The sequence below is a fragment of the Natrix helvetica genome (genome assembly GCF_964273705.1).
Source record: "Natrix helvetica genome assembly, chromosome: 1".
Classification (NCBI taxonomy): domain Eukaryota; kingdom Metazoa; phylum Chordata; class Lepidosauria; order Squamata; family Natricidae; genus Natrix; species Natrix helvetica.
This window is the reverse complement of record NC_138548.1, coordinates 219,512,671-219,656,849: the sequence shown is the minus strand read 5'-3', so window position 1 is coordinate 219,656,849 and position 144,179 is coordinate 219,512,671. Positions and strand designations below refer to the sequence as shown.

Below are 144,179 nucleotides of genomic sequence, written 5' to 3'. Positions count from 1 at the left end.
ATCTTCAGACTGGTGTTTTCGGCTTAAAGCATGGTTGGCAGCTCCGGCCATGCTTTAAGCCAAAAACACCAGCCTGAGGGTGGCGAGTGAGACCTCGCCGAAACGTTGCCAAGACAATCTCAATCTTACATGGGAAAAGACCCAAATACAACAAGACCAGCATACCTACATCCGTGAAAATCTACAACACACACACACACACACACAAACACAACATACACACACACAGTATATGCTGGTCTTGTTGTATTCGGGTCTTTTCACATGTAAGATTGAGATTGTCTTGGCAACTTTTCGACGAGGTCTCACTTGCCATCTTCAGATTGGGGTTTTCGGCTTAAAGCGTGGTCGGAGCTGCCGCCTTTCTATAAATATTGGTGGGGGTGTGTGGAGTGCTGGTTTTGTTTTAATAAGTGGATTGATTGGCTGTGTGGTTGAATCATGATTGGTAGATTGGTGCTGATTGGTGCTGGCTTTGTGTCCATTGTTGTTTTGTGTTGTAACGGCTTGGGTGGTGGGTGGGGCTCATTTGTTGACTAGGGCTGGTTTCCAGATGTCTGGTAGGTGGGAGGTATCGTCACGTTTATTCATGTTGTGGGGGTGTTTTTCTATTTCTACACACATACACACACAAACACACACACACACAAATTTAAATATAAATAGTGTATAAGAAATACTAATGATCTGATGGTCATTTTGAAAAATTCTTTCTTAGCAAGCACCTAGAAGCCAAGAGGAACATACGTGCCAAATTTCAAGTTTGTAGGCTTTATGGTTCTGGAGATTTCGTGATGATGTATTAGTGGTATTTCGCTTTTATATACTGTATATAGATGCCAATTAACCATCAAAGGGCAAAAAATCCTAAAATGGTATTAAAGTTGGATTATTACATTTCCCAAACTGGGAATTCTAGCTGAGAAGTAGGAAGATTGTACTTGAAGACACCTGGCTGGGAAAGCTGCAGTATACACATCTACAACAATCTCCTTTGGAGAAAGTATCTTTCTAAAAGTGCAACTGTAGCAAATTCAAAAGGAAATAGGGAGGAATTAGATTTTCAACCCTTGTACTCTACGAGAGGCCAAAGTGGCATGCAGTTTCCCTGACTGCTAATAGATTTACAAGAAGCGATTGGTGGGACAATGAGAAAGAAGAAGAGGCAACGTCCCTCCAACTGGCTTGGCTTTGCTAATTCCAATTTTTGGAAGAAAACATTTGGCCTCCCCTCACAGCTTATTCACTGTAAGGCAGCAACAGATCACCACCTGACTTTCTGGATAATTATTTACCTTGCTTTGATACCAAGCTTCAGCCTCTGCTCTGCTTTTCTTTGCAATGTCTTCATACTGGGCTTTGACTTCAGCAATGATGCTGTTGAGGTCTAGGTGGCGATTGTTGTCCATGGACAAAATCACAGAAGTATCAGAGATCGTCCTCTGTAGATCTTCCAATTCCTGTACGTGTGAAAGAAATAGTCCACTCAGAAAATATGCACAAAAAGATTAGGCCTTGGCAAGTACCTAATTCAAAATTCAGAGCAAGTGGTTCTTTCTATTAGGTAAGGAAATTGGAAGGGGTGTTTGTTTTGCATAATTTCTTTTGTTTCCCAAATTACTTTCAACTTTTTACTAATGGTCTTGTTCATTGATTGAAAATACAGTTGTCCAGAAAGGACAGGTTGGATGAAAGCTGTTTAAAAATGTCTATGGAAAATTCCAAAGAACTTCACAGGCTACAGAATCCTCAATACTGTTTTCCTAAAAAGTCATCTTTGTCCTCCAACTTGTTAAAATTTAAGAATCTATTGTCTAGGTACTGTCAATTATTTGAAACTTGTACAAGACAGTTTTGGGGTTACCAAATGCTGTGCCAAATGCTTCCTGTTCAACCGGCCTGGCCTGTTAATTTTAACTTATTTTAAATGTATTGTTTTTTTAAAAAATTCGGTTTGTTTTTTTGGATATGGATTTAATCTTTTTTAACTTTTGGGATGTGTGTTTTTTAATGTTGTACGCCGCCCTGAGTCCTTTTGGAGAAGGGCGGCATATAAATCCAAATAAACCAAACCAAACCAAACCAAACCAAACCAAACCAAACTGGTATTTTGGTTGATCCTAAACAGCTTAAACTTATTTTAACAAAATCATATTTTACATTTCATTCTGCAGGTAAACCTATACAGATAAATGTATGACTGATACATCAGTAATTTCCATGGAATTCATAAAGGATCAAGAAATATTGGACTAAAAGAATGCGGAATGACTCTTCTTAATGAGAGCATTTATCGTTAGATCTGGGGATCCTGGAACTGCAGGATTTCTTATAAAATTCTTAATTAACTCTGAACTAATTTTGAAATTCTTATTGTTCTTTAAACTACTTGAGGAATTTTCAACATCTTTTGATTTTAATTTCTCTTTCCTCCTCCCTCCCTCCCTATGTTATAACAAAATATGCTACAAAGCTGTGTTTTAGTAACCTTGTTTGTACTATCATCTTATCTAAAGGTGAGGGGATATTAATACTTAAACTAGTTCCAAAAAGTAAATAAATACTCTAACTATTTCTTTGGCAGGTCATACAGTATATTTACATAATAGAGTGCAATTAAAAGAAAATGATATTGAGTCTTACTGCTTCGAATAGCCGTGTGAGAAAGTCAATCTCCCCGATTAAAGTTTGAACATTACTTTCTAGTCGTACTTTGTCTATGTAGGCAGCATCCACATCCTAAAAAGGAAACACTGAAATTAATGGTGAAAAGTTAAAGGACTGTTTGTTAATGGATTATTATTTCCTGATTATTATTTGGTATTAAAATACAAACACACATACATATATACTAATTGTACTTGTTTCTGGAATAGTCCCACCTTTTAACATCACAGCAAGGGCTGCCTTTCTGCAAAGTAGCTACACTGCCGACAGACTCTTACCTTCTTGAGGATTACAAAGTCATTCTCTGCTTCTGTACGCTTATTGATCTCATTTTCATACCTATTTGGGGAGGAGAAAAAAAAATAACACCTACTTAGAGAAATCTAGTAAAGCTGCTGTGATTCTTAAATGTTTTTAAAAGGGTCCTGACAATATCCCAGAGGTGATTCTCAGATATGGCTGGTCAATTATCACAAAACGGATTGAGAAATTTTGCTTTGTTACTCAACTGTAGATTTACAAGGCCTGAAGAAGGACAGACAGATAGAAAGATGGACAAAGTTTTGAGCATTTCTACACAATTTCATTCCCTGACAACAGCAGTTCAGGATGGTTTAGGTCCATCATACCTGGACTGGACAAGGTTGAACAATCATGCTTCAACAGCAAAGAGTTAGCAGCCCTGTATTCTCTTTGCAATCTGACGGTTATCTGAATTGGTGAACCTGGGAATATTAACTATGCTGAGACCCCAGGGAGTTGAAATCCACGTACATGCAGAACACCTGATGGCCAAGAACCAATCTGTGGTTCTTTTATTCCCTCACACCAAGCTGGTAAACCACTTTGGCACTTTTGTTTTTAACAGAACCTGTTGTGAGATCCTTACATGCAATATCAGCAAAAGTGTAAACGAGAGAGCAAAAAAATTAAGAGCCACTTTGGGGTAGTAGTTAAAGCACCAGACTTGTAACTGAGAGATTGTGACTTTTAAGTCCCATCTTAGGTACAAACCCAGCTCAGTGATTTTGGGCCAGTTACTCTCAGCTCTAGGAAGCAAGTCATGGCAAACCACTTCTGGAAAACCTTGCCAAGAAAACCACAGGGGCCATCGCAGGCCATCGCCTGGCATTAAAAAAAAAAGCCTGACTTGCTGGAATACACATGCATAAAAGAGGGAGTAAGATGAAACTTCGACCAAGCTGAAGCGAAAGGTTTTAAAGTCTTACTTGCTCTTGTAGTCCTCCACAAGGTTTTGGGTGTTACGTAGGTCTCCATCCAGCCTTACTTTCTCCTTCTCCAGATGATTCAGCTCTGACCTAAGATTATTGATGTAAGCGTCGAAAAGTGGCTCAATGTTACTCTTCACAGTTTTCTGGTCATGTTCCTGCAACAGAGCCCATTTTGTTTCCAGCACTTTATTCTCTTGCTCAAGGAAACGCACCTGGAGGCAGAAAGACACAGATTTGGGGACTGGAGGATTAAAAAAGCAAATCCTTTTGTAATTCTTGGCATAGTTCTCAAATAGTTTTGATGTATTTTTGAGCAGACAAAAGACCTACTTTTTTCTTGCTTTAATTTATTTCCTTCCTTTTTTCCTTCCTTCCCTCCCCTTCCCTTCCTTCCCCAATAGTTAGCCTTCCTGTATCTAGTGCCCTCTAGCTATGAGTTCACTGCATAACCTTGGGTCAGTCTCTGTCTCCCAGTCCAACTCATCTCACAGGGTTTTCTTGAGAAAATAGAAGGAGAAAGATGTGTAGGATATGTTCGCTGTCTTGAGTTATTTGAGTTATAAAAATAATAAAGACAGTATACAAATAAGTAACTATTCCTCTAGACTAGTTTGTGTATGGGAGTGTAGCTACCAGTGCAACTCTGTACCTCACCAATGTTGCAATACTCATCTCAAAAACTACCCCATTATTGCATAAATATTGCATATTTCTAACAAACACTTGGAAATGAGGCAGATTGCAATTGTAGATAAAATGAGCCAATGCAGGGATCAGTGAATGAACTCTAAGCCTACTCAGGCATCATCTTGCACACACTTTGAGTGTGACATCGGCCTCTACTATATCTCACATTACTCACCATGACTTAATTCTTTCTTCAACTCTGCAAAAGCTTTTTTTTTCTGAGCAAGAACTACATCATATCTGCATGTTTTATCTTTCTAGGCTAAAGGTCACAGTCAGGTGTTTCAAAGCAGTTTGATTCATGGTTACTAGTCAAGACAAAAAGATTCTGTGGCTCCAAATTCCACCTCAGAGTTGTGCCTTTTCAATGGCCACCCCAGCCTTTTGGAACAGCCTCCCAACTGAGATCTGAGGGATCCCTACCAGAAGTGGTATTCAGCAGGTTCTGACCAGTTCTAGAGAACCGGTAGTGGAAATTTTGAGTAGTTCGGAGAATCGGTAAATATACCACCTCTGACTGGCTCCCTCCCCCATCTATTCTCTGCCTCCTGAGTCCCAGCTGATCGGGATGGAATGGGGATTTTGCAGTAATCCTCCCCTGCCATGCCCACCAAGCCCCACCACGCCCACCAAGCCAAGCCCACAAAACTGGTAGTAAATGTTTTTGAATCCCACCACTGATCCCTACCCTTTTGACCTTCTGGAAAGTCATGAAGACCTGGCTCTTTCCCCACACATTGGACTGGGACGGGTGTGTGTGGAGCAGTGACGTGCGGTGAGGTTTATGACTGGTGAGGGTGGTGATGTCATCAAACCGCGTGGTTGCTCCGATCGCACGGGCTCAGCCCAAACGGAGAAGTTTCTCTTCTCAGAAATGTCAGAAAGGGACAGACAGGCTGCCACAGCTCCACTGAGAAGACATTTCTGAGAAGAGAAACTTCTCCTTTCTCCTCCTTTCCCCAACCCCCTTCTAGCACTGATGTTACCTAGGCATTTTTTCCATTGGGTGAGCCCGGGATCCTTGTAAGGGGAATGGGACCACATGTGCAGGCGGCTCCTCAGCAGTGCAGAGCCTCAGATTAGCACAGCCGCGATCCCCTTCCCCTGCACACGTGGTCCCATTCCCCTCCTTCCTAAGCCAACATGAAGGGGACCGCGGCTGCGCTGATCTGAGGCTGGCATTGAGAAGCCGCCTGCATACATGGTCCCATTCCCTTTGCAAGGATCCTGGGCTCGCCCGATGCAAAAAATGCCTAGGTAACATCATCAGTGCTAGAAGGGAATGGGCAGGGAGAAGGAGGAGAAAGGAGAAGTTTCTCTTCTCAGAAATGTCAGAAAGGGGCAGGCAGGCTGCCGCAGCTCCACTGAGAAGACATTTCTGAGAAACTTCTCCTTTCTCCTCCCCCCCCTTCTAGCACTGATGATGTTACCTAGGCATTTTTTGCATCGGGCGAGCCCGGGATCCTTGCAAGGGGAATGGGACCACATGTGCAGGTGGCTCCTCAGCGCACAGCCTCAGATTAGCACAGCCGCGATCCCCTTCCCCTGCACACGTGGTCCCATTCCCCTTGCAAGGATCCCGGGCTCGCCCGATGCAAAAAATGACGAGATCAGCACACTTGGGGCTGCTGCTGAGATGTCCAGGGAGGCTAAACCAAGCCGCGCGCCACTCCCAGCCACTTTCACGGCTTCCTGGAGTATTTTTTTTTAATTTTCATGATGAGAGCGGTGAGGCTGCGCCTCCCTGCTTCCCCTGACTGCACATCACTGGTGTGGAGCAGTGAGGATAATTGTCTGGCACCTGGGGGAAGAGTACTTTTTCTTTTCACTGTTAGACATAGGAGGCCAAATGAGCCCAATAAATAAATAAACAAATACATTTTGTTTGATTAGACCTCACTTCCCCATTATTACTGTACAGTGAAAACCTCTATTGACCTACTGAGATTTGTGTCCAAGAAAATATAATCTTAACTTTAGAAATGTTTCCAGTCTCTCTATCTGCAACAGGCAATGAAATCCCCATAGCATAATTCCAGTTAGGTTGCTACTGCAAGTGCAGCAGCAAGACTAGGGAAAAAAAATGTGCAGCTCTGTAATCTCATCTGGCTGGTGCCAGCCAGTGATAAATCAGTGAAAATTGCAAGAGGAGCTGGAGGAAGGCTCTTGAGCTCTTTCCCCAAATCATGGCAATTTGAAATAATAAAAGAAAGCCTTTATTTATTCTCACCTTATCTATGAAGGAGGCAAATTTGTTGTTGAGTGTCTTGATCTGCTCTCTTTCTTCTTTGCGGACCTTCTCTATGGTGGGGTCAATCTCCAGTTTCAGAGGCTCCAACAGGTGGGAATTGATAGTTACTTTTTGAATTCCACCTGGTGGGCAAACTGGGAAGCCAGCGTCCCCTCTCCCTCCACCAAAACCAGCTCCACCTAGCCCATAGCCTCCACCAATACCACCACCAACTGCATAGCCATTACAAACTCCACCACCATACCCATAGCCTCCACCGAAGCCACTGCCATAACTGCCTCCAACCGCGAGTCTCCTTGGTCCACCAAGATTGTAAAGGCTTTGGCTGCCAAAGCCAGCCCCACCGCCCCGGCCCCAGCCAGCACTTCCAGCGCCACAGCTTCCACTTCTGCCCACACTTTGTGAGCTCCAGTTGGTGCGACACAAGTTAGGTAGGATGGCAGATGAGTTACTGAAGCCTCTCCTCTGAATTCTGATGTTGGCTCGGTGAGACATTGTAGTTGGTGATGAACTGAAGAACAAAGATGCAGAAAGAGGTACAGGGAGGAAGAGAGGACACAGTCTGTGAAGCAGAGGCAGGTGCAGTTGTGAGCTCTAGGTTTTAAGATTTCTTCTCTTATATATATATTGTCAAGGAAGTGGGATTGGTTGTGATTGCAGTCGATCATCTTTCTGAATAATGTTGCTGGGCTTGCCCTAAGGCATTTTGAGTTGTGACATCAGTCTGTCCTGACATACACACCTCATGTAAAGGCTAAATGGAAGTGCAACCAGCTAAGACATGCTTGCTTGTCATTTGGGAATAATGAATATTTCCTTCAAGTTAAGCAGTAAAAGATGGAAATGAGCCAGAGAAATGTATCCAAGGAGGAACCACAACAAGAAGAAAAAAACCTAGTGGGAAATCTTGTTCTATATAAGTTGCTCTAGCTTATGAGGAAGATGATCTGAGGGTAACCTTGGATCTGCAGTTCCTGCTTGAAGGCCATGTGGCCCATCTTCATCCTGTGTACTAATTGCACCCATTGTTCGATTGTGAGGCCCTTTAGACAATCACTCGTGCTGTAATCACTACACATTGGATTCTTGCAAAGTACTCTATATACCCTTGAAGACCATTTGGAAGTAAAAGCTGCCCCAAAATTCAGTGGTATAGGCATTGTTGGGCATGCTTTTATAACTCCATTAGAGGTGGGTTCCTACCGGTTCAGGCCTGGCTCTCCGAACTGGTAGGACCAGCAGGATGGCCACGCCCTTGAACTGGTTCCCTGTAGCTGCTCGCATCCATCGGATGGCAAGCTGACCGGAGCTGGGAAGCAGCTGGCTGGCAAAGAAGCCTCCCAGCTGCCTCTTTGAGTGCTGGAGAATCGAAGGCTTCTTTTTCACCGCAGGGTGCCGAAAAGTCCTCCAGCTGGTGAGAAGAAAGCTGTGCATGAGTGAAGATGGCGGCAATGACTGGAGGTCTTTTTGGCACCCTGCGCCAGTGGCTGAGTGGAAAAGAAGTCTCTCAGCTTCCAAGTTCAGCAGCAGACTCGGTCCCTTTTCTCCGTGCCCAAGAAAGATCAAAAGGTGTGGAAGAGCTTTGAATGAATCTAGCCGCCTAGATGTAAGAAAACAAACCACTGAGGGAAGGAGCCCCCATGAAGCTGCCACCACTGCAGGGCCCCTGTCACGATGTTAAAAAGTTTGCTAGGCCTGAACTGCCTGAATTGACACTCAAGAGTTAAACTAAGAAAGCTTTATTGCGCAGGTCATAAAACAAAAAAAGGTTCTTATCTGAAAGTGATTTATTGCGCACGCGTTACACATTCCAAATTCCTCTCTTCTTTGTTCGGCAGCCAACTTTGGCTGAGGAGCTTTCATTATCAAAATGTAACCTTTAGTTATTTCTGTATCATTTATTTTTTTTTATTATTTTATTATTAAAGTTTGTTTATTAATTAGAATATTTTAAAAGACTTATTTTTTTCTCAATATCTCAAAAGATATGCGGAAGGGAATCAGCCACGGTCCATCGATCTCCAACAGGGTGTTTTTTTCCCCTGACAGCCCCCTCCCCACAGCTTGGAGCTTCAAGCGGAAGAGGTCCTCAGCTGTTGCGAAAAAGTGGCAGCTCTGGGTTCGCCATGCCTGCTTCATTCTCTTTGAGTGCTGCTTTGCAAAAAAGGCAGAGGCTCCACACGGATGGTGAGGGAAGAGCACAGTGGAGGAGGAGGATGGTCGTCCCCCAAGCTGGCTCTCAGAGGAAGGAGGTGGGGATACCAGCCTGGGGCTTGCTTACCGCTCGCCGCTGCCTGCCTGCTCGCTCACTCGCCGCTTTCCTGAGAAGGGCCTCAGGAGGTTTCACTGAGCCATCCCAGAGCTGTGAGAAGTCTTCCCTGCCTGGAAACCTGATCTGCTACTCTCACGAGAGGCTCAGCCTGGGTCTACCAGGGCTTTTAGACAGTGGCCCCTTCAAGCGGGGCCCGAACTGGCCATGGGGTGGGCAGGTGGGCCTCTGACCACCTCCCACCCCAGGGAAATGCTGCATCCCATTGCAGGCATTGCAGGCACCCATTGCAGACACTCAATTTCATACACTTTCTGCCTCTCCAGTAAGATCAGGCGGAGTTGGTTTGCTTCAGGTCCCTTCTATCAATCAATGCCACCAATGAAGACATAGGAAGCATGCCTTCTCTTTCACAGTGTCTGAACAATTTCATACCAGAAATTGTTATTGGTTTCCACCCAAGTGAGGTCATGGAGGTCTTTAATAACATGGTTGTTTCCCCAGGTCTGGGTGTTTTGCTGGCGGGATATTATTAAGCAGTCACTCTCATTCCTTTTTATGAGCCATGGTTTTGCAGTGGTTAGATTGCAGTACTGCAGGCTACTTCTGCTGCCTTTCAGCTGCCTCTAATTTGGCAGTTCAAATCTCACCAGTCTCAAGGTTGATTCATCCTTCCATCCTTCCGAAGTGGGTAAAATGAGGATCCAGATTGTTGTGGACAATATGCTGACTCTGTAAACTGCTTAGAGATGGATGTAAAGCACTGTAAAGTGGTATATAAGTCTAAGTGCTATTGCTATTATTGTTTTTTTTAAGCTGCTCAGAGTGAATATAGAGTCCCTTAAATAACCCACTAAATTGATCCATACTCCAGAGACAGAGCTCAATAAAATAATAATAATTTCAATAAAATTCTGGCAACCTTAAATAAGGTTGTCAAACATCCAGCACTTATGAGATCATTTTAAAAAAACCCCACTCCACAGCAGAAATTGTGTTGGAAGTGGCCTGATATCATCCCTCTCTTGAATCATGTGAAGCAATTCAAGAATCCAAAACAAAAACATCCCACTGCAATCATTTCTGTGTGCACTGGGAGTTATTGGGGTGTATGTGTGTGCGCACTGCAAGTCAAACCCAGCATGCGCAAATGGCCAGGTTGGGTCAAATACAGGTAAGGAGGGCGGGCGGGCAGGCGGGCTTTCTGGAACACCATCCTGGAACGGTATCTGGTGCTCCGGTACACCTGTACTGGGGTGTACTGGCCGTAACCCACCACTGTTCTGAGTACATTCCATTGAATTCCGTGGTGTGTATTTGCTTCTGTGTGTTTGTGTGTTAGTGTGTGTGTATGTGTGTACATGAAACCATCTGAAAAATATTTATATTGTTATATTTAGCAGGGGTGGGTTGCTGCCGGTTTTACTACCAGTTCACAACTCGTGCATGTGTACACTGTTCAATGTAAATTGTTCTTCGTGCATGCGCAGAACACTTTACAGTGAACTGTGCACATGCAGCAGGGCTGGGTTCCTGCCAGTTCTAACCTCTTCTATAGAAGAGGTTCCACAAATCTACAGTGCCGTTTAGAACCGGTTCCAGCTCCCTCCCCCCGCCCGTCCGCACATCATCAAGATGAAGAGCGAGAGGAGGAATTCTGGGAGTTGAAGTCCACAAGTCTTAAAGCTGTCAAGTTTGAACACCTTTGGGGGGAGGTTCTAAAGGGTTAGGGGTGCAAGGGTCTTGTAACTTGACAGCTTTAAGACTTGCGTGCTTCAAATGCCAGAATTTCTGAGCCAATATTTTGGTTGCTAAGCAAGAGCGTTGTTAAGTGAATTTCACCACATTTTACAAGTTGGCCACACCCACCTGGTCACATGGCCAGAAAACTACTCCCACCCGGTCACATGGCCCACAAGCCACTCCCACAAAGCAGGCCACACCTACAGAAGAGGTTCTAAAAAAATTTGAAACCCACCACTGGCGTGCAGTCACTAAAAACTAAAATGGCGGTGGCCCAGCTGCAGCAAGGAAACCAGTTCGGGGACATGGCAGGCCTGGTTCACTGCCTGTTCTACAACCCAGGCCTGAATTCCACTACCCGTTTCGTCGAATTGGGTCAAACCAGGAGCAACCCACCTCTGGTATTTGGGGATGACATTAACTTGTCTCCTCCACCCCAATTTTCCTCAATTGGTTTATGTAGCCTAACCTACCCACGTCCAGTTTTGTTTTTCCTGGTTAGCCAGATATTTCTCATCCGCCAACCTGTAATGATTTTGTTTGTCTTTTGTTTGTTACTGCTTTCATTTCTGTTTTTTTTTTTTTTGCTTTATTTGGCTGGTTTTGTTTAGTGTTGCAGGTCGACTTATGAACACAGCTGAACCCAACATTTATGTTGCTAAGTGAGACAGTTGTTAAGTGAGTTTTGCCCCATTTTACGACAGCAGTTAAGTGAACCTGGCTTCCCCATTGACTTTGAACATCAGAAGGTCGCAAGAGGGGATCCCATGACCCCAGGACATTGCAACCGTCATAAATAGCATAAGTCAGTTGTCAAGCATCTGAATTTTGATCATATGACCACGAGGATGTTGCAAAAGTCGTTATGTGAAAAAATGGCATTAAGTCACTTTTTTCAGTGCCGTTGTAACTTTGAGTGGCCACTAAATGGAATGTTGTAAGTGGACTACTTATGCTACTTATACAAACCACCCAATTCAACTATAAATCAAAGTTCAACCTTACATATGACACATGAATCCAGCCAATATCTGATAGTTAGCACTAAGGTTGAACCTACAATACTTGAATTAGTAAATATTCAGGCTGTGGCTTGGTCTTGGATCTAGACATTTTTAAAAAGTTTCTCAAAAGGCAAGGACAAGCTACGTTGTTATTGTTGCCAAGAAAGTTACTTGGACGTGATCGTGGGAACAGAACTAACAGGTAGCAGCAGTCAGAATCTGACACGTAAATCAAATTAGAGAAGTTTTATTTATTCAGCCAAAAAACATGCCTGGTATACGAGCAGAGGAAAGAGGGAAACTTGATTTGTCTGAGTTGCAATATGCAGCTTTCCAAATTACACAAAGGTGATTGATGATTGAACTGGATTATGCAAGCAATCTCTCAGACATATACCACAAGGTGAACCTCATAGTTCACTGCTGGGGTGTCTGAAGGTTGTAAGATTGGGATGGTACAACAATTATTCCTAACCAGCCTGAGTTATCCCTTTATTATTGAATCAGCTTGTAAGCAATTCAAACCACAGATTTTTTTTTAAAAAAAGATCATATGTATGTGTGTGTGTGTGTGTGTGTATGCGTGCATGTTTGTGTCTATCATCTATCTATCTATCTATCTATCTATCTATCTATCTATCTATCTATCTATCTATATCTATCTATCATGTCTAGTACACCCTCTATCTAGGCAGCACAGCCACTATATTAAATGAAAAAAAAATCTACTGAATTGTCCAAAGGCAGGCCCCTGTATGGCTACAGCCATGTGGTTGCCATTTTGAATCCCTCCTTGTGTTGAAGGGCCCTATGATTATCTATTAAGGCCCTAGAATTCATCAAGTGCATTGGGAGGAGCTAAGATGGAGGACAGGCAGCAACGGCTGTAAAGAGCTCTTCCAAAAGTAAATTAGGTTTTTCATATATATATATATGTATGTATGTATGTATGTATGTATGTATGTATGTATGTATGTATGTATGTTACAACCCCTGGTATGCCCAAATATGGGAGGGAGCTCACTACTCCCCCTTTCACCTCCTACCTGCTGAAGAACATCTCTGCAGGCCAAAATTGTTGGCCTTACCTTTTAGTTCCAGCCCGTGGGCCTCACAAAGGTAAGTCCAGTGATCAGCCGAAGGGTGGACGGGGTGATGTAGGCAGGGCGGCCTCGTGGTCCTGTGAGGGCCAGATTAATGGCTTTGGTGGGCCACATGTGGCCCAAAGGCTGTAGTTTGAGGACGCATGTGGTAGAGGAAAACAATATCCTCACAGAAAAACAAGCAGTTTTTAGACAAAGCCGATCTACTATTGATAACTGCTTTGTCTTGAACCATCTAATTGCCAAATATACATATAAGAGGAGACCCCTGTTTGCTGGTTTCATAGGCTTTACAGCCTATGATATGGTAAAAAGAGAAGTACTATGGGGTAAATTGACATCTCTTAAAATAGAACCTAGACTCCTGGCTTTGATTAAAGACCTTTGCACAAGTACCTGTTTAAGGGTGTGGTATGGGGTTAAGGGGGCTCTGACTAACAGGTTTAACACAAATAAAGGGGTACGGTAGGGGTGTATTCTGGCCCCATTATTATTTAGTTTATATATCAATGACTTGCCAGGGTGAATGAAGGATCCCATTGTACACATCCCGATGATCCTAAAGACTTACTGTAACAGCTTGCTTTATGCTGATGATGTGATTTTATTATCATTTTCACACAAAGGATTATGTAGGCTATTAAGAAGATTCAGGTCTTATTGCCAGGATAACTTCAGTAAATCTTAATAAAAAATAATGGTATTTGGAAAACACCATCCCATCAGAGCGGTGACGTGCAGTCAGGTGAGGCATAGCCTCACCACTCTCATCATGAAAAGAAAAAAAATGTAAAAGGAAAAAGGCGAGAGCTGAGGTCAGGCTGAGCTAGTTACTGCCTCACCGTGGATGACTCTGCTTAACTGTTTAAAAAAGCCTCTTAAAAAGCACCCTCTACTATGAGGCAGGAGAACTGCATGTGTACTACAGCATGGCTCTTTGCCTGGCTTCCTGCCTCCTCCTGTGGTCTCCTCAGTGCTAGCTTGTGCTCTCCCTCCCTAAGTGTAGTTTGATTGCGGGCAGAGCCACGTTGCGGGGCAGATGTGTGTGCTATAGCATGGCTCTTTGCCTGGCTTCCTGCCTCTCCTGTGGTCTCCTCACTGGTGCTCTCCCTCCCCAAGTGTAGTGACTTCCTCTCCAGGCCCCCATTCTTTTCTCTCTCTCACACACACACAGCTGGATAAACCTATATAAAAATCTAGCCCAGCTTCACTGATTACAAGTTTGAAAAGGCAACGTGGCTCCGCCTGCAATCAAACTACACTTGGGGAGGGAGAGCACAAGCGAGCACTGAGGAGACCACAGGAGGAGGCAGGAAGCCAGGCAAAGAGCCATGCTGTAGTACACACACTTTCCCCCAGCCTCTTTCTTTTGGAAGGCTCCCCTCCGGCTTCTCTGCCTCTCCTCTCACCCCAGCCTGCCAGCAGGAGGTGAGTGGGTGGGCTTTATTGTGTTCCAGGCATTTCCCACCCAGACAGCAGGCTGCATTTGCAATGGTGGAGGTGTTTGGGAAAGGCAGCAGGGGAATGGGGGGGATGGCAGAGGAACTGCTTTCAAGCCACTGGAAAAGATATCCAATCCAACTTTTGTGTGTGGGGGGGTTTGTTTGGGAGTGAGTGAGAGAGGGAAGGGGGTAGGAGAGATAGTCCAATCCAACTTCTGGGTGTGTGTGTGCGTGTGTTTGAGAGAGGGGGAGGAAGGGAGAGAGGGAGGAAGGAGGGGAAGGGAGAAGAAAAAGAAAAAGAAAGAAGGAGCAAAGGAGAAAAACAAATGCTGTCGCTTTAAATCGGAACTGAGCATGCCTGGCTGTGGAATTCTGGGAGTTGAAGTCCACAAGTCTAAAAATATTTGAAACCCAGCACTGTGTCAGGGCCTCACCAGTCATAAACCTCACCGCACGTCACTGCATCAGAGACATAGGTGGCAATTAGACAGTGAACTAATTGAACAGGTTAACACCTTCGTATATTTAGGTGTTACTTTTTCCAAGACTGGAGCTTGGGCTTGCCATCATCAGCGGAGTACATTTAGAGCAAAAGCCCATTGGAATTTACTGCTTAAACTAAAGAATCATAGTTACCCAGGCTCCCTAGCCCCATTAATTAAGGTTTATAAAGTTAAGGTTACCCCTATGCTCTTGTATGGAGCAGAAGTTTGGGGTCTATACTCAACCACAATCCTAGAACAAACACAGTCCCAGCACTTGAGTTGTATTTTGGGTGTAGATCCAAGAACATCTGCTGCAGCAGTTAGAATTGGGAATTCATACAATTCACGCACTATCCAAAATTAGTGCATATACCTATTGGTGCAAAATCAATGAAATGGAGACTGTTATATTCCCCAAGTTATGTCTACTGGAGCAAATAAAATTACAACTGTACCGGTTGCAATGGGATCCACAACCCACCACTGTTCCATTCTATACCCTACAATGAGCATCTCTGCATTTACAGAGTGGCAGAGGTAGAAGACCTGGCTCACAGCCTATTTGATTGTAGCTTGTATAAGAGAGTGAGAGACAGGTACCTTGGTCCATATACCAAACGAATGACCCATTGGGATCCCCATATCAAAATAAGTTACCTTATGTGCGGCCAGAACCTGAAAATAACATTTAACACAGCATAATACTTAAGCAAAAGGGTTCAGTTGAGATCTGCATATGTGGGAGTGATTGGGGTAGATTGCAGGGGTGTCACCATATATAATTTTGTCATATTTTATCTATATCTTAAATTATTGCATTGTATTCCAAATTCATTTTAGACTGTATTTTATTCCAATTCCATTTTAAATTGCATTTTATTCCAATTTCATTTTAAATTGTTTATCAAATTCCATTTTAAATTGTTTTTATCAAATTTTAATAATAATTTGTTTCTGGAACTTTGCACTTCGATATGGCCCAGGGAAGCAACTGCAGGTTCAAGCTCTGCCCCTTTGAGATTTTACAGGCCTCAATCCATCCACAGGTCAAGATTGTCTTCCCCCTTTTGCTTTCTCTTTGATGTCAACTGCAGAGGTGGGTTTCTGCCAGATCGGGCGAACCGGTAGTGGTGGCGGCTGGAGGCCATATAATGGCTTAGTACAGAGTATCTAAACCCAATCCTTGTTTAAGCAGGAATCATTTTCTAGCGATTCTAATGCTATTCACTCCCAAGTTATTTACTTAGGGTGTGGCAACTTCCAATGCAGAGGAGTGAGAATAGGAATCTTATTTTCAGAAGTTCACAACATTTTTTGGTGGGATGGAAAGAGTAACTTAGGTGAGGTAGGTTGTGTAGAAATGTGATGAATGAATGAATGAATCCAAGACACATCTTTAAGGCCCAGGTTTTCTGTTTGTTGCAATTAGAAAATGGAAGGTGTAATAAGTATGGATAAGTCTCACTAACAGAAAGGAAATGATAGAAGGTGTGAAGCCATAGGAACGCTGGGGGCAAGTGACCATGCAATATTGGAATTCAACATTATCCAAACACAAGTAGTAGAACAAAGTCAAACTAGAGTCTTGGACTTTAAGAAAGCTAATTTCAATAAACTTAGAGCTTGGGAAAAATTCCATGGATGAGAATCCTCAAGGGGAAAACAACTCAAGAAGCTTGGGAAATTTTGAAAAATGAGATTACAAAAGCCCAGTCTAGCACAATATCAATGAAGAAGAAAAATAACAGCTCCCAAAAGAAACCAGCATGGCTGCATAAAGAACTATCTGACAAACTGAAAGACAAAAAAGGTAAGTATAAAAAGTGGAAGGAGGGGGACATAACTAAGGCAGAATATCAGCAAATAGCAGGAGCCTGTAAAGATGAAGTGAGGAAAGCTAAGGCTCACAATGAAGAAAGGCTTGCCACAAAAGTAAAAATTAACAAAAAAAGCTTCTTCCAACATGTTAAAAACAAGAAAAAAGTTAAGGAAACAATTGGTCCATTGCTAGGAGAAAGTGCCAAGAAGGTGACAAGCAACAGGGAGAAAGCAGAACTATTTAACTCATGTTTTGCATCTGTCTTTACACAAAGGGATATAACAGTCCAACCTATCAAAAGCAGCACCACAAAAATCAGATTAGGAACACAAATTGAAATAGGGAAGAAAATGGTAAGTGAGCACCTGTCTACCCTAGATGAGTTCAAATCACCAGGACCGGATGGATTACACCCCAGGGTTCTGAAGGAACTAGCAGATGAGATCTCAGAACCACTGAATTATATCTTTCAGAGATCCTGGAACACCGGGGAACTACCAGAGGACTGGAAAAGAGCTGATGTGGTTCCCATCTTCAAAAAAGGGAATTTGTGAACACCAGGAGCAAACAAAGTAATAGCCAAAAGCCAACATGAGTTTGTCAAAAACAGATCATGCCAGGCTAATCTTATTGCATTCTTTGATAATGTGACAAAATTAGTGGACGAGAGGAATGCCGTCGATATAGTTTACTTGGACTTCAGTAAGGCTTTTGATAAGGTAGACCATAACCTACTACTAGATAAAGTAGAAGAATGTGGGTTAGACAGCATCACCACCAGATGGATTCGTAACTGGCTGACCAACTGCACTCAACATGTAGTCCTCAATGGAACTGCATCTACATGGAGGGAAGTAAGCAGTGGAGTACCCCAAGGCTCTGTTTTAGGCCCAGTACTCTTCAACATCTTCAACAATGATTTGGATGAGCGAATAAATGGGGAACTCATCAAATTTGCAGATGACACCAAGCTGGCAGGAATAGCCAACACTCCAGAAGATAGGCTTAAGATACAGAAGAATCTTGACAAACTTGAACATTGGGCACTATCTAATAAAATGAAATTCAATGGTGAAAAGAGTAAGGTTCTACATTTAGGCAACAAAAACGGAATGCACAGGTACAGTATAGATGATACCTTGCTCAGTAGTAGTAACTGTGAAAGGGATCTTGGAGTCCTAGTGGACAACCATTTAAATATGAGCCAGCAGTGTGCAGCAGCTGCCAAAAAAGCCAACACAGTTCTAGGCTGCATCAACAGAAGGAAAGAATCAAGATCATGTGAAGTGTTAATACCACTTTATAATGCCTTGATAAGGCCACACTTGGAATACTGCATTCAGTTCTGGTTGCCACAATGTAAAAAAGATGTGGAGACTCTAGAAAGAGTGCAGAGAAGAGCAACAAAGATGATTAGGGGACTGGAGACTAAAACATATGAAGAACAGTTGCAGGAACTGGGTATGTCTAGCTTAAGAGAAAGAAGGACTAGGGGAGACTTGATAGCAGTGTTCCAATATCTCAGGGGTTGCCACAAAGAAGAGGGAGTCAAACTATTCTCCAAGGCACCTGAGGGTAGAACAAGAAGCAATGGGTGGAAACTAATCAAGGAGAGAAGCAACTTAGAACTGAGGAGAAACTTCCTGACAGTTAGAACAATTAATCAGTGGAACAGCTTGCCTCCAGAAGTTGTGAATGCCCCAACACTGGAAGTCTTTAAGAAGATGTTGGATAGCCATCTGTCTGAAACGGTATAGGGTTTCCTGCCTAGGCAGGGGGTTGGACTAGAAGACCTCCAAGGTCCCTTCCAACTCTACTATTGTATTGTATTGTATTGTAAGTATGGAATGGAGGAAATTGGCTGGATCACGCTAGGAGGCTGCACTCTTCATGCTGCGATATTTAGTAGAATTGCTATTCAATATCTTTTGGTAGCAATGAAAGTGGCACAAATTAACTAACAGAAAGTACTCATTGATCCACATTTAGGGAATCATTGCAATCTGGAAACTCTTGGAATATATTGATTGGTGAATATATCAGGAAAAAATGGTAGGGTTTTGTTGCCCCTGAACAATAATTTCTGATACGATGCATCTGTCAGGATGTTTTGTTATACAGGTGTGGATGACTGGAAGTGCATTTTTCTGTGAACTATTATGTGCTACGCTGTGACATGGAAATGCAGAATAGCAACAAGAAGAATTTGTTTGATTTATATTTGAAATGTATGTTTGATTTATATTTGAAATGTAAAGTCAACTTTGTCTTTAACAGTTAATGGACAGATGGCCCAGTCTGATTCTTATTAATCCAAAAGGAATAAAGGTAAAGGTTCCCCTCGCACATATGTGCTAGTTGTTCCAGACTCTAGGGGGTGGTGCTCCTCTCCGTTTCAAAGCCGAAGAGCCAGCGCTGTCCAAAGACGTCTCCGTGGTTATATGGCTGGAATGATCAAACACAGAAGGCACATCGAATGCTGTTACCTTCCCACCAAAGGTGGTTCATATTTTTCTACTTGCATTTACATGCTTTGAACTACTAGGTTGGCAGAAGCTGGGACAAGTAATGGGAACTCACTCTGTTACTTGACGCTAGGGATTCGAACCACCGAACTGCCAATTTTTCTGATCGACAAGCTCAGTGTCTTAGCCACTGAATCACCCCTTTATTCCAAAAGGAATAGTAAATAGTAAAAAAAGGCAACCTAGATACTAGTTGCATTTACAAGCTAAGCAGTGACTAATGATAAGAGCAGAGTTACCACCAAGATTGTTTTAGAAGCTATTTGTTTCCTAACACAGAACTGCTGGTTTCTTTCCACATGCTGTGCAGTTGAAGGAGAAGAGAAATCAAAGATCTACTGAGAAACCAAATGCCTCAGGCTTTTGTTGATTGTCACCTGGCGGCAGTCCTTACGCCATGCTGTCTGTACTATTTTCATAAGAACTGATATCATAATGCGATGTCTTCCCCATCCCTTTTTTGTGTGCCAAGTCTTTGAGCTGATAAGCCTGAAATCATGAGCCGCCTCCCCACAGAAATAGTTTCATTCTAGGAAAGGTTTAATGGAGCCAGATTTTTCAGCTGTAAGCAGCAAGGTACCTGTTGTGTTGCTGAAACATGCCTACAGCTCTCCCAAGACTTATTTAAAATAAAATAATTTTAAAATGCAAAAAGGCGGAAATCTCATGAGATGGTGAAATCTCAGAGGACTTCAGCAATTTTGTAGGAAAGTGCTGGAATCCAGCAAGGGCAGTCATAAGATCTTATGGTTCTTGCATGAGATTGTGAGATCTTGCAAAATGTGAATTGTAGGTTTTGAAATGCAAAACTACATGAATAATGGAACAGATCTCCAAAGAGTTCTGACTCCTCATCTAAAATTTGAAACATGGAGAAGTATGGTAGCTAAAGAGATGGCTAAATGGACTAGTACACATGGGACAAATTAACCCTGTAACCCTTCATTTACAGATTGCATTGCATCCAGTGTTCTACTTCTGTAGTAACTTTCCTACTCCTTGTGCACCTTTCTTATTTGTTTGTTTGTTTGAAAATTTGTATGGCCACCCATCTTAAGATGGGTTGTGGGTTGCAAATATTTTTGCTACCAGTTTGGGCGCATGCACAGAAGCATCCGGGCCGGTGGGCAGGGCCTCCCGCCACCGCTTCTACCGGTTCGCCCAAACCAGGCCAAACCGGGAGCAACCCACTACTGAACTCTAGGCATTCTTACAGAAATAATAAACGTGCAAACTATAAAATCATAAACACAAAACTAAAACCAAAATTAAGGTGGGAGGGGGAAGCCTGGCATCTCAGTCATCTCCTCAACATCATCCATAGAACCACTATACCACAGTGCCTGCATGAACAGTCAAGTCTTGATGACTTCCTGAAAAGCTAAAAGCGTGGGAAGGAACCAATTTGGTATAATGATTAACGCCCTCAGGCTAGAAACCAGGAGACTGTGAGTTCTAGTTTCACCTTAGGCACAAAACCAGCTGGGCACCTTGGGCCAGTCTCTGTCTCTCTCTTAGTCCTGGGAAGCCTAGGAAGCAGGCAAGGGCAAACCACTTCCAAAATCTTGCCAAGGAAAGTAGGGGGACTTGTTCAGACAGCCACTAGGAGTCAAACTGACTTAAAGATACCTTAAAAGAGTGCATTTGTGTGATGGAGGTCTTCTGGATCAGGGGTCCCCAACCTTTTGGACCTCAGGAACCACTAAATTCATAATTTTAAATCCCACGGACTACTAATATGATATGCCTAATGACTGGCTGAGTGGGCATGGCTAGGTGGTCATGTGACTGGGTGGGCATGGCCAACTCAATGTCACTCATGTTGAGGGGCGCCTCGCCAGCCTCTACTCACTCCTCCCCTCCCTGCCAATCCTCGCCTACTTGCCTGGGCTCCTTAGGGCCCCAACAGGAAACAGTTGTTGGCGCTAAACAGTCACCACAAGAAAGAGTTGGCAAAACAGCTCATTGGAAGCACCTCACTGAGGACTATGAGCATGGGCTTTCCAAACAGAGGAAAGACCTGCAGGAGTGCAAGGCCAGGTAACGGTGCCTGGAGGCACAGCGGGCTGAGATGGTCAACCAGTTCCAGGCCATGATGCAGTCCCACTGAAACAAGGCCCTCCAGCTCTTCGCCACCAGCATCACTTCCCTCCAGCCTTTGCTCAAAGCCCCGCACCAGGAGGCTGCAGCAGACCCCAAGTTGGAATTTCTGCCTCCCCTCCAACCCACACAAAAAAACCCAGAAAGGGAAGACTCTCTGCAGCAATACAAATGTTCACTGCATGTATCCATCCTAAGGGCTGTAGTTTGAGGACCCCTGATTTAGTACAATATAAAAAATGCAAATAATTTTTCTCGTGGATCACCAGTGGTCCACAGACAAGCAGTTGGTGACCGCTGTTCTGGATTACTGGGGAAGGGTGTTCCCCAAGATAGAGGCAGCTGTGGAAAAGGCACCTTCCTCGGTCCCAATAGGTGGCCAATTTTTAAAGAAGGGAGCTGGAGCATACCCAGCCTATCTAATCTGCCTCAGAGAGAGGCAGTCCCATAAATAACATCTGTTCTTCTCTACCAGCCAGCTTGGTGCAAGGGATGGAGGAAGTCTTCAAAGTAGAGGGTATTTTGATTTTCTGTAGAGGAGAGATAGGCTTGATTTTGATTTGGTTCATTGGGTGGGTTATTCAGACACTGAATGTTTTTGAAGGGTGACAGTTGAGCCACATACACCCTGCCTCTTTTTGACAGTTATATTTGCACTACAGTGCCCCTACAATCCAAAGTGGCTGAACAGGTTGAACGAAAAAGTATCTGCTGCTGCCAGATGTTCTGACATTGAAGAGATGGGGGACTTGATTGTGGGAGGTAACAACTGCATGATTGCCAAGTAAACAGCACTTTCATGATTGCCTCATGGAAATGAGGGCTGAAGCAGGGATAAGGAGATCTTGAAATTACCCCCCTTTCTGCTGCCCCAATTAAGAAGAAGAAGAAGAAGTGAGGAGGTCTTTGAGGTGGGGGAGTTTCAGAAGAATAAGAATGGTGACAGAAGAAGGAGAATACTCTCTAACTGCACAAAAGCAAGAGGAAGGATTGGGTGAAGGATCTAACACTTCTGGTGGCACAGTGCAGTATTGCAGGTTGGTTCTGTCCACAGCCTGGAGTTCGATTCTGATGGGACTCAAGGTTAACTCAGCCTTCCATCTTTCCAAGGTCAATAAAATGAGGGCCCAGATTGTTGGGGATAATATGCAAATAATACTTATATTGTAAATTGGTCAGAGAGTGCTGTAAAGCGCTAAAGGCTGGTCTATAAGCCTAAATGCTGTTGCTATTCTAAAATCAGAGGGGGGACGGAAGAAGTAAAATAAAAAAAGGGGGTAGGAATTGAGATAGACATGGCAGAAACCAAAAGCTCCCAGCCTGAGATGGTCATTATGTAAAAATACAGTAATTGTTCAATTTTGAGGCCACAAGGAACTGTTCCAAGCATCTGTTAATTTTGAAGAGAGGGAGGAACACGTCTCTAAACCCATAAAGGTATAAATGCCCAATCCTACCGCCATTGGCTTTGGGTGGTCAATTATTTTGCGAGGCTTTATACTTGTCTGAAAGAAAGATTTTAGCCTAACCAAGATGTATCAGACAGTTTTCCACCTAGTCAAGCCAAGAAGCTGAGTCACACTCTGAAATGATGGAAGAGGACATGTGTAACTTAGTGCCAAGTCCCAGGTGGGGCAGCCTTATACTCCTAAAATTTTCAGTCAAAGATAAAGTTACTTCATTACCAGACACTCCTGAAAGTGTAATGCCATTGTCAGGCTTGAGGGTTGCTAACAGAGACACTAGCAACAAATTAAATTGTCTAACTATTTTGCATTGAAACAATGCATTGGCTCACCATTTCACTGGATGAATTTAAATGGCTCCATTATAGAAGTGTATCATCAACCATCTACCATTCAGTCTTGCATTTTAGATTCCTTGGTTCTTGCACCACAAGGAATATTTAGATTCTTCAGTCCGCCTCATTTGCTCCCTATTGACTTATCCATGTTGAAACTGTTGTTGACTTTTGGAATGATACAGTTTTGGACTGTTAGTGAATAGTCTCTATGGTCAGTGAGCTTTGCCAGAAAGAAGCTTTGTCTGAAAAATAATCCTTTGTTGTTAGTTGTGAAATCGTGTGTGACCCATCGCGACCCCATGGACAACGTTCCTCCAGGGCTTCCTGTCCTCTACCATCCTCTGGAGTCCACTTAAGCCCACGCCTATTGCTTTGGTGACTACATCCAGCCACCTCATTCTCTGTTGTCCCTTTCTTCTTTTGCCCTCAATCTTTCCCAGCATTAGGCTCTTCTACAGTGAATCCTTCCTTCTTATTAGGTGACCAAAGTATTTGAGTTTCATCTTCAGGATCTGGGCTTCTAAAGAGCAGTCAGGGTTGATCTCCTCTAGGACTGACCAGTTTGATTGCCTTGCAGTCCAAGGGACTTGTAGGGCTCTTCTCCAGGACCATAGTTTAAAGGCCTCAATTCTTTGGTGCTCAGCCTTTCTTATGGTCTAACTTTCACAGCCATATATTGCAACTCGAAAAATCATAGCCTTGACTATACACACTTTTGTTGGCAGGGTGATGGCTCTGCTTTTTAGTATGCTGTCTAGATTTGCCAAATAATCCTACGTAGCATAATTTTGAAAATCTGCTCTGAAATTGGAAAGATATTCCTTAGTGTAGTGGGTTAGACTCCAAAGTCTGGAGCCTTTGTTTATCTCCTAAAGGTACTTTGCTTGATGTTGGACATTTGGACATGCTTGAGAAATATGATATTGGACACTTGAGCATGTGAAGGCAAAAAAAAAAAGAGTCTAAAAGACTGACCATAGAAACAACTGCATCAGAAACTTAGAATAACCATCTGCTGATTTGGATTAGTTTCTGTTAATGGAGAATGTACTCTGGATAACATTGAAATGTCTGCAAACAACCATTCAAGCTCAGAGAGCATCGACAATAGATCATATAAAAATATTCCCTCATCTTTATGTCTACAGCAGGTTTATAGCAACAATCTCTTTAGAAATCTTGAAGCCTTTGTTGTGGAGAGTATCAAGGAAGTATTGTAATTAGAACTGCTCTGCTGGGATACCAAAGATCAGACATGAGGCATGATCTAGGTGTGGTTCATACTCCAATTTTTTTCATAATATTATATTTCAAGGGAAATGGCGGTGGAGGCTAATACTTTCATTTCTTTTCATGACTTGATAATAAGAGGCTTGGATGAATGTTCAAAGGACATTTGTTGTTGTTGTTTAATACAGAGGGTATTACAGAGCCATGAAAAAATTTCCCACTCCCTCAAAACAAAGAAATTCACAGAACTGGGTGCCAAAACAATGTTTTTAAAAATCTTTTAAATGATGTTGTGCCCTACATCCATCCATCTTTCTTTCTTTCTTTCTTTCTTTCTTTCTTTCTTTCTTTCTTTCTTTCTTCCTTCCTTCCTTCCTTTCTTTTATTTTCTTTCCTTCCTTCCTTCCTTCCTTCCTTCCTTCCTTCCTTCCTTCCTTCCTTCTCTTTCATCTTCTTTCCTTTTTGTCATTCAACAGTAATACTTGCCTCAATATTCCTTCTAGCAATTTTTTGAAGCAAACCAAATAATACTTAAACCCACTAAAAACTCCAGAGCAAAGAGGGCCTCCCTGTGGAATTCCTTGGCAAGTTACATTTTCAGCCATGCTTTTACAGTTTAGTAACCCTTGTCGCTGTTCTCTACACTTTTTTTTAGAATTTCTGAGGACAGAATCAGACCTAAGTAAAGGCATAGCATATACTCTATGTATATGCAATGTAGAAGTGTTTTATGCATGCTTTATTATCACTGAATTTGATAATAAAATATATTTTAAAACAGGCTTCCCTGTTAGCCCTTTGAGGTAGGCTTGACGTCAGGTGCAAAGAATCAGACCATACATTAATTGCAGTTAAGAAGATATATTATTCAAATATGTACACAGCAGTGGTGGGTTTCAAATTTTTTTGGAACCTACACTGTGAGTGTGGCCTCCTTTGTGGGAGTGGCTTGCCGACCATGTGACCGGGTGGGAGTGGCTTGGCAGTCATGTGACCAGGTGGGCATGGCTAACTTGGAAAATGTGGTGAAACTCACTTAACGACACTCTTGCTTAGCAACCAAAATTTTGGCTCAATTGTGGTCATAAGTTCTCTTTCTTTTTCTTTCTTTCTTTCATCTCTCTCTCCCACTTTCTTTTTTTCTTTTTCTCTCTTTCTCTCTCTCTCTCTGGCTCTTTGTCTCTCTCTCCCTCCCTCCCTCCCTCCCTCTCTGTCTCCCTCTGTCATTTTCTCTGTGTGTCTATCTGTCTATCTCTCTCTGTGTATCTCTGTCTCTCTCTCCTCCCTGCCCCATCTCTGTCACTCTCTCTCTCTCTCTGTGTGTGTCTGTCTGTCTCTGTCTCTCCCTCTCTCTGTCTCTCTCCCCTCCCTTCCTCTCTCTGTCACTCTGTGTGTGTATGTGGGTGTGTCTGTCTCTCACTCATTCACTTAATCACTCACTCTCTGTGTGTGTCTCTCTCTCTGTCTGTCTATCTTTCTCTCCCTCCCTCCCTCCCTCCCTCCCCCTCTCTGTCTCTCTCTGTCTCTCTCTCTGTGTGTGTGTCTGTCAGTCTCTCTCTGATTCCCTCCCTCACTCCCTCTCTCTGTCTCTCTCTGTTCCTCTCTCTGTCTGTCTGTCTGTCTCACTCACTCACTCACTCACACACACACACACACACACACACACACACTGTGGTCACCTTGTTGAGTGTTCCAATCACATTTGAAACACTCAACAACTGGCCTGCATTTATGGTATTTTGCAGCATTCTGCAGTCATAGGACCAAAATATATGGTTAAAAGTACCTGACAGCGGTGTTTTTCCTTGGGGGGCTCCTCAGAACATCCCAAGACTTCGGAGGGAAGCTTACAGCCCGGAGCAGGAGCAAAGCCCCTTTCCCAACTGGTCCTTCCTCCCTCAGAAGGCTTCAGAGGGAAGCTTCTGCAGAAGCCCGGGCGAGTGACAACAAGTTCCCGCCGTTACAAAGTCTCGGAGGCTGTAATTTTCTGAGCTGTGCGTGCGCGCCTGTTTTTCACGGCGTGGAGCAGCGGCGAGGTTCTGCGTGGCTGGCAATGACACCGGAGGCCATCCGGGAAGCCGAGGAACGCCAGGGGGGACCCTGCCCCCCCACTGATGGCCTCCGGGATCATCGCTGGCCACGCAGAGCCTCGCCGCTGCTCCACGCCTTGGAAAACATAGGCGCAATTACAACCTGGAGCAGGAGCAAAGCCCCTTTCCCAACTGGCCCTTCCTCCCTTGGAAGGCTTTGGAAGGAAGCTTCTGCAGAAGCCCGGGCGAGTGACAACAATTTCCCGCCGTTACGAAGTCTCAGAGGCTGTAATTTTCTGAGCTGTGCGCGCACACCTGTTTTCCAAGGCGTGGAGCAGCGGCGAGGTTCTGCGTGGCCGGCAATGACACCGGAGGCCATCAGTGGGGGGGCAGGGTCCCCCCTGGCGTTCCTCGGCTTCCCAGATGGCCTCTGGTGTCATTGCCGGCCACGCAGAACCTCGCCGCTGCTCCACACCGTGGAAAACAGGCGCCCGTGCACAGCTCAAAAAATTACAACCTCCGAGACTTCGTAATGGCGGGAACATGTTGTCACTCGCCCGGGCTTCTGCAGAAGCTTCCCTCTGAAGCCTTCTGAGGGAGGAAGGAACAGTTGGGAAAGGGGCTTTGCTCCTGCTCTTTCCACGGAGTGGGGCTGCGGCCAGAAGACAAGGAACATGAGGTAGCGCAGCGATGGCGGCGGGGAGTCAGCCCCGATGCAAAAAACGCCAAGGGGGCGGGACAGGAAATTACTTCCAGGTTCATTGACCAACCAGATCGCGCGATCCGGTGCGATCCGGCAGAAACCCACCACTGCTCTTGTCAACTAACATTAAATACTAAATTGGCACCAGATGATGGTTAACAGAATTTAAGAAGAGTTGGACTTAGACCATTTGTGGGACTGTAACAACTCTAGGCTGATAACTCGCTTAACTCTGTCCGCCAGCTCTGCCTGCACCAGGTCAGGAAATAGATGCCACCAAAAATACTAGAATTCTATTTTATTAATATAAATTAGTGATGGCAAACCTTTTAGATTTGGTGTGTCAAAAATTAGGAAAATGGCTAATGACTGCTGGCATTCACAGGCACACATCCCCCCCAACAAAAGACTAACAGTTCTCTATATCTGCTTCCCCCCTCCCCCCAATCTAGACTATCCTGAACAGTGGCACTCAGCAGTGATACTGAGGTTGGGACTAAAGTGGAAGCACAGGCTTCAACTTCACTCCTAACATCACCTCTGCCATTCAAAAAGGCCAACTCAAACCAGTCCTCAAGGAATCCAAGCCTTGGGGAATGGCACAATTACCTCCATGACCCAGTTCTCCACAAGATCTGCAATGCAATGCATCACTTACCTTCAGTTGGTGTTCTCTTTTTGTTAATTGGCCCCACAGCCTACCTGAGACGGCAGTGGGTCACCTTCATTCTTGAACCAGCTTCAGAGAACGGTCTTCCATGGTCTTCTACAATTTTCAAAAAATCATGTGGGAACGGAGAATGCTTTCGAGAATAGCTGTTGTCAGGTGTTGGCAAATGCTGGCATGTCACCTAAAATATCATGTGTATCATAGGTTTGCCATTATTGATATATAAGAACAGGATCTTGAAAGCCTGGCAGCACTTAGACCATGTTTCTCAACCTTGGCTATTTTAAGTCCTGTGGACTTCAATTCCCAGAATTCCTTAGCCAGCACAGATTGTGAGAGTTGAAGTCCACGGGACTTAAAGTCACCAAGGTTGAGAAACACTGGCTTAGACTAAAAGGAGTAGATGAAAACTTTCACTTTCTTTTTAACACCTTCTTCCCTTCCCGGATTGAATTCATGTTTTGCTAATGATCTGTGCATAGTTTCTCCAAAGTCATCTTGGTGGCTCTTTTATCCTTCTCCTCCTAATTAGAACTGGGGTTGAGACTCCAATTTATTTTCTTATGAGGAATTCACCATTTTTAACTTAGTGCAGTTTTACTTCTGTATTGGAAACGTTGTCTAACAACAATGACTGAATTCATAGCTCTAAATGTAATCATTACTAGCCTCTTCTTCATAATTTTATCCCACTATATGTTATTATTGTAGGTTATAATAGACTTAATCAAATATCAAAGCTATTTATAACCTGTTAGAATATATTATATCTTATTTATTTATTCTATTTATTTCGTCAAGCATGTATAAGATAACAGATATATAATATACCAAGTCACATAGTAAGACTGCCAGGCTCTCCATGGATCGTTGTTGGGCCTAGGAGGCAGTGAAGAGAGCGAAAGCAGAAGTGAGGATGCAGAGCTGGCTTGCTAGTTCGGTTACAGAAGCAGCCTCATAGACCAGCATTACCAAGCATTTTGCTAACCAACTCTAGATCCTTTGTCCACAAAACTGGTGAACTAGAGCTATGGATGGCAGCGAATAAGCTCATTCGTGACTGCTGTGTGATGATCATCACAGAGACCTGGCTTCATCCACTTGTACTGGATGTGTCAGTGTAGCTATCCAACCGCACCACACACTGCGGTGGAAGAGTTTGTATTTACACACATAATAACTGGTGTACTAACAGTAGAGTTACTTATACTCACTGTTCTGCAGATGTGGAATTCTTAACTGTCATTTGTCGGCGATTTTATTTACCTGGAGAGATTTCTGTTATAGTTATCACTGCTGTCTATATTCTACCTGATGCAAATGTTAGCGCAGCGCTCTCTAAATTACATGACGCCATCAAGAGGCAGCAGCAAACCTATCCTGAGGGCGCTTTTATCATGGCTGGGGATTTTAATCAAGCCAGTCTAAAGTCTGTTCTCCCTAAGTTTGTGCAGTATGTGCAGTGTACCACCAGAGGTAAGAATACTCTAGACCAGTGGTGGGCAACCTTTTTTTTCAACTGAGCCAAATCTCGCCAAAACCACGATTGAAATTTATTTTGAGAGCCACATTTTTAAAACCGAAAATACATAGGATGGTACACTGTTTTTAGTTTCAATAAACTCTGGCATTTGAAGCACGCAAGTCTTAAAGCTGTCAAGTTGCAAGACCCTCGCACCCCCAACCCTTTAGAAAAAAAAAACCCAGGGTCTTCAAACCTGACAGCTTGAAGACTTGTGGACTTCAACTCCCAGAATTCTGAGAATTGAACTCCACCAAGGGCATCAATTATATTAGCCCAGGCAGGGATCTGCAAAATTGGCTCTTAAGACTGGTGGACTTCAACTCCCAGAATTCTGAGAATTGAACTCCACCAAGGGCATCAATTATATTAGCCCAGGCAGGGATCTGCAAAATTGGCTCTTAAGACTGGTGGACTTCAACTCCCAGAATTCTGAGAATTGAAGTCCACCAGTCTTAAAACAGCCAACTTTGCAGACCTCTGTGTTAGCCCAAAGCCTGGCGCTGGGCGGGCCTTGCTCCCCCATTGGTGGAGCCCCAGGAAGCGAGGAGGGAGAAAAAGAGACGGAGGCAAGGAGCTTCTCCCACCCCCCCGCAAAAATCTTATCAGGGAGCCTGTGGGCAGTAGCAAATTAGCTGATCACGCGGCGTGATCGGCTAATTTGCTACTGCCCGCCCGGCTCCCCGGTTAGAGTTTTGCTGGGAGGAGGCGGGGGGGGGGAAGCTTCTTAGCCTCTGTTTCTTTTTCTGCCTCCTCGCTTCTCGTCCCCGCCCAACTTCAGGATCCTCCCTAATCATTGTGGGTTGAAAAGAAGAAAGGGAAAGAGGCGCTTGTTTTGAAGTGCCCGAGAGGAGGGAGGGGAGCGGGCGCCTGGCACACAGAAGAGCCAGATTAAAGTGTGTAAAGAGCTGCATGTGGCTCGCAAGCCGCGGCTTGCCGACCACTGCTCTAGACCATAGGTACTCAAACTTAAGACAGGCGTATAGAGCAATCTCCCTCTCCCATCTGGGTGCGTCTGACCACATCTCTCTGCTACTGTGCCCAAAGTATATCCATCCCCCTTAGGAAAAGGATATGACCAGTCTTGAAAACTGTCAAAATCTGGCCGGAGGGAGCACTCTGCCAGTTGTAGGACTGCTTTGAGACTACTGAGTGGAGTATATTTGAACATTTGGAGCTGCAAGAATTCACTGACACTGTACTCTCATACATTAAAACATGCACAGACAATGTAACAGTGAATAAGCACATCAGAGTTTACAGTAATTGTAAACCCTGGATGTCAGCAGAGGTACAATCACTTCTGAGAGCCCGAAACTCCACCTTCAAGGCAGGAAACAAAGACAAGTACAATGAAGCCAGGGCAAACTTGAGAAGAGGCATTAAGGTGGCTAAACAGAAATACAAACAAAAGGTAGAGTCATCAAGACTAACCAATTATAAGGGCAATATGAAAAAAAAAGCCAATGCTAATGCCCTGCTAGTAGAGGAGCTAAATGGCGTCTTCACCCACTTTGAAGTCAAAAGATCAGTCTCTGTGGCTCTAGCCCAAAGGCCCCTGACCTCCAGCCACTCACCCTGGATGAACATCAAGTGAAAGCTGAGCTGAAGGCTGTAAATCCCAACAAAGCTGCAAGTCCAGATGGGGTGTTGGGGAAAGTGGTAAAAACCTGTGCTGAACAATTAACAGGGGTCCTGACAAGGATTTTTAACCTTTCCCTGCAACAGGCTAGAGTCCCATCATGCTTGAAAGCAGCCACAATTATCTCAGTTCTGAAGAAAGCAGCCATAAAAAGCTTGAATGACTGTAGACCCATTGCACTGATGTCTATAGTGATGAAGCGTTTTGAAGACTGGTCCTGTCTCGGGTCCTGTCTTCCACCAAATTTTGATCAATACCAGTTTGCTTATAGAAGCAACAGGCTGACAGGGGATGCCATCACCACTGCTCCACATATTGCACTGAGCCACTTTGAGAAATCTGGGAATTATGTCAGAATGCTTTTTATAGACTATAGCTCGGCCTTTAACATCATCTTACCAGGAATTCTCATTGAAAAGTTGACTGACCTGAATTTTCCTCCCCTCACTTGTGAATGGATCAAAGACTTCCTGATGGATTGTCCACAAACAGTAAGGGTTGGATCCTTTACATCTTCCACGCTGAAGCTCAGCACAGGCTCCCCTCAGGGCTGTGTGCTCAGCCCATACCTGTACTCGCTATATACATATGACTGCATATCCTCTGATACATCAACATCATAATAAAGTTTGCAGATGACACAACAGTGCTGGGTCTCATAACTGGAGGGGACGAATCAGCATACAGGGAAGAAGTCCAGAAGGTATCCACATGGTGCTCAAGAAACAACTTACATCTAAATACTAGTAAGACAAAGGAGATAGTGCTAGATTTCTGGAAGCACAGAGAGGTTTAGGTTTAGGTTAGGTTTATTAAATTTATAGACCGCCCCCTCTCCCCATAGGGACTCAGAGAGGAACCGGCCCCACTATATATCGAGGGGGGCTGTGTGGAGCGGGTTTCCTCTTTTAAATTCTTGGGAGTGCTTATTAGTCAAGATCTCACCTGGGAAAACAACATGTCTCTGGTGATTGGAAAGGCTCAACGGAGACTTCATTTCCTTAGAGTCCTGCGAAAAAATCAGGTGGAACAACGGCTGATGACATCTTTCTATCAGTCCACCATAGAAAGTGTCCTCACATATTGCATTACAGTATGGTATGCTGGTTTAACAGCTGTGGACAGGAAGGCACTACAGAGAGTGATCAATTCGGCACAAGAAACCATTGGTTGCCCTCTGACACCACTGGATGACATCGCCAGATCTCGCTGCTTTAGCAGAGTAAGGAAGATACTCAGAGATGATTCACACCCTGGTCAGTGTCTCTTTTGCATTTCTACCATCGGGCAGAAGACATCAAAGTATAGCCAGCCGAACAAATAGGTTTAAAGATAGTTTCTATTCTTGGGCTGTCAGACTTTTAAATACAACCACAATCACTCCATGCACACGCTAGTTTTTTTTTCCTTTCTTTTTTTGGTTCTGCTATAATTTGCACCAGTGAGGTTAAAACCAATTTCGTTGTATTTAAATACAATGACAATAAAGATTATACTTATACTTATATAAGTATAAACATGATTATGAATACATGAAATGGATATGAATAAAGGGAACATTAGGACAGGGACAATAGGCACATTGGTGCGCTTATGCATGCCCCTTACAGACCTCTTAGGAATGAGGTGAGGTCGACAGTACACAGTCTAAGGTTAAAGTTGTGGGGGTTTGGGGAAGAAACCACAGCGTCAGGTAGTGCATTCCAGGCATTGACCACTCTGTTGCTGAAGTTGCATTTTCTGCAATTGAGTTTGGAGCGGTTTACCTTAAGTTTGTATCTATTGTGTGCTCATGTATTGTTTTGGTTGAAGCTGACAGGTAGGACATTGTAGCAGATAATTTTATGTACGACGCTTAGGTCAGACTGAAGACAGCGCAGTTCTAAGTGGTCTAAGCCCAAAATTTCAAGTCTGGTGGCATAAGGTATTCTGTTGCAAGCAGAAGAGTGGAGGACTCTTCTTGTGAAATATCTCTGGACTCGCTCAATTGCATTAATGTCCGATATGCAGTGCAGGTTCCAGACAGAAGAGCTGTATTCAAGAATTGGTCTAGCAAATGTTTTGTGTGCTGTGGTTAGCAGTACACTATTGCCAGAGAAGAAGCTACGCAAGATTAGGTTAACAATTCTTAATACCTTTTTGGCAATGTTGTTACAGTGGGCTCTGGCACTTAGATCATTAGAGATGAGTACTCCAAGCTCCTTGACAGAGTGAGGGTCATGTCCACTCAGCTTGTAATCCTGATGAAGAGTCAAGATTTGAATGTAAAACCAGCTGTATATCTGTTCTATAGGATACTACGATTTTACTACAATGCTGGTTATTATCTGCAAAGAACTTTAATACATTATTATTTTAAAAACCTTTATCGCCACATGTATCAGGATAGAAAATAAGAGGCCATACAGAATGCTCTTCCCTAAGGTAGGCATTTTCTATTCAGCAGTTCCCAGAATTCTTAGCAATGGCTACTTTGGTAGTGGGATTCTGGGAACTAAAGCCGGCACAGGTGGAGATTTCCCAGCTAGTAAAGGCATAATATTTTTGATTCAGTCTCTGACATTTATGGGTAGGGCTGGAAAAAATTCCTTTGAATTCCAGCCAAATGTAAAGAAAGGCAGGGCTCCTATATCTACAAACTGTTTTCGATAAAATTATCTCTTCTATAAACCTAGTAAAAGACACAAGAGTTTTGTTTACTTTGCATCTCTTCACCTGATGCCTCTACTGTAGCCACATGTCACTCTAGTAATTACTTTACAGCAAGGGTCCCCAGCCCTCCAGTCTGGCACCACTCCGCTGACAGTGGTGGGATTCTAAATATTTTACTACCAGTTCTGTGTGTCACGATGTTAAAAAGTTTGCTAGGCCTGAACTGACTGAACTGACATTCAAGAGTTAAACTAAGAAAGCTTTATTGCGCAGGTCATAAAACAAAATGTTATCTGAAAGTGATTTATTGCGCATGCGTCACACATTCCAGAACTCATTCCTTTGTTCTTTGTCCGGCTGCCAGGGAGCTGGCAACCGGAGCTTTTATTATCAAAATGTAACCAATTAGTTATTTTCTATTTTATTTTATTATTAAAGTTTGTGGTTTGGTGGGCGTGGCATGGGAAGGATACTCCATTCCCTCCCAATCAGCTGGGACTCGGGAGGCAGAGAATAGATGTGGGCGGGGCCAATCAGAGGTGGTATTTACTCTTTCTCCGAACTACTCAACATTTCTGCTACTGGTTCTCCAGAACTGATCAGAACTTGCTGAACATCACCTCTGGCTCCGCAGCATGCCAACAACTTGGTTGCGCAAAGAAGCGAAGCTCCATCCGTTGGGTGTAGGAAGAATGCAAAACCACGCCACCTCCAGTCCATGGAAAAACCTTTCTCCCTGGAACAGGTCCCTGCTTCCCAAATGATTTGGGGCCACTGTTTAACAGGACAGAGTATTGCAATTAGATAAAGCATTTCGGATCAAATATAAAAAGATATCCCATATTAATACCATAGATACATTATGAAATGGCTGGCTGTGCTGGCATTTCGATTGGACTCAGAGCAGAAGAACGAAGGTATCAGTGCATGATATGATGGCATATATGTGGGTGCATGTATATGCATGTGTGTATATCTATTAGTCATCTTGTCACTAGGTGTGGCTGGCCACAAATCATCCTGCTGGCTTCCATTCTTATGGAAGAAGTCTAGAACCTATGTCTCCACTTCTAATACAGCACCTTAATTCCTGTACCACATTGCCTTTCATATCTTCGTATCAGTGGAGACCTTAATACTGTTTCCTACCTTTCACAAAAAGAAAAGCAAATCCTAATCCTATCCAATGTCCCTTCATACTGAAAATAGGACCTTAAGGAGGTATGCAGAAGGAGACTAGAAAGGGTTTTAAATTAATCTGGGAATGTATACTGTAGTCCTGCATAACATCCTGGGATAATAAGGGTATGATAGTTAAACAAGGAAAAATGCATCAATGAGGAATAATTCTGCAGTGAGAGAACCACTATGTAATCTCTTATGTTTTAAAGCTATTAAAAGCACATCCTGTATTTTAAATAAAGAATTACTTAATTTTGACATTGTCCTATTTAAGAACCCTTAAGTCATTCCTTCAAACATAGTAGCTCAAATACCTCTACAAGCACAGTAAACACTGGGGCTGGGAATGCTTTGAAAATAATATAGAAGTGCTTCAGACATCATATAAGCACAGCATCTCTCCATTATTAGCCTGATTTTTTTTGACTTGGTTCCTAGTGGACAATCACTTAAATATGATCCAGCAATGTACAGCAGCAGCCAAAAAGCCAATGCAATCCTAGGTTGCTTTAACAGAGGGATAGAATCTAGATTACATGAAGTATTAATACTGCTTTATAAAGCCTTAGTAAGGCCACACCTAGAATACTGCATCCAGTCTGAGGTCACCAATTTATAAAAAAAGATGCTGAGACTCTGGAAAGAGTGCAGAAAAGAGCAACAAAAATGATTAGGGGGAATTTTCTAACGGTGAGAACAGTTAACCCATGAAATGGCTTGCCTTCAGAAGTTGTAGGTGCTGCTCACCAGAGACTTTGGAAACTGGATAGCCACTTGTCTGGAATAGTATAGGGCACGGGTGTCCAAACTTGGGAACTTTAAGACTTGTGGACTTCAACTCCCAGAATTCCCCAGCCAGCCATGCTGGCTGGGGAATTCTGGGAGTTGAAGTCCACAAGTCTTAAAGTTCCCAAGTTTGGACACCACTGGTATAGGGTCTCCTGCTTGAGCAGGGGGTTGGACTAGAAAACCTCCAAGGTCCCTTTCAACTCTATTATTCTGTTATTCAGACTTCTTTGATGTTTTGAGGGGGAAAGTTGCACCTTTAATGGAGCCATCACTTCAAGAAGCATATCTTTTGTGAGGTTTGTGCTCTCAAGGAAAAAATGGCTGCGGTGTTTACATGATATTTGTAGCACTTCTTTCAAATCACATTTCACACAAGTGCAGCCTCATTAAGGATTTTGAAAAAGAAAGTCATTTTATGTCAGAGATTTGGATGGGGCAGAGATAATGAAGCTTATAGCACCATTACAGAAGAAATCAAACTTTATTGCTTGCTATCTTTGGAATAGAGGATTGGCTCAAATCATGTATACTAAAAGGGAATGCTTGATTATTTTTTTTAAAGATAAATGGTGTGGAAATACCTCTAGTAGATCAGGAACTATATCTGTCAGGCCTGGAAGCCATCTTTTACATTGGGCCTTCCGGCCTGCAACATTTTTTGCTGTGGGAAAATGGGAGGGGGGATTATATGGAGTAGGGGAGATATATAGTCTAAATAACATTCCTTTCTCAGAGAGTCAAGGACATCTTGCCCTGCACTTGTAGTGCATCTCCGGTTGGGACAGTGCCTGATTGGACCATGTGATGGGCCTGTGGGTGCTGGGCAGGGACTTGAACTTTCACTTGTTTGGGGAAAACCTGGAAGCTTTCAGATTCGGGTTTTCCCAGATGTGCCAATATGACATCTCTAATAAAATGGAACTTTGAGGAACTTCAAGCCTCGGAGTCTTCTTTCGTTGAGGGTGTTATTTGGAACCCTGACACTATCTTCATTTTCAGGGGAAAAGATGACAGAAAACAGCACGTTCAAAAATTAAAATTGCTCTTTATTTGTCATGCAGACTTGCGTAGAATCAAGCATTACAATTCATAAAATAACAGCAGCAGAAACAATCACCTTTTCCATTATTGCTTTCACAATGAAGAAAGGAAGAAAAGAGGTGACAAAGAGAGAAAGAATGAGAATGAGTACTCATCTGTGGAAATATACCGGTAAACTCCCTGTGTGGAAACGTAACATTGCAGAACATTGCAAGAGAACAGATCATTTGTGTGTCAAAGCTAATTTACTTCGGAAGAGTGCATGGTTAAAATAGTTTGCAGCTTCATATAGACTCCATCTGAAAACCCAAAGAATATGCTCAAAAAGGAGAAAAGATCAGAAATGTTGTTTGGAATGAGACAAGCCCATGAAGTTTGCCAGTCTAGAAACCCTCATCACATCTTTTTTTAAATATCAGAGCTAACACATTGTATCAAAGAAACCAAGAAGGTATTCACAATTACTGGTTTTCTGCATGTTTGCCCCCCTTGTTTTGCACATATCCAGGAGTACAATAGCTGGCAAACTGGAATGTCTCTTGCGCAAAACAAAAGACGCTGATGTAGGTGAATAAGGCTGGGTTGCAGAAACCGGTTTTGTTAGAGAAATGTTTGGCACAAGATTTACACCCATTGGATTTCTGATATTCATTGAACGGCTGATGCCGCAATTGGAGAAGTAACGTTCGAATGGGATACTGCAGACCTTATTTTTGTACACCTGCTCACAACCCTCTCACTGATCTACATAGAGGCCCTCTTGATCTGAGGCCCTTCTTGAAACAATTCCACAAACGGTTCGCTTAATGGGGTTGCATTTCCTTCTGTGAACCAATTGTGGCCTCCCTGCTAAAGCTGTGCCAGGTGGAGAAACTCGTGTTTCAGCCATGACAGGTCAAGTTCCAACAGAGGAACAGATCGAGCGTGTTGGATGTGGATGCAGATATCCAGGTTAATGTTAGAACTAGGCCTGGATGGAAAAGGTGAAAGTGTCAGAGAGGAAAAGCGCTTTTTTTTTTTTTTTGGTTTTGTTTTCCCTTGCCATTATTTACACGACAGGCATGATGTGCATGGTTACATGAATTGTCATTCAGGAGGAGGAGGAGGAGGAGGAGAGGACCCGACTTTAGTAGGCAGATTTCCTGCTTGTACTGGTTTTTGATAAAATTTTTACACTGGAACCTCCTCCTCCACCACCTGAGGAATGGCGACCTCCTCCACTACTGTAACTGCTCCCACCTCCGCTGCTGAACCCTGAACCAAAACCGGCTCCTCCGTAGTTGCTGCCACAGCTAATGCCATAGCCACCGCCGCCGCCGCCACCGATTCCAACTCCGAATCCTCCTCCGAGTCCTCCAGCACTTCCTCCGCCGAAACCTCCTCCCAAGGCCAGGCCACTTCCACCACTATATCCAGTGGTAGTGGTGTTGCTGACTACAGCTGAAAAACAGGGGAGAAGGAAAATTAAGTTGCTTCTGTGACTTCCATAGAGAAAACGCATATCAAGGCCCCTTTAATAATTAAAACAAGCATGCGCACACAAATGTACAAATGGGGATGATACTTACAATAGCTGACATTTCCAACGCCTTCTTGCAGTCTAAAAAGCAATGCAATAATTGGAGTTAACGCTTCAACTTAGGGTAAAATTACCACATTTTTAACATAAAAAGGAGTATTGCGATGACAGTAATATGAACTCAGCCTGTCTCTAGGGACAAGTGATAAAACATGCCTCATAATATCACAGCACAAGTGTCATGACTGACAGACTGCCGTCACATATTGGGGCAGAAGTGCAGCAGGGTGGAGTTTGCACTGGAAGGTCACCACGTATGTATAATTTTTTTTGTCACTGTGGCTGCATGTGATATGAAACTTTTAATGCATCTCCAAAAGGTGCTTTTTTTCAAACTTTATTATGATGTTGGATGTATTTTTCAGTGTATAAGATGCTCCGAAGTATACGACACACCTAGCTTTTGGGGAGGAAAACAAGAAAAATAAATTTGCCTCTGCCTCCCAGCAATTTGCCTCCTTGAAACAAATAGCAAACAACCCGTTTCAGTTTCAGCACAGCCTGATTAGCAGAAGCAGCTAATTGTTGGGCCTCCTGACGCCCAATTTTGGCCTCCGGGCACCTCATTTTCAGCCTACGCCCACCCCTTTTTCAGCCTCCGTGTGCCCCATTTTCCACCCGTTCCATGCGGCAGGGATCAGAATGAGCAGAAAATGGGGCGCACAGAGGTGGCAATAGACAATGGCAACCCCTGCAGCCTGAAACAGCTGATGGTTAGGAGGCCAATCCAACCGACAAGCAGTTGCTTGTGCTAATCAGGCTGTGCTGAAGCTGAAATTGAAACAGGCTGTTTGCTGTTTGCTGCAAGGAGGCAAATTGCTGGAGGCAGAGGCCAAAGGATGAGTGTCGGTGGGTGGGCGGGGCTACATTCGGTGTATAAGATGCACCCAAATTTTCACCTTTTTTTTGGGGGGGGGGGGTTGCGTCTTATTCTCCGAAAAATACGGTATTTGTTTTTTCTCTTTGAAAATATTTGGCTTCTCATCCAAGGAGCTTCTTCAGTTCTGAAGTGAAGCAAAGAAGCTTCTTGGATGAGAAGCAAAATATTATCCAAGAGAAAAACCAGGAAAGTCCAGTTGTCTTTTGGAAAAAAGCATCTTTGGGACAATTATGATTTGGATGGTTGAGAATCTCCATAGACCTTTAATGCATCTTATCTCGCCAACCTGAAAAGAATGGGCCAAAAAAAATGTCACCAGATTTGTGCTCTGTGGGTCATTTTAACCAAATCAAAAAATGAATCACAGCAATGTGTCTCTCTTTTGGAGGAAAAAAATGCTCTCAATATTACAGAAACATGGAGTTCCATTGTCCTCCAATCAATGAGACACATGTAGAAAAACAGCATTCTGGTGAGATTGGTTTAACCTTTCTATTTCACAAACAATATTATTATTATTTTTAACAAAAAGAAAATAGTTTTTTTTAGACCACCAGGAACTTTTAAAAAGAGCTTTTTCAATTTAACTGTTTCATTTCAAGGTGCAAGCTGTTCAGATGAAACATCCAAGGGAGTGCTCTTTTTTATTTGAAGAAAGTCAAAAGGAAGGTTGTGAAAAGCAGTAGATAAGCTATGGGTTTAGCGCAGGGGTCAGCAACCTGAGGCTCTGGAGCCGCATGTGGCTCCTTCCTCCCTCTGCTGTGGCTCCCTGTCACTGGTCAGCTCCACAATTGATAGGGCTTTCGATTAGGACAGGTAGAGGGAAATGTAGGCCGCGCTAGGAGGAGACTCTATGGTGGGGGAACGGGACTTGGTTCCAGAATTGAATGGCGGGGGGGGGGCTTCCGGTGAGGACCTTTATGGCTCTTTGAGTGTTTAAGGTTGCCAACCCCTAGTTTAGCAATTGTTTAAAGCATTATATTTAGTGCTGTGTTTCTCTCGGCTGACCTGATTTCTTCTCCTTCTAGCAGCTTCCTGTAGGTGGCAATCTCAACGTCGAGGGCCAGTTTGACATTCATGAGCTCCTGATATTCCTTGAGTTGCCGGGCAAGTTCTTGTTTGGTTCTCTGTAAGGCTTCCTCCAGTTCATTCAGCTTTTGCTTAGCATCCTTGAGGGCAAGTTCACCACGATCTTCAGCCTCAGCAATGGCTGTCTGAAGGTTGGCACACTGGAAATGGGCATAACAATTATTATTGTTATTATTGGAGGCCATTAATGTGATAAGTGTTACAACAGGTTCTCTTTGGATAATTCAGGAAGAATATCTCTTCTAGCCTGTAAGCAGAGAAAACTTGAAAATCTCTTCTTAAAGACTTCTACGCAACAAAACAATTGTATACTACCAATAAAGGTAAAGATAAAGGTTCCCCTCGCACATATATGCTACTCATTCCCGACTCTAGGGGGCGGTGCTCATCTCCGTTTCAAAGCCGAATGACTAAACGTCAAAGGCACACGGAGCACTATTACCTTCCCACCAAAAGTGGTTCCTATTTTTCTACTTGCATTTTTACGTGCTTTTGAACTGCTAAGCTGGGACAAGTAATGGGACTTCACTCTGTTATGCGGTGCTAGGAATTTGAACCACCGAACTGCTGACCTTTCTGATCGACAAGCTCAGCGTCTTAGCCACTGAGCCACTGTGTCCTTGATACTACCAATATATTGGTAGTATCAAGGACACGTGGTATACTCATAGGGGCTGAGTACACATCTGCATTTAAAGCAAATGCTTGTGTTTCAATGCACCAAAATTGTAATAATATCTCCGTAAATGGGACTAAGTGTCTCCATTAGCTCAGATTTTCTCCAGCACTGGAAACAAGCTATATATAGGGTTATTGTTCATTTTTGACTCAATGTGTTGTGTAACCTGAACCACATTATGCCTTAGCATAATGTGGAAATTCAGCCAATTATGGCTTAAAGCCATAGTTAAACAACGATAGCAAAGAAGAATATGCAAACCCAGCTATTGTGAAAGCAGATCTATCTCATGCAATACCGTAGAACTGGGCAGAATTCTATAAAACTTCACTTGCAACTTGTTCTCAACAACTGTGTGATCATTTATATATTTATATACAAAGCTTCTGTTATTTATCACGCTCTGAGCAAATAATGCCTCCGGATAGACATAAATGGAATAATTCCAAAAGAAGCTGTTGAAACTGCTGATCTATCATTGATTATCTTTAGACAGATGATAAAAGAACAAAAATATTTTAATAAGATGGAAAAACTGGCTCACTGTAGTTGCCTGGCTACCTTCCTTTAGAACACATTAGGGTGCGGAATAATTTATATAATAACCTGCCTGTCTGCCTACTTGTCTATGCTGTAGTAAGATGAAGGAGGGGATCCCTGGCTTAATTTGCAATGCCTAAGAGCTATTGCAAAGCAACTAACTTGCAACTTGTTCAACTTGATTGTGTAGATACCTTGCAACATTTGTACAATGAGAGATGTACTATCTGTGGATTCACTAGCAAAATCCCACAGAGTAGAAGAAACACTAAAATGTCATTATGATTAGAATAATGTAATGTTTAAAAAGAAGACATTTTGAGTGTGCTAGCCTTTGGTGCCCCAAAAGTGTTTTTTCAAAAGGCAATCGGACTTGTTTTATCCTTAAAAACATTTTTCTTCTCACCCAAGAAGCTTCTTCAGTTCAAAGAAAAAACAAGTCCGATTGCCTTTTGAAAAAGCACCTTTGGGACATTATGACCTGGATGACTGGGAATCTCTATAGACATAGTCTTTGGTGTATATGTTACTGTGAAAGACAGAAATTGGTGAATGTCGACATTCACCGGTGAACGTCAACACATACCAAATGCGTAGGGTTAGGGTTAGGGTTAGGGTTAGGGTTAGGGTTAGGGTTAGGGTTAGGGTTAGCCCTAACCCTAACCCTAACCCTAACCCTAACCCTATGTATTTGGTATGTGTTGACATTCACCGGTGAATGTCGACATTCACCAATTTCTGTCTTTCACCAATTTCTGTCTTTCACAGTAACATATATAACGGCATCTTGCATGCTTCCTACTTATTTCTTGTAATGCATGGTGTTTAATCACAGTCCATATTTTTTCTTTATTCATTTGAATGCTGAATGACCATCACTTCTGGTTAGCAGTAACTGGCATTCAAATCAATTAAATCTAGTTAATGCTTACCAGAAATGGCAACTGGTTGAATTTAAGATAACACATTTAACTGTTGCTAGTCTCCTTCCTTCCTTCCTTCCTTCCTTCCTTCCTTCCTTCCTTCCTTCCTTCCTTCCTCCCTCCCTCCCTCCCTCCCTCCCTCCCTCCCTCCCTCCTTTCTTTCTTTCTTTCTTTCTTTCTTTCTTTCTTTCTTTCTTTTTCTCATTCAGCAGTGATACTTGCCTCAATATTTTTCTACCAATATTTTGAAGCCAAATGGTACTTAAATTTGTTTTTTTTTAATATACTGCTTCAGGAGTGTTTCCTCATCAAAAACTCACTATGTATCATGAAAAATAATTCAAAGTAGTTTTCTCCCTAGTTTTCTTTTCTGTATGCAAGGGATTAAATTAGTACTCAAAAAACTGTTTATTCACCCTCTAAAAATTGTGCATCAATGGTACAAATCTGCTCTGGCAAAGAAAAGGGCCTATTCTTTAGTCCGTTCTCACAAGCTAAATGGCAAGATCCATTAAAAGATCACCTGTTTCTTCACGCCATCGATTTCACTTCGCAGTCTCTGGACCATCCGATTAAGCTCAGAAATTTCTGTCTTTGTGTTACGAAGGTCATCACCGTGGCGCCCAGCAGACACTTGTAGTTCTTCATACTGACATTCAGAAATAAACAAAGGTATCATCAAAACAGAGGGGATGGAAAATGACCCCGAGCACAGAGGCTGCGGAAGACATTGTATTATGTGGGGGCAAAAGTTCTTTCAAGGGACTCTTTGTAGGTTTAGGAAATGAAGCTACTTAGAGTCAACATTACAGGCTGAGGCCTGAAGCTTGCAGTCCGGGAATATGTATCTTGTCCTTCCTCCGATCCCGTCAGCCAAAGATGTTTGGCTAGCAAGGTCAAGAAGAAGAGTCTTCTCTGTTGTTGCCCTTGCCCTCTAGAACATCTTCTCACCAAAGGTGAGCTCTGTCTACATCCTTCTGACCTTCTGGAAGGGCCTTAAAACCTGGCTCTGCCCGGTGGCTTGAAAGGCCCCAGTGGGGACGCACTATGCTGGATGTAGCTGATTGAATGAGAGATTAAAGAAGCTGTACCATCCCTGCTTTTGGGTTTTAACCTTTTATTTAATTATTGTTAATTTTAACACTTTTATTTATGCTTTTATGTTGTTGTAAGCCAGCCAGAGGCACTCTAGATAGTGAGATAAGTATAAATAAATAATAATATGAATGAATGAATGAGCAGAAAGGAAGCTACACTAATGTTAGCCTGATGGTCACAAAGACATGGTGAAGGAGGAGGGAGCAGACTTCTCACCCTCCTCCTGCTTTATCATATGCTCATCCTCTGTACCTGTAACAAGTCAGTTTTGAAACAGGTGGGGAAAAGCAGGGAAGCAGGGGGGGGAGTGTCTCTCCCTGTTCTGGTTTTGAGACTCATCCTCTGCATCCAGCTCACAAGTCCCAGACCCAAAAGAAAGTTGGTCAACAACAATGGAGCATTGGACTAAAGGGTTCTCTCCATTGGACCTGGGTCTCTCCAGATCTGTGGCCTGTCAATGCAGTTTTTTTAAGTCCCTCTCCTCTCCCTCTCCTCTCCACTACCCTCTCACTTCACCTCCCCTCCCGCTCCCCACACTGCTTTCTGTGGAAGGATTTGGGGGAAACAGAAATGGCCTATCCAAACTCACATTTATTTGCCTGTGACTTGCTCCTTAGGCAATTTGAAAGGGGACTAAGCCTTTCATCTCAGACACCTGCCTACACTCACCCAATCCTGAGCAGTGGTGGGTTGCCAATTTTTTTACTACCAGTTCAGGCACGCTCGTAAGCGAAGCTTCTGCACATGCGCAGAAGCGTCTGGGCAGATGGGCAGAACCTCCCGCTGCCACTACTACCGGTTTGCCCTATCCAGGCCGAACCGGGAGCAACCCATCTCTGATCCGGAGCCACCGCATATTCTGGAGTGTGATTGATGGCTGCTTCTCCCACCAGTAGGAAACGCCCTGGGCGGGGAAATGCACTCAGGTGTCTGCATCCGTTTCTTTCCTTCTCACTCGCCCATTAAATCTGGAAGGACAGCGCCACTCACCGGCATAATTGATGCTGGCATAATTTTGTCAAGGATGGGAAGACAATACATTTACAACGTGCCGCCCTCTAATGCAGGGAATTCTGGGAACTGTAGTCCAACTAATCCGGTTATGAAAAGTTGCTCTAGGGCTTTAATGAATTTATTATTCTGTCTACTAACCTTGGTTTGATACCATGATTCGGCCTCAGTCCGGCTCCTGTTGGCAATATCTTCATACTGCGCCTTGACCTCAGCAATTATGCTATTCAAGTCCAGGTTTCTGTTGTTGTCCATGGACAATATGACAGAGGTATCTGATACTTGCTGCTGCATTTGACATAATTCCTGCAAAAAAAAAATTAAAACAAAAACTAGGTCACCTGGACACTGGGGCAAAAGTAATATGGTCTTGTTGAAGCAGTTATGGAAAAATGGATTAAGTACCTAACGGGGCTAGAGAACTTTCTGAAATCCTAATTCAATTTTGTTTGAAACCTTTCAATTTATATTCCAATTTGTAGCAGCCCTTTAGTTTTCTTAGTAATGCCTTTTGTTAGAGTTAGGAATTTTAGTGAAAAAAAGACGTTATTCACAATAACTGGATTCCAAGCTCAGTCAAAATATGTTCTGTAACTCATAAATGTTTCCAGATCAAAGTGATTAATTTCACTCAGAAAAGTTGCCAAGGAAGTGGGTGGATATTTTTTTTCCCATTGCTTCCTAGCATCAAGTCCAGACTAGACAACCCTGCAGTGTGGAGGTGCCTTATTTAAATATAGTTCTGTCTTGATCCAGGAATAGCTGGAGGAAATTGAGTTTATATTGCAAAAGATGTGATAATTGATGGCATTAAGTCTCTGCTTGTCTTAACATTTAGTCAGATCTTCAAACACATAACCAAGCAGGTGGAAACTGGTGAAGGGAAGGTACCTTTGGAAGTATATCCTTTCTGAAGGAAAAGCTGATCTAATATTTTCTGCAGTGGAACATTAAGAAATATACACGACAAGCTTCGACAAATCAGTCTGCTATGATCATCTTAGGAATTCTAACTCCTCATTCTTTTAGCATTGCTAAGAAAATAGTCTGCTTATTTCTTTTCTTAATGACAAGATTTTCCTTTTTTACACTGATATCTTTCTGCTGCATTAAGTTGATGGGCTAACAAATAATTGGATAAGGTGAGGTGGGGGGAAATGTCCATAATGGGAGACTTCAAATTGGAGAATTTATCAAGTTTCAGAGTGATACGGAAAGTGTTGAATACATTCAGTTTGGTCTAGTGGTTAAGTTAAGGTACCAAGCTAGAAAATGGAACTTCTAGTCCCACCTTAGGCATGAAACGACTGGGTGATCTTGGACCATTCACTGTCTCTCAGCTCAATCTACTTCACAAGGATGTTGTGAGGAAAATTGAGAAGGAAGGAATACTAGGCATGTGCGCCATCTTTAGTTTCTTATAAAAAGAATAAAGGCGGGATTAAAATATTTTAAAAATATGTTTTTATTGGTATTGAAAGGGAACTGGTATTTTTGTTAAACTTTTTTTTGTTTTCAGTAGCATTTTTAAAATTCTTCTCCCAATATATTTATAATCTACTTAATGGCAAATAGAAATATAAGAGAATTAATTAAAGGGATGAGAGATAATATAGTCCATGATCTCTGGTAGTACCATAGTTCATGCCTTGCACGTATAAAAGGCCATATTCAATTCCAAGTGCTTCCAATTAACAGATCTTGGAAAGATTCTGCTTTAGTCAGATGTAGAAGATTTAGCAATGGCAATAGCACTTAGACTTATATACCGCTTCATAGTGCTTTACAGCCCTCTCTAAGCGGTTTACAGAATCAGCATATTACACCCAGCAATCTGGGTCCTCATTTTACCCGCCTTAGAAGGATGGAAGGCTAAGTCAACTTTCAGCCTGGTGAGACCCGAACTGCCAAACTGCTGGCAGCTGGTGTTCAGCAGAAGTAGCCTGCAGTACTGCACTCTAACCACTGTGCCACCGCGGTTCAGTTAGATTTAGATTTAGATTTACTAAGATTTAGATTTACTAAGAACCTTACTTTTCTAAGGTTCAAGCTTAGGTTTACATTGAGAACTAAATTTTCTAGTCTTCTGACTGAATATAGAACTAGAGCTTATTTTAAGTTTAGAAAAATAACCTTTGGAACCTTTGGTAACGTGATAAAGGAAACTTACCGCTTCAAACAGTGCTTTCAAGAACTCAATTTCGTCATTCAGTGAGTCTGATTTGCTAGCAAGCTCAATCTTATTCATGTAGGCACCATCCACATCCTGCACAAAACAGAAGAGAAGTCTGCTGCATTTTGAGGAAAAACCAAACTTGCTTGGCTTAACACATTCAGACGTTCTTTTTCATTTCATTGAGACCCAAATATTGTAGGCAAATCAATTACCTTCTTGAGCACCACAAATTCATTCTCTGCACCTGTTCGCTTGTTAATTTCATCTTCGTATCTGTTAGACAACAGAAATGATTGATAGAATTAGTAATATGCATAGGTTGCAATATGAGAACTGAACATTACTTCAGACAGACCATATATAAGACAGCTAAATCCACATTTTATCAGTGTATTCTAGAAATCTTAGTAGTCTACGCCAACTGAATTATTCCTTGAAAGTAACCTAGTTTGTTTTCGGAAGATCAATCCTTGGAATTCCTCCAGCCTACTCTATGATTCCCAGTATTTTATAGATAGAATCATAATTACTATAGCTGCTATAAAATTGAGACATGGTGGTAGCAATGCTTGCCCCAATTTTGATGCTTATGGCTTGGCTCAGTAATGGTGGTTCTGAAGTCATATGCTGCAAATACTAGATGCGGATTTGCATGTTTTACCTACTTGGGGTATAGTATATCTAACATTGTCTTAATTTCAAAGAAGTATAGCTGCCATGAATTTAAAACCCACAGGTCTGGTGGGAAGACACATCATATTCAACATTCTTATCAGAAAGATTAGATCTCCTTGCTGAATGTTCACCCCAGCTAGCTAGTTGACACACAGTTTGTAGAATGCTCCTAAAGGCCACAAGATAGACTGTTATAAAGGTATACAGTTTTGCAAAAGTCTAAATGAAGTATTTAATTTGTAGCGGTGTGTGATTTAATTTACAATTCTTTTGTGAGGGTTTGGCAAGATAAGCTTGTACATTGAAGGCATCTCTCTGTGAAGTCCTGTAACATAAGCCAAATCAAACTATCTGGGAGCAAAGGTGGGGCTGGAATGAACAAAAGAAGGATGGGAGGGTTTTGCAATTAACAGATTAATTCTGAACAGCTTGGTGCAAGACCATAGCCTTAATCTGTTTTGCCTTTGAGCACGTGGATTTCTAAACCTGAATTCATTTGAACTACACAGAAAAGAAGGCTGGGTGATTAAGGGGGAGTATGAAAAAACTAAACTTTGGCATAGGTTTGCAAACTACTGAGCAGAATCTGTTTTGTCCCCTTTCTACTTCTGTTTGCTATTTAGCAAGCTATTGCATACTTGTGAAGTAGTTAGCATTCGTTGATCTCATTCTGACATAATGTTCACAGCCAAAATTTAGTCCCCCAAAGCTTTTCTAGACTTCTAAGAACATAAATAATTTGGTTAGGCATGAGGTTCATGGCTAAGATTTACAGCTCCAAGAAAGCCTTTATCAACCTGAATAAATATGTTAATAATGTGGATTTGTGAAGCACTTGCCTTTGAACTTGCATTTGGTGCAAATCAAACAGGTGAAACAAAACTCTCAAATCTTTTAGAGAAGGAAAAGAGGGGTGTTGGCTGCCATCTGGCTATCTGATTTCATTTCATTTCATTATTTCATTTCTTAAAAACGTTACAGCCATACACCCTAAATCCAAAATCCAGGTTTTGTGATAGGAATGCAGTGCAAATGCACAAGGTTCTTCCCACTAGAATGAATTCATTACTGCTTGTTGGATGGTCTGAGGTGAATGGAGAATGTTTGATGTTCTATGAATTTAGATAATTAGTATTGGCTCTAATTCAGTTAATTAATATTGGATTCTTTGCATTTACTGTATCTGGCGGCAAGCCCCTTTGGAATGAATTGCATGGGACGGGGCTGTATATTCAGCAAGAAATATCAATCTTTTATGTAGACGTAAGCTAAAATGTTACACCAGGCTTTGCAATAAGTCTTGGATCTCCAGACAGTCAGGAATTTGCTTACAGTGGAAACTTTACAATTCTCCTACATAAACAGCTTTATGCAGAAATCAGGCAGAACACATAAATCGAAGTCTGCTTTAGAGCTGTTGTTTTTATCCTGTTTTTTTTTTAATGGACTTTTGGCCATTATTTCCCCAGCCTTGAGAGATGGAGATTCTGCTCAGGGATGACATAACGGTTCAGTCTAGCCTAAGCAACTCTGGTCCCCATCTTGCCTGTTTCAGCCCTCTCAATATGTTAGACTGAATGGAATAGAATGGAAAATTACTCACTTGTTCTTAAAGTCCTCCACCATGTCTTGCATGTTCCTCAGCTCCAAGTCCAGTCTTCCCCGTTCATTTACTAGAGAATCAAGTTGCTTCCTGAGGTTGCTGATGTATCCCTCAAAAAGAGGCTCAATGTTGTGTTGCCGAACCTGAGTCCCTTGCTGTTGTAAGAGGTCCCATTTGGTCTCAAGGACTTTGTTTTGCTGCTCCAAGAATCGGACCTGCAAGATGGAACAGACAAAGCCATGAAAATGAGGCAGGTAAGTAAAGTTAACACTTCAGTGGGGAGAGCTCCTCTGGGAAAGAAATGAATGGATGCACGCCCCGCTTGTTCCTGGAAACCTTTTGGTTGACACTTTGGCCCTTGCGCCACTTAAAACAAAACCTGAATGGCTTTTCCCCATCTTATTTTTTCTGGTCCCTTCTCACTGGGTAGATTGGAAGCTCTTTGGAGCAGAGAACCATTATGTCTCTTATGTAGCCCTGCAAAATTCCCCAACTCTAGATGGTGTCAACCGTGTGCAGACAAATCAAAAAAGAGAACAAATAAAAAAAAACAGCAATTCAGTAGGGACAAAGAATAGCAAAGGAGGCTGAAAAGGGAAGGGGAAAAAATGGGGGCCAAAGAGGAGGTTGTGAAAACTAGCAGGGAACGGAGCTGCTGTTTCAAGTGACATGAGAAATAAGTTTAAAAATATGTACTTTTCAGGACGATCATTTAGCAATTATATTTTTATCCTCCATAACCTAATCTCCACAACTTCAGTGAAATCGCACACACACTCTACAGTGTGCAGAGAGCCCTGAACATGGCAATGAGATTGCAACATCCAAAGCAATGATAGAATGTTACATGTTATCATGCTCCCCTCCCGAACAATGCCAAGCTGCAAGCTGGATGAATAACGGTATTATAATTTGGGTGTGAATTCCTTCTGTTATCTGCAGTGAATATATAAAGCATCCTTTCTTGGCTTCAGCATTTACCGTATCTGTGCCATCTATTTTTAAAAGATGTTTTTGATAAATTGGCTTCAGTTAGGGTTGGTATTTGTGCATTCCACAAAGGATACACAAACTAAGTACCCAAATCCAGAAAAACAGAGGAGATAACTGCTTTATTCTCAACACTGTCATATTTAAGAATGGCAATCGTTGACTTTGAAACTGAGAGGTTTAAATTGTCTATAATTGGGGCCTTACTTTTCATCTTCAGATCTTGGGCTAGAAGTCCTCCCGTTATTTTACATGACCCTTCATCCTCAGAATAAAAAAGTTAATTGAACAATTTGATGATGACTTTGGACAATATTAGAAATAATTGTCTGTTATTGCTCATCTGCCTATATCAGATGTGATCTTATCAGAGAGCACCCAAAGATAACTGATAAATAGCCATTGGATTGGTGACTTAAGTTTGTGAAGGGTTACTTCAAATTTATGGGTCCCAAAGGTCAAGTAAATCACCCTCTCTTACCTTGTCAATAAAGGAGGCAAATTTGTTGTTGAGTGTCTTGATCTGTTCCCTTTCTTGAGTACGCACTCGCTGAATCTCCGGGTCAATCTCAAGGTTGAGAGGTTGCAAGAGTTGCTGGTTGATGGTCACTTCGTGGATGCCACCAGGGGGGCAAACTGGAAAACCTGGACCACCTCTTGCAAAGCCTGGTCCACCTACCATAAAGCCCCCAGCACCTCCACCCATGCCATAGCCAGCTCCACCTCCACCCATGCCATAGCCAGCTCCACCTGCACCCATGCCATAACCAAAACCAGCTCCCCCACCAAGGCCATATCCTCCACCATAGCCAGATCTTAGACCTCCTCCACAAACGGTACCATAGGAAATTCGCTTGCTTCCACCCAGGTTGTGCAGGCTTCGGCTGCCAAATCCGCCAAGTCCATAGCCGCCACCCCCTCCACCTCTTGCTCCTCCAACTCGAGAGACCGAGTAGGAGCTGAAATTGGCTCTCCCACCACCGCTACCACCAACAATTGCAGAGCCGGAGGTAAAGCCTCTCTTAGCTCCTCCGGAGGATGCTCGATAGGAAACACGACTCATGATTGTTTACTTGGAGCGAGAAGATGAAGGAAGTTTTGGATGATAAGCAGCACTGCAGAGAAAGCAGAGAAAGCAAAAGGCAGAACCTCTCTGATATAAAGGAGCAGGAAACCTCCCCTTTTATCTGTTTGGGAAAGAACCTGGCACAGAATCTGGGACAATTGGATACTCAAACGCTTGATGTGCCTTGCAGCAACTTGTCTTCTGTGACACGCCTACTCTGGTAAAAATAACACTACAGAACTGGTGCAAAGAGTTTATGTGTCAGAGAGAAAGATCTTGAAGGGATCAACATTTTTCCCTTTTTTATTTTTAGGAGAGTGTTTCATTAGCAGGAAAGCAAATAAAAGGAGAGCATAATAATCACAAGACTGCACATTTACACTCCGGCTGCTCAACTGCCTTAGTCCAATGTAAGGAAAGCAGCTACAATTCTGATCATTACAAAAATATGTCAGATACGTATTTTTTTTTCAATCTGTCAAGGGCTTTCTAGGGTCTTCAGTGTGTTGGGCACTGTGAGCAAACCTGTGAGGTGGAACAGATGCCTTATAGTAAATTAACTTTATTTGGGTCCATAGGTGATCCTTTATGAGCTGTTCCAGGTCCCTGGAGCTAAAGTCTTGGTTGTGCACATTCAATGCATTGGATCCCAAATAATCTGCATACAATGTGTATATTTGACACAGGATGGTCAATAGCAAGGAATTCCATAGTTAAGCAGGTAGCAACTCAGTTCTGTATTCCTTTACTAGACTGCATTTCCTTTTTTACAGGGTTTTTTGGAGGGCGAGGGGTGTCAGTCTCTATTGTATTCAGTGGCATTACTCCCTATGTGCTTTTTTAGGACTACAATCTTAAAACCCTCATCTGCTCCTGTAACAGCAGAGACACCTTTGGCACATCACTAATGACCCTTGTGTAAGACTTCTGCATTTCTGTGTTGGTGGCTGTAAGTGCCGGAACGCTGTTGTAAAGATCTTCTGTTAAACAAGTCCTGAAGTTACTTTTGTTTGGGAATACTACAATTTGGGATAAGAAGGTTCTTTAGATCAGCTGGTGCATAGACTTCAGATTAAAATATTCATAAAAAAGTAAGGAATGGTACCCCCATCTGTTATGATTTAGCGGAATGTTTCCAAAGGATAATTGCTATTGGACTGGGGTTTTTGATTGCTTTGGGAAATTAAGAGCTCTCTTTTGCGAAAAGTACTTAAGCAGAAGCTGCACAACTAACTCTCGGGGAAGCTCTAATTGCAAGAACATGAGCAAGTGCAGCTGGACAAGATTATGTCTACCGGCTATGAAATTTTATGCTTTTATCTGTGATCTTTCACTCCTGTAAAAAGAAGGAGGACCACTGCGTGGAGGAAAAGATTCTGCTGCACTTGCTTTACATATTTTTTGAGTTTAAATATCCAGGGTTTTAAAAAAAGAAACCTTAAAAAAAAGTATTTAAAAAAAAAACTTTAGGCCACTAACGTCAACATATTCCCATACTAACTTGTTATTGGCTTGTACAATTAGCTTTTTATTTAAACGGAGGAAGACATTTTATTAAGAAATAATATTTATATTGATCACAATAATTCAAATGAAACAAAACTCACGTTGAATGCCTCCCCCCCCCCCGCGGACCACTACCCACAGAGATTCTGATGGGAATTGTTTATTAAATAAACATTATTTTTATTATTGTTACATTTAGTTTTGGCAAGAAGACTACTGTTTTATTTTTCATTAAAATCAAAGGAATATTCCCGTAGCCGATTTCTATTATGCTTATATCTTCATTTGCCTCACTCTGTTCATACATGCAGCCACATGCACCTTATAATTTTTAAATCATTTATTCTGAAATAGCCTTGGTGGCATTACTCCAGAACCAAAGACTAGAAAATTAAAAGGAAGTCATGAAGGGCAAATTTTGACAGTGAGAGGTTGTCCTTTCCTATAATGAATTGTGGCCTTAGGAGAACCATTGCTTTTAGGAAAAATTGTGCGCACGAGGAATCTTTTCTTTTGAATACTCCAGTAACTGATCAGTTCACAATCTGAAATCTGTTGAGGCTGGATGCTTCTTTTGGACTGCACTAATGGATCACATTGTGGCTTCTTGACTCTAAAAGACGTTTGAAGGGCATGTCATGCTGTTAAATTCCATCTAAATGAGTCTTCTCTGGATCTGAAACTACTAGGAAGCCTCACAAAAGCCACTTGGTGCTACCCCCAGTAGCTGACATATACAATTTTATTACATTTACATACAGAGAAGACAACTATGTGGTAAGACTAGTAGAATGGGCAGATCCACCCCAGAAGAATAAGAATTTGCATAAGACCTGTGAGATACAAGCCTATCCAAGCTTGAATGGCTGCAGGGCATCCGCATTGTCCCATCATTTTGAAGTCTTTCCGAGATTTGGGTGGTGATACGAATTGATACTGGTATTTTTTTTCACCCTCCTCAGTCTACTGAGAATCTTGACAGAACCTGAATCGAAGTGCCAATTGCTTTCCTCATAGCATTCTGAAGAGTCTTTTGCTTTATTTTCAAGCATTCCTGTCGCTGTGTGTTGCCAGTAATTTGAGTCATTCACACCGGAGGCATAGCAAAGTATCCTTGATTGTACATGAGATATTATTTAGAAGGAAACCTCAACCGCAAGGGAAACATATGCTGTAGCAAGGGGGTGCTGTCACCTTGGAAGTGAAGCAATTGAGCGCACCTTAATTCTTGTGTGATTTGTATAAAGCTTTGTCCCTCCCAGCTGTTCCTTGGTCCCTTGGGCAGAAGTCAGTTCAGAAGTTGAAATGAAAAAGCATGCGGTGTGGGATTTAGTGATGAACAATCAATGCACGGACACACCGCATATTTCAATAAGTACTTCTTATACTTTATGAACTCATAAGAGGCACACTCATTCAGTATTACAATGCTTGCTCTGTATTGATCAAAGCCAGTCACAAAATCTGAATATTTCAACTAAAGGTAGCTGAGATGACATAGATATGGCACCAATTAGGAGATCAAGGGGGAGAATAATGGTTGCGTAGAACAGGGATGTCAAACCCCAAGCCTGAGGGCCGCATCCGGCCTGTTGGGTGCTTAGAACTGGCCCACGGGGTCACCATGGAAACAGAAAAGGAGCGGCCCAGCCGTGCCTCTGCCAGTGAAAATGGAGGTCAGAAGGGACGCAGGCGATCTGCTTTCGTCGCAGTCGAAAACTGAGCTCGAGAGCCTGTTTTCGCTGGCAGAGTGCTCGGACCACCACAGGCGCCCCCGACATGAGTGACGTTGAGCTAGCCACACTCACCCTGGCCATGCCCACCCTGGACCTCCAAGGTCAAACACAACCCTGATGCAGCCCTTAATGAAATTGAGTTTGACACCCCTGGCATAGAATGATTTCCTTTAAATAGAATGAACTTATCGCTGCTGCAAGTTCTGTATTCCATATGCTTTGGTTCAGATAAAAAGGTCTTATAAAGATGGATCTGAATCCTCAAGATCCGGAAGGTACTTGTGATTTCCCCAATTTGATTTGCAATGGAAAGTTGCAATGCTGTTATGTTGCACTAGAAAAAAAAAGGGTGGTGGTGGAAGAAAGTACTTGAGATGAAATGTAGATTGTGCATTCTCTGCAATCATTGTAAGAGATTACTGAAACTAGGAAGACGAAAAAGAATAGCAAAAAATTGGGGTACTTTGAAGCCTCTGCTCATCAGACACCAGGCTCCCCAGCTTAATTGTTTTTTCAGAAGAGACAAGCAGACACATGAAATTGCCTATTCTCTAAATGACATTTTAAAATATCTGGAACGGGATGAGGAAACCCTGGGTACTTATTCAGAGTTCTACATAGTACTTGCATCAGACACCCGGGATATTCCAGCTGGATTGTTTTTCACAAGAGGTATGCAGATACTCTATTGACCCCCTTTATTACTCTGAGAAAAAATATTTTTTCCCCATCCTCTGTTCCTCCATTACTCTAGGAGGAAAAGAAAACATGGGGACCATTGCGGAAAAACTTTAATTTTACCGTTTCAAAGTATAATTTGTATTTCTTTTTTTTAAGGTATTTTACAGGTAATCCTTGACTTACAACCTTTCATTTAGAGACCATTGGGAGTAACAAAGGCATTGAAAAAATGTGACAGCAGGTCCTTCATCTTACTCAAGTAATCAAAATTCAAACGCTTGGCAATCGGTGTGTATTTATGACAGGTGCAGCATGCCAGAGTAATGGGATTGCCCCTTGTGATCTTCTCAGCTCTCTTACGACAAGAAAAGTCAAAGGGGGGGGAGGGGGAAGTTGGATTCACTTAACAACCATAACATTCCTTTAGCAACCATTGCAAAGATAGCCATAAAATCAGACACAAGTGTCTCCCTCGGTTGCTAAATGTTAAAATATTTTCTGATGAATAGCAAATCTACGAGTTACTGTGATATAAATAAATAATATTCCTGCCAGGGAGCTTATAGCTTCTTCTAGAATCATCCAAGCATCATTCTGCCAAGATACAGTAGTGCAGAAAGGCTTTGTATCACCTTAATAAAGGCTGATGTAACTGATTGGTGAGGAAACAGACAATCATTCAGAACACAAGTTGAAATAGGGAAGAAAATGGTAAGTGAGCATCTGTCTACCCTAGATGAGTTCAAATCACCAGGACCGGATGGATTACACCCCAGGGTTCTGAAGGAACTGGCAGACGAGATCTCAGAACCACTGAACTATATCTTTCAGAGATCCTGGAGCACCGGGGAACTACCAGAGGACTGGAAAAGAGCTGATGTGGTTCTCATCTTCAAAAAAGGGGAAAAAACAGATCCAGGAAACTACAGACCTATCAGTCTGACCTCAATACCAGGAAAGATTCTGGAAAAGATAATCAAGCAATGAATTAGCGAACACCTAGAAGCAAACAAAGTAATAGCCAAAAACCAACATGGGTTTGTCAAAAACAGATCATGCCAGACTAATCTTATTGCATTCTTTGACAAAGTGACAAAATTAGTGGACCAGAGGAATGCCGTCGATATAGTTTACTTGGACTTCAGTAAGGCATTCGATAAGGTAGACCATAACCTATTACTAGATAAAGTAGAAGAATGTGGGTTGGACAGCATCACCTCCAGATGGATTCGTAACTGGCTGACCAACCGCATTCAACGTGTAGTCCTCAATGGAACTGCATCTACATGGAGGGAGGTATGCAGTGGAGTACCCCAAGGTTCTGTTTTGGGCCCAGTACTCTTCAACATCTTCATCAATGATTTGGATGAGGGAATAAATGGGAACTCATCAAATTTGCAGATGACACCAAGCTGGCAGGAATAGCCAACACTCCAGAAGATAGGCTTAAGATACAGAAGGATCTTGACAAACTTGAACATTGGGCACTATCTAATAAAATGAAATTCAATGGTGAAAAAAGTAAGGTTCTACATTTAGGCAAGAAAAACGAAATGCACAGGTACAGTATAGGTGGTACCTTGCTCAATAGTAGTAACTGTGAGAGTATGAGCCAGCAGTGTGCAGCAGCTGCCAAAAAAGCCAACACAGTTCTAGGCTGCATAAATAAAGGGATAGAATCAAGATCACATGAAGTGTTAATACCACTTTATAATGCCTTGGTAGGGCCACACTTGGAATACTGCATTCAGTTCTGGTCGCCACGATGTACAAAAGATGTGGAGACTCTAGAAAGAGTGCAGAGAAGAGCAACAAAGATGATTAGGGGACTGGAGAACTAAAACATATGAAGAACGGTTGCAGGAACTAGGTATGTCTAGTTTAATAGAAAGAAGGACTAGGGGAGACATGATAGCAGTGTTCCAATATCTCTGGGGTTGCCACAAAGAAGAGGGAGTCAAACTATTTTCCAAGGCACCCAAGGGTAGAACAAGAAGCAATGGGTGGAAACTAATCAAGGAGAGAAGCAACTTAGAACTGAGGAGAAATTTCCTGACAGTTAGAACAATTAATCAGTGGAACAGCTTGCCTCCAGAAGTTGTGAATGCCCCAACACTGGAAGTCTTTAAGAAGATGTTGGATAGCCATCTGTCTGAAACGGTATAGGGTTTCCTGCCTAGGCAGGGGGTTGGACTAGAAGACCTCCAAGGTCTCTTCCAACTCTGCTATTGTATTGTATTGATTCTTGTCTTCCATTCTCACATCCTAATATTTACATTAGGTTTAGTCCTTTTAGACTGTTTTTAAAAATAATGTAGTGTTATTAACATTCTTTCCCGCTATGGAAGAAAACACACCTGCTGAATAAGGTTGAAAAGGTTTCTTTAGTGTTGCATTGTATTCTTAACAATGAGCAACGAAAACCAGGGCAGTATGGTCAAATTTTCAATAAAGCTGTGAAAATGGTGTCAGTTGTAGATGGTTTCCACTCAATGAACCTTAACCAGTAGACCAGGGGTGTCTAACACAAGGCCTGCAGGCTGAATCTGGCCTGTAGGGTGCTTCGATCTGGCCCACGGAGCCACCCTGTAAACAGCAAAGGTCCGGCCTGCGGTACCTCTGCCACTGAAAATGAAGCCCCCACACGAGCTCCATTTTTGCTGGCAGAGGGCTGCAGCAGGATCCCCCCAGCCCCTCCCAGACCACCACACGTAACCCCAAATGAGTGACATTGAGTTGGCCATGTCCACCCTGGTCCTGCCTACCTGCCCCCCCCCCCAAGTCAAACACAACCCGGATGCGGCCCTCAATGAAATTGAGTTTGACACCCCTTCAAAGTAGACCCTTTGAATTGAAGTATTGCTCTGTTGCATATTAGGACGCAATATTGTGATAATTACAGTTTTTTTTAACCTGGTTCATAGTCTCCCCAAATTTTATTAGTATCCTTTGAATCATCACTTTGAAGTATTTGGTAATTGCCTTGCATTACTTTCATGCAAATCCACACCATGCTTGCCTGCAATGGCTTGGGATTTTTCAAATTGCAGTGGAAAGGTCACAAATGCACAGGGCTGATCAGCAACTCATATCTGTGAGTTATCTTATGCATTATACCATGCCTATCAATATAATAGGACTGGAAAAAGAGATGTCAATTGCACAATACCCTTCCCCCCTTCTTCATAGTATATATTTCTTGAAGACTTAAAGGCATGGATTGAACAAAACAAAATATTGCTAAGTGAGACTGAAGCAAGGTTTGCAATTATGGTGACAGTCATCTCTAATCCTCAAGGCGACAGTCTTCTCTAATCTGCAATCATGAAATATTTTTCAATAAGGAGTGAGAACTAATTGGTGATCAGCTGAATATTTTCCACATAGCAGAACTGGTCCAAAATGCAGCATTCCTGCTCTGAAAATGGATTGTATATTTGGAGTCTATGAGTACCGTGATACAGTAGTGAAAATCAATTTTTTTACTACCTGTTCTGTGGGTGTGGCTTGGTGGGAGTGGCAGGGGAAGGATACTGCAAAATCTCCATTCCCTCCCCACTCCTGGGAGAAGGATACTACAAAATCTCCATTCCCTCCTCACTCCTGGGAGAAGGATACTACAAAATCTCCATTCCCACCCCACACCGGGGTCAGGCAGCAGTGGCATTTGCCGGTTCTCCAAACTACTCAAAATTTCTGCTACCGGTTCTCCAGAACCTGTCAGAACCTGCTGAATTTCACCCCTGCCTCCTGCCTTTGGGATCAAAGACTACTGGCTTGAAGGAGATGAAGCCAAAGGTTGAAAGCTGATAAAACAGAAGAGGTAAACACAATTTATTATCCCATCACTTGAACTCATACACATAATCTGCCCTTGTGGTCTCCTAGAGACTGGAAAAGAGTGGAGAGAAAACCACATAAGATTTTGCACATGCACAGTTTCTCATGGGGATGAAAGTTGAAGTAGCAGGAAGTTAATAGCGATGGAGCTGGGCTCTAAGGAAAATAAGAAAACGGAGATGGAATTGGGTAGTCACTGTCTGTTGAAAAAATGCAAGTTTAAGACTGATTCCAAATCAGTGATGAGACAGAATAAGAGGCTGTTATAGTACGGATTGGGTGAATTCGTCTTCTTGGTCATGTGGCCGGCATGACTAAATGCCGAAGGCGCACAGAACACTGTTACCTTCCCACCAAAGGTATTTTTCTACTTGCATTTTTACATGCTTTTGGACTGCTAGGTTGGCAGAAGCTGGGACAAGTAACGGGAGCTCACTCCATTATGCGGCGCTAGGGATTCGAACTGCCGACCTTTCTGACCAACAAGCTCAGCATCTTAGCCACTGAGCCACCGCATCTTCAAATTGCTAACATTAAAACCACAAAGACTATTGTTGAATCTATTCTCTGTCTCCTCAGCTACCACCTGCTCCGTCTCTGACCTGGGCCAACTCCTCCCTCCTTAGGCAACCTGGTGGCCCCCGGGTCCCCAGGGATCACCATATAGATGCCGAATGTAGTGTGGACACCCGATCGGCATAGCTCACTGCAGCCCTGAACGCTTGAGCTCAAGGGATCTTCCAGCCTCAGCCTCTGGAGTAGCTGGATTACAGGCTCGTGCCATCGCGCCTGGCTGCTCAGCTATCACAGATCTGGAGTAATAGAAAATCCTCTGAAATGTTTCTGATAGTAAGTCAGTAATTGTGTACGTAATCAGACAATATTATTTTCCATCTTCTTTTTTATTTTGTCTCCAGTAATTTCTTCAGGATCAAATTCTCACCAGCCACCTTCACTTACATCCAAATTAAGCAGGTGAAACAATTGTGGCCTTTTCAAAAGGATATGGCATTGGGTAAGATTACTGTTGCAGCAGATTCCAAAAGACTGAACCACATTTTGAGGCAGCGTGTCGACATTATAATCTACCACACCTTAAATTTTGAAAAATGTTCCAGGCTGCCCTGCGTACACTTGCCGTAGCCTTTTGAAACTAGTCCAGCATTCCAGAAATCGCTGAAACAGTCTATTTTGTCTTGATTACACCACAACTAAAATTAAGCGTTGCTTAATGATTTAATCTTGAGTCAGTAGCCAATTCCTACTGCTCCCTTTTCTTACTAATACCTCTTTCTATATAATGTGTATGTTAATACTAATCATCATGGCATTAATTTTTATTTTCATCTAGATTGATGTGGATCAGCATGATTGTTTATTTTCATAGCACAAAGGTTTATAAGAAATGTGTTGGTATTACAGTCTAACTGGAGCATAACAACTTTACAGCAAGAAGTAAGTAGAAATCTCTTTGACTGCCCAACATATTTTTCAGCATTTCAGGTTTCATTCTAGCTACCATTAAAGAAAGAACCATTAGTACCAGTAAATGACTTTACATATTAAAGTCCAAGAGAATCATTACTTCCTCCAGATGCTGTTAATGTAATAAGTCACTGTGCAGTGTAAGAAGGTGCTCAACTTCTTTTTTATCATTTTTTTTGCTGAATATGAAGTTAATTTTCCAATCATATTCCACATATGGGATGTGTGGATTTTTTAAAACTTCAGTCACTTCTTCTGGAACATGTTTTATGTAACAATGCATGAATGATCTGCGAAACCTAAATTTAATTATAATTAAATTTAACTAGACTACATATTAACTAAATTTAATTATAGCTGTTCCATTTCCATTTTTCTCCCCATACAACCCTGGATATTCTCATGGATTGAGAGAAAGAGAGAGAGAGAAATATCTGATTCATAGCTCCTAGATCAGGGGTGTCCAAACTTGGCAACTTTAAGACAGCTGGCTGGGGAATTCTGGGAGTTGAAGTCCACAAGTCTTAAAGTTGCCAAGTTTGGACACCCCTGTCCTAGATGTTCACTCACTTGGTTTTAATGCCAGTCCATGAGGTTCTATATGTTTTCAGATCTCTGTACAGTTGCCCACTCTTCTTGATTAGGTTGCTCAGCTGATTCCATCTATGATTGATGTTATCTTTAAAAGACAAATAAAATCTGAGCTAATTATTTCTGTAAGCCTTGGTCCTGCAACACTCTCCATTTGGATTCTAAAACCTTGTTCTGCTGTTCCATAAAACTGGTCAGGAATACACAAATCGAGATAGCTGATTGCTTCTTCATTGCTTCTTCATCACCCATCAATTGTTTCTTCATCCAGTCCTATTCAACTGAAAACAAGTCTTATCAAGCAGAGATCTCTCCTAATATTGCTGTCTGGGAATGAATAATTCTGTCCATTTGCTTTTCAGTACAGGTAGTCCTGTACTTACAACCACAATTGAGTCCAATTTTTTTGTTATAAGTGAGACATTTGTTAAGTAAGTTGTGCCCCAGTTTACAACCTTCCTTGCCTCAGTTGTTAAGTGAATCACTGCAGTTGATAAATTAGTAATCCAGTTGTTAAATGAATCTCTTTTCCCGATTGACTTTGCTTGTCAGAAGGTGCAAAAGATGATCACATGATTTTGGGACACAGCAATGGTCATAAATATGAACCAGTTGCCAAGCATCTGAATTTTGATCACATGATGATAGGGATGCTACAAAGGTTGTAACTGGGAAAAACAGTCATAAGTCGCTTTTTTCAGTGCTGTTGTAACTTTGAACGGTCACTAAATGAACTGTTATAAGTCGAGGACTACCTGTAATTAATTTCACTTGTTCATTGCAAATTCTGTTTAGTTGTATGATTCTGGCAGAAAGTTCATTTGCCAGGGATTTTAATATATATTTTTGTATGCACGTGGTGATGTACATGTTTGCATGACACTTTCTTTGATCATGCACAACATCATATCCAGCATCATCTAATGTACTGGTATATGTTGTGGTATGCATTTATCTTGCCTAGCGATCCAAATTACAGAATTCTGAAAAATAGAAACCTTCTCTGATTCCCTGGGATATAAGAGGAAGGGAAGGTTATTTAGCATTTGGCAAAAATATTAAAAAGCGCATCACAATTACATTCTCAGTGAGCAAATATGAAACCAATTAATCTATTTACACATTCAAAGATAAACTATAATGCATGAGGGAGCTACCTGCAGAAAGTCTCTGAGCTCAGTGGGCACTGTTCCACAATATGTTGCATTGTCTACTTTGTAGCATCCCAATTACATTGCGAAGAGGAGAGCTTTCTTCATTTATGGAGGAGTCGAGCGCTATTGGACAAGGATATATGGACATAGACAAGGAAGAAGCCTCCCTAAAGGGTATAGGAAGGAACCCTATATTCAGGCATCCTCTGGGCAACGACATAGAGTCAGCTAATTCTTCCACAATGGCAGCTAGACTATCCTTGTGCTCTCCTGTCTTAAAACACATCACTATGGGAAGGGAAGGTAAAGCACAAACACACTTGCAAGAGTCTGTAATTATAGCCTATCTCCCTAAAGTATATTTCTAGTCTTCCCATGAAGGCTTTTTCCTGATCTGGTCTACCCTGAATAGCTGACAGCCTGCTCTTGAATCAAAAGTACATTTCAGTGCATTCATTATCTTAACATACTGGAAAGCAATCTATCTGATGGGCCCTGGATCTAACACTCAGATTGTATCATTGTCTGGGACATTTAACCCCCCACCCCCAATGCGTCATACTCCAATTTATCTAAATCAGTTTATCTTAACTTTGGGAGAAAAATACTATCATTAATTGGCATTAATGAATTAATATAAATAATTATACATTTAAATCCAAAACAGTCAAACATTTCCACATGATGCCAGCTGCCTAGATTGAAGCTCACTTCTTAATCCAGACATTTGGGCATTTCAACCAGTGGTGGGGTTCAAGTTTTTTTACTACCGGTTCTGGGGGTGTGGCTTGGTGGGCATGGTGCGGCTTGGTGGGCGTGGCTTGGTAGTCATGGCAGGGAAAAGATACTGTAAAATCTCCATTCTGTCCTGATCAGCTGGGACTCAGGAGGCAGAAAATAGATGGGGATGGGACCAGTCAGAGGTGGTATTTATCAGTTTTCCGCACTACTCAAAATTTCTGCGACTGGTTCTCCAGAACTGGTCAGAACCTGCTGAATACCATCTCTGATTTCAGCACAAAAGACCTTTGCCTAAAGGGTAGGAAAGGGAAAAGAGAGCAGATATTTCAGCTGTAAGAAAATGCTTCTTTTTAGAGCAGGACTGGGGAATGATGCCCCCTTAATGAATTTCTGAGCCAACAATTCTGGGAGTTGAAGTCCACAAGCCATAAAGGGGCCATCCTTTCCCCACCTCTGTTCTTGAGGGTGATGAGTTGGAACAAGTCATTCTAGAAAAGCTTTGATAAGTAGCTCAGTCACAAAGTACTTAATGTTGACTTGTTGGTTCAACCTTACCTGGAAAAAAATGATTTCCTTCTCTGTGTAATCAGATCTGTCTGCGAGCAAAGGAGGGGCGGGAAAGGAAGAGCTTGTCTGCTTATCTCACCTCAAATTCTCATGGCACTAGCCTACCTGTATTGAGGGGAATGCAACAGGATGTGGAAAGCCAATTCCACAATAACAATGAGTTAGACAAACTGTATCAAAGGATCCTTTTCAGTGGGGAGAAAATGCATGATGGTGGTTTTTATTGAATCCCATCCTTCCAGCCAATTCAGCTCCATGCAAGAAATGGCAACTTAATTGGCATATTAGGGAAGGAGTGGGCAATCATTTGGAAGTCAGGGACTAAAATGTCTTTCCCCAGCCCCCAGTTAATTTCAGCACCCAGAATGTGATGTCACCCAAAATGACTGGTTTCTCCCAACTTGGAATATGAGCCGTTGTTCAATTTCAGCTCCAGTGTGCCTGTACTTTATTTCTTTAGCGCTTCAGATTAAAAAGTTTGGCTTTCAAAATTCCCAATTCAGTATCTTGCTAGCCTGTGGTAAATTTGATATGGAGTTTGTTGGAAGAAATATCCATCTGGTTCATTTTCAAGCCGGGAGAAAGACACTGGAAACACGGAGGCTGATTGGAAAGATGGAATAATGATGAAGCAGAAGCACATGGGTTCTGGGCAGCTGATCACATGGAGTTGAGAGTGAGGGGTTTTTATACCGTCTCTTGGGCTTTGAACTTGAACTTCCTGTTCCTGTGCAAGAACATGTATTCTATTGGCTGTTGTAGAGGTCATAGCTGGCTCTGTAGGTTGTCTGAGCTAAGTTTGGTTGAAGTTTGGAGGGTGATGCAATAAAGTCGCTTTGGGCAATTCCTATTGTGGCTGAGGGCTAATCCACCTTTGTTGGATCTTGTGTGAGGCTATTTGCTTATGAACAGAGCTAGCTATTTCTTCATCTCTTAAGTGCTGACATCTGCTGAGGGCTATTAAGAAAGGTGAGGGCTGCTCTCTCCATTTCTCATTCAGGGATATATAATATTCTGCCTTTTTAATATTTCTCAAAATATTTCATTCTTCTAGGAGAGGGATGGGTGCTAACTTTCTACAAGTTCTTAAACAAAGTGCTGAATAAAAGATATGTGATCTATTTTCTGATCCTATGTCTGCACAATTCTTTTCCCTTTAATATTTAGGGAGCAACAGAATCTCAGCAGTGAATACAATTGAGAATTTGATGGGTTTTTTTTTCTTACTATAGCAGGACAGAAGCTTTTTCACAAAATTAAAAATAAATGTCATGAGTAAACTAGCAGAGGGCAGGGCCAAAACTGGAATTCAGTGCAATGGCCTTCACCTGGAATGAACCAGTTTTAAAATTTCCATGACTGTATCATCACGCAGATGATGAGATTTTCCAGGGATGAGTACTTTCAATGTACATATAATGAACAACCTCTCCCTATTAGTCATGGCACCTTTCCCCCCTTTCATGGCACAGAATAGATATTTTTCATGAACTTTTCAAATTAAGATACAGTTCCTATTTGCCTAGTGTTTTTAACTTGCTTACATGTTCTTTTATCTAACCGTTTTTTTAAAAAAAAATAAGCTTATTATCCTTTTGTTTGTTTTAATGTCAACTGCTGTTTGAAAAAGTAAAGCCATCTCAAAACTTTGGGAAGATGCAGATGCAATAAGAAAAAGAGAAGAACACAGTGTACTTTGTGTGCATTTAGTTTATTACCTACAAGACAGAAAAGTACAGCAAAGAGCAAAACAAATAGGTGTAGTGTCAGGAACAGATAATTGTCAGAGTGCCCCAAAATGTCAACCTCTTTTACTCCTTAATAGTCAACCTGTTAGGTCTCTCACTCTAAAAGAAGCCACTTCCCTATAGCTAAATTGCTCCTGAAACAGCCCTGGTCAACAACTACTTTAGCTTCAACTGCAATAATACACGGGCAAACAATCGATACAAACTCAAGGTAAACAGCTTCAAACTCAATTGCAGAAAATACGACTTCAGCAACAGAGTGGTCAACGCCTGGAATGCTCTACTTGACTCAGTTGTTGCATCCCCAAACTCCTACAACTTCAACCTCAAACTGTCTATCGTGAACCTTACCACAATCCCTAAAAGTCCGTAAAGAGGGCGTGCATAAGCGCACCAGGGTGCCTACCGCCCAGTGGTGAAATTCAATTTTTTTTACTACCAGTTCTGTGGGCGTGGCTTGGTGGGCATGGTTTGGTGGGCGTGGCAAGGGAAGGATACTGCAAAATCTCCATTTCCACTCCACTTCAGGGGAAGGATACTGCAAAATCTCCATTCCCACCCAAATCTCCATTCCACCACCCAGAGGTGGCATTTGCTGGTTCTCTGAACTACTGCTAAAGGTGGTTCCTATTTTTCTACTTGCATTTTTACATGCTTTGGAACTGCTAGGTTGTCAGAAGCTGAGAGAAGTAACGGGAACATGGCACTAGGGATTCGAACTGCCGAACTGCTGACCTTTCTGATTAACAAGCTCAGTGTCTTAGCCACTGAGCCATGTCGACCTTCAACTATTACCCTGCACCTTATTAGCATATGCTCCCAATTTATTTGTTTGTTTGTTTGTTCTGAAGAAAAATATATTTATATCTGAAAGTAGAAATAGACAGAACCCAACAGCCCTACCTTAAAAGAAAATGTTTCATTCACATTTTCCAATGGAATATTCTACTTGGAATTCTGGAAGCCTCAATTTCACTGTATTTTCTTGTTTCACCTTCATGTTATTGGTCACTGTGCTGGACACCCTGTGGCAAAAGGCATTAATGTGTATTTCACAAGCACTACTGTCATCCCTTATTGGGTAAGATTTCTAAAGGTAGGCTGTGCATATACACAGTGAAGGTATAAGTTATTCTTCAGAAATTTCCAGAATTTGGAAAAAGTTGGTTGACCTAGGAGGTCTTCTTTGTGATTTGACACATTCTGTCACTGGCAAGCTAGCAAACTCACTTGTAGGCTGAGTTTTCTGAGAAGTTACCTTGCTTGCTGCCGCACATATGTTTCAGTGGCATGTTAAATCACCCAGGGAAGCCTTGTCTAGTATGTCTTCTCAAATCGGGTGTTCTTTCCATTTTGTTCCTTTCTGAAGGATGCAAATTCCTTCAAAGCTTTCACTTCCACCTTTTATGATATACAGATATATGGCTTCTTAGATTATCTGAACCTAGCAAACTGAAATAAGCTGGGCTTTGCTCAGGTTTGAACAAACCATGGTTTAAGAACTTGATACACAGGACTGATTTTTTAAAAACCAAATTAATTCCAAGTCTGGATTAATGCAGAATTGCAAGCTATGGTTAAAGTAATTAAAAAACAGAAAGAGAAATTTCTAAATATCTTCTTCCCAGATGTTCAACTGAAGAGAATGTGAAAAAAGGAAACTTGTGAATCTGGGGAGAGTTCATGTCAATGAGAATCATTATTTACAAAGCTAGCAAAGAGTGACATGACTTTGATTCCTTTAGCTAGCTTTACTCATAACTGTAAGAATGTTGGCCCAAATTTGGGTCTGGGCCTGGTGCCGAAGCCAATGATGGACGCCAGACACGAGGTGCAGGTTTTCTGATTGCTTTTTATTGGAGTACTCCTGGTCAAAATGCAAGAACTAAGAACACTTTTCAGGGGAAGGCTTATATTTTTGCCCACCCCGAAAATCTGGCACGGCCTTATTTTCAGGACATGTCTTATTTTCGGGGAAACACGGTACCCATAATTGCTACAAGCTTTACACACGCATATTTCCTGTTGATAAGCATTCTTTGTTCTTGCCAGACAGACAGACACACACATATCAATTACAGTCTTCCTGATTTACTTTCAAGTGTGTGCCATGACCTTGCTTTAGCAGCCAGCCCATCATTCCACCCCCCTTTGAATCTGAAAATGATCTAATTTTCCAAGATTCACCCAACAGCAATATCCATGTACTGGGAGACCTCGTAGTTTGCTTATAGGTGGAAAGGCAAAGCAGACGGCATTGTAATGCACAACAGATGATTAAGAGAACAATGAATTGTACACGGAAGGTGTACATGGAAGAAGGAAAGTTCAAAGATTGAAGGGGCTGGTAAGAGAGTGGAAACAAGTAGTGGGCAGAGAGAAGTATGTTATTGTGGGGAAAAATTGTAAGGAAATTAAAATAAAAAATGACAAGGGCAACAACAATTAGAAAAATGAATAGGAAGGCAGCATCCAATCCAGCATCAGCAACAGCTTCACCCTCAAACCAGTGCACAATTGAGAGCATACTGGGTCTAGAGAAAGCGAGCTCAACAACAAACCTTCAGTGTATGCAATATGCATTAGCAATGATACAAGAAATGATGCTGAAAACACAAGAAACAATTACAAAAAATCACGAAGAAACTAGGAGAAATCATGAAGAAATTAAACCAGAAATGGGAGAAATGAAGAGTGATATTAGAAGAATAGATGATAGAATAGGGAAAATACAAAGTGAAATAACAAAAAATGAAATAACAAAAAATGAACAAAAAATTCAAAAAGTAGAAACAAAGGTAGAAAAAACAGAGAAGAGATGGTAGATGAGAAGCTGACTACACTAAACAGACAATTAGGGGGGAAATAGTATTTTTGGAATTGGAAAAAGCTGGCTTCTTTCTGCGCTTTCAAAATATAGTAGAAGAAAAGGAGGAGGATTTAGGGGAAACAATTACAGAGATTGTTGCGAACATATTACAAAAAAGCAAACAAGAAATGAGAAGGGACATAGACAAGGTGTACCGAATCCACACAAATTATGCCAGGAGACACAGGCTCCCCAAAAAAATCCACGTATGCTTTACTAGAAAATCAGTAAGAGATGAAGTATATAAGAAAGTGAGAGAAGAACAAATAACATATAAAGGAAGAGAGATACAAATTCTGAGACAAATCCCGAAAATAGTGAGAGACCAGAGAAGGCAATATCAGTTCCTTATGCAACAATTAATAAGGTACAATGTAATGTTCAGATGGCTTACAGCAGAGGGAGTGATGATTACCTGGCAGGATAAAAGATATAAAAAAGACACAGTCAAGAAAGCGAATGCGTTCTTTGAACATTACTTCACCGTTGAGGAAGAACAAGAAAGTAGAGAGGAACCAGATAATAGAAGCCAAGAAGAACAGTCAGTTGAAAACAGGGAGGGAGAAAGAGAAGAAAGAAGAAGACAGGAAAGAGAACAAATAGAACACGAAAGTAGTAGAATAGGAATAAAGACTAGAAATGCAAGGAAACTAATGGCGGCACACAAATAACACAGTGAAACAAGAAGTTAAGTTACTCTCGCTAAATATAAATGTATTAAACTCACCGGAAAAGAGAAGGCAAATTTTGATTAGATTACAAAAAATGAATATGGACATAGTATGCCTTCAAGAGGTACATATCAAAAGCCAATATAACAAGCTACTAGAATATCCAAAGTTAGCAAAATTATTTACAACACTAGCACACAAAAAAGAGGAATTGCAATATACATTAAAGAATGGATAAATGCAAAAAAAAAATATGCAGATGAAGAGGGGAGGGTTTTAATGATAGAAATAGAAACAGAATAAAGAAAAATTATCCTCACAGCGATATACACTCCAAATAAAAACCAAAAAGAATTTTACAAGAAGATCCACCAAAAAATAACAGAAATAGAATATGAGGATATATGTCTAATTGGCGACTTCAATGCTATAACAGATATCAACAATGACTACAAGAGTAACAAAAGAAATAAGAAAATAAGAATGCTACCATTTACCTTTTTCGAAATGGTGCAGGAACTGAGCCTGAAAGATGTATGGAGAGAAAGGAACATAGGAAACAAACAATTTATATATTATTCAAATCCCCACAAATCATGGTCAAGGATAGATATGATTTGGTCAACCCAAGAATTGAGAAGAGATACAGAAGAGATTGAAATAATGATAAACACATGGGCAAATCACAACCAAATAAAAATAACATGGAAAGGACCAAAAAAGAAAAAGAGATGGACAATGAATCAAAGAATATTGAAAGATAAAGAATATATAAAAATGATAGAAAGGGAATTGAAACTTTTCTACAAAGTAAATAAGAAAGAAGAAATATCGTTACAAAACCTATGGGACACTACAAAAGCTTTTACAAGAGGGTTGACAATAGCATATTTGGCAAGGAAAAACAAGGAAAAGAGACAAAAACAAGAAACATTAGAGAAAGAACTTAAATAATTGGAAATGGACCTGCAAAAAAAATCCACAAGAAGCAAAAGTAAAGGAGAAAAAAGAACTAATAAAACACAAATAAAATTTGATGACACAAGAAGAGATGGTCCAAAAAATCAAATTTGCAAAACAAAACTATTTTGAAAATGCGAATAAACCGGGAAGATGGTTAGCACACAAATTGAAAAAAGAAAAAGAAAAAAGAAAAATACATCACTTACAAGATGAAAGGCGAAACATATAATACCCATCCAGGGGCCCTCCTCTGGTAGTCTTTGGTGCCTTCCAATTAAATCCAGGCATGGAATCCTGGAACGAGCCCCCAGATTGTTGTCCCCACTTCGGGTCTGAGCCTGGTGCCGAAGCCAATGATGGATGCCAGACACGAGGTGCAGGTTTTCTGATTGCTTTTTATTGGAGTACTCCAAGAAAAAGGGTTCCTGGTCAAAAGGCCAAGAACCAAGAACAAAGGATTAAGAAAGCTTTATACATTTTCACTAAAGGAGAAGGCAAGAAAAGGTGAAATAATAAGAAATATCCTCTAATAAACGTTTTAGCAATAATTCTACAATTTGTTCTATTGGTCTATAGTTGTCCCATTCCTAAGCCTTGGCTAATGAATGCCCCAGGAGTTATCTAATAGACATTTCATTTGCTGCCTAACTTTTAGCTGAGGTCTGCAAGTTGTCTAATCCTTTATCAACTTTCTAACTACCCAGAATTGCTACAAGTTTTACACATGCATATTTCCTGTTGATTAGCATTTTTTGTTCTTGCCAGACAGACCCACACACCACAATTACAGTCTTCCTGATTTATTTTCAAGTGTGTGCCATGACCTTGCTTTAGCAGCCAGCCCATCAGAATCTAGAAAACACCAAGATTAACATCAGACCAACAATCAAGAAGCAAATAATACTCCAATAAAGGAACTGCCACAGCAGCTAACAGTAAACAGCCCAACCAAAGAAACACCAAGACCATTCCCACTAACACTGTCAGGGCAAGCCACGAGAATATAAAATGAGAGCAAACCCCACTCCCTACTAGCACTGAAGATGTTACCATGTTTGGGTAATGAAACATCTGCAAGAAAATAACCAATATCGGAGAGCACCAAGAATCCCCTCATTTCAACCCTGAGCTATAAATATTTTTATCTATCAAATCTAGATTAAGTTGTTCTTTTCCATCGTTTGCAAAACTGTCAGATAGTGTTCTGTCTACTTTCCTTTCTGCAATTTTACTTTCTATTACTGGACCATTTAGTAGAGGACTTTTATTTTGACACTTGGTTTTATTCTCAGAGGAAATTGATATTTTAGTTCCTGACGGTTTATATCGACTGGCCTTCTCACTGCATTCCTTTCCTTGTTTTGCTGCACTCTGAGAATGGCATGGGGAGTTGGTCACAGCTGGAAAGGAAGCACATCGAATGGTTATTCCTGAAACACATTTTTGAGAAAAAAAACAAAACAAACCGGATAATCTCTGAATATCCTATGGAGGGGAAAAAAAAACTTTTCTTTTTCTTGTTGATCTTCCGGGCCTGCCTTAACACTGTTTTAAGTTTATCGTCTTTACTCTTTCCTCAAGAATGAATCCACAACATTTATACCCATTTATGCACAATACAAAAAGCATCACTCAATGTTTCATCATCTCTTTCGAAAATATCTTTGTTTAAAATGCTATTTGAAGGATATCCATATTGTACTGTTACATATATTCGGAAGTAACTGGGGTTTGGGCCATATAATGCTTGGAGATAGGGATACTCTAAAGCAGTGATGGCTAACCTTTTTGTCCTTGCGTGCTGAAAGTGTGCGCGTGGGCGTGACAGTGTGTGTGTGCGCGTGCCCACCCATAATACAATGCATGTGGCCCTGCGTGACCCCCCTGTGTCCCATTTAGGGCCTAGTAGGCCTCCCTGAATCCTCCTGAGGCCAAAAAAAGGGTGCAGGGAAGGGGCGCCGCACTCCCCCCTCCCACATTCCCCCCTGTCCATGCCTATGTTATTACAGGAGTTATGTCGGCCTTGTATGCAGCTTTATTCCTCCCATCTCCATTGTTCAGTGATGCACTTCCTACCTCTCTAGAATTTACCTTTATCTGCTCCTGTGAGGCACTTCCTGTTCCTGTTGGATGTATATCGATGGCTTGTATAGTGTTTTGCGGAGACCCGAAAATTAGCTGGCTGGCAGTGCATGCTTGGTGGAGCTCAGCTGGGGCTCGGGTGCCGGCAGAGAGGCCTACAGGTTCACCATCACGGCTATAAAGCTAGATCTAGAATGAATTAAATAAATAAAATAAGTCAACATAGGAGACTCACCTCTCTTCTTCTCCCTGCAACAAACATTTGTAAGCTGCAATCTCTATATCAAGAACTACCTTCACATTCAGGGCTTCCTGGTAGTCACGTACTAGGCTGGCCAATTCATCCTTGCCATTTTGATGGGCCTGGGACCAAAAACAGCCTGCATGCATGGTGGAGCTGAGCTGGGGCAACGGCTCATGTGCCTGCAGACAGGGCTCTGGGTGCCAATTTTTGCACTAATGTGAAATATCTTATTTTGGTAAAATTTACCTGCCTCTGCTTTACTTCTCTGCATAATTTCCTCGTAGACTTTTCGGACTAATGCTACGATGTTGTCCATGTCAAGGTTTCTACTGTTGTCCATTTTCACAACCACATCCAAGTCTTGATTTTGTTTGTCAAGCTGTTCTTTCTCCTAGATGTTGATTCAAATGCATCGTCAGTTCTGTAGCTTAGGCCAAGTGGCGGTCACACAAAGGAAAGAGGATCTCTTCAGTGGATCCCTCCCTACTTACCTTCTTAAATACACATTTCAAGAACTTGATCTCTTCATCCAGGAGACTGACTTTCCTCTCCAGCTCTGCATTATTTGAAAAGATACAGTCTACATCCTAAAGAGAGGGCATTCTCAGAATTCACTTAAAGTCTTAAACCGTTAAGAGGGCTCAAAGGTTATTATAAAAATTTAAATAAATAGCAACAACAATCATGTCATGGTTTTTAAACCCATTATGCCCAAGTTTCATGTCCCCGTGCTGGCCTTTAAATTCTGGTGTGATATCTCTCTTTGTGACAAGGAATTTATTCTATTATTTGCAAAAGCATTCAGTAGAAAATACGTTTTTCTTTTGTTCTTGAGCAAAAATACTGTGCTGTTGAGGGCACCTTTTCTTCTTTTCAGCTATTTATTTTAATTAAACATATCATACAAATATTTGGAAAAGGTGGGGCAAATGAAATATTTTTAAATACACGCCTAAAGTAAGATCTTGGATACATGAAAGGGTGAGTCTGTTTTTTTTTAAAAAAACATTGCTATTTTATATTTTATTTATTTCTTATTTATTGCTGCAGGTTTAAAAAAATATTTGGATATGTGCTTTTAATTATTGATTTTTAATCTACACATTCATGATATATTTCCTATTAAAATATAATATAATAACATTTGTAATGGTATTTTATAGTTTTTGGGTTCACATCACATGCTAAACTTGTTTTATGCTTGATGTATAGAATTAAACCAATTACTTGATAAAAGTAAAACTCAATCTATCACTTAACTACACTGGAAAGTATAGGTGGCTGGTAGAAGGTACGTGATTTATACAGCATTCTATGACTCATAAAAAAATCTGACCCGGATAAATAAACCAAACTTAATGGGGTTGCATAAATGAAACAATTTGTAATAAGATATTTTTTTTAGTTTGGGAACAAATATTTTGCATTCCCAGAACCCAATAAAAAAAGAGAAATGACAGTATGATAGAGAATAATGGGACTAATGTAAAATAAATGTACCACTAAATTGGATAGAAATAGTACTGGATGAATAATTAAAAATCCATACCCTTTACATTTGCAAAATGATTCTCTTTAGTATCTGAATACTATCAATGTATAATTTAGAAGGTTTTATAATTAGCAAAGCTATTTATCAATCACCTATTTTAAACATACTATTCCAAATTCACCATTGCAAAGATATCTTTGCAAGACTATATTGCAATAGTATTATAGAATATATTATATTATCCAAAATGTCTGGCTGATTATTGACACTGAAGATATTCTTTTTTTCATTCTTGTTAAAAATTGACAAGTTGCATTGCCAGAATCTTATTGAAAAATAATAATGATGTAACATCTGAGAACCATCATGTTTTTTTTACAAATGTAACATTTATCCCATTGCTCATTATCTTGATTTTAATTTTTTTTAACTAACTTCACCAGTAGCAATAACACTTAGACTTATATAATGCTTCACAGTGCTTTACAGCCCTCTCTAAGCAGTTTACAGAGTCAACATATTGCCCTCAACAATCTGGGTCCTCATTTTACCCCCCTCTGAAGGATGTAAGGCTGAGTCAACTTTGAACCTGATAAGATTCAAACTGCCAAATTACAGGCAGCTGGCAGTCAGCAGAAGTAGCCTGCAGTACTGCACTCTAACCACTGCACCACCATGGCTCTAAGGAGTTATTCTGCTTACTTTCCTAAATTCTATAATCTCTTTCTCTGCTGTAACATGCTGGTTGACTTTCTCTTCATATCGAGAAGGAAGGACCATCAAGAATACAATAGAGAAGGAGATGAATGGAACAGTAAACATGGGTGACCTGAAGTTATAGTCTTCCCAATGAGGTGGTATCATGGTAGTCCCAAATGTTCCTATATGTATCAATCCCAAAATATCCATGGGAAAGAGGACTGAGAAAATGAGTCTTGTATGAAATATAGACAAATTATGGGCAGAGTAATGGTCCCATGCATGAAAAACTCAGCCTCTTTTATTTCTAGTTAAAAGGAATATATAACAGGTGATTGTTCTTCCTGAATACATCAGAGGTGGCATTCAGCAGGTTCTGACCATTTCTGGAGAACCAGTAGTGGAAATTTTGAGTAGTTCAGAGAACTGGTAAATACTACTTCTAACTGGCCCCGCTCCCATCTATTCTCTGCCTCCCGAGTCTGAGCAGATTGGGAGGGGAGGGGGATTTTGCAGTAACCTTCTCCTGGAGTGGGGAGGGAATGGAGATTTTACAGTATCCTTCCCCTGCCATGCCCACAAAGCCACTTCCACAGAACCAGTAGTAAAAAAAATTGAATCCCACCACTGGAATACATGGCCATTTGTTTGTTCTCTTAACAATAGTGAAATAAACAATTTAGTGCAATAACTCTCTGTTCCAAAATACCCATACAATTTTCCCAGCTCTGTATATTACTCCATCTTCATATTCATCCCAAGCCCAGATTGACTCTTGAAATACAACCAAGTGTCATTATTTTTCCTCCATTGCTTAGTGTCAGGACTTTCTTGAGCTACCTTAGGACCAAAGGAAAAGGGAGCACTATAATATGAAAAATCTATTCAACAAATTCAGGTAGAAAAAACAACGAACTCCTTCTCAGAAAGTCACTTCATACATTTACTGCATGTGCTACATATCCTGAACACATATAAAACAGGAATTAGATAGAGCAGTTTTATGCAGGCCTACTCATTTGGAAGTCTCATTATTTTTGGTGAAGTTTGCTCCCAAGTCAACATCTTCAGCATTATAAGAGACTTAGTGCAGATTTGTTAAGAAGCACAAAATCTAAGTCATTTTTAAGATTTTCTCTGCATAATTCAAGAGGAACTCACTTTCACTTGCAATCTGCAATTTGTGCCTTTGTACTTTCACTTTGCAGTTTCTCCTTCTCGTATTGTAAGTATTCCAACTCCTTCTTCAGGCTTGCAAAGTATTGTTCAAACATGCACTCTAAGCTTTCAGTGGGTGGTTTAGTTTGTTGCTGCAGGAAGGCCCATTTAGTTTCTAGCATCTGGTTTTTCTGTTACAGGCACTGACTGCACCTACAATCCAAGGTGAAATCCATCCACAAATCCATCAGTACATTAAAACTATCCATCAGTCAAAGCTGAAGTTCTGGTTCATAGGATGCTTTGAAATTCAAACACCATTTTAGCAACCTAACAAAGATGCAGAATGCATTATTGTAAGGTGACCAACTTTTTTACAATGAAAAGGAGGACAAATAAATTGGAAAAAAATATATCGTAAATAAAAGAAATATTTTATTCATTGCAACAATAATACACTAAAATATGATATATGCATAATAAAAACATTTGCAACATTTTATATTGTAATTATGCTTACATGCCTGTTGATTATTATTTAAATGAGTACTTTTCCATTGAATTAATATTTTTTGTCAATGTATCATCTTCTAACAATATATTGGAAATATCTGAACAAGAAATATCTTTCATATTGAATTTTACGGCAAGTGCTGCAGCTAGAGTATCAACATTCAATCTCGATTTCTCACTTGTCAAAAAATCATTGGCAATTGAAAAAAACTCTTTCAGCTGCTGCATTAGTTCCAAGGCAGCACAACGTAAATTGAACAAGTATAATTAAATGTTCACATGGAATATGTTCATTTTTGAAATGGCTGAAAATATCCACCCATCTTTTATCAATTTCAACATGTTGATTTTCCCATTGTATTAATTTTTCAGAATTTAAATATACATTCAGTCTTCTAATTTCTTCAAAGAGACAATTGTCGTCTATTTTAATGTCTAGCATTTCTTTAGATAAAAATTCAACACAAGATTCAATATCTGTTCAATATACTTGCGATGAAGTAAAAAAAAAAACATTAAAAACTGTTTAATAAAACGTGAATTGTACTTACCTCTGTATAATTGAATATTCACTGAAAAAGAAATAATTACCGTGAGTCATTCAATTGCTGATGTGCCATGAGTCTACTGCGTGCGTATGTGCCGTGTTGTGTTTCGGTAAGAAGTAAACAAAGCCACTTGCACACGGTGCTCTCTCTCAAGGTCTCCCGTGCGGAGCTCATGCGTCTCATAATCGCGTCTTATACTGCACTATACCGAGTCTTGACGAATTGTCATGTCAAATACAAATACGTCACATAACACGCAACAGATTAGTCTTCAAATATCGAAAAGGAGGACATGTAGGAGGACACTTTTCGAGGGAGGACAGAACTTACAAAAGAAGGACTGTCCTCCCTAAAGGAGGACGGTTGGTCACCTTAATTATTGGGCTGATCAATGGAAAATCCAAATGGAAGCCAAAGCAGAAGTAATCTAGAAGGTAGAATATGTATTAGAAAAGACTGAAAGAAACAGAGCTTGCTCAATGTAAATTATGGCAGGGACATGGCCCAGCAATTATTCTCAAGGCTTCAGACTTGAATATCAAATAGCCCAATAAGGTTACTGGCTCATTAACAAAATACTTAATAGTCCACAATTATTATTAGAAGTTGGTTCAGCCTGTTAACATGTCTAGGTTTGCATCCATAGGAACAATTTATTCAACATATGCAACTGGGCTACAGACTTTTTCAGGTACACTTTAAAAGATGCCAGGAGAAGAGGAATAATAAATATTCATTCCCATTTCAAAGTAGTTACAAGAGATTATGTAAGATGCTCATGTTCTCTGCATCAATGCATAACAACAAACATTAATAGGAAAAATGGATAGGTAAGTAAAGATGAAGTAATGTAATAAGAGTTACACAGGGACCAAGGACATTCTAATGTTCACTCTCTCCTTTAAGTGCAAGACCACAATATTAATCTTAAGCAATATTTCTTACTACTTTCAGAATTTCCTTCCTATGTCGATTTTTAAAATATCTTTTTAGTTCGAATCCATGACAGCCGAGAATCTCTTGAGTTTACTTTTGTAAGGCTGAGAGAAGCGACGTCCAGTATAACTTTTAGGAAAGTGACCCACCTCAACCAGAGATGCTTTGAAGAACGTACAAAGAATCACAGTAGATTTATAAACAGAAACAAGCATGATAAAATAATCAGCTATCAAGAAACATACTGTACATTGAACAAAAAACAAATTGAATGCCTTTTAAATCAGTATTTTTCCACGAGATTGTAGCTCTACTAAAAAAAAAAAAACCTTTGGCTTAAAATTACATTCGTTTGAAAAAGTTGGCTAAGCATGTGCAAATCATCACATATTCTGGACGTAAATCCTATTGTTGATTCTTATGAAATATGTCACAGTAGTCTATATATACAGTCAATATGTTTACTGAAGACAAGCAGTAACAAATCTGCTAAACATCTTCGCAGAAAGACCCTATATTAGCAAGTGAGGATGAGAGACAAATTCCTATGCATTTAGTTCATGCTATTTGCATTTCCAAACCTGCCAATAGCAAATAGTTGGAGGAAATACTTAATTCCATAGTTACTATACTAAAATGACAACTTGTCTGAATAGCTTCTCATTCCCTGTTTAAGATCAGCTGAGAGATGGGCAGCTGGTTGCTGAGGGGAGAGTGCACTAATGTACTCTTTCAAAGGTATCTTTCAAATTTCCTGGCACTCTTGACTCATCTTTTAAAATATTTAAAAAAACCAAGCAAACAAAAATAAAACAATTACAGTAACTTGGACTGCTGCAAAACAAAGAATTAGCTTCTTGCACGATCTTGGGCTCCATATAGATATTTTTTAGCCATTCTTACAAAATGACTGTGTGTGATCAGTGCTTTGTCTGGAGATGTAACTATATGTATTGACCAAAACGAAAGTGCACATGTTTTTTTTTTATTAAAAGTTTTAGTAAATTTTACAAATGTTTCCCCTTCCCCTTCCCTCCCTCCATCCCCGACCCTACCCTCCCTCCAACCCTCCTTCCCCCCAACCTCCCAGAGCAAAATACAGGGTATAAACATTTAACAATCATACACTAACATAAGCTAACTGACTTTAACATCCTACCTCCTCTTGTGCTTTAATTCCCCTTTTGTTAAACTAACTTTAGATAAATTGTAACATTCATTGTGCCTTCACTCATAAGCTAATTGAAATATTTTAGTCCGATATTTATTTTGAATATAGTCAATCCATCGTCTCCATTCCATCTTATATTTCTCATCTGATTGGTCCTTCAAATATGCTGTGATTTTGGCCATCTCTGCTAGATTTACTACTTTTCGCATCCATTCTTGAATAGTAGGCAATTCTTCCCTCTTCCAGTACTGCGTCACCAACAATCTTGCTGCCGTCGTTAAGTTCAAAATCAAATTAGTCCCTATAACTGTACAGTCTGTAATTATGCCTAACAAAAACAGCTGGGGAGTGAACTTTATCCTCTTTTTAAGTATATTTTGAATAACCCACCATATTTTTATCCAAAATGCTTTAACTTTTTTGCAAGTCCACCATATATGGTAATACGTAGCGTCAGCACAATCACATCTCCAACATTTAGGTTGTAAATTTGGATACATACAAGCTAACATTTTAGGATCTAAATGCCATCTATACAACATCTTAAAAAATTTTTCTCTCAAGTTCTGAGCTTGTGTAAATTTTACATTTCTTACCCAAATCTTTTCCCATGTTTCCATCATTATTGGTTCTTCAAAATTTTGTGCCCATTTTATCATAACATTTTATCTTTAACTAACTCTTTTTCTGAGTCTATTTCTATCAGTGTATTATACAACCTTTTATATGCATTTGACTCTGGTCCCTAATTTGTTTTACCAAACTATCCTCATTTTGCATGATACCAATTGTCTGGTCTTTTTTCCATATAGCTTGTAACTGTCCATGCTGAAACCAGGTTTGAGTTACCCTTTCCTCTCTTAATACATTCAAAGGCTTTAATTGTAGTACACCTCTTTCTATATTAAGAAGTTCTCTATATGTAATTACCTCCTGTTTTTGTTCTATACTTATATTCTCTATCGCATGTCTGGGTACTACCCACATAGGTATCTTATCATTTAGCCTATATTGGTATGTTTTCCAGACACGCAATAGGGCATTCCTTAATATATGGCTTTTAAAAATCGTATCCACCTTCTTATCATATATTAAATAAGCGTGCCAACCATATACCAAATCATATCCCTCAATATTCAGTATTCTATCCTCTGTTAGATTAATCCAATCACTAATTATTGATAAAACTACTGCTTCATAGTATAATTTTAAATTGGGCATTTTCAAACCTCCTCTTTCCCGTATATCTTGCATTATTTTAAGTTTTACTCTTGGTTTCTTCCCTGCCCAGACAAAGTTATTAATACCTTTCTGCCATTCTTCCAAATTTGCATCTTTTTAAAGTATTGGTATCATTTGAAAGAGAAATAGAAACTTAGGCAAAACATTCATTTTTATTGCTGCTATCCTTCCCAACAAGGACAATTGTAATTTTTTCCATTTATTCATCTCTAACTGTATTTTATGCCATAATGGTTTATAATTATACTTATATAATTTCCCATTTGAGGTTGCAATGTAAACTCCTAAATATTTAACCTTTTCTACTATCTCGCATCCTGTTACTCTTTGTAATTCTTCTTTTTGATTTGTAGTCATATTTTTAACTATCATCTTTGTTTTCCCTAGATTTATTTTAAACCCGGATACTTGACCATATTGATTAATTATATTCATTAAACCTATAACTGATTTCCCTGGTTGGGTTAAAGTTACAACCAAGTCATCCGCAAATGCTCGTACTCTATATTCAAAATGCCTAATCTTAATTCCCTGTAGGTCATCTGACCCACGTATTCTATTCAACAATAACTCCAAGGTTAAGATAAACAATAATGGAGACAGGGGACATCCCTGTCTTGTTCCTTTTTCAATTTTAAAAGATTCTGTTGAACTACCATTAACTATAATTTGTGGTGTCTGTTTCTGGTATATTGCCTTAATAGATTGTGTGAAATACTCTCCAAACTGCATCTTTTGTATTATTTTTATTAGAAATTGTCAATTCACTCGATCAAATGCTTTTTCCACGTCTAAGAATAAAAGCACTGTGGGGATTTGGTTGTTCTTTCCCAAATATTCCAATATATTAACAATTTGTCTTACATTACTTCTCATTTGTCTCCCCTGTATAAAACCAGATTGATCATTATGAATCATTTGTTGTACAATTGACATCAAGCTATTTGCTAATATTTTAGTAAAAATTTTATAATCTGTATTAAGTAATGAAATAGGCCTATAGTTTTTTGGCTGAGTGTGGTCCTGATCCTCTTTCAGAATCAGGGAAATAAAGGCTGTTCTCCAAGATGGTGGTACCCTTCCTTCCATTTGAATTTTATTAAATAATTCCTTAAGAGGTTCTACCATTTCTAATTGTAACTTTTTATAATAAACTGCTGCTCTCTATATTCCAATTCCATCCAAACTGGATTATGATCTGTTAGAATTCTCGGGCATATCTTCGTCTTCTTCACCCTAGAAAGGAAATCATTTGTAATTAGTATGAAGTCAATTCTGGAAAAGGATTGATGCCTTTCGGGGAAAAAAAATGTAAAGTCTCGTTCTTTAACATTCCGTTCTCTCCAAATATCTCTCAGTTCCATATCATCCATCAGCTCAAAAAAGGATTTAGGCAATCTTGTTCGTGTTTGACTATTTTGCAGGAGTCTCTTCTTGTCTTTGATGGTGTCCAGTACTCCGTTCCAGTCACCCAATAGTATACACGATCTATAATCCCATTGTGTCAATTTAGTATGAAGCAATTTATAAATTTTTTCTTGTTGTTGATTGGGAGCATATACTCCTGTTAAGAGTGTTTTCTTTCCTTCTATTAGTAGTTCAATTGCAATATATCTTCCTTGAGGATCTGCTTCAATTAATTCAGCCTTTAAATATTTTCTTAAGTATGTAACTATACCATTTTTCTTCTCTGGAGCAGATGCCACAAAGTATGGTCCCAATCTTGCATTCATCCAGTATTTCTGATCCTGTGTTCTAATATGTGTTTCTTGCAGACAAATAACGTCATTTTAAAATTGTTTCAGATAGTGAAATATTTTTTTCCCTTTTTGTGGTGAATTTAAACCATTAACGTTCCAGGTTAGAAATTTAATTGTCATCTTCAGCTCCCTGAAGCTTTCTAAGAGCTACCTGGAAATCTTGCTGGGATTTCACCTTCGGTCTTGCTCCCCCCACAGCTTCTGTGTTCGTATTTGTAATTTCTTGGATTATTGTCTGAGCTTGCTGCATCTTTAATTCTTGCTCTTTGCGTTTAGTGGCCGCTCGAGTTTGTCTTTGTTCCATAATTTCTTCTGTCTCCTCAGGTAAGTCCAGAGCTTGAGCAGCTCTCGCTTGTACCTGAATATCTTGCTGTCTGGTGATAGACCTTGGTGGAAACCATTATAGCTGAAGCTAGTATCTAACAGCTTTGCAACCCATTCTCACATTTATAATTATCACAGCATCTCACAGTCCTGTGACCATCATTCATGTGCTTTGCAACTGGCTTGTAACAAACTAAGTTAAATAGAGAAGGTGGAGGTTAGATTGTAACCCACAGTTATGTGATGTTTCACTCAACAATCAAATCGGAAGTAAGGTCATAAGACCATTGTGGTCACGTGATTTTCCACTTGGCGACCATGGTACTTAACAACACAGTGGTTGATCCCAGTTGTGATTGCTTAGCAAGAGCTACCTATATTTTATTAGCATAGTAGGGAGCAGCTGACCCTTTAAACCACAAGCCACAGGGTGTCACATGAGAGCCATTAAAGGAAAATAAGAAGGTTCTATGAGATGTTCGGCTGGATGTGTTTTGAAAGTCCTTTGTGAGAGTCGGATGGAGTCCTGGAGGGAGGAGGTCATCTCAGGCTGGAATGGGACAACTCGCCATGGCTAACTCTCCGTCAACTGTCCACAGCCAACTCGCTGTGGGATAATGTGCCATGGCCAACTCGCCACCAGGGCAACTTGCTGTGGGACAATTCAACAATTCAATTTACCTATTTTAAATAATTTAAAAAATATTTTAATTTTTGTCATTCACATTTTATTTTGTCCCTCCTTTGGCATTCTTTCTTTAAGGATTCTATTTGACAATTTCTTCGATATTAGTGTAACTTTGGTCATGCGGTGAGTTACCCCATGGTGAGTTGTCCAATAGTGAGTTGTCCATGGCAAAATGTCCGTAGCAAGTTGGTGGTGGTGAATTGGCTGTGACGAGTTGGCCGAGGCAAGTTGACTGCCGTCAGTTGTCGTACTCTCTCAGGCAAGGTTGAAAATGGAGTTTCTTAGCTATAGTTGTACCAATAAAGGAGAATATTTGTAGCTCAGGGTTGAAATGAGGGGTCCTTGGTGCTCTCTGAACTTGCTTGTTTTCTTGCAGACGATTCATTACCCGAACTGGATAATAGCATCAATGCTCATGCAACACTGAGAATGTAACTTAGTTTGGGTAATCAAACATCTGCCACAAAGCAAGAAAGCTCAGAGAGCATCAAGGACTTTTTGTTAGCTATAGTTGGATTTGCATTATGTATTTAAACTCTGTCTTGTATACACGGAACCTTGTTTTCTTTTGGCACATTTAATATGTTTATTTTTGGCTTAAATCCTGGAGTTAACTAGGGACCTCTTATTACCTGCTACAGCTGGCCTGGGCTGTTGACTCCCCAAAGTTTTTGCTTAGTTTCACTTCCTGTAATTTAGCCAGACCCAGGTGGGGTTACAGTTTTTGGTTCCCCAGAGGGCTGGTGAGGAAAGGAGTGTCACTGCGTTAATTGGTTTGTCAACTTGTGCTTATATTCTGAACTATATAGTAGGCTGAATTGTTTCTTATCTGACAATGGTTAATGCGCATGTCTCATAATACGTCACACATTCTTTACTTTCCTTCTGATAGTGCCAAGAGAAGGTGGGCAACATAGCTCTTGCCAAAATGTAAGATTTAGATAGCAAGATTTGTATTTTATTTTATATTAAAGTTGTTCATTAGAATATGTTTTCAGGTTTTATTTTCTGCTTATTCGGAAATATGCTGCTTGGAAAGCTGACGATCCACACCTCATTAGTTCAGGGTGGAACTTCCCCTGACAAGGAGAAAGTGGTTCACCATAAAGGTGTCAACAGGGGGGGGGGGGTAATTTTCCAGTCATTCTTGCAGGGGGTTACCTCAGAATGAAAGTACTTCAGAAAGACGCCTTTTCCCTTATTGCAGTTAAATTTTTATTTCTCCTTTCTTTCAGAGGTATAATTTCATGCCCCCTCCCCTGCAATACCCCTGTGAAGTATGTGAGGTTGAAAAAGTCTATTGGCCCTCAGTGACCCATTGAGACCGCATGGCTGAGGTTGAATTGAAACCTGGGTCTCCTTCGGGGTGGGTTGCTGCTGGTGTTACTGCCGGCTCACAACCTGTGTCCACGCGCTGTGCGCACATGAGCCCTTCAGTGTAAATTGTTCTGCGCACATTGTTCTGCACATTACAGTGAACTGAGCATGCGCAGTCACCAAAATCCAAAATGCCAGCAGCCAAGCGGCAGCGAGGGAACCAGTTCGGGGGTGTGGCAGGCCTGGGTCGCTGTCAGTTCTGCGACCCAGGCCTGAATTCCACCACCGGTTAGGCCAAACTGGGTCGAACCGGCAACAACCCACCTCTGGTCTACCTGCCCCTTGTGCCTTAACCCCCTCTCCACACTGCTGTCAGGTTCCAAGTAATGCATCCAACATAAATCGACCTCTGAGGCATTCTTTTACACAAAGTACAAAATTATTTAGATACACCATATTGGCACTAACTAGTGAAAAGCCAGTACTAAAGTTCCTGGGTTTTTCACATCAATGTAAGTTTCAGTTTTCTCAAGTTTCCAAAACCACTGGTCACATTGTTCAACCAAGATGGGAACTGGTTGCTTGGTGACTTCCCTCCTCCTCCTCCTCCTCCTCCTCCTCCTCCTCCTCCTCCTCCTCCTCCTCCAGTCAGCGAGCCATTGGAATGTGCATGGCTCATCGGCTATCTATGCTATGGTTACTGAAGGCTTCAACCTGCGTCAAACAGAATTAACATTAGAACGTTCCAAGATACAAACAGTCCCACATCCACTTAAAATTTGGGTCTGACCACTGCCTCTTAAAGGACAGCCCTCTCTCTCTGTGTGTCTTTCTTTCTCTCTCTTTCTTTCTCTCTCTCGTAAATATATTTACAAATACCTCCAGGCAGCAAAGATATCTAACATATCTTCCTACCTCTATTTTCACCACGACAACAACCCTAGGCAGTGAAATAAGCTGAGAATGAGTGACTGGCCCAAGGTCACCCAGCTGTCTTTCATGGCTAAGGTGGCACTTGAAATCATGGTCTTCTGCTTTTTAGCCTGGTGCCTTCACCACTAAGCCAAACTGGCTTCATATGTCATATATTAACACATGACCATTTGAAGACCACATCTGAAACCACCCCCAGCTCCTCCCTCAAAGGCTCCCATTTCAAAATGGCAAGAAAGTCTTAAAATAGCCCTGCCATGAGACTGAAAATCTCAGGATTTTCAGTTCTTTTCCATGTGTAACTGGGAGAGGGGGAGCAACTGGGGTCAGTGTAGATCCATTGCTTCAGTTCTTGTAGGAACCACCTCTCTCTCCCTCTCCCTCTCTCTCTCTCTCTCTCTCTCTCTCTCTCTCTCTCTCTCTCCCTCCCTCCCTCTCTCTCTCTCTCTGTGTGTGTGTGTGTGTAAAAACTCCATTTGGCCTCTACTGTTTCAGAACTTAGGAAAATGGAAAAAAAAATCACTGTATCTATAAGGCAACTGGAATCATCTCGGTGATGGAGGCAACATACAAATTGACAAAGCAAGCAAGCAACCAAACCATATTTTACATCTGTATTTATGATCTGTCTGTGCCTATTTAAGAGGAAAGTCAATGAGTGTGAATGAGCATGGACTGGAGAAAGCAGAATGACTTGAGCACTTAGGGCAGAGGTCCCCAAACCTGGCAACTTTAAGACTTTAAGCCAGCTCTGCTCTGCTGGAGAATTCTGGGAGTTGAAGTTCACAAGTCTTAAAGTTGCCAAGTTTGGGGACCTCTGACTTAGGGGCATCTTGCAGGGACAGTCAAAGATGGCATCCACATATTCAAGCTCTGTTCCCTTTTTGCCTTCAGGTTTCTTATTGCATAGTTGCAGCCATGACTTTTCGATGACATCTCTGCTCATTCTGCCCTTAGTTGAGTCAAATTGGCATGTCAACTGCAACTGATTTCCCTGTAGGCACGACTTCCATGTAGTCTTCAGGGAGGGGTCAAAAAAGTCCAAAATGGCAACCACAATGTGAATCAAGCCCTGCTTCCTTTTTGCATGCAGGGTTTTCATCACACAGTTGCAGTCACTGTCTTGACCTTTGGGTGGCACTTCTGGAAATAAAGTCATTTATGATTACATGGTTGTGGCTGCCATCTTGTTTTTATTTTTACTCCTTCCCTGCAGCCTGTAGGATCTGTGACCCGTAGTGGTGTAGTGGTTAGAATGCAGTACTGCAGGTTACTTCTGCTGACTGCTGGAGGCCAGCAGTTCAATTCTCAAGGTTGATTCAGCCTTCCATCCTTCCAAGGTGGGTAAAATGAGGACCCAGATTGTTGGGGGAAATATGCTGACTCTGTAAACCGGTTAGAGAGGGCTGTAAAACACTGTGAAGCGGTATATAAGTCTAAGTTCTCTTGCTATTGGCAAAAGTTCCCCTTTGCTTTTAGAGGCTAACTAGACAATCCTTTGATCTATTGTGTAATCTGTTGTGAGAAAGGCAGGGCAGTCGAATGTGAAAAGAATGCACATTAAATTTTAGGTTGACCATATTTTTTACCCCAATGCTAGACAGTTCCATGATCTTTTAAGAACAATGCCATATATATCAGAAATAGAAAATATTTAAGTGGCAAACATGTTTCAATTATAAATCTCAATATTTACCAAAAGTAATAATGATCATGGGAGGTCAGAAAACAGTTGCAGTGCGATGACTTTTGACTCCCTTCTAGCTTCCTCATGGACTGTGCTTGTGGGAAGAGGGCAGGGAGCGTCAGAAATCACAATCATGTGTGTGCAGGGAGGCTGCAACAGCCACAATTTTGTGAATAAAACTGAACATTGTGGAAATTTCATTACCATAGAATAGGGGTCTCAAACTCAAGACCTGGGGGCCGGATCTGGCCCACGGGGTACTTAGATCTGGCCCACAGGTCCACCCTGGAAACAGTGAAGGAGCAGCCTATGGTGCTTCTGCCAGATAAAATGGGCATCCGAGCTCCGTTTTCGGCTGCCACGGCCTCCTCCAGCCCTCTGCCAGTGAAAATGGAGCTTGGGAGGGTTGCATGTGGCCTGCAAGTATCAATTACTTTGTTAAAAGGAAGGCAGGGGGAAATGTAATATTATACTGCCAAAGATCTAATAGTTGACAATGAAGCAAAAATGAAATAATTTCATTGATGGAGAGGAAAGAGATACATTTGTGTGAATTTCAGAGAGATTGGATGTTTGACTTCCACATTAAAGCAGAGGGTTTTTTTTAAATAGCAAAAAAAGAAAAAGGAAAGGAAAAAAAAGGCTTATCAGCTGCAGTCATAACTTTGTAACTTCTTTGATGTCTCTTTTGTCCCAGGTGAAGGTAGTTGTCAGGTTTCCAACTTCTTCTTTGCATGCCAGATTACCAGGGAAAGCATGTTAGCAGGGTATCTCACCAATGATGACCAGTGGCTACCAAGATTTCCAAAGAATGTATTTAGTTCTAAGAAATGCTAAGTAAATTCTTGCTTCACTGTTTATAGTTTTCACCTGTACTGGGGAGCGATGTTGCAATCCAGGGGTGGGTTGCTGCTGGTGTTCCTGCCAGTCCGCTTCGCTCGTGCTTGCACCAGATACGCACTGCATGTGTGCTCTCAGTCGAGTGTAAATTGTTCTGCACATACGCAGAACATGAAAAAATTAGTAAAAATCATGCCAGCAATGGCATTGCTGACCAGGGAACTGGTTCAGTGGGCGTGGCCAGCCTGGGTCACTGCCGGTTCAGGCAACCAAGGTCAAAATACCACTACTGGTTCGCCTGAACCGATGTGAACTGGTAGCAACCCACTTCTGTTGCAATCTATGCATTATCACTTAATGATTTATCTAGAATGGTGTGCAAAAAGCACAGACAGTGAAAAAAGACGTATGTATAAATCTTTATTACGGTCAAATACATTAGTTTTTACAATATGTTAAAAAGTACTGACATTAAGATATAATTAAAAAGTGGAGGGGAGGAGCCAAAGTCGCAACGAGATGACATGCAATCTCAATGCTCTGAGATCGCAGTCGATACTTTTGCCACTGGATGGTCCAAATGGACCTAAACCGTCCTGCAGAGATGGTGAACAGGAAGAATATGTCTTGCTGATCTTGGGGACATCGCAAAGTCCCTGATCGATCCAAGAGAAGTTCTTCAAGCCGGTGACAAAAAATCCAGCCATTTGGCTGATGAAGTCGGGGTGGCTCCAAAACAGAAGGATATGGAAAGAGAAAGTGTTTCCAGCTGGTGAGGAATTTTTACCGTTTTAAAAGTGACTGCCTACAAAAACTTAAAATAAATTTAAATTGGAGAATAGAAGAAATAAGAGGTGGAATTAAATTTGGAATAGTTTTTGACAGTGGGTTATCTTTTTTTTTTAAATGCTATCTTCATGGATGGAATTTATGCAAGCCTTTTAAAACGGAATGGATTAAGTTTTCTTCTTCTTTTTTTTTCTTTTTTTATTACTCTTTGTAACCTATGGACTAAAATTCTCCTCTTTCATTACTGTGGGTGTTTTTCTAACTTATTTAAGAATCGGACTTTTTTTAACTTGAAATACAAAAAAGATACAAAAAGAAAATTGCAGCATTGTAACAATAACACTGCTACTTGGAGGCTAGAGGTTTGTGTATTGGAAACGAAACACTTTTATTTTCTTTCACTGATTATCCTGGCTTGGCACTTCAAGGTCTTACTGCTTGTTTATAGAGAGTGATAAAAAGGAGGGCACACAGATGTTCCTTTGAAGTATATTTTTAACCAGAGAAAGGTGAAAATGAAATGATTATTGTGAATCAATGCTTAATCTTTGTTAAAACCTTCTAAGCTAGAGCAGCAGTGTTTGTTAGCTGGAGATAATGGTGCAATTTCAACAGGAGAAAGAAGTTTTAAGTCTGCAAAAGATATTCCCAGAAATACAGAAATTATCAAATACACGTGAGAGGATAGAGAAGAAGTTGGATGACTTAGTGCATTTAACAGCAAAAGATGATGGAGAAGTTGAAGATGTTCATCAAATGGAAAAAGTGGTGGTTAAAATCCAAAAAATCAAAGAGGAAAATGAATATAAAGAAATTAAAATTGCTGATATTTATGGTGATTGGTTTGTTTCTGAAAATGGAAAGAGTGGAATAGTAAAAGAGGAATTAAATGGAGGGGAAACCTACCCCAGATGGCAAGATACAGAAGAAGAAAAAATAAAAGAATTTATGGATTTAAAGAGAGAAATCTTATTAGCAATAGTTTTGATAACACCACTGACAATCAAAGATAAGCTGATTAAGGAAACAGAAGAAGAGCATCAAAATTTCATGAGAGATTTTATAAGCAAAGAGTTGCTAGAGGAGTCCATACAAAGTTGATTAAGGAGATGATTAGAGGACTGATACCACAAATGGCAGAAGACATGAGACTGTTTTGCTACTGGAAAGATACAGGTTGATAGATGAAAGAGTATAATTTAAAACTAGTTAAACTTAGTAAAATTTAGTGATAATAGATATAGTTAAACAAATAATTGATAATGATAATAATGTATACAATGTGTAGTGTCATGATAAGCAATAATGGGTTATGAATATTGAATGGTACCCATGAAAGGATGATTAGAAATTCTTTTGGATTATATATAAAGGTTAATAAAAAAAGAACTAAGTTAGATATAGTTAAATTTTGAATATTAGGGGGAAAATGTTATGACACAGGATATAGTTAAATAAAGGAGGGATAATGATAACAACGTATATATATATAGGTGTTGTGGCCCAGCAGGACCTGGTTGAGCTGCTGATGGACTTGGATAGCGAGGAACTATATGAGTCTGCCCTGGATGATGTGGAGGACCCTGTGCAAGGTTCAGACTCAGAGCAGGGACCAGAGAGGCTGGTTGGCCACCAGGAGGCGCCTGAGGCATGGAGCAGTGGGGAGGATCAAAGGCAGTTTGTCCCTGATGCTAGATTGAGAAGGGCTGAGAAACAGAAGCAGCAACTCCGTAGGCAGACTCACAGAAGATGATTAAGCCCAGGTGGTTGTGGATTGGCCCCTCCCAAGAGAGATTATAGGTGAGGCGTTGGGAGGGGACATTTTCAGGAAACAACTGTTCGAATTAGTAGTTAAAAAAATCTATCTGTATATTCTAGCCGTGTCTGTTCATTTGGACTATCTGCGTTGCTTCATTTGAACGTGAGTTGTCTGGGTCCTCAGCCAAAGTATTGATTATCTCAGTAATTAAATAGTGGCAAACAGCCAAGCCTGTGTTCTGGTTTATTCACAGGCATGGGGGGGGGGGGGTTTTCAGAACATATAGGTGGGTACAACATAAAAAAATTGGATGTAAATTGCAAACAATGATTTGGAAAGAAGGATTAGAAAGACGAACCCAAGCCTTCCAATCAGCAAAGGAGACAAGATGAATAGAATAACAGTAGAATTGGATGGGATCTTGGAGGTCTTCTAGTCCAACCTCCTGTAGTCCAAGCCCCCTGTAGGCAGCCAGGAAAATGGCTATCCAATCACTTCTTTTAAAAAAAACCTCCAGTGATGAAGCACCCACAACTTCTGAAGGCAAGCCATTTCACTGATTAATCATTCTTACTGTCAGGATTTTTTTTCTTTATTCTAAGTTGGATCTCCCTTTAATAAATTTCCATCTGTTACTTCCTATCCTGCCTTCAGGTCCTTTGGAGAATATGTTGACCCGCCCTCTCTTCCTTGCGACAGTCCCTTCAATATTAGAAGACTGCCATCTGGTCAAACCCCCTACCCCCCCCCCCAAGAAATCTTTCTCTTCACTAAAATAGACATTCCCAGTTCCTGGAACCATTTTTTATAAGTTTTAGTCTCCAGTCCCCTAATCATCTCTGTTGCTCTTCTCTGCACTTTTTCCTAGAGTCTCAATATCTTTTTTCTATTATGGTGACCAGAACTGGATGTAGTTGAAAGGGATAATTCAGCCTGAAAGAAGACTAAACTCATTGTTGTTACAATAAATGGTGGCTTATCATGACATTCAAATAAAACCATTTTTTCACGTGATCAATTTGTAGTGAAGCCCCAGTTCCTTTTTGTATTAATATACAGAGCTACCCAGGTTCCACAAATTCTCTAGTAGTCAGCCGATTAGATGCAACTTCTTCACTGGAGTTTCATATGGGCAGCAATCAGATTCCATATAGGCATTCAGTGACTGGTGTTGCTTCATTCTAATGATTCATGTTATGGTATGGATAAGTAGCATTTTTGACTGCTGCAAAAGGATTACACAATTCAGTGGGTGATTCTTATGACATTTCCTGGAACTTACACTGAACAAAATTAAATGTTCAGAAAAAAAAGATTAGAAGAAAGTTCAGATTCCTTACCCATCCTCACAGTTCCTCCACTGCGTATTCTGTTAAAAGAAAGAGGAGAAAAAAAGGAAGGAAAAGACAGATGTTTCTTAAATTGCATAGCCTTGGATGCTCTGAGATTTTAAAGATCTGTATAATACAGAAATGCATTTTTCAGATTAGTTTTGGAATTCCTTCCAACAAGGAAACTCTTTAATAACTGAACATACACACAGATGCAAAGATGCTTTGGAACAAAGAGCAAATGTCACATATCTAAACAATAAAACAAAACTCTTGACTTCCACTTATGACTTGAAACTAAAACCGTTCGCCATCTTGGATAGGTAAGCAGATAATTCTACCCTGGCTTCATCCAGAGGGCAGCTCTTTATGTGAAGGAGAGCAGTCACACACTGCCTTTAGATAGAACTGAACTAGTACACTTGTCCTTACATCATTTCACATCATCTCACCATCCAAGTTTAGCAAAGGAATATCCTTTAAAAAAGAAAAAAACCCAACCCAAACCCAATTAAGAGTTCTGCTCCAAAACAATCCCCCCACAAAAGCAAAGTCAACTCTACCAACACATACGAGCTTTCCTGTAGTGTTCCCCAGGTTTTTCTCACTGTAGGTTGATCCCCAGAAACTACCAGCAGTTCCTTGCATCGAGCCTATATTACCATCATTATTATGATTACTATTCCCGTACTGCAAGAGGCAAGGTTGAAAGCAGTGGTTAGCTAAAGATCATATAACTGGCTCCAAGTTAAGGCCAGGATTAAGGCAAAAAACTAAAATCTAGGAACACGTGTTGCTGGATTGGACCAAAGACCCATCTAAACCAGGATCCTGCTTGTACCAGAGCCAACCAGGTCCCTTTTGCATACTCAGGAACAAAATAGCAGTTCAGAAGCAGATTCTATCTGTTCCCTAGCAGCTGTCAAACCCACGCAGCTTCTGATCCTGAAGAAAATGCAGGTATATTTGAATTGTACCTTTTAAAATAATATTTTACACAAATATTGTAGCTGTCCTGAGTACTGATTGGTTATTATCTCACCTTTATCACTTTATAAATTACTCAAAGTGGCGAACATAGCTAGCACTCCTTCCTCCTCCTCTTCCTCTTTTCCCACAATATCAACCCTGTCAGGTGGTTTGGGCTTAGAGAGAGAGAGTGACTGACCCAAAGCCACCTTCCTGGCTTTCATGCTTAAGGCAGGACTAGAACTCACAGTCTCCTGGTTTATAGGTCAGCTTCTATACCAAGCTACACCAAGCTATTTTTTGCCCTTAAACGAATGAGCTAAACTGGCTTATTAGTTTAAGAGCGAAAGAATAGTTTAACACAACATAAATACCCTGTTTCCCTGAAAATAAGACCTCCCCAGATAATAAGCCCAATTGGGCTTTTGAGGCATGCACAATAATAATAATAATAATAATAATAATAATAATAATAATAATAATAATAATAATAATAATAATATAAAAAAGAACAACAACAACAACAACTTGGAAAGAAATAACTTGCTTCCTATAGAACAGAAAGGATGTGGCAAAAAATCAAGAGGAACAAAGGACCAACTGCTGATTGACAAGCTAATCCTAAAGAATTCAAAGAAAAGACGAACCAAGCTGTTCATGGCTTGGATAGACTATAAGAAAGCATTTGATTCAGTTCCCCACAGCTGGATCAAGAAATGCCTGAAAATCTTTGGCATCAGCAGCAACATACAAAAATTCATGGAAACTTCAATGAACCTATGGAAAGCAAAGCTTATAGCTAATGGAGAAGAACTGGGTGAAGTTGAAATTTAACAAGGCATTTTCCAGGGTGATTCCCTTTCACCCCTACTTTTTATACTCTCAATGCTACCACTGACACTGATTTTGAAGAAGGTGAACTGTGGATACCAATTTGCAAAGAAAGGACTGAAAATTTCACACTTGGTGTACATGGATAATTTGAAGCTGTTTGGTAAAACAAAAGCTGAACTGAATTTATTAATTGAAAGCACAAAAGAATTTAGCCAAGACATTGGTATGCAGTTTGGAATTGACAAACGTGCAACAATGGCAACCAAGGCAGGCAAGAAGATGATGGAATACAACTTGAGAATGAAGAAATGATAAAGGCAGTAAAACCAGAAGAAGGGTACAATACTTGGGGATTTTAGAGGCCTCTGACTTAATGCATAATAAAGTCAAGGAATTAACCTCAGCCATGTACATTCGACGAATTTGCAAGATATTAAAGTCCAAACTGAGTGGAGGAAACATCATAAAAGCAATAAATACCTGGGATATATCTGTGATTTGATACTCTGCAGAAATAATTGACTGGTCCCAGATGGAGTTGGACAATTTGGACAGAAAAACAAGGAAGTTGACAATGAATCATGCTTTGCACCCTAAAAGTGATGTTGATCGATTATATCTACCAAGAGCAGAGGCTGGTCGAGGACTCCTACAAGTAAAGCAGACTGTAGAAGAAGAAAAACACAGCTTGAATGATTACATCCAGAAAAGTGAAGAACCAATGATAAAGGAAGTAAATAAAGGAGGCCTTTTGAAGACAACTAAGTTAAAAGCTGAATATAAGAAAGAAGTAATTGAGAAGCAAGCTGAAAATTGGAAAAGCAAAGATATGCATGGCCAATACTTGAAAAGTATTGAAGGCAAAGCTGACCAAAAACTAACTTGGAACTGGTTAAGATCAGGACTGAAAAAAGAAACAGAAGGCTTTATTTTGGCAGCTCAAGAACAAGCCTTAGCCACAAACTGCATGAAGGCAAAAATTCAGCATGTTACCACCAACAGCAAATGTCGCCTCTGTAATGAGAAAGATGAGATAGTTGACCACTTGATCAGCGGGTGCAGCAAAATTTCACAAACTGACTACCTACAACGCCATGATCGTGTTACTAAGATCATTCACTGGAAATTGTGCCCAAAAGTTTGGATTTGAATACACCAAAAACCACTGGGACCATCAGGTTGAGAAGGTTTTAGAGAATGAGAAAGTCAAGATCTTGTGGGACTTCAGAATTCAGACTGACAGGCACTTGGCCTACAACACACCTGACAAAACAATAGTTGAAAAGAAAAAAAGTATGGTTCATTGACATTGCAATACATGGTGATTCACGAATTGAAGATAAACAGCAAGAAAAAATTACAAAGTACTGGGACTTGCAAATTGAAGTTGAGCGACTGTGGAAAAAGAAATCATGTGTTGTCGCGATTGTAATTGGAGCCCTTGGAGCAATACCTAAAAGGCTACCTTGCTATTTGGAAATTCTAAATTTACCTGACTTGAACATTCTGATTCTACAAAAAACACCCTACTTGGAACAGTTTATATCCTCCGCCGTTACCTTAACAATTCCTAGGTCCTTGGTTAGGACTCAAGCTGCTGAGCTACCAACCAGCCCCAAAGGCTGTGAATCTCACCAAAAATTAACCACATAATAATAACAATCCCTCTCCTGAAAATAAGCCCTCCCTGAAAATATTGCAACACAGCAGCAGACATCAGGTGATCACCCTCGCTGCCTCCTGCATCGCCAAAATAATAAGACCTCTCCGAAAATAAGGCCAAGCGCTGTCTTATTTTGGGGGGAAACAGGGTAAGGATGACTTAAGCCTTTCTCACATATTGAGTGAGATGAAGATAACCCAACAGGAACTGAGCCCCTCCTATCCCAATAGATTGTCTGGTTATATTTGTGCAATGACTGTTGCATGTGGGGACATATTGATACTTCCTCCTATTTCAGCTATCTGAATTAAAGAGACACGTTATCAGAACTAAAAACACATTTTATGATGAAAAATGGCCACCTGATATCACTCAGCCATGTCGAGTCAACTAAAACCCGCTCCCCATTCAGTAATTGTGGCACAACAACAGTTGGGTGAAAGCCTGTTGCGTTGCACGACAAGCTCCACCCATTTGAACATGCGCATTATGTCAAGGTAAAAGAAGCAGGCTTTGTCTGAAAATGGCACATTCTACTATTTTGTCCTACTGAAACCATTTAACACACACACACAAACATACCAGAGTGGTATTCAGCAGGTTCTGATCAGTTCTGGAGAACCAGTAGCGGAAATTTTGAGTAGTTGAGAGAACAGGTAAATACCACCTCTGATTGGCCCCGCCCCATGTATTCTCTGCCTTCTGAGTCCCAGCTGATCGGGAGGAAATGGGGATTTTACAGTATCCTTCCCCTGCCATGCCCACCAAGCCACACCCACCAAGACATGCCACGCCTACCAAGCCACGCCCACAAAACCTGTACTAATTTTTTTTGAATCCCACCGCTGACACACACCCCACAAATATGATGGCTGCTACTGTTGAGGTCAGTGCAGTAGTAAATAAAACAATCCCTCCTTTTTCTGAGATTCTATTTGAAGTGTCACCTGTTCTCTTCTCCTTCCAGCATCGTATTGTATGTTGCAATCTCAATATCCAGGGCCAATTTGGTATTCATGAGGTCTTGGTAATCCCGTAAGATGACAGCCAATTGATCCTTGGAATTCTGTATGCGACTCTGAAGATCTGTTTGCTTTGCTCGGGCGTCTTTTAGCGCACAGTCTCCTTTATGTTCAATATCCCCAATGGCTATTTGGAAAGCAGCCGTCTGCAAAAACAAAGCGAAAATAATTCCATCTTCTAATCACAAAACTGCAAAGATGACTTTATGGTCTCTGCTCCTACAACCTTATTTTCAGTTAATTCTGAAGCCTCCTTTTTTGATCCTTCCAGCTCACTCTGTCTGTCTGTCTGTCTGTCTGTCTGTCTGTCTGTCTGTCTGTCTGTCTCTGTCTCTCTCACTCTGTCTCTCTGTCTCTCTCTCTCTCACATACATGACTGGCACCAACAAGAATGAGCTCCATTCCTCATGGCTGGGTTCTGGTAGGGAGCATGTGAAACCTTACATGGAAAAGCAAAAATCTAATTGCTTGGTGGGTGGGTGGGTGGATGGATGGTGGAAGGAATTGATTTTTTTTTCTCCAGCCCAGTTAAAATCTAATGCACTAAAGAACACTTTTTTTGTGGAAGATAGATAATTTCGCTGGTCCAACAAAAAAGAGAGTTCACCTTTTGCGGGTTTTTTTATTATACCTACCAAAGATGTACACCTCTCCTTTTTACAATTAAATTCTGTCTTTGTAAACTCAATGAACTTTCAAATACATCTCCCACTTATAGCTCTCATCATGCCTCATTACTGGAAGGATCATTGTGAATAGCTGTTTACTAGCATCTACTGCCCACCTCAGTTTGACATAATTCCTGAGCCCCATAGTATTGGTGCTTGATCCCATAGAAGCAACCCATCCCCCAACATCTGTATGGTATTTTAACTTTTTTTTAAAAAAGAAGCCTCCGGGAACAAAAAGGATTTTCTGACCTTTTTCTTCTCAGCATCTACTTTGCACTGCATCAAATGGATGACTCGGTTCAACTCATTAATTTCATCACTGGTTTTCTGCAGGCTTTCATTGCACTGGCATTTTTTGTTCTGAAGATCCTCAATCTAATAGCCAGAGAGAAGAACAGAAGAGCAATGGAACTGTGATCTAGAAATGTTAGGTGCCACCTTATTGACTGTTGACCTTCTGTTCTGATCAAGGCTTCCCGAGAGCAGGAAGCAGACTCCTTGTCTCGACAAAAAGCCCTTTTATTAATTGACTGTGAATTCTGCTCATTCACACCCAGCAAAGTCTTTCAAGGGAGGATTTACAGTCACAGACCTTATCTGGCTTGGAGAGCTGCCAGGCTGATATCTGCAAAACCTGGCAAGGAGTCTTTGAGAGTCATGAACCAATTAAGCAAACTAATTGTCTCCTGCAAACTCCACTCCCCTTTCGCTCCTCTTTTATTTCCTCTGGGAGGGGCCATTCATCGTCCACCTGTGGCCTTACTCCCAAGTTGACCCCTCTTCTTTTGCTGTCCCCTTTGTCTGGCAACTCTGTGCATGTGCACACTGGGAACAGGCACCAGCTGTTTGTCTGCCTCACTGATGACTGACTCTGAAGGCAGCTGATAACTGGCATACGGTTCTGGCCCCCTCTCTGCCTTTGACACAGAGCCCTCATTGGAGCCTTCCCCAGACTCCAGGACTGCCCCATGTTCCTCCCCAATCTCCTCACTGTCCGAATCTGTTGCCAGCTCTGCTCAGCTCTGTCAGGCCACAATACTTGCAGCCTTTTCAAAGAGAAGACCATGGTTTGAGCAAAGGTTCTGTTGGGAACTAGCAGCTCCATCCTCACCTATAAACAGTCTTGAATCATCTGTCACTGTACAATTGTCGAATTATTCAGATTTCCTCTGAAGGGATCAGCTGAGTCACAAGGTTGCAAAGCACCATATTTCTGAGATCTTCTCTAAGGGAGTATTGCAGAATGCTTACAGCGAAAAGAGGATTTATTCAAAATAAACTACAAGAGCTAAATCAATAAGTGATCCCTTCCTTTCACTAATACAGGCAGTCCTTGACTTACGACCACAACTGAGCCCAAAATTTCTGTTGTTAAGTGAGACATTTGTTAAGTGCATTTTGCCCCATTTTAGGACCTTTCTTGCCATAGTCGTTAAGTGAATCCTTGCAGTTGTTAAGTTAGTAACCTGTTTGTTAAGTGAGTCTGGCTTCCTCATTGACTTTGCTTGTCAGAAGGTTGCAAAAGGGGATAGCAAGATCACTTAGACTTATATACCACTTCACAGTGCTTTACAGCCTTCTCTAAGCGCTTTTACAGAGTCAGCATATTGCCACCAACAATCTGGGTCCTCATTTTACCCACCTCAGAAGGATGGAAGGCTGAGTCAACCTTGAGTCTGGTGGGATTTGAACTGCCAAATTGCAGGCAGCCGGTAGTCAGCAGAAGTGACCTACAGTACTGCACTCTAACCACTGCACCGAAGATCACGTGACCTTGGGACACAGCAACCATATGAACCAGTTGCTCAAGCATCTGAATTTTGATCACATGATTATGGGGATGCTACAAAGGTTGTAAGTATGAAAAAATGATTATAAGTCACTTTTTTCAGGGCCATTGTAACTTTGAACAGTCACTAAGTGAACTTTTGTAAATCGAGGACTACCTGCAAATCAGAATACAGACAGTTCAGAATTTCCATCTCCATCCAAACTTGTAATTAATACTTCTTAAGAAATGACCTTTTCAAAGCTATCCTAAATCTTACACCCAAAATAGACAAAATTTGGGGATGGGGATGACGATGAGTTTGTTTGCTTAATTTCTTGCTGGATAGAATTTAATCTACTTTGATCCAGCGGTTTAGGCACTAGGCTAGAAACCAGGAGACCATGAGTTCTAGTCTTTCTTTAGGCATGAAAGCCGGCTGGGTGACTTTAGGCCTCTCTCTCTCTCTCTCTCTCTCACCAACCACCTCACAGAGTGGTTATTGTTGTGGAAAAAATAGGAGGAAAGAAAAAAATACCGTATTTTTTGGACTATAAGACATACTAGTGTATAAGACGCACCAAGATTTTGAAGAGATAAGTAAGAAAAAAAAAGTCTGTGCCTTCCCTCAGCCCCCAGCAGCCCTCTGCAGGTCCCCGCATCCCGTTTTTGCGAAAAATGGGCAAAAAACGCCCCCAGCCCTGCTGAAGCCTGCAGAGTGCTGCTGAAGGTTGAGGAAAGGCAAAAAAAAAAAGCCTCCATTTTACGAAAAACAGTCTGTTTTTCGCAAAAATGGGATGCAGGATTGGGGCTTCTAGGGAGCAAAAATGACTATATTCGGTGTATAGGAAGCACCAACATTTCCACGCTCTTTTGGGGTGGTGGAAAGGTGCGTCTTATACTCCGAAAAATACAGTAAGTATCTTCACCACTTTGAGTTTTTTATAAAAAAAATAATAATAAAGGTGGGATAAAAAAAGAAAACAAAAAAATAAAATTGAGGTTCGTTTGGTCGTACTATTTAGAATAATTTGTTGCATTTAGATTAGAGATGGTATTTAGCCGATTCTCTCAGGTTCAGGACAACCGCTAGTGCTGGCTGCGGGAGACTCCACCCACCCGCCCTGACATAATGCGCGAGCACTGCGCATGGGCAGATGCGGTGTGTGCGAGCGAAGCGAGAGTGTGCGCACGCTCACATTTGCAAACCGGTAGGGAAGGCAAGTGAATCCCACCACTGATTTAGATCCTTTGATTCCAGGCTGCAAACATTTATCTCCAAATGCTGAGCCTTGGGCGTTTGTAAAGAAAAATAACCCCAAATAAATATTGAAAATAGAGTAGCTGTTTACTCCGCCATGACATCTTTGTATACAAGGTGAGAAACATGAGTGGTTGGGTTGGGAAAACTAAACTGCCATCTATTTTGATTCATTGGTGAGGTCTTGGTGTATTACTAGGATTTTTAGAAATACTCAGCCAGCCTAGTAATGATCTAGCAAATAATGTCATACATAAGCCATAAAATAAACATTACAATGTCTGCAGTATTAAGCTGGACTGACACCACATATGAAAATGAAGTAAATTCATTTCACACCTCTGTGACTACCGCTGCTGATATTTACAGGAAGAGCAATGGCTCCGTGATTGAGGAAAAGATTAGTGAAAAGATATGAAAATTGCTTCATCATATCTACTGATTTGGATATTTTAATTGGCCACTTTAACTATGTTATTGTGATATTACCATTCTTATAAGTATCTAACACAGTGGTTCTCAACCTTCCACATTCCGCGACCCTTTAATACAGTTTCTCATGTTGTGGTGACCCCCAACCATAAAATTGGTTCCTAAGACCATCGAAAATATGTGTTTTCCAATGGTCTTAGGCGATCCCTGTGAAAGGGTCGTTCGACCCCCAAAGAGGTCCCAACCCACAGGTTGAGAACCACTGATCTAACAGGTTGAATAATATGCTTGATTGACTTAGAATTAATCCATCTTTGGCTTTACATGAGAGGTCCGTGTGTGTTTTGGTGTGAACAGCTGCCACCACTGCCAAGAATAGCATTGTTTAAATTAATAGTCAGTCAGTATTGTGCTGATTTGGAGAAAAGACTGACAGAACATCGTTAGTAATATTAAATCTACAACCTAAGAGTTGGCTAACAAGTAGATGTAAATCAGAAACCAGGACATGATACGTGCTGGTTTTCTTTATTTTCTGATTACTTAGATCAAAGGTCAGCAACCTGCGGCTCTGGAGCCGCATGTGGCTCTTTCATCCCTCTGCTGCGGCTCCCTGTCGCCGGTCATGTTGTGTCCAAAGCCAGACAGCACAAGCTGTCACTCAACACCTACCAGACGTCCGGATTGGCCAAAACCAGTAGGCGTCACCAGAGGGAGCTGTTCTATTTATGATTGGTTGCCGGTTTGACAGCAGCTGTATAAATAGCTGTCAAACCGGAGTTCATTGTTCTGTTATGCTAGTTACTTGTGTGTATTACAAATAAACATCAGTTCTTGTGAATCGCCTCAGGCTACTTAATTCTAAGTAAGAATCTAATACTGGCGACGAAGAGTGGCAAACGTCCACGCAGTTTTTCACTAACGGAACCAAGAATTATTTTTTCTCTTCAGAATGTCAGCCATTCCGAGTTTCGCCCCTTTCTCCGCACAAAAGGAGTCATGGGAAGATTTTCTAGAAAGATTTGACTGTTTTTTGATGGCTCACGAGTTTACCGAAGTTTCTGAAGATAGGAAAAAAGGGTTTTTCCTCAGCGCGTGTGGACCTGAAATGTTCCGAATGGCTAGAGCTCTGTCTGCTCCGTTGTCCCTAAGTGCTGTTTCATGGGATGAACTTATAACTTCATTAAAACAACATTATTCCCCCGCTCCTTCAAAGATAGCGAGAAGATATACTTTTAGACAGTGTGTACAGACTGAAAATGAGTCAATTTGCCAATATGTAGCCAAACTCAGACACGAGGTGATTCCTTGTCTCTTTACTGAATTAGATGATGCTCTACTTGAGCAATTTGTTTGTGGGGTTAAAGATTCTAAATTACAGCGTAGGCTTCTAACCAAACCAGACCTGACATTCCAAGCTGCCATTGATGAGGCTAGAGCCTCAGAGTTAGCTGACAAATCTGCTGTCATCATTCAAAATAAATTCAGCACTCAGCCACCTTCTAATCTATTTTCCTCTGTTAACAATCAACTGGAACAAAACAGTGGCTTTGCTGATGACACTGACCAGATCGACCAGATGCAGTATAAAAATTACCTCAGAGGCGAGCCCGCCAAAAAACGTAATGATGGCTGCCTGAGTTGCGGGGGCAAGCACCTCCGATCCAACTGCCGGTTCAAACAGGCTATTTGTAGACGTTGTGGCCGTCCTGGCCACATTGCAGTAGTTTGCCGCGCTGTTTTACCTGCTCAGGTTCCTCAAACCAACAGGAACCTTGACAAGCGTTTCCACAAGCCTACCCAGGTTCGCAATAATGATTGCTCTATTGTGGATGCTGATGCATTAAATGATGAATGGATCATTCAAACTGCTTCAGAACTAACTTCAAAAGCAAAGAAAATTTTTATTACTGTTAGAATTGAGGGCAAACCCTGCCACATGGAAATTGATTCCGGCTCCACCAAATCAATAATTTCCTGGCCAGCACTCCAGCAATTACTTCCTACCATTACCAGAGATCATCTCCGTGATTCAACATGCCGCCTGCGTGACTATCAAGGGAACTTGATTCCTGTCATAGGTGTTGCCCTCGTCCAGGCTCAACATAAATCTTTTAAAGCTACATTACCTCTCGTCGTTGTGGCCAAGCCGCTCTCAACTTTACTTGGTCTTGAATGGTTCCAGCCCCTGGGACTGTCCATTGATGGCGTGAACAACATTCCATACTCTAATGACTTTGAGACTCTAATCACTGAGTTTGCTGATGTGTTTGATGACAATTTGGGTAATTACAAAGGCAAACCCATCTCCTTCAATCTAGATCCTAACGTGCCCCCTATTAGGTTGAAACCCAGAAGGCTTCCATTTGCCCTTAAAGCTAAGGTAGAGGCTGAGCTCAACAAATTAGTGGCTCAGGGAATCCTTGAGCCAGTTGAATATGGCACATGGGAAACCCCTATTGTTGTTCCTATTAAGCCTGATGGGTCTATTCGTATATGTGGGGACTATAAGTCAACAGTTAATAAGGCGCTGGATTCGAACCCATACCCCGTTCCTGTCGTTCAACATTTGTTGCATTCTCTGGGGAAGGGATGCATTTTTGCTAAATTAGACATGGCCCAGGCATATCAGCAGTTGCCTGTGGACCAGGCATCTGCTGATGCTCAGACTATTGTGACTCATAAGGGGGCTTTTCGCTGCACCAGACTTCAGTTTGGTATCTCAGTAGCACCTGGTATTTTTCAACGTCTTATTGAACAACTGCTCCAAGGGTTGGAGGGAGTGGTTCCGTATTTTGACGATGTCTTAGTTGCTGCCACCAGCAAACAGGACCTCATCATCAAAATACGGAACGTGCTATCTCGTTTCAGATCTGCTGGCCTTAAGCTCAAACGCTCAAAATGTCATATGGGAGTATCTTCCGTAGAATTCTTAGGTTTTTTAATTGATGGAAAGGGTATCCATCCCACTCCCAGTAAAGTTGAAGCCATTCATCGGGCTCCAACCCCTACTTCAAAACTGGAGTTGCAAGCCTTTTTGGGACTTTTAAATTTTTATACAATGTTTCTGCCTCACAAGGCTTCTGTTGCAGAACCCTTGCATAGACTATTAGATAATTCCTCAGTTTGGCATTGGGGCCCTAGGGAGGCCAAAGCTTTCGAAGGAGTTAAAAAACTTCTCACATCTTCAGCTGTTCTCATACAATTTAATCCCAAGCTGCCTCTAACCTTCACTTGCGATGCTTCTCCTTATGGGATTGGGGCTGTCCTTGCTCACCTGTTGCCTTCAGGTCAGGAGGCCCCTATTGCATTTTTTTCTCGTACGCTATCACCTACTGAGCGTAATTACAGCCAATTAGATAAAGAGGCTCTGGCGGCAGTGGCAGGTGTTAAACGCTTTCATGATTACCTGTACGGCCACCATTTCCTATTGGTGACTGATCACAAACCCCTACTGGGGATATTAGCTGGTGATCATCCCACTCCCCACATATTATCTCCAAGAATGCTGAGATGGTCCGAATTTTTGGCCGCTTATTCTTACAGGTGGAGCATCGCCCAGGAAAACAGGTAGGACACGCGGACGCGCTTAGCCGTTGCCCACTGCCGTTAAAGGCTATGGACCCGGCTCCTATTTGCCCTGTTTTAGCTGTTGAGGAACTCCAGCTACCTATTACTTCTACAGACATTGCAGCCCATTCCCATCGGGATCCTATCCTTTCTAAAATTTTAGAATGGGTTTGCAGGGGTTGGCCAGACGAAGGGTTATCTGGAGAATTTTTACCTTACGGTAGAAGGCGTTTAGAATTATCCATAGTGCAGGGCTGTCTGCTGTGGGGTCATCGAGTGGTAGTCCCTAAATCTCTGCAAACTAAATTATTGCAAAGACTGCATGAGGGCCATCCGGGAATCGTGTATATGAAGACCCTTGGCCAAAGTTATGTATGGTGGCCAGGCCTTGATGAAGCCATTACTGCTTGGGTAAACAGCTGTCCTGTTTGCCAAGCCGCGCGACCAACCCCAGCAACGGCGGAGCCCAGGGAATGGGAGACACCTAAGGGTCCATGGTCTAGGCTGCACGTAGATTTTGCTGGCCCTATACAAGGGTTAAACCTTATGGTCATTGTTGACGCCTATTCCAAATGGGTGGAAGTAATACCCATGTCCACTATAACAGCTGACATAGCTATTAGGGTCCTTAAACGGATTTTTGCTTGCCACGGGCTGCCTGATGTTATTGTATCAGATAATGGCCCCCAGTGGACTTCGGCCTCTTTCCAAGCTTTTTTAGCCTTGTTAGGAATCCGGCAGGTACTGACGGCCCCGTTCCACCCGGCTAGCAATGGCCGAGCGGAACGCGCGGTCCGATCAGTTAAGGAAGCCCTCAGCAGAATGACTCAGGGCACATTATATGACAAAATTCAGCAATATTTACTTATTCAGCATTCCACTCCCTGTCCATTAACCAATCTTAGTCCAGCGGAGCTCTTAATGGGCAGAAGGCTTAGAACCACCCTTGATCGGTTGCATCCGGAATATAATGAAATTCCACCCGTTCCTAGAACTTACCAAACTAGGTCTTTCAATTGTGGGGACTGGGTCTTTGCCCAAAACTTCGGGGGCCATACCAAGTGGGTTCCTGCAACTATACTCGAGGTAACAGGGCCATGTTCTTATAGGGTCCTCTTGAATGACGGAAGGCAATGGCGGCGTCACATCGACCAGCTGCGCCGCCGTGAAGCCCCGATCAACCAACGTTATGAGTCTTTGCCGATTGAGGACAGTTCCTTGGCCGCCTGCCGGCCCAAGCCGTTCACGCACACACCTGTCATGCCTTGCTCACCTCCCTCTGATACCGCGCCTGCCAATCCGCATCCAGCGACGCTCCGCCTACCTGTAGAAAACCGACGTCAACACAGGACGGCATCTCCACCGCCGGCCGAAGGACGCACACAACCTGAGAAGGCCGATTTACCAGCTGAACTTCCACCAGCGACACCAGAGGGCTTGCGGCGTTCCGGAAGAATCCGTAGGCGTCCAGCCTACCTATCAGACTACGCCTGCGCGAACGTGGGGGAAAGCAGTGTTGTGTCCAAAGCCAGACAGCACAAGCTGTCACTCAACACCTACCAGACGTCCGGATTGGCCAAAACCAGTAGGCGTCACCAGAGGGAGCTGTTCTATTTATGATTGGTTGCCGGTTTGACAGCAGCTGTATAAATAGCTGTCAAACTGGAGTTCATTGTTCTGTTATGCTAGTTACTTGTGTGTATTACAAATAAACATCAGTTCTTGTGAATCGCCTCAGGCTACTTAATTCTAAGTAAGAATCTAATAGGTCAGCTCCACAATTGATAGGGCTTTCGGTTAAGACAGGTAGTGGAAAAAGGACACCGTGCTAGGAGGAGACTCTATGGTGGAGGAACTGGACTTCCAGTTGGCTTCAGAATTGAATGGGGAGCTTCCGGTTAGGACCTTTTTGGCTCTGAGTGTTTAAGGTTGCTGACCCCTGACTTAGATGAACACTGAAAAACTGAAAGAGTCAACCACCTAGTCCATGCCTTGGATACATACCTGGTTTTTATAAAAAAGGTTAGCTTCTTCCTTGCTTCTCTGGGCAATGCTCTGATACCAAGTATCAATGTTCTTGATGAGGATGTCCATGTCCAAACCTCTGCTGTTGTCCATATTGAGCACCACAGCTGTGTCAGAGGGATGGCAGTTCAATATAGCACGTTCCTGGAAGTGCACAGAACATGTTTCAGATCATAACTCAGAGTAATGGAAATGACATTAACAGTCTGTCTAGAAAATTAGTGGACCAAAGTTAATTGCACATCTAATTTCTGAGCAATTGATGGCATCGATGCCTCATTTGAATGAAGATCACCTTTGGCATACCCCCTGATGTCAAGCCTATCTTTCACAAAAGTCACAAAAGTCTCCTCAACCCTTCCAAACATTTCATATTTTTTTAAAAAATATATAGTAAACTCAAGGCAGTGAATATACCACATTTTTCAGAGTATAAGACGCACCCCTCCTTAAAAGAGGCTGAAAATTTGGGTGCATCTTATACTGCAAATGTAGCTTTTTTGAAGCTATTTTTCAGACCTAATAAGGTGCTAATGAGTGAAGTGATCTTCTGTGCTTTTCCTGCTTTTTTCATTGCTTCTCTTTCTCTGACAATCAGCTGTGCTTTAGAAGCTGTTTTTTTTAATCTCCAACCAGGGGATAAAAAGCACCAGCACAGGCTCAAAACCAGCAAACCTATGTGCTGAAGCTGACCAGCACATAGGATGCTAGCCAGATAAATACTGTACTTTTTGGACTATAAGACGCACTGGTGTATAAGACCCACCAAGATTTCAAAGAGGTAAATAAGAAAAAAAAGTTTTTGTCCTCTCCGGCCCCACAGGAGCACTCTGCAGGCTTCAGCATTGCAATGGCCTGTTTTTCGCAAAAATGGGGGCATTTTTACCTCCCCCAAGCCCCATTGAAGACTGCAGAGTGCTTCTGGGGGTTGGGGGAAGGCAAAAATGCTTCAATTTTTCTGAAAAAACGGCCCATTTTTTTGCCTGTTTTTAGCAAAAATAGGGCTTGGGGGCAGGGCTTTGGGAGGCCAAAAATGGCTGTATTGGGTGTGTAAGATGCACCAATATTTCCATGCTCTTTTAGAAAGGTGAGAAAGGTGTGTCTTATACTCTGAAAAATACGGTACCTGGTAGGCAGAATCCCCCCCCCCCCTATTTTCCTTCCCAAAAACTAAGGTGCATCTTATACTGGGTGAGTATTATACTCCGAAAAATACGATACTTAATACTTTTGCTTTCTACATACCTAATTCTTTTGCTCCCCCCATCCCCCACAATAACCCTGTGAAATGGGCTGTTAAAGAAGGACTGACACAAAGTCCCCCAGCTGGCTTTCATGCCTAAGGGAGATAGAGAGTCCACCATCTCCTAGTTTCTACGCCAGCATTTTAACCACTACACCAGACTGGCTTCATAAAAATCATATAAATTGTACAAAAAGTATTTGTAGGGTTATGATTGAATCCTGTAATCAAATTTCCAAATGTTCTTTTAAACAATTGGGGGAGTCCATTGAGGAGCCCAACACTTTGCGCTGGAAATTTTCAGTAACTATGGGCACCAACAGGCCTACTTTGCCTTCTAATTTATTTATTTTTAAGAATCCAAAAAATTAATAATGGTGTAGCAGCAATTTGCTACTGAATCTGGGTGTTTTGATACAAATTGCAGAGGCTGCTGTTTGCTCATCCCTAGCAACACATTTGTTCATCAGCTAAAAGTCCCTTTCTAGATTTATTCTAGTTGTATTAAAACAGTCAAGAGGAGATCCAAGGAACTTGTTGCTAACTGGCCCTCTCTGACTTCCCTGTGTCCCCAACATGGAGAAAATGGAGGAGAGTGGCAATTTAAAGACAGTGTCTTTTTTAAAAAAAACTGATCCCTGTGTGAAATCCCTTCATAAAATAATGGTAGAGGGATCAGTAATTTGGATGGATGGATGGACGAAAGGGAAGGATATAATTTAGTAATTTAAGGAAAAAATAGGAGGATGGAAGAATATTAGATACAGAGGTGGGCTGCTACGTGTTTGCCCGGGTTTGGGAGAACTCGTAGCTAATGTTATGGCTGGTCCTCTGGAGCCCGGGGGAGGCAGTTTTTGCCCTCTCAGTAGCTCGAGGAAAGTCTCTGGAACCTGGGGAAGGAGAAAACACCCACCACCACCACCACCGTGATGCAGGAGGCTGACTAGGCCACACCCACCATGGCCACACCCACCCAGCAACTAGACCGAGAACCTGTTGCTGAAATTTTTAAACCACACCTCTGATTAGATATGTTCATTGTCTTGAGTTATTTATAAAATAATAATAAAGGTGAGATATCAATAAAGTAATTACATATTTGGCATTTCAAAAGTCCTTAGGTCAGTGATGGCGAATCTATGGCACGCATGCGCGCGCTGGCGAGCTGAGTTCACCCTTTTTTAAAGCCATTTTTCGCCCTCCCCAGTCTCCAGAGGCTTTATAGGAGCCTGGGGAGGGCAAAAAGAGCCCCCCCGGAGGCCCTCCGGAGGCTTCATGAGCTTCCCTGAAGCCTCTGGAGTGCAAAAAACGACCCCTACGGGCAAACTGGAAGTTCGGGATTGCACTTCCGGTTTGCTCAGAGGGTCATTTTGAGCGCTCCAAAGGCTTCAGGGAAGCCTCTTGATGGTCCCTGAAGCCTTCGAAGCGCTTAAAATGACCCTCCGAGTAAACCGGAAGTGACTTCCTGTTATGTACTGAAGTTTTCCCTCTGGTCTGTTCCACTAGGGGGCGCTGTACTCTTTTCTGATTGGTTACCTGTTTGACAGCCGGCATATATAAAGGGCTGTCAAACAGGGCTCAGCTGTTGCCAGTTAGCTGAGACACGCGAAATGTGAAGTGCCGCGTTTGGCAACCTGTTAGAAATAAACTGTTAGCTATCCTTAAGTCCTGGCTCGCTTCTGTTTGTCCACCCGCGTTCTCCCAGCTAGAACACTTCCGGTTTGCTCGGAGGGTCGTTTTGAGCACTCCGAAGGCTTCAGGGAAGCCTCTTGAAGGTCCCTGAAGCCTTCGAAGTGCTTAAAACGACCCTCCAAACAAACTGGAAGTGACTTCCGGTTTGCTCGGAGGGTCGTTTTGAGCACTCCGAAGGCTTCAGGGAAGCCTCTTGAAGGTCCCTGAAGCCTTTGAAGCACTTAAAACGACCCTCCAAGCAAACCGGTTTGCTCGGAGGGTCATTTTGACTGCTTCGGAGGCTTCAGGGAAGCCTCCTGAAGGTCCCTGAAGCCTCTGGAGGGCTTTCCGGGGGGGCAGGGGAGGCTGTTTCTGCCCTCCCCATGCTCCTATAAAGCCTCTAGAGCCTCGGGAGGGCGAAAAAAGCATGCAAAAATGGGGGTGGGGTTCGCGCATTGCATTATGGGTGCGGCACGCCTGCACACGACCCCCCTGCGCTCCCCCCACTTATGGCACGCAAGCCAAAAAAGATTCGCCATCACTGCCTTAGGTTCTGGGTCTAATCATTGCTGTTAGCAACAATAACTGTCCAGTAAATATGTCCTAGCTATCAGCGACATGCAATTAAAATTCTGGTAGTAATGCCTAAGAGTTGTTTCTCACATTGCAATTTGAGGATACAGACCTCCATAAAAAAATATTTCAGGAACTCTTTATTCTCCATCAGCAACTCCCTCTTCAATTCCAGTTCCTTCTGTTGTTTAAATTCATTATCTACTTGCTGAAGGGAGGGAAAAGACACTGATAAAAATATATAAAAAACTTCAAAATCAAAGAGAATACAGGAACAGTGAGAGATTTGATTCCAATCTTGGGGATGAACATTTAAAAGAAATTGGATTTTGAATCTTTGTACTACAGAACCTTTTTCAAAGTTTTCAGAAGTGGGTTGGGCAAGATAAATTTGGTAAAATGCATTTTGCTGCAGTAGTAGATTCCTGAACTTGACAGCCAGCAGAACAAGATAATCTCCAAAGAGTCTTATACTCCTTATATTCTGTAATTTTATTATAACTTGTAATTTGAGTTCAGTGTTATTTTGTTTTGTACTTGCTTCCATAATTTTTCTGGTACGTGGTACCCTCTGGTCTTATTCACTTGTTATGCCTGCACAGAGACCTGTTTTTTTTTAAGTACATGAACCACGGTGGCATAGTGTTAGAGTGCAGTACTGCAGGCTACTTCTGCTGACTGCCAGCTGCCTGCAGTTTGGCACTTCAAATCCCACCAGGATCAAGTTTCCATCCTTCCGAGGTGGGTAAAAGGAGGACCCAGATTGTTGGGGGCAATAGGCTGACTCTGTAAACTGCTTAGAGAGGGCTGTAAAGCACTATGAAGCGGTATATAAGTCTAAGTGCTATTGCTATTGCTGCAGAATAAATGAGATGGAAGCACATTCTCCAATTAGGCATGTGCAGAACCCAACATCCATAATAATGCAACCCTTCGCATAAAGAACCTGATATACACAGTAGCAGGCAACCAAATTATGGCTTTTATAGAGAATGACATTCCCAGTAGTAGCCCCTGTCTCCGGAAAAGCTTTCCCCTAAGGTCATAGGTGTCCCTACCTCAATGACATTTCATAAAATGGTAAAAATTGTCTTCTTCAAGAGTCCTGCCATCTGCCTGAAATAGCAGCAGCGTTTGTTTGATTAGCAGTATTTGTTGGTTTTAATGGTGTCGTTTTAGGAATATGTTAAAGCAGTTTTGCCTGCCTGTAATCTGTGTAGACTGGTGAAAGGAGGGAGCATCTATAAATCAATAAGGGAGGTGGTTTCCCCCCCCCCACCCCAGCTGTCTTTTTGAAAGCCAAGGTCCCTGCAGCCACAGGGTCTATAGGCAGTTCTGTGTTTTAATGCACAGACATCCCCAAGTCAACCATTCTCTGCATGTTTGGTACGAACATGCAGACAAAACCTCTTAGGAATGAACAGAGCAATCTGTCAGTGTTTCTAATATTGGGATTTTCGCTGGCAGAATTCCCAGCCAGATCTATGGAGTTAATTAAGCAGATGGAATCAATGGGTACTGTCCCCTTAAACACTATGGAATGTCAATGGAAAAGCAATGGGCATTGCACAGTATATTCTGTCTATCAAAAGAAGTGACGATGTAAGTGGATTTATCTCTGCCACTAGAATTAAATAAGTGTAGACAATTTCTCTATTTATTCCTCTATTTGTGCTAATGTGTTTTGTTTTAATGGGCAAATCACTTAATTTACTCACCTGCTTGAGTAGGATAAACTCATTCTCTAAATGTTCTTTTCTATTAGTCTCCTCTTTATATCTGGCAGGATATTAAAAAGCAAAAGCAGAGCAGAGAAGAAAAGAAATCAGTTGAGTAATAAATAATAATAACAATTTATTTGGTATTTATTTATTTGATAACAACAAATAAATATTTATATATTTATAAATTTGACCTTCCCAGCTGACTTCTAACAAGCAAAGTCAATGGGGGAAGCTGGATTTGTTTACCATTCACTTTAATAATTGCAGTGATTTACTTAATATCTGTGGCAAAAAAAGTCACAAAATCAGGCACTATTATCAACTTCTGGTCCCAATTTTGGTTGTAAATTGATTGTAAAATCATTTGAGGATGCTGCCCAAGTGTAATTGAAGGTAATTTTGCAATTGTTGTGGCCCGCCAGCAGAGCTGGCAGTAAATTCGGACAGTGAGGAGGTTGGGGAGGAACATGCGCGAGTCCTGGAGTCTGGGCAAGGCTCTGTGTCAGAGGCAGAGAGGAGGCTAGAGGTGTATGCCAGTTATCAACTGCCTTCAGAGTCAGAGATCAGTGAGGCAGAGGAATAGCTGGAGCCTGTTCCCAGTATGTGCATGTGCAGAGTTACCAGACAAAGGGAACGGCTAAAGAACAAGGGTTGACTTGGGAGTAAGGTGAACAATGAATGGCCCCTCCCAGAGGAAATAAAAGAGGAGCAAGAGGGAGTGGAGTTTGCAGGAGACAGTTAATTTGCTTAATTGGTTCGTGACTCTCTGAGACTTCTTGCCAAGTTTTGCAGATATCAGCTTGGCAGCTCTCCAAGTCAGATAAGGTCTGTGACTGTAAATCCTCCCTTGAAAGACTTTGCTGGATGTAAATGAGCAGAATTCACAGTAAATTAACAAAAGGGCTTTTTGTTGGGACAAGGAGTTTGCTTCATGCTCTTGGGAAGCCTAGGTCAGAACAGCAATATCTGAAAATTGTCCCCTATTTTTTATCATTAGGTTTTGCTCAGAGGAGAGAAGAAAGAGAAGCAATATCAGCAGTCATGTTTTACAATTCTCTCTCCTGGGCAGAGTTTTCAGTGGAGTAAGCATCCTTCAGCATCTGTTCACTGAAAAGAATAATCACAATGTACCATCAAACCTCTAATGAGCTAGCTTACTTGCTTTGGTACTCCTCAATCAGCTCCTCCATTATTCTCTGCTGGTTTTTCAATTTATTCTTTTCATTCAATACATAATCGTTTTTTTTCCTCAGGTTAGTGATGTAGTTTTCGAACAGAGTGCTCAAGTCTTTCTTAACCGCTGGCATCTTCTGGCTTTGCAGCAGTTCCCACTTGGTTACCAGTATCCTGTTTCTTTGCTCCAGGCTTCTGACCTAAAATGCAGAGAGAATAAAACTTGGTGCTGATCAATCCGGGAGGCTTTGAGAAGCAAACTAGTAATACAATGTTTTAGATTTTGGCTAAAGAAAGGGGCACCTTTGACTTACAAGGCTCACCTATCCTGTAGAATTTCCTAATTCAACATGCTTAATTCTTCCAACCTAATGTAATTGTCAGATTTACCAGATAGACTAGACAAAGGACCATAGCAAAATGAGCTAATTCTACTTTATTGTAAAGTCACTGTCATATTTCTGAAAGATGCCCTAATTGATTCATGAGTCTCGAGCCAAGTTTCAAAAGAAATCTAGTCATTTATTAGGAACACCATTTTGGCAATACCCCATTGCAGTCAGATCTGACCTCATTTAAATTATGGCTGAACTTTGCCCCTGTTTCTTCCCTTCCCTCAGTCTGTGTCATAAATCACATTCTCCAATGAGGTGCACACCTCACAAACCAGCTGTAGTAATCTGAGATCTGACTCTAGCCAAAGGTAGAGTTCCAGTTTCCAGCACTCCCACATATGCAAAGAGCAGTTGGGCAGCGCACATGTGCGCATTGGAACCCAGAAGATCAACGGGAGATGCCTGGCGTCCCCAGAGAGATGGCTCTGTGTGCCACTTCCGGCACGCATGCCATAGGTTCACCATCATGGGACTAAAGTATTCCTTGAGGAAAGCTACACTCTTGTCCTGATTACACTTCTCTCTAGTCTAATAAGGATGAAGAACATTAGTATAGTAAGCTAGGTTCAAACTTCTTCTCAAAGTGATTGAAAGACTTTGAGCCAATTCCCCTCACTTGAATCTACCTCTTAGAGGCCATCTACTGTTCTCTGAGCAATTTGGAGCATAGTAATACTAATGGCAGCACACACATAGCACTGAAATTAAGGCTTGTGACTGTGTATATATATATTTGTGGCTATGTTATATAGGATAGCTGCTTACATCAAGGTGACAAACCTATTTGAAATAAATTTAACTATGCTGAAAAATGTCCAATGTTTATATCAAAAATATTTGGAAGCAGATTGCAATATACTAAGAATTGGGAAATTTATGATCCTCCAGATAAGTGTTCTCCAATCATCTTTTGTTTTGGAAGTGCCAGCTCAGCTTCCTGGGATCCTTTGTTTAGTAACATCTGGTCCTCTGGCCCTCCAGGTCTGCATCATATTTGCAGGTCTACCAGTTTAATTTGCTAGTGAGCAAGGTTTCATTTAAGGATGAGCACCATTAAGATGTAACCTGTCTTACGAATCATTCCCATTGCCTTGGAAACGCTGAGCCTTACTAAATACTTCCAAGATTTTTAAAAACATTCATTTTCTTCTATTGTTTCAGCTTTGATCTGAAACCTGGAATTAAGAAGCAACTCTGCAAACAAATGCTTAAAGTTGAGTCCTTTGAAGTTCAGGAACAAAGATTTGCACCCATCCACATGGTGAAAATAATTGTGCATCTTACAGTACCTTTCCTCGGGCTATTCCTTCTTTTTTTCCCCTGCTATGAGTTATAGGTGTTAGGCACCTAACATCAAACAGGGCTACCAGGTCAGGGCTATAAAAGTGTAGAATTGAATCTGAAGCTGCCACAGAGGCACTGAAAAGTAATTGGGAGTTCAATCAAGACCATTGCGGAAAAAAGGTGACACATGTTCGTCTGTCTTACCGTGCTGGCAAAAAGCTGAGGACATCTATGTCAAAGGCCCTTTCCTTTATTTTCACAGCACCTCTATGAGATGCATTGGCTAAAGACAGTGAAACTCCGATCAGTTTAAACCCATGCAGCTTGACTCAGCTCAGCTCAAGGAACAATTCAAATTCACCTCTGTTTGGTAGAATTGAATGCGGTGTGTATCTCTGCGGTTTCCCTCTAACACTGTGTTCTTATGTAGAATCTTTTTTTTTTTAAAAATAATTTTTATTTGACATTTTCCAAACATTAAAATCACAATTACACTTTTACAGCTTTCTTTAATCGGTATTTCTTTTTTTCTGATTTCGGGTTTTCCATTTTCCATTCTATTATTTTATGCATATTCTTCTTTGTTTCCTACTTTCTCATTTTTACAATATATACATCTATATACAATATTTCCATCCCTATTGCTTTCTAAATATATGCCCTCTCTTTTCGTTGTGTTTGCTATGTGTTCCTTATGCATTGATTTTACATCGCTTTTCAAGCCAATTATACCACCTGTTCCATATCTTGTAGTGCTCTGTTTCCTCTCTATCTCTTAGTTTCATCATTAGTTTGTCCATTTCTGAGCATTCTAAGACCTTTTTTATGGTTTTTGCATTTGATGGAATGGTTTTTAGTTTCCAACTTTGGGCACATGAAATTCTGGCAGCAGTGATTATATGAAGCATTAAATATTGGATATCCTTACATATATATATGTAAAAAATACATATATATATATACATACATACATACATACATACACACACACACACACACACACACATGTATACATACATACACACACACACACACACACACACACACATATATATATATATTCGTAGATTTTCACGAGTGTAGGTATGCTGGTTTTGTTGTATTCGGGTCTTTTCCCGTGTAAGGTTGAGATTGTCTTTGCAATGTTTCGGCAGGATCTCACCTGCCATCTTCAAGCGTGGGCTTAAAATGGGAGGCAGCTCCGTTCCCATTTTAAGCCCACGCTTGAAGATGGTAGTTGAGATCCTGCCGAAACGTTGCAAAGACAATCTCAACCTTACACGGGAAAAGACCCGAATACAACAAAACCAGCATATATATATATATATATATATATATATATATATATATATGTATGTATGTATGTATGTATGTATGTATGTATGTATGTACGTACGTACGTACGTACGTACGTACGTACACACACACACACACACACACACACACACACACACACATATAAATATATATAAATAAAATGGGGGTGGGAGGGAGAGGAGACCTGATGCTTTTACAAATGTGCCATATCTCCCTTGTCTTCTTTTAACATAAAAAAATGAATTCCAGCAAGAATTCCAGACTCACAATTCCAAGCATAGAATTCACAAAGAATACATGGGCTGATCTTTAGTGTTATAATGAGATGTCTTTGATGCAGCCTATTTCAAAATATCTCCACATTCAACATCTCTGTTTCACTAACCTCTCCAAAACAAATTCCTTTTCCCACCTGGGTCAATTTACACTTTTCATGAATGCCTGGACTATGCTAAATTCTAAGCCTGTTAACAAAACACAATTGCTCCCTGGGTGAAACATGCTTGATCCAAAGAAATAATCAACACTACACTTTTAGCTACTGGCCTGGCTCTCACCAGATGCTGAATCACAAAATAGACAATTCTGTTTTTTAGCCTCCTTTAGAAACTGTGAACCCTTCACTCATGATGCTCATAGCTACCATGCTGTTTTGCAAGAGGTGTTTAAACCGAGCCTGAGTGTCCCTAATCCTGATTCATAACACAATGCTCAATACCTCCAGGAGTGAGATAACAAAGCTAAGGGGATCTTTATGATTCTTGCTTTCAACCCCTGACTATTCAGTCATGTGTCTAGTTCCTTCTGCCTCAATTCAAAATCGGAGGGGATGTGGGGGGAGGAAGGGAAGAATTAACTCACCTTGTCAATGAAGCTAGCAAACTGTGTGTTCAGGTCTTTCATTTGATCCTTCTCATGGACCTTGACTTGATGATCATGTGGATCAACTCCCAGATAGAGAGGTTCTAAGAGGAGCTTGTTAGTGCAAACCTCTAATAACCCCTCATTTCTATAGGTTGGCTTGGGAATGTCTGTGTATCCAAGACTGTAGCTATCTGCCAGATAGCTGTGGTCTGCCACGCTTTCCATATCCAAACTACTACCTCTAAGGTTTTTCGGCTGGTGGCCCATGTAACAGGAGATCCTGTGGTTTCTCCCAAAGCTATGGAAACTTTTGCTGCTGTTGCCTCTTTTGAAGGAGCAGCTGGCTGCATGGTGTTGGGTCCCATTGATCTGGATCTCATCACTGCAGTCAATGATGGAGATGGAAGATCTTCGGCAGTTCTCAGGAGGCAAGGGTAGCTGATCCATTGTGTCCGAAGAGTGCTTGGAGGAAAATGGGAGCCACAGGAGGAGGACAATGAATGAAGAAACTCTTTGCATGCGAGGCTGGAAGCAACTCCTTATATGCAGAAGGAGAGACTTGATAGCAGTGTTAATTTCGGGTATTACTGGGTCTGCCTAGCCTGGCAGCAAAACCTTGAACCCAGAGGCTGTTGGTGGAAGTAAACGAAAAAGGCTGGGAAGAATAAAAAGGCTCAAGGAAGCTCTTCATTTAGAAGGGTTGCCAGTCAACATTTGCCTTATAATTGCTTCCCTTTTATTAGTGTTTTCAAGGTAACTGAAATATCTTATGGCCAAAGCATTTTTGGAATGTGAAACATTTTTTTCTTTCTTTCTTACATTGTGTATTCCAGGCTAAAGTTGAGGCTTTCTTCTCCTATAATGCTCCCTTAGTTCGGAGCACAGAGATCATTCCATGTTCCTGCTATACAGGAAATAAATGGATAGCAATATCTAGGTGGTCCTTGATTTATGACCCTGTTGAGACCAGAGTTTTGGTCATAAGTCGAAACACCCACATGGCCCAACCAGCACCCATAATATGATGATGTGATGATGTTCATCCATCGTGTTCGAAGAGGACCTTGACATCTAACAGGTTGTGTCCGCAGGTGGCTGGTAAGGTCTATATGGGCACAAAATGTCCTACCACATGTTGGGCAGTCATGTGTGGGCACTATTGTTGCAGCATTTGCAGCTCTGGCTTTGCGGAGTGCTCGCTTCTCTTGTGCTGTGGTTGTTCTTCTGTCCTCAGATGTCTGGCAGCCTGTTGAACAATCTTGTTCCAGGGTTTCCCAGGAGATGGTGTCAGGGACTTGAAGGAGGCTTTCAATGTGTCTTTGTATCGCTTCCTTTGTTCCCCGTGCTATCGCATCATAGAGGAGCTGTTTGGGGATGTGATGGTTTGGCATCCTTGCAACATGGCCTGCCCAGCGTGTCTGGGCTTTCATCAGCAGGAGGTGAACTTATGGCAGGCTTGCTCTGGAGAGGACTTCTATGTCAGGCACCTTGTCCTGCCACCGGATCCTCAGTATTCTACGGAGGCAGGTCATGTGGAAGTGGCTCAATTGCCTAGCATGCCTCTTGTATACAGTCCAAGTCTCAGTGGCATGCATACATACAGATGATGATGTAACTGCAGGATAAAGGGGGCAGCACAATGCTTTACAAGAACCAGGAATGCTTTATGGGCTCTAAAGCACCCTTTCTGAGGCTGTGGTAACTTTGAATGGTCATTGAACAACCGTCATAAGTTGAAAACTACTTGTAACTGAAGAGAGAAAAGCCCTTTCCATCCCTCCCAACTCTGCAGCAAGTAGAGATAAAGAAGTTCAGTATAAAGGTGAATCTCGATAAATCCCCCATCAATTTCATCATCAAAAATATTTACTTTGTATCCTGCTTTGATTTTCTATAGATTAAGGCCTCCATTCATAATATTCCCGCCGTATTTTTGCCATAACAACCCTGTGAGGTGGGTTGGGGTGAAAGAAAGAATGAGTGGCTCAAAATCACCCAGCCAGTTTTCATGCCTCAGGTAGGACTACAATTTACCATTCTCTGCATTTTAGGTCAGTACCTTAACCACTGCACCATATTGGCTCTAAAAAATAATTGCAAAGGTTTCTGGGGGGCAGGAAGGGGGATCAGTTTCATTATTACTGTTTCCTTTTTCACTGTCCACGTTTACTAAGATATTCCATAATGGATCAAATCTGTTTTGAAGCTGACCGAAAATTAACAAGTTTTATATCCAACTGTTAATGTTCTTTTCTCCCAAGAGCAAGAACAATTAATTCCAATGCAACAATAAATAGTCCCAAATACTCTGGAATTCCATCCTCATCAAATATGACATTTGACAGATGTGCTGCAGCATCTTTATTTCTCCTTTAATTACATGGCCCTACACCCTAACATCTGGTCTTCAAAAATTGCATTGCTCAGCACGTATCCTTCTCTAAGTACTTGCAAAGAGGACAGAATAATGTTCTTTCTACAGTGCTGAGAAAGTCAAAAATTGAGAAGATGACAGACTTGCTTCTGGACAAATGGAAAGGCTTCTTCTGACCTTTTATTTCGAGGTTTCTCAGAAGAAAAGTGAACATTTATCGATTCTATTTTCTACCCCTAACTGAGTGGTGAAATCTAAATGCTTTAGATTTAGAGGGTTCTGTGGGCATGGCTTGGGGGGGGGGGGGGTGTCATGTGACTGGGTGAGCGTGGCCAACTTTGTTTCACTTTTTAAAGCATTTTTTGCTTGAACCCGCAGGAAAAAAATGCTTTAAAAAGTGAAAAAAAAGAGCTTCCAACAATTGCATGGATCAGCTGTGAGCCAAACAATCATCGGAAGCTTTTTTCCCGCTTTTTAAAGCAACTTTTTCCTGCCGGTTTGCAGAACCAATGACAATTGTCCTTACCGGTTCAGGGGAACTGGGCCAAACTGGGAGGATTTCACCCCTGCGCAAACTTCATCCTCAGTGTAAGTCTGAGGAATCCAGTTCCATTCCACAAGAAAGATCATTCCATTCAGGGAAAGCCTGGCTGTAATTCAATTCTTAAAATGTTTTTCAATGTTATTGATAATCATTATCTTTGAAGAATACACAGCCATAGAAAAATTGACTGTATATATTCCAGTGGTGGGAATCAAAAATTTTTACTAGTGGTTCTGTGGGCATCTCTTGGTGGACGTGGCGTGTCTTGGTGGACGTGACGTGGCTTGGTGGACGTGGCTTGGTAGACATGGCAGGGGAAGGATATTGTAAAATCTTCATTCCCATCCCGCTCCAGGGGAAGGTTACTGCAAAACCTCCATTTCCTCCTGATCAGCTGGGACTTGGGAGGAAGAGAATAGATGGGGGCAGGGCCAGTCAGAGGTGGTATTTACGGGTTCTCCAAACTACTCAAAATGTATGCTACCGGTTCTCCAGAACTGGTCAGAACCTGCTGAATACCACCTTTGATATATTTGTAAGAGAGGTCTAACCAAATTCAAGGAGTAATGGCTCCCTTGTACACAAGACACCTCACAGCAAGGGAATTTTAAGACATAGATTATGCCTTTTTTTTTAAAGGAGAGTTAAAATAATTAAAATGATCTAAACGGAAATGAGTAGTAATTATAGAACTTGAAAGCATAGTGCAAAGTTACTTAAGTGGCAGTTAGCAGTTGGAGAAAAAAATTAAGTTGAAAAAAAGGGAACAAAAGTGGAGAGCTACTTCAATGCTTTTCCTTATAGAAAGTTTTTTTTCCTGTTACTTTTTTCCCATTGTTTTCATTTTTGTTAATCACTGCATCACTTGATTTCCCACTAATGTATAACCCTCACCTCAATGTAAGTTTTATCCAACAGCAACTATAATTATATGTAATTAATTATTTTATATGTACTATATACATAAAAGATTAATACCAACATTGATGAGTTAGGGATTATATTACGATGTATATAATTATATTTAGGTATACTATTACTTTACCCATTTTTCTTTCTTTAGTTTCATTTTTCTGTTGCTTTTTACTTACTATATTTTTCGGAGTATAAGACACACTTCCCCCACCCCCTAAAAGAGGCTGAAAATTTGGGTGTGTCTTATACTCCAAATGTAGCTTTTTCAAATCTTTTTTCCAGTACTGCTACCCAGTAATGGGATTCAGCAAGTTTGCACCTATTCAGGAGAACCGGCTGTTAACTTTCTAAGCAGTTCAGAGAACCGGTTGTTGGAAGAAATCTTATTTTGTTTTTTTTCCACTTTTCAGGGCTAATCCTGTAAGGAAGGCAGGAAGGAAACATTCTGGTGTTGTTTCTAGCCTAATCTTTATTGCCCTGCTTACAGAAACTGCCTCTCCGGTTAACCCTTATTACATTGTAACAGCTAAGACGAAGCGGCCATTGACCCGAGTGACGTTGAGTTGACCACGCCCACCCAGTCACATGATCAGCAAGCCATGCCTGCCCAGCTGGTCATTAGGGCAGAGAACTGGTTGTTAAATTATTTGGATCCCACCACTGCTACCCCTCCATAGTCAAAGAGGTCACCTTTCCAGATCCTCTGGGATCAAACACTCACACACATTCTGCCTTTCTAGGACTGAGCTGCAGCTGGTTTGTCCGCATCCAAGCCCTCTCAGCCTTGGGGCATTGGATAAGCACCACTAGCTCAGCATGGGGTGGAGATGCATAACTATTATCTGTATACTGATGATTCCACACCCCATGGTGTCAAATGATCTCATCTAATAGTGTTATGTAGATATTAATAGGACAGGTATGAGACCCAAATCCAGCATCCCACATAAAAGTGGCCCAGGGCTGGATTTCTCTGTCCTTACCAACATCAACAAGTACCAGCCACAAGGAAAGGAGGAGAATCACTATAAAAGAGTAAGGCAAAGGCAAAGGTTCCCCTTGCACATATGTTGTAGTCATTCCTGACTATAGGGGGTGGTGCTCATCTCCGTTTCAAAGCCGAAGAGCCAGCCATGTCTGAAAATGTCTCCGTGGTCATGCGCCCAGCATAACTAAATGCCAAAGGCATGTGGAACGCTATTACCTTCCCACCAAAGGTGGTTCCTTTTTTTCTACTTGCATTTTTACGTGCTAGGTTGGCAGAAGCTGGGACAAGTAACAGGAGCTCACTCTGTTATGCAGAGCTAGGGATTTCAACCGCTGAACTGCTGACCTTTCTGATCGACAAGCTCAGTGTCTTAGCGAGGTACTAAAAGAGTACCTCTCTCATAATAATAATAATAATAATAATAATAATAATAATAATAATAATAATAATAACAACAACAACAACAACAACAATAATAACAAAACAACAACAACAACAACAGAGTACCTCCCTTCAAATTCCAGGAGCTGGTCCAGAAAGATATACATGCTGATTGCGATTAGGGTAAGTGTGAATTTGCAATACTTGATTTAGTGACAATCATAAATTGATACCAGTTCACGTTTAATGTGTCCCCAAATTCAGTCCATATGTGGTTAGCATGTCTTTACCATGTTTCCCCGAAAATAAGACAGGGTCTTATTTTCTTTTTACACACAAAATATGGCTTGGGCCTTATTATGAGGGGAGGGCTTATTGTTTTGGGGTTGCCGAGCGGCTGCTCTCTTGCGAGCGGGTTCACAAAGAGCCGGGCACAGCCTCAGGGGCAAATGGCTGTGTTGCGCTGTGGCAGCAGTGCAACCCAGCAGCCATGAAGCAACCACACTCATGAGCAGCCACCCGACAAACCCCCTTTCCAGCCGGGCAGAGCGCCATTCACTGACCTAGGGATATCACCAAGCTGCATGTCTGTTCGCCGACCGGCTCCCGCAGCTTGGTGCCTTCGAAATGCCAGTAAATGATGCTCTGCACACCTGGAGAGGGGGGGTTACGCGAGCCAGGGGACCTCCACATGGCTTTTTCTGTGGCTTCCAAACCAAGTCTATCGGCAGTGGCCGCTCTGGGCATACGCTCTATGGTTGTGGGCCAGCTTCTGGCAGAGCGTACAACCATAGAGTGTATGCCAAGAGCGGCCACTGCCGGAAGACTCGGTTTGGAAGCCGCAGAAAAAGCCATGCGGCGGCGGCAGCAGAGGTCCACTGGCTCTGCGGAGAGATCTGGGCCAGGGCATCATGAGGCTGGGAAGCATGCGAGCGAGAGCAAATAGCTGCTCACACAATCTCCCTCTCCAGCTGTACAGAACACCATTTACTGCCATTTTGAAGGTGCCAAGCCGCGGGAGCCGGGTGGTGGCGAACAGGTGCTGATGCGGCTTGGCGATACACATAGGTCAGTGAATGGTGCTTTGTCCGGCTGGAAAGGGGCTTTGTTGGGTGGCTGCTCATTTGTGTGGTCGCTTCATGGCTGCTGTGTTGTGCTGCTGCGACAGCGCAACACAGCCATTCGCCCATGAGGCTGTGCCCGGCTCTTTGGCAGCCCATTCACAAGAGAGCAACTGCCTGGCAACCCGCCTCTTCAGTTGGGCACAGAGCCGCTCACCAACCTAGTGGTATCCCGAAGGCGCTAAGCAATGCGATCACCTTTGCCTCCCCCCCCCAGTTCCTGCGGCTTGGCACTTTCAGGATACTGCTAGGTTGGTGAGCAGCTCTCTGCCTTGCCGGAGGTGGGGGGTTGTCCAGGGGGCTTATTTGTGGGGGAGGGCTTATATTTTTGCCCACCAGAAAAATGTGGCATGGCCTTATTATCAGGACATGTCGCAATTTCGGGGAAACACGGTAGTTGTGGTTTTGGTTGCAGACACCACTCATCTTCATGTGTGGGCAAAATAGAGAAAAGGAAGCTCCCACTGGAGGAAAACAATACAAGTTTAAAAAAGAAAAATTGGAGCAAGAATTTGATGCAACTGAACATTAAACACAGTTATAACAACACTACGACAAGATGTTGGAGTATTTGAATCTACAGTAGAAATGTTTTGTTTTCATTTTGCTTTCTATAAATATTCTATGACTTGATTAACCATAAAAGTAAATTAAAAGTGAATTCCGGTTCCGGCGGCTGACGGCGACGGGCAAGTGTTTGCTCGCCCTGCGCTTTCCCGGTGGGCTCCCCATTCCTTGGGGGGCACAGGACGCCCCGCAGAGGCTCCTGCCAGAGGAGCGGCACTGCAGGGGATCTCCGGAATCGGCGGCGGCCGGTGGGGCCCCCCTGCCTCGCTCTAGGCATCGGGGAGCATGATGGGGGATGCCCCGGCGTCTTCGCTGCGAGGCTGATGGAAGAAAAAGACGATTTGAAGGAAGCAGCTGCAGTGCGGTGAGGTGACAACTCCCTCTCATTCCCTTCACTAACTTAGAAAAATTGCCAGCAGTTTGAATTTTACTTTCGGCTTGGCTGGAGAAGCGCGACTAGAGGGAGGGGGATTTCCCCCCCTCGGACAAGCGGCTGGAAACAATTTCGCTCTCAGCCCCAAAGGAAGGAGGAGGGGGGAGAGCCAACTAAGGATGCCACGCTCCTAACAATGGTGAATTTTTTGAACTCAAAGCTACAATGGAAGGATGATCTGAAAAGTTATTGTGAACTTTGAAAACTTTATTATGCCCCTAAACCTGAAGCTGGCAGGGCAAGATGGCACACTTCCGTTGTCTTCATGAGCTTTGAAATTTGACTCCACCTTTGAAACTTCAGGCTTCCGGTCTTTGTTTCCGTGCTACTCAGACAAATCTCTTGTTGATTGCTACCCTTTGATCTCCCTGGAGTGGTAAACCAGGCAGATTAGAAAAATCCTCTTCTGCCTGGACCTTCTGTCTCCTGGACTCGCCTGGCTGTTTCACCTCTCTGACTGATCGCTCCCTGTACTGACTGATTCTCTTATTCAACAAACAATGTCTCGTAAAAAACCACCTCCTGGAAAGCCTGGCTTTGCTGCCTCTGCCCCGACATCTGCAATGTCTAGTCCCAGTACACAATCAACGATATCAGCTTTAATGCAACCTAGATCTACAGAGACTGACTTTCAACAAATGTTTCAACAAATTCTACAGGGATAAGAGGAAATTAAAAAAAAACTGAAAGAGATGAAAGAAGAAATGAAAGAGAACCAGGCCCAAATTAATAAAAACTCACAGAGACTGGATCTTTTGGAAGGTGGGACAGCTGAGATGAGGGAGGGGATGGAGGTGATGCAGAAGGGTAACAAAGATCTTGATACCCAGCAGATGAAAACAGAATTTGGGAGAATGCCCTTTTATCTTAGATTTCAAAATGTGGTGGAAGCAAATGATGAAGACATAAGGGACATTATGACGAGTATTTTGGCTGAATACATTCACAGAGAGAAACAACAGATGGGGTGGGAAATAGATCTGGTCTATAGAGTTAACTCAGCGTATGCTAGAACACATAATGTACCCAGGGAAGTACACATTAAATTTCTCAGAAAAAGTACAAGAGATGAGATTCTGAGTGCACAAAGGGGGCAAGAATTGAAATATCAGGACAGGCATATAACCATTCTAAAACAGATCCCCAAGAAAGTAAGGGAAAAAAGAAAAAGTTACTCGCAGCTAGCGAAGAAACTATACCAGAAGGGGGTGTGGTTTAGATGGCAGATGCCTGAAGGTATGTTAGTATTCTGGGAGGACACAAGAGTCAGAATTAACACACCCATAGAGGCACAGGCCTTTATGGACAAAAACAAAACACTCTTAGAAAAACCAGATGATCCTACACCAGATTTACAGGACACGGGAGGGGCCGGAGCTCTGCCAGCGGGGGGGGGGGGATGGGGCAACATTGAGAAAACTCAGATCACAAAAATGAACAAGAGAACTTGCTTGACATAAGTTGACCGAATTTATTAATTGAATTTACATGCTGACTATATGTAACTATTTAGTAATGAAATTTTTTGCAAATGTATACCTTGAGTATGGAGGGAGGGGACACCTACCGCACATTGCAACCATCAAAATTTGTATTTACCCACTACCTTTTTCCTTGTAAATTTTTTTTAAAAAACCAATAAAAGGTTGTTTAAAAGAAAAAGTAAATTAAAAGTATATTTTTATCCTTTATTTTAAAGTTTCATTGATATACATATACATTTATATATGAAAAAAATTCTTTGCCTATTTCCATGGAGCTGGAAGCTGTTACCATATTTTCTGTAAGTTTGATGTAAGTTCAAATAATGCAACCATTAACCACACGAATCGAGATTTGTAACAGGCAATGGTATCAAAAGTTGCTAAAAGATCAAGGAGGGACAGTAAGGACACATCACTCCCATTCCAAGCCCTTCAGAGTTGATCCACAAGTGCAAAAATGCCAATATCAAAATGACAGCCTGGCCTGATTCCAAGCGGCAAAGGTCAGATCTTTGATCTAGATCAGTGATGGTGAAACGTCTGAGCTTGACATATCAAAAATTCAGAAAATGCCTAACTTGACTTTGCTGGCGTGTCACCTCTTCCCTGAATAAAAGAGAAATAATTCTTTAAACCCACCCCCCCACCCCCAAATACATATAGGCTACCATCCTGAATAGTGGCATTCAGCAGCAATGCTGAGGCTGGGCCTTAAGTAAGGGTCCAGGCCTCGACTTCAGTTCTAGTACCACTGCTGCCATTCAAAAAGGCTAACAAGTCCTATTTCCCATAATGATTGTGCTTGCAACCACCCACTTCTCAGAAGCTGTTCTACTGATAGGCCCTGCAGCCTACCTAAGGCTGCTGTGGATCACATGAGGCCTTCGTTCTTCAAGTGGCCTCCAAAAATGCTCTTCCACAACCTCTGCAGCCTCCAAAAACTGGCCGAAAACACTCTCCACTCTCACATGATTTTTGAAGGATCGGGAGGTCGCAATCCTCTTGTGCTACTTACCAAAGGGCTGCAGGTTGTGCAAGAACTCACCCCATTCTCCCAGGGCCTTTGCAGCCTCTGAAAATTGCATGAGAACAGTTATTGTCAAGTGTTAGTAAATGGTGTCATCCGAAACACTGCGGCACGTCACCTTTGCCATCTGTGTCATAGGTTTGCCATCACTGATGTAGATAATTCCTTAATACAGCACCATCTCAAAAACTTTCCTTTAAAAGGGAAAGCTGGAGATTAGACTGAAGCTACCCAAAACTTCCAGGTGACATCAATATATAATCAATATAATCATAATATGTAAAACAAAATGGAGTATATATTGTTTCTAAAATGCTTACCATAAAATGCATGTAACCGGAAAAACTATAAGCTGTTTTTAAGAAGATATAACAGGTACAGTGGTGGGTTGCTCCCAGTTTGGCCCGGTTCAGCCAAACCGGTAGTTGCGGTGGCAGGAGGCCCTGCCCAGATAATTCTGCGCATGCGCAGAAACATTGCATACGCTCAGTAGCGCACTTGGGAGCGAGCCTGAACCGGTAATAACAATATTTGCAACCCACCACTGAACGGTACTAAGCTAAAGGTCAAACCGCGAAAGTGCCAGCGGGAACTGCAAGCGGGAACAAGAGGGGCAAAACTGTGAAACAGGAAAAGGGAGGGAGGGAGATAGACTGGGAGCTTAGCTTCAACAGGAAGGGGTGCTTTGGGGTGCTTTGAAGGTAAGAAATAAGCTAAAAAGGGAGGGGGGAGGAAATGGGTTTGTGTGAGTGATAAAAAGCTGCTGTAAGACCTGTTCTGTGTTCACCTTTGCTGAGCCGGTATTTGCAAATACGTTAATAAAACTCTACTTTCAAGTTACTGTCTCGGGTAGTTCCATATAAGACGTGAACCAGTGGTGGGTTCCGGATCCCATTCCAACTGCACGGACACACACATGTGCAGCACGCACATACATCTTAGTGCCTCCGTGATGCTCCAGCTGCTCAGCAGAGCGTCGTGCAAGCGTTGTACATGCTGTGCATGGAAGCGGAAGTGCCAAAGACTTAAAAGACCAGTAAGGAGCTCGGGCGGGCATGTGGGCCCTCCAGAGCACCATACCGGAACAGTAACCGGTGCTCCAGGCAGGCTCCAATACGTCCATACTGGGGCGTACCGTTTGCAACCCACCACTGATGTGAACTGTTTATCACACAGGTCTCCTGAAAGGATGGTCTGTAGAATGGCATTGTCTTGAAAAAGGAGGTGATTATCTCCAAGGCAGGCAAAGGAGGCATAAACCACTGCTTGGACCCAATTGCATACACTCTTCCAAGGAACCATGAGCAGCCAGGAGAGGCAGAGGTCCAGACTACAAGTGGCAAAGCTCACTGCAACAAACATATTGTCTATTTATTCAACATAGACCAGGGGGTATCAAACTCATGTCATCACGGCTGCACCACATGACATATCGGGACTTTTCCCCCCCTTCTCTAAACTGGGCTTAGGCGTGGCCAGAGCATGATGCATCCGGCCTGTAGGCCAGGAGTTCAACAGCCCTGACATAGCCTGCCTCAAACTCCTCCCATATAATCAAGCTAGGATATGCCTTGATCACTTCCACAGGATCTGCTCAATTAGATTCTGACTTAAAGAGAAGCTGAGTGACTTCATGCATAGAGTTGTCCTCCTACTGGTTTTGTAAGGGCTCACCCAGATTCCTCATCCATTCATTATTTACAGCACCAGAGGTTCTTCCCTAATTGCCACAGTGAGCCCAAGTGGCAGGACAGTTGCTTCAGGCATCAGTAAAGGAAGATTACATATTAATGAAGGTTAAATATCTAATAGATTTCAGGCGCATCGCTAACACAAAAGAGGAAAATAATTATCTAATTTATTAAATTTTTATCTCAATTTTATTACTTTTAAGAGCTGTGGTGGCAAGTGGTTAGAGTACTGCAGGCTACTTCTGCTCATCTAATCTCAGCAGGCTCAAGGTTGACTCATCCTTCCATCCTTCCAAGGTGGGTAAAACGAGGACCCTGATTGTTGGGGGCAAACGCCTGATTCTGTAAACCACTTAGAGAAAGTTGTAAAGCACTGTGAAGCGGTATATAAGTCTAAGTGCTATTGCTGAGTCCTCGACTTGCGACTGGCCGCAAGTCCTCGACTTACGATTGAGAGCCAGCAACAGCTCAGCCGTGCCTGATTGGTTAAGACGTGGCTGGCTAAGCGCGAGCTGTCTGCTTTGTTCCCATTGGTCGCCCTGCTTGACAGGTCCGGTATAAATAGCTGTCAAGCAGGGCGAGGTGCTGAATCTTGTACATAGTTATCTGTTGTTGAGTTTGTAAAATAAACAGTGTTCAACTTACCTCAGCCGTCTCACGTCTCCTCAATCAGTCTAGGATTTAATAGTTATTGCTATTAAAAGTAACTCAAAATGGCAAACATAAATAATACTCCTTTATCCTCTTTCATCACAACAGGCAGGGAGGTTGGACTGAGAGATAATGCCTGGCCTAAAGTCACTCAGCCAGTGTTCATGCCTGAGGTGGGACTAGAACTCACAGTCTCCTGGTTTCTAGGCCAGAATTTTAACTACTACCTAAAAGTGGGTCTTATTAGCATTAGACAGAAAGTTTGTAATTTCACTACTTGCTAGAGTAAAAGGGAAGAGCTAGTTTATTTAAATGGCCTCTCTTCCAGGTGTTCATTGAAAATGAGGGTCATTTACAGTTCAAAGATATCAGTTATTGCCACAGGAACTGGTGGTTGCCTAACTTAGATAATGCTCCTGCTTATATAATTCCTTTCGTGTTAGAGGAATAGAAATTTGAAATACTATTTACTTGGGAACTCTAGCATAACTCTTCTGCTACTTCTGTTTCTATAGCCAGAAAAATCTTTCTTAAACTGGATCTCATCTGAAGCACATAGGAAATTCAGGTTTAAACATGACCTACAATGATCTTTTTTTAATAGTTAAACATTACGAATAAACAGGTGTTTATAAAAGAACAAAAAGTACCTGTCCATTAAGAATAGGAGGGCTAGAGATGGAAAGCTCTGAAGTTGTGTGCCACAGGCACCCGCGAACTTTTAATTAGAGCTCATTTTATTGCTGACCTGAATGTTGATGAAAGTACCTCCATAAATTAGCATACCTGACCTACTCTCACTCAGGGACCTGTTGTGACCAACAAATGCAACTATTGTTCATCGCACTTGTATCCTAAATGTTTTCTCTGTTAATACAGTGATAGCACAAAAATCAAGAAACCATCAGATATATGCAGCAAGAATCCAACTGACCACTAGCTAGCAACTCACATTCTATGAATTCTGTAAATATTTGAAATCTGAAAGATTGTGATCTCATTCAGCTGCTTCTAATTTTAAAGATGAACCTTAATGCTGAATATTTGTGCAGTTTTCTACATAACATAGGAGGTAGAATTTATGATCCTAGATTTTTATTTTACTTTATAACTAACTTATTAGGGCTTCTCCAACTTTTTCAAACTGTAATTTCCTAAATTCTTAATTAGCAACTCTAATGAACATCTTTATTTCTTGAAAATGTAGGAATTGTAGACCAATTCTTCTGGAAGGCATCAGGCTGGGGAAGGCTGATCAAGAAGTTCTCTACTGGTCCATGGATGTTTCCTCCAATGTGTACAAGTGATCCCTCAAAAATATGGACAGTTTGTTAAATAACACGTTAAATTTCACCCTGAGCTAATGAGGTGTAGACAGTCGGCTTTTCCAAACAGCATATCTTCAAGAAGCGAAAGTAAGATCCAATAACAAGTTCTAATTAAAAACAAGCTTTAATACAAAAATAAGAAAATAAACAAATCTATCTAATTGTTACATTTTGGCAAAAGCAATTATCGTCCACCTTCTTGGCAGACGAACAGAAGATCAAAAAGAAAGAAGTCTCTGGAATGTGTGATGTATTAAGAAGCATGCGCAGTAAATCATTGCTGATAAGACCTATGACCTGAGCAGTATATCTCAGCTCAACTATTCAGTTCAGCTAGCAAACAATTAACTCAGTGACAAGACCATTGGCAACTGATGTACTTTCCTACTTTATATTTCTTAATTGTGTTAATCAAATCCTCAAATATTGCAGTTGGGAATTTTTTCTCAATATTTATATAATACTGTGGGATCAAGATTGGCTAGTAAAAATCCAGATTTTCACTGGATTGTTTGCTGTCATCTTGCAGTTTTTTGCATCTACAAATATGTTGATAACCTAATCTTCCATGCATCAGACATCATATGCCTAAGGTTCCTTCTTAGATGCAATTTGATTAAATATATCTCTTCCCAGGTCTAATATTTTGTATGAAGGCATTCCAATTGTTTGGTTCAATTTATTTTTAACATTGTTGTAGCTTTAATTAGCTGTAAATTGTGCCATTTGTTCTAACTCTGTATACCAACCTGCCTTTAAAGAAATTATTTATGGAAATCAGCTATTGTGGTTTGACTTCTCTGGTGAACTTGGATTGCCAAGTCAAGCAAAGACATCACTTTGCCAACAAAAGTGCGTATAGTCAAGGCTATGGTTTTTCCAGTTGCAATGTATGGCTGTGAAAGTTGGACCATAAGAAAGGCTGAACGCCAAAGAATTGAGGCCTTTGAACTATGGTGCTGGAGAAGACTCCTGTGAGTTCCTTGGACAGCAGGCGATCAAACCGGTCAGTCCTAGAGGAGATCAACCCTGATTGCTCTTTAGAAGGCAAGATACTGAAGATGAAACTCAAATACTTTGGCCACCTAATGAGAAGGAAGGACTCACTGGAGAAGAGCCCAATGCTGGGAAAGATTGAGGGCAAAAGAAGAGAATGAGGTGGCTGGATGAAGTCACTGAAGCAGTAGGTGGGAGCGTAAATGGACTCCAGAGGATGGTAGAGGACAGGAAGGCCTGGAGGAACATTGTCCATGGGGTTGCAATGGGTCGGACATGACTTCACAACTAACAACAACAACAACAAATTGTGCCGTTTGCCGTAATCTACCTGCCTTTAAAAAAATATTTAGGGAAATCGGCTATTCGGTTTGACTTCTCTGGTGAACTTGGATTGTCAAATCTGAAAGTTTTATTCTACTTTGCCTTTCCTGCTTTTTCAGAATAATAGCAATAGCAATAGACTTATAGCCTGCTTTACAGCCCTCTCTAAGTGGTTTACAGAGTCAGCATATTGCCTCCAACAATTTGTGTCCTCATTTTACCCACCTCGAAAGGATGGAAGGCTGAGTCAACCTTGAGTCTGGTGAGATTTGAACTGCTAATTTGCAGGCAGCTGGCAGTCAGCAGAAGTAGCCTGCAGTACTGCACTCTAACCACTGTGCCATTGTGGCTCAGAATGAAAGCAGGTGGCTCAATAATTGAAAAAAATTTGGAATCCATTCCCCCTGGTACAATTGATCCAGCTGCCAGTTCTCTAGCCAAATAACATGCTATTATCTGTGAAAAATCACTTTAGGAAGAACTTCACTTGTAAATCTGATCTCTTTGTTTGGATTCTTGAATGCTTCAAAGAAAATGCATTCAATAAAATCCTCTCCTTTAATATTATTTTGAGCTGTAATTTAAATCCAGAATGAAATTTTTGCCTTCTATTCACCTGGATTATTTTTGTTCTTGTTGCTTGTAATTAATAGCATCTATTATTATTGCTGTACGCTGCCCAGAGCCACTTCGCATGAGGTGGTCAGGTAAATAAATTTGATTAATAAATAAACCTCTGTAATTTAATGTGTTAATTACAGGCAGGACCCAGACTCATCAGGGCCAATGAATGGGGATATGTAGCATTTCACGTCTGAAGAAAAAGGGACGGTATTTTGGCGAGGATATAAGCAGACAACCCTGCACCTGTAACTGGGTCATTAATGAAACTGCATCTTTTTCTGGACTTACATAACAGCTGTGTAATCCTAGGAAGGTACTATATAATAGTAAATATAATAGTAATCTTAAATATAATAGTAATTCCCAAACATTATTAATCGTGTATGCTTATTATTTATCATTTATTTAGTTATTATTTAGAGTGTGGAATATACATGGACAAACAGTATATATTAATATTTCCCTACTTAAGTAAAACACAATAAAATATAAATGCTAAAAAGACGTATGTTCAAATACCTAGGCTATCTAACAATTGAAGCGCAGTATCATTTACATTTTAAAAAAAAATCAGATACTCGACTGGTATATTTATTTAGTGTATTGCATCTACAGAGATCATGCAATCACAGATGTACAATATTAATAAAACACAAACATATAGATATTGAAGACTGGACTGAAAGAGAGGCGTCGGACTTATTGAGGTACTTTTAACAACTTTATTGGAACAGAACAGCAAGCAACAGCAAGATAACAACTTCAGCACCCCGCTCTGCTTGTCAGCTATTTATACCAGAGCTATCAAACAAAGCGGCCAATGGCAACGGAGCAAAAAGCCAGGTGCGCCTTAACCAATAGGTGCGAGCCTTTGGTTGCTGGGCTGTCATTCCTAAGGTGAGGACTTGCGGCCGGTTGTAGGTCAAGGACTTTAGACCGATCACAAGTGGAGGACTTTACAATAGATATAAATATAAGTTTAAATAAATCATCATCAAATAAATATCTATGTATAAAGTATGTGGACAATACAATATACAAGATGTAAGCTCCTGACTCTCAATGACTCTGGTCAGCTGACCACAGTCAAAGGATTTATAATAAAACCAATAGAAGATAAAAATAAAGTGGAAGGCCTTCATAAAGAGTCAGGTTTTCACATCTTTTCTAAGAAAAAGGAAAATGTGTCCACGTCTCAAGGCAGAGAAAATAACTTCCCCAAAGTGCATTGGCTTGAAGGAGACGTATGAAGGGGTGGGCTGCTTGGGGTTTGGGAGAACCTCTAGCTAAGATTCTGTGCAGTTCAGGGAACCCCCAAATCCCACTACTGGCTGGCCCTGCCCACCCCTCCCCTCCCCTCCAAGAGTCCCCACACGGCCCATTTTGGATGCAGGTAAGTGCAGGGCACGTGTGGAGGCTCAGGGAAGGTGAAAAATGGGCCTATTGGAAACGGGACTGTTTCTGGCCTACAGAGGGCCTCCGGAGTCTGGGTAGGCTGTTTTCGCCCTCCCGGAGGCAAAATCAGCCCCTCCCCCCACCATAGTGCAGGAGGCCAGCTAGGCCACACCCACCATGGCTATGCCCATCCAATAACTGGGCAGAGAACCTCTTGCTAAAATTTTGAAGCCAACCCCTGTATATATGGGGCTTAACTTTTGTGTTCTGCAGTTAGTATCCACAGAGAGCCACAGTGACCTCAAAATGATGATATGAATTGATGATGTCATAATATTTTTACCCCCTATGTACACGAGGCGGGTCCCATCAGTATGGCTTTACCAGGTATCCTATCTATTTTATTTATTTAATCAGTTTATATGGCTACTCACTTGCCAGAGAGAATCTGGACAACGTAACAAGATAGTAAATGCAATCATACCAACAAAATAAATGTGCAATCATGCGATTAAATCATTACACGTAGGATTTTATGTGATACTCCATTACTTTGCATTTTACTCAGGAGTCTATTGAGAGCCAGTGCAGTTCCTGAAGTACTGCAGTAATGCCATATTAATGAACTCTGTTTGCCCGTAATTACCCATGCTACTGCATTCTGGACCAGCCATACTGTAAGGTTCCAGCAGTTTCCCCGAGCCACTGAAATGCCAAAGAGAGTGAGACTCAAGACGAGACTTGCAAAAAATATCAGCTTTTATTTATGGCCATAGCAAAAGCTGGGTGACAAAACTGTTGTGGCCCAGCAGGTTCCGGTTCAGCTGCTGATGGACTCGGATAGCGAGGGATCATTTGAGTCATTTGAAGACCCTGTGCAGGTTGCAGATTCAGAGCAGGGACCAGAGGGGTTGGTTGGCCACCAGGAGGCGCCTGAGCCATGGAGCAGTGGGGAGGATCAAAGGCAATCAGTCCCTGATGCTAGAGTGAGAAGGGCTGAGAAACGAAAGCAGCAGCTTCGTAGGCAGGCTCACAGATGATAATTAGCACAGGTGGTTGTAGATTAGCCCCTCCCAAGAGAGCTTATAGGTGAGGCATTGGGAGGGGACATTTGCAGGAAACAAACATTCAAATTGGTGATTGAGAAGCTCTGTGTATTTCCAGTCGTGTCTGTTCCTGGGGACTATCTGTGTTGTTCTGTTGGCACGTGAGTGGTTTGAGCTCTCAGCCAAAGGACTTGCTATCCCCTTCATTAAATAGTGGCAAACAGCCAAGCCTGTGTTTTGGCTTATCCACAGGTGGAGAGGGGGGTCAGAACACAAAAAATCCAAAACATGCAAACAAATGCATATAAGGAATAGCCATACCGCACAAGAGTGGCTCAGAGTATTATATACATTTTAGGCAGATAGAAACAAAGTTTATCCAGTCAAAGACAAATATTCGTTACCAACATGATCTTTAAAGTGTCCTTTTGTTCAAGCTCCTGTCTCTGTCTACCTTATCTATGCAGTATTCCTATAGCCTTGTGTAGGAAGTGGTAGCCCCCTTTGCTAAGTTGTTTTTTCGGCAGAATGCTTTAAGGATTTATGAGCCAGGAAAACTCCTGAGTTTCATTCCTTTATCTATGCGGCCTGATATTCCCATGCAACAATTTCTTCTACTAGCTTTCAAGAATGTGCCTAGCTTTGAAGCCAAGAATAGAAGCTAGGTGCAGCAGTGAGATAACAATTGCAGTCCAGTATTAAGGTCACAATTTGATAAGCTATAAAACAACTAATTTCTAACAGTATACAATAATATAAGCAGAAGCCAAACAAAGCTTAATTCTTAATAAATGATTTCTAGCAGTATATCATATCAGAAGCCAACAGCAAATATTGGTTTAATCTGTAACAATTATATAGTAACATAAGCAATTCATAATAAAAGCAAATAGCCAATATTGATTCATATTGATTCATATACTCCTTCAATACTCTTTGCATGGTGTTCAACATAAACCCATATAGAAGGCATTGCAGTAATCCAACTGGGAAGTAATTGAAGCATGTATAACTATGAGCAGAGCCTCCTAGTCTAGAAATGGATATAGTTGATGTCCCAGTTGAAATTCTGCACAGGCCTGCCTGGGCACTGCTGCCACCTGCTTCCTGAGCAGAAGTTGCGATCCCAAGAGGAGGACTCCATCACCCTGCATTTGTCATTTGTTCAGTAATGATCTTCCATTTTTTTGGCTCTTTATAGAATTTGATTGATACATGAAACTTTTTTATTTCACATCCAATCACATATCTTGTATTCTATCAGAATATGCAAATAGTACTCTTTACTTAAGGAGACTAGTAAATCAAAGCAAATAGTGACAAACTGATTTATTTTTAAAGAACTACAATGGATTTATTTTTCACCTGTTAGTTAGACCCTAAGGCAGGGGTGTCAAACTCGATTTCATTGAGGGCCACATCAGGGTTGTGTTTGACCTCAGAGAGATGTGTGGGTGTGGCCATGGTGGGTGTGGCCAGCTTGATATCACTCATGTTGGAGGCACCTGTGGTGGCCAAGTGCTAAGGCAGGACTTCCTTGAGACCAGTGGTGGGTTTCAAAAATTTTTGGAACCTCTTCTGTAGGTGTGGCCTGCTTTGTGGGAGTGGCTTGCTGCCCATGTGACCGGGTGGGAGTGGCCAAGACGATGTCACTGAATTCTTTGCCCCAATGGATAAACTACAATAAGATTAAAATAAGTACACAAAACAATAAAAGAGCTACTTACAGAAGGAAGATGACTGTCCTTGCCGGTCTTCAGTATCACTGACTCCAATGAATGGCCTGCACAAAGAAGAGACACAGAAATGAACTCTTCCATTGCATGCACTGCATTAGGATGAAACAAGCACACAAAACAATAAAGACAGCTACTTACAGAGGGAAGATTACTGCCTTGCTGGTCTTCTGCACACCACCACCTCACCACCTTGCTCCAATAACCTACACAAAGAAGAGACACAGAAAGGAGGACTTTAATTGCATGCACTGCATTAGGTTGAAATAAGCACACAAAATAATAGAAAAGGAAGATTGCTGTTCTTTTCTCCATCTACTGCACCACCACCTCATCACCTTGCTCCAATAACCTGCACAAAGAAGAGACACAGAAAGGAAGACTTTAATCACTTGCACTTACTATATGAAGGATGAACCCAGCACACCCAGCAATAAAGACAGCTGCTTACAGAGGGAAGATTACTGCCTTGCCGGTCTTCTGCACACCACCACCTTACCACCTTGCTCCAATAACCTGCACAAAGAAGAGACACAGAAAGGAGGACTTTAATCGCTAGCACTTACTATATTAAGGATGAACCCAGCACACCCAGCAATAAAGACAGCTACTTACAGAAAGAAGATTACTGCATTGCCGGTTTTCTGTACACCACCACCTTACTCCAATAATCTGCACAAAGAAGAGACACAGAAAGGAGGACTTTAATTGCTTGCACTTACTATATTAAGGATGAACCCAGCACACCCAGCAATAAAGACAGCTACTTACAGAGGGAAGATTACTGCCTTGCCGGTCTTCTGCACACCACCACCTTACCACCTTGCTCCAATAACCTGCACAAAGAAGAGACACAGAAAGGAGGACTTTAATCGCATGCACTTATACCTTACATAAGAATAACACAATGAAAAAGATACACTCAAGTACTTACTTGTGTTATTGGTTTTCTGGTTGTTGATATTTGCATATTGTTCTTAGGCTTCCAGGCTCCTCAGTTCCAGCTTTCTTGGTCTTTATTCGTGGATCATCAGCCATGTGGTGGTGTGCTCTGAGCCACTTTTTCACTGCAGGAATTGGGTCCCATCTCTCAACAGGCATGCCAACAACACTTATCATCATCAGATTACTTATGTTTGGAACAATTAGGTGGGTTCTTTGCTCTGAACATATGAGGTTCATTTTTGAGAACCCACTTTCCACCTCTGCTGAACTAACAGCAATTGTCCTGACAATATCTCTAGCTTTTCTGATACCGTCAGGAATTTTGTACTTGTTTGGATTTTTTAGCACATTTTCCAAAAAATCTCTGTAGTCGTTCAAATTAATTTCATAATTAAAAATTTCACCAATTTCAAACAATGCTGCCTCTGCCTCAGCCCATGGAACGACTACATCTTCAAAGTTCCAGGAATCTGGCTCCAAGTATGTGATAAAGTGTAACTTGTTTGCGTCTGGCAATTGGTTACCTGTTTTTAGATGGTCGCAATCCATCAGCATTTTCTTCAAATTGGTGATGATGCTTGACAGAATCTTGTCACGAGGAAGGGCAACAAATCGTTGATTTGGAGCTAAATTGATGTTTTTGAAGGCTTGTGTTTTTAGCATTGCATCAATGTTGTTTTCATACGTGCCCTTTCTCTGTCTAAGCACTTCAAAAGCTTTGATTGTTTGCAATACTAACTTTTTGGCCTTGATGATATCTGTGTCTCTCCCCTGCAGATGAAAAATCTCATTTAGAATATCTATCATGAGGGCCAAATCCTTCAAAAAATTTAGATTTTCAAAACGGGAAGCCATGCCTGGGAATCTTTCATTGCCCAGAAAAAAATTGATGTAGTGCTGGATAAGCACGCCACACAGCCATGGTTGCCCTTAAACTACAGGCAGCCCATCTTGGTCCCAAAACTCTGCCAATCAATGCCTCAATTGTTCAGAGATTTGGAAAAGGTCATTCTGGCTCTTGCAGGATTTGTGGAAGGTGCTGTGTATTTTATCAAGGAAGATCTTGAAGTGGTTGAGTTGCTTCATTTCTCTTATTGCATCATCCAGCACAAGTTGGAGGCAGTGGTTCAAGCAGTGCCAGATTATGATGTTTGGGAAGTCTTGAGCTATTCTGGTGCTGACTCCAGATTTTCTTCCAAGCATAACGTTGGCACCATCGGAGCAGAAAGCGATTAAATTCTTCTGGAGATATTCGGTGGTAAACCCAACTTTACACAAGCTTCCCATCACTGCAGAACATATGGTATCTGCATCTTGTTTCTCTAATTCCAAAAGCTCAACGAAAATGGTTGTTGGGCATTCTGGATCCTCAACTCTAACAAAAACTATCAGTACTGCTTTCATTGAAAGTGTTGAGCCTTCATCGATTATTAGGCACACCTTTAAATTCTTTGCAATAATCCTGGAAAACACAGTGGTTTTGATTTCGTTCGCAATGAATTCAACTATTTTCACTGCGGATCTCTGTGAATGCAAGCCAACTTCCACATCCACTCCAACCGTAGTTAGCAAATTTACCTGCGCTTCGATGTCTGAGAATGGATTACATCTTTGCGCCAGATCGTAAACAGTAGAAAATATTTTGCAAGTATTGGATAAATGTTTGTCAGTTGACCTCTCTACAGATTTGGTTAAAGCATCCTGCTCCCGTTGTTTACTGCTCTCCAAGCAAATAAGGTGTGCTTTTGATTGAAAATGTTCCTTTAATTTTTTTCTGAGCGATGCTTGTTCTGTCTCCTTAGTTTTCCCTGCTGGCACAACCTGGAAATGTTTCCACTCTCTAGAAACATGAATACCTTTCTCTAATGAGAACATGGGTTTTGCACAGTACTCACAACCTAACTTCTTGTCAGATACTGCCAGTCCATCATACTTGTCCTTGAAGTGTCTGTATTGCTGCAAATTCCAGCAGTCAGGAAGTTGTGGAACTTCAGTGGAGGAGATGGACTTGCTGTTTTCTCCAACCTCAAGTGGTGGAAGTGGTTGTGCTGCTGCTGCTGCTGCTGCTGCTGCTGGTGGTGCTTGTGGTGCTGGTGCTTGTTGTACTGGTGCTTGTGGTGCTGGTGTTGGTGCTGGTGACTGTTGTGGATCAGCTGATTCCTCAGCTTTTGGTTTTTTGGAAAAGAAAGTGGTCATACTCTGTTGCCTCTTCTTCATTCTGTTAAATAATACTAACTGCAAAAGAAATGAAACAATATTGGACTCAATTGTGGTTGTAAGCTGAGGACTACGGGTAACAGAAGGGACCTCTGCTTTCACTCAACAATGTACAGTCTTTTCAGGAAGGATGTCCCCCCAACAAACCAGAAAGATATAAACAAACAGGAAAGATACGGTCTTTCATCCGAGAAGTTAGATCAAGAATGAATGCTCGCTTCGGCAGCACATATACTAAAATTGGAATGATACAGAGAAGATTAGCATGGCCCCTGTGCAAGGATGACACACAAATTCGTGAAGCATTCCATATTTAAAGTATTAACAGAGATAAACAACAGCTTTGGTGGGATATTGACCTGATCTATAGGGTTAATTCAGCCTATGCAAGAACACACAATGTTCCAAGGGAAGTTCATGTTAAATTTCTTAGAAAAACTACAAGAGATGAGGTTCTAGGATCTCAAAGGGGAGGACCATTAAAATATAAGGATAAAGAAATAACCATTCTTAAACAGATCCCAAAGAAAGTAAGAGATAACAGAAGGAAATATTCCTTCTTACCAAAAAAATTATACAATAATGGGGTTTGGTTTAGGTGGTTGTTACCAGAAGGCATGCTGATTTTTTGGGAGGGCAGTAGAATTAGAATTAACACAGTTGCGGAAGCAGAGGCTTTCACTAAAAAACACAGTGCTCTCTTAGGTGAAATGGGGGATGTTACACATTAAACAAAGGAGGGAGGGGATGAGGCCCTTCCAGTGGACGGGGGGGGGGGAGGATGCGACAACTAGAAGACTCAGATCACAAAAATGATTTGAAACATTATTGCAATTGTTGTTACAATGTACCTTTATGGAAGTGATACAAAACAAATGATTGAAACATACTGTTTATTTTGTGTTAAACTCAAAACTGCTAATACTTATGCAAATGTTGATATTTTTCTATTTTTGTTTGTAAAAGTTGTGAGACCTGGGGGGGCTTCTCCCCCCCCCACACACACGATGTAGCTGTCAAAATGTTCTATAACCCTATAATCCCTTTTCCCTGTAAAACTTTTAAAATCAATAAAATTTGAACAATAAAAAAGAATGAATGTCATAGGTAGATTCACAGAACAATACATATTTCTTTTTCTGAAATTTAGTTCTCAGTTCAAAAAACAGGAATATATGAATTAGGTTCAGTACTTAGGTCGGTCCAAGTAGCTATTCAAGAGTTAGTGGTTAGAAACAATGGTAAAGCAAGATATGGATTTAAAACCAGAAATATTTTGTTGGCTATTTGAAAGGGAATACAATACATATTTAATTTTACACATGTTAGCAGCTGCTGGAATTGTGTTTGCACAACAGTGGAAAAACAGAGATATGAAAATGAATAAATATTAGAATGTGCAGGAATAAATAAATTGACAATTAAAATCAAGAATGCTTTGAATACTTTTTCATGTAGGATTTGTTTTAGCAATTGCTAACTAACAGAAACAGAAATTAGAAATCTAAAAGTATGAAAGAAAACACCAATTATGTAAGGAAAGGTCACTAAAATGTATAAGGAAATATTATTAGTACTTGATCATTATTAATGTGTAGATAACTGCGGGACATTACACACCCACACACACAAACTATGACAGCACCAGGAAAACACCAAAAAATAATAATTTCTCCCCCCAAAAGACTGCAGATGAAACCAGTTTTTTTCCCTAACCCTAAGAACAGGAAAGACAAAGCCACTGGAATAAAAACCATCAAGGCATTGTGGGAAATTATAAAGGACAGTGCCAGGAAGCTCACAGAACCAGCAACCACCTCACAATTACCTAAACAACCAGGTATCACACAGAAACACTCAAAATCTGGCAAAGCTGCCTTGCACCAATCTGGCCTGCCCATAGAAAAACAGCCACTTTGAGACACATAAACCATGCACCAACCTGCACACTTAAAAGCAACATATTGCATCACAAATAAAACATTTGCAAAAAGGAATAACATTTCTTTTAATAAACATATTCTATAAACAATAAATAAATAAAAGTTCCCTAAAAATAATTTAAAAAAATATTCTATAAATAATAAAAAAGTCCTTAAAAACATTAAAAATATTCTATCCACAATAAATTACAATAAAACCATTTAAAAACATTCTATCCACAATACTTTTAAATGTATTGAGTATAGAATATTTTTAAAGGGTTTATTTTAATTTATTGTTGATATATTTTTTTAAAATAGTCTAACACAATTTTAAAAAGGATTCTACCAACAATAATTTAAAATGAAACCATTAAAAATATTCCATACACAATAAATTACAACAAAACAGTTTAAAAATATTCTATCCACAATACTTTTAAATGTATTGAATATAGAATATTTTTAAATGGTTTATTTTAATTTATTGTTGATAGAATATTTTTTAGTCTAAGACAATTTTAAAAAAGAATCTACACACAATAAATTGAAAGAAACCATTTTTAAAAATTCTATACTCAATACTTTTAAATAAAACAATTTTAAAAAATTCTATACACAATAAATTAAATGTTCTTTAAAAAAGCATTAAAAGCATAAAAGAAAAAAAAATGGGTCACTTACCAGCAGGCAGAATCAGCAGCTCTCCGATGCGATGGATGCAGCAGGGAGCAGACAGGCGATGAGGCAGCAGGTAAGCTGGACTGAAGGGACCAGGGACAACCGGGTCAGCTAGGTCCGCCGCCTGGCAGGCTTAGCCAGCCAGGCGAGACTGGAGATGGGGGGGGTAGTAGGAAACCCCCTTTGGGCCACGCAGTGTATGCCAGCTCGTGGCTTTCGCGAGGCAAGGCCTGAAGGCCTTCCCTCACAAAAGCCGCGAGCTGATGTAAGCTAGCCTCACTCCGCCGCCCACCTCCTTTTGGCCAGGTGGCGTACTCCAGCTCACGGCTTTCGTGAGGCAAGGCCCAGCCTGCAGGCCTTGAGTTTGACATCCCTGCCCTAAGATTATATGTGAGAACTTTTATTAATCTTTATTTATTTTATATACCCTTTTACTATTTTTTAGATAACTCAAAGTAGTAATCACCTCTTTTCTCCTCCTGCTTTCCCAACAACAGATCTGTAAGGTAAATTGGACTGAGAGAGAGTTATTGGCCCAAAGTCACCCAGCTGACTTTCATGTCTAAGATGGGACTAGAATAAATGCTCCTGGTTTCTAGCCTGGTGCCTTAACCACTAGACCAAACTGCCTCTACCACCTTCCTTCTCTGAACTGCATGTAATGTCTTCTGCAGCCACTGGCTCTGATATCAGAACAGGTTAGGATTTGTATTCCGTGTGAGTATTCTGGTCAAGAAATATGTTAGTGATTTTTTAAATGCATTTCCTGGGCAAAACATCCATTCATACCACTCCCACAATCTGAAGTTATTAAAAATCAACAGTTAAAAAGCAGTAAAACGTCTTAAGATAGAAAACTATGTTTTGTCCTTAAGTTTTAGGGAAATTTGCTTGAGGGCTTGCTTTTATTTTTTGAAAATGGTCGAAGCACATTCTCTGAATCTTAAGGTTAGAAAAAAAATTACCTGCAAAGTAACATGTCACAAGCGATCTAAATCAGTATTTCTCAATCTTGATGTGCTGGTTGGGGAATTCTGGGAATGAAAATCCATGCATTTTCAGGTAGCCATGGTTGAAAAACATTGGCCTAAATGATCTGCCAGTGGAGAATGTCTGTATCAGAAAATGGAATATTCCAAAGATAATCAGTATATCTGGAGTTTAAAAGACTCTGTCATGGCCCTGTCGAAGCCCGGTTCTGAGGAAGACGAGGAGGAGAGGGAGCTGGGGCCAATGGAGGAAGAGGGTGTATCCTCTCTGGCCCAGGAGGGACTACTGGAGGAGCAGGACAAGGCAGTCAGGCCTCAGGCCTCAAAAGGGTCCTCAGAGAGGAAGAGAGGGTGCAGGATGTCCAAAGAAGGGAGGAAGAGATGGAAAGCAGAGGAGCATAGGAGCTCTGGAGACGAGCAACTTCCTCCCTCATCTGATTCTTTTTTTTTTTTCCAAAAAGTTTTATTGGTTTTTTTAAACATTTATAGGGAAAAGGGTAGGTGGAATGGTGTACAAATTTTGGCAGTTGCAAGTGTGGCAGATGCCCCCTCCCCCCAAACTCATTAATTACATCTAAATATAAAACATTAATACATGATCATATAAAATCAGCATATTAATTCTAGAAAAATTTTTCAATCAATTTATATATTGATAATATAAAGTCTACATATAATTTCATTATTACTTTCGGTCTGTTTATAACAATGTGTTTTTCTTATTCATTTTTGTGATCTGAGCTTTCTTGGTGTTGCCCCTTCTCCCCCCGCTGGCAGAGCTCCGGCCCCTCCCGTGTCCTGAATAACCGTTGTAGAGTCTTCTGTTTTTTCTAGGTTCGCTTTGTTTTTTTCCATAAAGGCCTGTGCCTCTATGGGTGTATTAATTCTAATTCTTGTCTCCTCCCAGAATACGAGCATACCTTCAGGCATCAACCATCTAAACCACACCCCCTTCTGGTATAATTTATTCGCCAATTGCGAATAACTTTTCCTTTTCTCCCTAACTTTTTTTGGGATCTGCTTCAAGATGGTTATCTCCCTGTTGTGATATGTCAATGCTTGCCCCCTTTGTACACCCAGAATTTCGTCTCTTGTGCTTTTCCTAAGAAATTTAATATGGACCTCCCTGGGTACATTGTGTGTTCTGGCATATGCTGAATTCACTCTATAGACCAGATCTATCTCCCATTCCATCTGTTGTTTATCTTTATGTATGTATTCAGCTAAAATATTAGTCATAATGTCCCTTATATTTTCCCCATCCGCTTCTATAACATTTTGAAATCTAAGATAAAAGGACATTCTCTCAAACTCTGTTTTCATTTGTTGGATATCAAGCTCTTTGTTTCCCTTCTGCAATGCTTCTACCCCCCCCCCCTCGCCTCCGCCACCCCACCCTCCACAAGGTCCAGTCTCTGTGAATTCTTATAAATTTGGACTTGATTCTCTTTAATTTCTTCCTTCATTTCCTTTAACTGTTTCTTAATTTCTTCCTGGCCCTGTATAAGTTGCTGGAGCATTTGTTGCAAATCCAACTCTGTACTCTTAGGTTGCATCAGTTCTGTAATCTTTGACTGTGTGGCAGGGCTGGATGTTGCAGATGTCGGTGCAGAAGTAGCAAAGCCAGGTTTTCCAGGGGGTGGTCTTTTTGGAGACATAGTTTATAAAGTAGAGAAATCAATCAGTGTAGAGAATGGACAGCTGGAGAAGTAGAGCAGACAGATGAGTCCAGGAGGCAGAAGATCCAAGCAGATGGGAGTTCCTTTAGTCAGTCTAGCAATAAAGAGGAATTTTCCCCCCAGGAAGTTCAAGAAATAACAATCCACAAGAGAGTCTTCTGGGTGACACGGAGACAAAGACCGGAAGCCTGAATTTTAAAGGTGGAGTCAGATTTCATAGTTCATGAAGACAACGGAAGTGTGCCATCTTGCCCTGCCAGCTTTGGGCTCAGAGGCATAGTAAAGTTTTAAAAAGTTCACAAAGTTCTCAGGTCATCAATAATTCCTGGAGCTAAATCCAGTGAAAAACACTTTTATAGGGGTGAGGCATCATTGGTTGGCTCTCCCCCCTCCTCCTTCCCCTGGGGGCGAAAGCAAATTTTTCTCAAGCCGCTTGTCCAAGGGGGGGGGGAAATCCCCCTCCCTCCAGCCGCACCTCCAAGAAAATCCGAGAGTTTTACTTTAGGATTGCTGAAAAGTCCATCAGTTCAAAAGAAAGGGAATGAAGAGAGGAAGCATCTCACCACACCGCCGCTGCTTCGTTCAATTTTGCATCGTCCGATCAGCCTGGAGCGAGACACACGTGCACGCGTGCCCTCCGAGACTGCTCCTCGATGCCTGGACCAAAGCAGAGAAGCCCCCACCAGCCGCCGCCGA

The 144,179-nt window shown here is 41.5% G+C and overlaps 3 protein-coding genes and 1 long non-coding RNA gene across 4 annotated transcripts in view; all 4 read right to left on the bottom strand.

Annotated features, from left to right (window-relative positions):
* The window catches only part of LOC309382905 (keratin, type II cytoskeletal 6A-like), an 11,982-nt gene extending 4,546 nt beyond the window's left edge, over positions 1-7,436 (bottom strand). The window contains exons 1-5 of the mRNA XM_081934867.1: positions 6,817-7,436; positions 3,897-4,111; positions 2,946-3,006; positions 2,644-2,739; positions 1,296-1,460 (exon numbers count right to left, since the gene is read on the bottom strand). Of these exons, the coding sequence (XP_081790993.1) occupies positions 1,296-1,460; positions 2,644-2,739; positions 2,946-3,006; positions 3,897-4,111; positions 6,817-7,332 (1,053 nt within the window). The 5' untranslated portion in view covers positions 7,333-7,436. The remainder of the gene's footprint in view (positions 1-1,295; positions 1,461-2,643; positions 2,740-2,945; positions 3,007-3,896; positions 4,112-6,816) is intronic.
* Positions 7,437-36,576: 29,140 nt separating this feature from the next.
* LOC309382899 (keratin, type II cytoskeletal 75-like) lies at positions 36,577-50,986 on the bottom strand. The gene is made up of 9 exons (XM_081934861.1): positions 50,317-50,986; positions 48,846-49,060; positions 46,780-46,840; positions 46,562-46,657; positions 44,533-44,697; positions 42,806-42,931; positions 40,060-40,280; positions 38,161-38,192; positions 36,577-38,032 (listed from the first exon to the last, which is right to left on the bottom strand). The coding sequence occupies exons 1-9, from the start codon at positions 50,896-50,898 to the stop codon at positions 37,719-37,721; spliced, it is 1,812 nt and encodes a 603-aa protein (XP_081790987.1). The 5' UTR covers positions 50,899-50,986; the 3' UTR covers positions 36,577-37,718.
* Positions 50,987-66,966: 15,980 nt separating this feature from the next.
* On the bottom strand, positions 66,967-72,363 carry LOC309384193. The gene is made up of 4 exons (XR_014173976.1): positions 72,271-72,363; positions 72,026-72,170; positions 71,545-71,724; positions 66,967-70,853 (listed from the first exon to the last, which is right to left on the bottom strand). It is a non-coding gene; the product is annotated as an uncharacterized lncRNA (long non-coding RNA).
* An 11,973-nt stretch (positions 72,364-84,336) lies between these two features.
* On the bottom strand, positions 84,337-115,872 carry LOC309384126 (keratin, type II cytoskeletal 5-like; the record flags this gene model as incomplete). The annotated part of the gene is made up of 9 exons (XM_081937318.1): positions 84,337-84,341; positions 90,976-91,004; positions 95,380-95,600; positions 96,375-96,500; positions 105,161-105,325; positions 108,781-108,876; positions 110,387-110,447; positions 111,551-111,765; positions 115,423-115,872. 9 exons carry the CDS (start codon positions 115,870-115,872, stop codon positions 84,337-84,339), a joined length of 1,368 nt encoding a protein of 455 aa, XP_081793444.1.
* Between the last annotated feature and the right edge of the window lie 28,307 nt (positions 115,873-144,179).

Coding starts and splice junctions, on each gene's coding strand:
- LOC309382899 (XM_081934861.1), bottom strand. CDS start 50,898: ATGAGTCGTGTTTCCTATCGAGCATCCTCCGGAGGAGCTAAGAGAGGC. Junction 46,658..46,779: donor AATTTGTGGTGCTCAAGAAG/GTAATTGATTTG, acceptor TGTTTTGTGCAG/GATGTGGATGGTGCCTACAT. Junction 38,193..40,059: donor CTAGAAGGAGAAGAAATCAG/GTCAGCCGAGAG, acceptor ATTGCTTTTTAG/ACTGCAAGAAGGCGTTGGAA.